Source organism: Stegodyphus dumicola, chromosome 11, assembly GCF_044657685.1.
Source record: "Stegodyphus dumicola isolate Sdum_Otavi_A_Nest chromosome 11, ASM4465768v1".
NCBI classification, from domain to species: Eukaryota; Metazoa; Arthropoda; class Arachnida; order Araneae; family Eresidae; genus Stegodyphus; species Stegodyphus dumicola.
Window position 1 is genome coordinate 127,869,666 of NC_140778.1, and position 128,029 is coordinate 127,997,694.

The window sequence follows — 128,029 nt, forward strand, 5'->3', positions numbered from 1 at the left end:
CTTTTGACTGTATAGAACAAAACAATTTTATTCTATGGTTTTTAGTACCACTTTAAATAAAAGCAGTTATCTATTTGTTCAATAGCTGTTTTAAAAATACTAGGTGGTTGAAATTACGTCGTCCTTCAAATTTTTATTTGACTTTAATTTAGTTATACATTATTAAGTCATAGTACTTATTAACATTGGAAAATTTGGGTATTTATAAACAAAGCTGCAGACCAGATTTATTGAAAACGACTGTATTTCTCTTTTGGGTCACCTAGCTGACATCAGGTATGAAAGAGGTAGCAAAAGGCCTTAGTTTTCAGCAAATGAGCAGTAATGGAAATAAATTTTAAAAAAAAGAAAAAAAAAAAAAAAAAAAAAAAGAAAAAAGGAGGAAGTGTGAAAGCTTTCAGATTTTAAATTATGCCCAAATGGGCGTTTTTTTTTTTTTTTTTCTTTTACAGACAAATACACATTTTGAGAGCATTTGGGCTAATCCTACATTGTGCTAAAAACATTTAAAAATAGCATATATTTAGAATTTCCGATACATACTCTCCTATCACTGTAATCATTGTACTCAAATTTCATTTAATTTTAGTAATCAAAGAATCGTATTTGAATTTGATGTGGTTTAATAATTAATATTCTTAAATCAAATTATGTTACTAAACAAATTAAATATCTTTTTCTAAAGATAGTACAAATAATAATATGCAAATAATAATACAAAGTCAGTGCAGATAAAATATGAAATTTCTAATATGATATAATGACACTTTATGCAGATTATTTTCACTCCCTTTGAATAATGATTTTTCATTTTTAGCCCAAAATATTTAAATATAAAAAATCGAAACGCGATTTCAAGTTGTTTCTCTTCTCATTCCAGTCTGTTGCCATTCGGCAAAAAGTAAAATACTTATAAATTTAATGTGTCTGTTATTGATGAACATTAGGTAAATTTCATGAAATTTTTCTTTTAATGCGTTGCTCCACTTTTCATTTGAGTCTGCCGCAATTTGGAAAAATGTAAGAGTAAATTCTTTCATATTTAATCCGTCTGTTGTTAACCTAAACTATTTAAAAGCAACAGGTCATTTTTCTTAAAAATGCGATTTTTTTTAACTTTCTAATCTGATGGATGTAAATAAAAATGTATTATATTTATGACATATATAATGTAAAGCATTAGATATTTTTTATACATCTAATGTAAAGCATTAGATATTTTTTATAATATTACACTTCGTAATTTTCACTTTTTAAATTTACAAAAGACATGTTCCCGTGTTGGTGTAAATGCTTTAATATAGTATAAAATGTTTTGCGGATCTGTTGATAAGTTCTACTGATAAAGTATCAGTAGGTTTATCAGGTAAACCACATTAAATTTTAAGAGTTGATATGGGCGATCGTTAAAACCTAAATTTTTTTGATTACCTCCCCCAAACTTTGCACGTTTTCTTGGAAAAAAAGTCACTCAACGGCATCTCTCTTCCTGTTGAGAAGTCGTATTAACCTACTAAGGATCCACAGGATTGCCGCTGTGGCGGACGGCACACAGAAGGAATTGGGAGCTACCGCGAGCAACCAATTTATGCGTTTTATAAATAAACAAGGAAAAAGTATGGAAAATGTTAATAAGTACCAAAATGTTCAAAGTCTTTTCTAGATAGCACGCAGTAATTACATGCTGTGTTACGGCTGTCTTAATTTACTATATATGCTTGCTTCTAAGGTCACTGAAGGTAGAAAAATGTTTGAGTTGGGCGGTGCAAGAAGCTGAGATGTAGAAAGGGGTTTGACCAAAGTCACGCAATTTATACCTATAAACTAAAATTAAATACTGACGACTGAGGCGAACGCAGTTCGTAGTAATTGGGCCCCCGCGCTAGGTGCGACTGTGGGCGACTTTCGAACAAATATGCACATAACATACGTTTAGTATCCGAAGAGGTCATTCCGCAGTTCATGAAGGTGGGGAAAGTATCCCAGGCTGCACCCCAGCATTGACGAATAGGAGGACGAGGTGGGCGGAGCAAGAAGAGTTCTCAGGTGGTCACCCACCCAAGTCCTGACCCTACTCCGTGCTGCTTGAAAAACTCGGCGCTGACGCCGCATCATCAGAGTTCCATAATCGTGAGGAGTAGCGCGAAATATTTTGGCAAGCTTTGAGGGGCGGGGTCGAAATTAGGTAGCCGGCTCATCTGAGCACCAACCAGAAAGGAGTTGAGTAGTGAAAAAGATGAAAAAGTTACATTTTTAAAGGAAATAATACTGGTACTCTTAGGCTAAGTACAAAAGTGAGAAAATGCATGAGGAGAGCTACTGCAGGGTCCATCACAATAATACATATTTATGTTTGGACATATAGAATATACAGATATACATACAAATAAGCATATATGGAAATGTTGGGGGTCAGCCAGCAGTTAGACACAGGATACAGAGATACAATTTTCTGACTGCAGGCATTGTGATGACATATTTTATGATATATATATATATATTTTCCCGATACATATAAGTTGTTTTGCATGGCTATGCGTATGCATTTTTATTTTTTATTTTTAATGATATTATATTATATATATATATATATTTTGACAGTACATATAAAATAAACGTCTGTTCTCATTTCCCTTCAAATTATGGAATTCCTCCTCCCTGTGACTGAGTACCTCTGGGGTAGAATTTAATTTATTTTTCAGGATTTTATTCTGTCATTCTCTATACATAACAAAATACTTGCATAATTCCTTTTCCGACAGCTTAAAGTGAGTTCTTGTATTCTAAAATTAAATTGTTCTGCGGTTCTTATAGATTGTTTATTATCATATTTTTTCTAAATTAGATGTATTTGTTCTCATTATTTTATCAACCCGTAAGATCAGTTATATGAACAGTAAATTTGTTATGTTATATTTACGTACAGAATGCTTTTAGGTGAAAGTTTTTGGTTATTTTATCAAGGTGGTTTCTTTTATTCCCCCCCATACATTTGCATGATTACCTACTACATATGCATGTTTTTTAAAGTTCAATCAATTTTACGCTCTTGCTTAGAGTAAAATTTGCTCTGCCACCAGCGAAAGAGCGGTAAAAGCCGATGAATACTGGTAGTTCAGTCCGGGGTTCGAGTCCTGGCGAACGGCCTGGGTGCATGGGTGTTTTTGTGGTTTTCCCATGTGTAACGTAAATACGAGCCAGTTGCTCTTAAAAGACCTCCATGGGATATCGTTAGCTTTCCGTGTAATACCTAAGGGCGGAGCACAATAAGTAAAAAAAAAAGAAGGAGGTAATGTGCTTGTAGACTAAAGACTAAATTTTGCTTACTGAAGACATAGTTTCAAGCTCATTTAAGATTTAAAAATTGGAAATAAAGAACAAGTTACATTAATTAGGATGTAACGTAAAATGAATGAACACCTTATAAGTCAAATTTCATTGAATGTTTGCAACTAGAATGCTGGGTATGATTAAATATAAAGCATAAATCAGGTATATCTAGATAATGTTTACTATATTGGGAACAGTGGAAACAATATCTATGTTTGTAAAACACAGCCATGTAAATTCTAAAAACTGTCCCACTGAAAAATCTGCTCAGCAAATACAATCGAAACAAATTAGAACAGGTTTTTTTAATTTTTTTTGCAAACCGCAAGTAACACATTGTTTGAAATTTGTTTAAGAAATCAAAACTAGAAGAATTTTTTTCAAATTAGAGCTGTGTCCGTAAAAAAATAAATAAATAAATAAAATATAAAATACAAGGAATTCTGAAAACAGAATATCTGTTGCCAAAAAATTGGACATTGCCTGTTGGCTTTACCAGAATTTCTGTAGTTGCGCTTTGCCTGTCAGAGCTGATGCAGCGAGAGCTTTAAATGAACATGACAAGTTTTATAGGCATATATATGGTTTCCTGTCAGCTACATTTTGAACAGCGGTGAAAATTTCATTTCTATGAACTGCTGTGCCAACCACCTGAGTGAATGTGAATTAAATAAGCAATTTATGAAATGCAAATAGAATCTGAATACACTTATGTATCCATTAAAGGAAGTAGCAACTGGGAGACCACTTCAGGCAGGGCTTTTAACACCTTGCCGAAGCCAATAAATGATGATTCAGATAATCTGTGTTATGTAATAATTATTATTATTTGCAAATCGAATTATATCCTGTAAATCTTATGTACAGAGGCACATTGAATTATTTGATCATCTTCCAGACGAAAACAAGACTGTGCTATTTTGATTCGATCGATTACATCCTGAATCATGGGTTCATAATAACTATTTTCGCTTTTACTAATATATTTTCTAATAGATTAGTTGCATATTTGTTTGTTTGGCTTTGCAAAAACCAAAGAGATTAGAATAAAAGGAGATACCCACACCACTGTCAAAATTGAAGCGGAAAAGAGGGAGAAAGCATGCTCTTAAGCAGGGCTTAGTCTGTTCCTAGGCCATTGGCTGCTCCAGTACTTTCTTGTGATTGGCAACCCCAAATAAAACAAAGTAACAAACAAAAAAACAAAAAAACTCAGTGATTAATAAAGTTTTTTTTTTTTTTTTTCATACTCACTAACTACTTTATGGCAAATTGCATAAAAAGTACTTACGTATGACAATGAATTTAAAATATTTAGGTGTGGTATTGCGAGAGTCCGGCCGCCCCTGATTTTGGCCGCTCGCATACTTTTACTCGCTGGAACCTCTGCTAGGAACCGCCCAGCTTTTAGTAATCATTGCTCAGAAAGTAACAATTCTAAATTCTGCCACTGACATTGAAAAATATGTATATGATTCCGAGTTATCGTTATAAATGACTGAATACATTCTAAAATTAGCGTCCCCTAAAAGAGGAACGCATTCCTGCTTTTCTAGTCTGTAGCTTTCTGTGAGATGTCAAGAAATGTGCCCGAAAATATTTCATTTCTCGCCTACAAAAGTAAACATAAAAAAATTTCATCCGCACGTGCAAAATTGAAAGCTTTTTTTTTTTTTTTTTTTTCTATTTTTACAGAACCTTTTGAAATTTATTTTCAAAGAGTAAAACTGTTTAAACACAATATATTGGTGTTAGTTAAAAAGAAACTTATAAGCGTCATATTGCAATCCTTTCCGCACTGTATTACAATTATTGTAATAGGACACACCTTTAATACTACTCACTCAAATTGACCACACCTCTTATTACAGTCTTGTTACAGCTACAGTTAGAATATCGGAAGCACTTCCGCAGAGAACCCGGTAAATGTAAACATCGCCAACAATGGCGATAATAGTTTAAACTTGGTAACCCATCGGGTTTAACCTATTCGCTTGTTCGAAGTTTGCAACCATTCTCTTGCGTTTATTTTGTTGAATTAACACTGTCGTTGTTCGCATTTGCAGATTTATATTATTCTTCTCTTATTTATTATTATTTTTTCTGAATTTTTAACAACGAATAGATAGAAATATTTTCGTAGATAGATGCCGGTTCTCGGTTCGGGATGAAAGGAGAGGTGAATGCTAATTTGTAACACGGCTGTTCACGTTGTATTCTTAATTATTAACAGCTCTAAGAACCATGAGGTTTCCAAAGTCTAAAATAATTTGATTTCGTAGACCGAAAAAATGTGCATGTGCATTTTAAATAATTAAGTAATGCTTTTATTTTTATTATTGGTTATTGTCATCTAAAATTATGAGAATAAATCAATTTTTATGGAGTAAAATTTTAACAACATAACATATTGTTAATGCTTTTCTAACAATAACCTTTCAGAGGATGGCAGGTGTGACATAAATAGATGATTAAATTGAAATAAAAAATATTGATTATCTAAGATGTCAGAATAGTTTGATGCATCACCATGGTCATCAAAATTAGCAAACCACTGCTGGTGTAAGGAATATATTGTTTTCTGTGTTAACTGGAATTTACGACAAATTTTTTTCGTATATCACGCTTAACCGGTTAATTTCAGTATATTAATACTAATTTATATTTTTAAATAATATTTAATTAATAAAATTTTAAATAATTTTATTTCCGTTATAAATCCTTATATATTGTCTTATGCTTAATATATTCTTTTCTGTGCTAACTTGAATTTAATACACATTTATTTTCGTATATCACGTTTAACCGGTTAGTTTTACATCTACATGCTTATTATCTGTGAATTTTTACTACCATATGCTTAATATATTGTTTTGTCTGCTAATTTGAATTTACATGCACTAAAAATCACGTTTACAAAATATCATGTTTACGGATCGGCTCATCGTCAATGAACGGCGAGCTTGGCGAGTAAAAATGCAACGGCGCCAACGGGTTCTTTCCCGACGCGCCAACGGGTTCTCTGCGGATGAAAACCCAGAATATCAAAACTGTTAAACAAAACGAATTAAATAGATTATTATTTTTATTTTTCCATTAAAAATATAGCTTGAAAGTTGTAAAAACTAAATCTGCATGACTTGTGACATGAAAGGTGTCTTACTTCTAGAGTTAATATTTTTAAGCTCCGCCTATTCTAAGATTTGGCATGTTGCAAAAACACCGCCTTCAGGTACGCGACTATGTTCCGCTACTAGACTCTGCCTTTAGAGAATTTCGTGTTCCATTGTAAATTAATTGTATTCGTGTTGCATTGTAAATATTGCTTAAGGCTAAGAGTAATCATTCATTTTTATAATTGTTTTTTAGGTACTATTCGGTTTCGAGGGTCGTAAAAAAATTGCAGCGAAAATGTATGCGCAAATCTAGCAAACACGCCCATTTAACAGCGTGCCAAATCTCGCGTACGCTCTGATTTCAGATTGCGGAAGTTTATATAGTTCTATATTTCTTAAGACGCCATTGAAATACTAGTTTAATTTTTAATTCCTTTTTTGATATTCTATGGATTTAACAATTTGGGAATTGCCTATGATGAAAAGTCTGTGATAGAATTTTGAGTAAAGCGCAGAATCACCCACTGCTTGACGCGTTTTTAAGAATTGCACATACTCGGTATCCATGTACACATCGACTTATTTTCACTTAAAAAAAAAAAAAAAAAAAATCCCAGAATTGCACAAAAATGGCACTGCGCACACTTCACTATGTACACATCGACCTATTTTCACTTAAAACGTAAAAGAAAATTGACAAAATTCCAATTGTTTTTACCCTTGTAAAAAGCGGCAAAGAAATAAGCGGGCGAATCTGCCCTTTACCGAAAATGTTTTCAAAGAAAAGGTATCATTCATTATAAAATGTTTTCAAAGAAAAGGCATCATTCATTATAGAAAATTATGTTTGAACAACCAACGAGATGACATTATGCTTTAGCGATAACTCGGTAGCGAAATATTATATGAAATTAACTTTCATCTAAATTAAAACATCAATATTTAGATAGTTATTTACTATTATACTTCCTTTCTTGCGTTAGGGTTGCCGCAATTATTTTTGGCAGCACTGGCATCAACAATAGTTTGGCGATTTTTTTACGGCCCTTGAAACCGAATAGTACTGTTGTGAAATGAACTGAAGTAATAACCGGAGCGAGGCGCTGCTGTTTTGTGACGTCAGCCTGCGTGCTGAGTGTTTCGAATGTTTTGCTTGCAGACGAACGAAAGCTGATCTCGGAAGAGTGATACTGTTTTGATAGAAATAAAGAATGACTTATTAAGAATTTTTTGTTTTTATTCATAATGCACCCAGCCTCGGGTAGAGGCAGGCTCGCAACTGAACGAACTGTTTTAAATATATTTGATTTATGTATTTTCTGTGTTCTTCGTAACATAGTGGTACCCTCGGTGGAACCGTGTGCTATGAATTAGAATTTTCCGATTGAACTTTTGATATTGAATTTCGATTTTGAATATACTTTGAAGATGGATTTAATCGCTTTAAAGGCTCAAAGAAAAGGACTTAGAATTGCGTTTTCGCAAACCTCAAGGAAAACCGAAAGTGAATTAACTAAAGAAGTAAGAGATTTAAAAATACTTTCGATTTTGAAGTGTCAACTTTGTGATAAATTCCAGAGACTTGACGTATGCCAGAGTGCTATATCGCAGCAGATTTTGCAGACTGAAGATGGAGAAAAATTATTTAGTGATGATTTTCAAGAAGCGGAGAATTATCGAGATAAGTTTCTAGAACAGTGTGCTCAAATAGATGCGGAAATACAAGCCTCCTCTCTTCCAAGTAACTCCGAATTTAGGAAATTTAAATTGCCTAAAATTGAGCTTAAAAAATTCAGTGTGAAGCTAAAGATTACCTGATTTTTTGGAGTCAGTTCCAGAAAATCCACGATGACAGAAGTATAGCGGATGAAGATAAAATGCAGTATCTGTTGCAGGCTATGATAACCCAAATCGAAAGCAGAACGCCTAGTCCTTAGCTTCCCGGCAACGGCAGCTAATTATCCTAAAGCCATCGAACAACTAAGAGAGCACTTTGGACGCGAAGATTTACTTGTGCAAATCTATGTGAGAGACTTGTTAAGCCTAGTGATGAAGAAAGCTGTAACCGGAAGAGCAAAAACGGATCTACCCTCCCTGTATGATGAACTAGAAGGAAAATTGCGAGCGTTGGAAAGTTTGGGAAGAACCCAAGAAAAATATGGGGATTTTTTGACCTCCTTAGTGGAAAGTTGCTTACCAGAAGAAGTACTGATGGCATGGGAAAAAAGCAGAAATCACGACTCCATTGAAACTAAAGGGACTCGATCCTTGAAATATTTAATGAATTTCTTAAAACAGGAAGTTAAGGGGGAAGAGATGGTTCTCCTCGCAAGGACTGGTTTCGCTTCCCAACAGAACCATCAAAAGAAAGATTTTAACCACGAACAGGTAAAGCAAAATGATCCCGTAACAGCATCAGCTCTAATAATTCTTGAGAATTCAGGTAAGAGTGTTCCGAACTGTAATTTTTATGAAAAGAAAAAATTTTAGTGAAAATTGTTACACTGCAAAAAAAAATGACTTTAGCTGAAAAACAACAATTGTTGTTGAAAAAAGGTGCTTGTTTTTCTTGTCTGAAAAGAGCGAGTCACATTAGTAAATTTTGTCCTTTCAAAGGTAAGTTAAGTTGTTCTATTTGCAAAAGTTGTAATCATTTTGATGTAATGTGTAACCAAAAGCTAAAAAATAATGATCAGATAAATGTTTCAAAAGAGAGTTCTCTTTCTAACTTGGCAGAAGCGAAACTGTATTTTTGCAAATGCTTCCTTTCGAATTCGGTGTCAAGGTCGCGAGAAAATTATTCGCTGCATAATTGATAGCGGAAGCCAAAGTAGCTACGTTAGTGAAAATATGATGAGTCAGCTTAAAGCATCTCCACTTAGGGAGGAGACACATACATGCACTGTTTTGGGGGGGGGACGAAACGAAACCTAAACAGCATGAAGTGTTTTCGGTCGAGGTTAGCAATTTAAAAGGAACATTCGCATGTAGTTTTGAGGCATTATCGGAAAAAAAGATTTGCGGTTTTATTCCTAAGGTTAAAGATAAAGAGATTTTGAATGAATTAAAAGAAAAATAAATCGAATTTTCTGATCCATTGCGAAAGGAAATTGAAATTAACCTTTTAATCGGAGAAGATGTTATAGGAAAATTATTGACGGGAAATTCTATTGAATTACAGTCCGGGGTAACGGCTGTCGAAACGAAACTTGGGTGGACGGTATTTGGAAAACGAAATTCGGGTGAAAAGGATAATATTTTGAAAACATTTTCAATGCATGTCAGGAGAATTCCTCTGAATGAGTTATGGGAACTTGAAAAAATAGGAATATGCGCTCCAAACGAAACTGTTAAAATGAATGAAAGTTTTAATTTATTTGAATTTGAGAACAAAATTAAAATTCTTCCAGATGGAAGATATGAAGTAGAACTTCCGTGGAAATGTGATACGACCCATTTAACCAATAATAAAGAATTATCCTGGAAAAGGTATCAAAAGATGATCTATAAACTCAGATGTAGTAAATTTTTCGATGATTATCAAAATGTGTTCAAGGAATGGGAAAGGTTGAATATTATTGAACGCGTACCAGAAACCGAACTGAATAATGAATGTCATTATTTGCCGCATAGGCCTGTAATCAAATTAGGAAGTGAAACCACGAAAATTCGTCCTGTTTTTGACGCTTCTGCATCTGAGAAAGGGAAACTCTCTTTGAACGAATGTTTGTGTAAAGGAATAAATCTTATTGAATTAATGCCTGATATTCTAGATCGTCTTAGAATGTATCCGATTGGTATTAGTGCCGATATTGAAAAGGCTTTTTTAATGTTATCCGTCGCATCTAAAGATAGAGATTTTCTCAGATTTTTTTCCCATGCGATGAAGGGCAATTAATTTATAGGCATTGCAGAGTTGTGTTTGGAGCCCCTACTTGTTGAACGCATCTATAATGCATCTATTAGAAAACTGTCTACGTCAATATAGTGAAGTAGCTCAAAAATTAAAATCGTCATTTAATGTGGATAATTGTTTATCTAGTGTTTGTAGCATTGATGAACAGTTTACTTTTATTGAACATTCCAAATTAATCATGTCAAATGGATGTTTTAACTTGCGCGGTTTTGCAAGCAATGTGGCTGGTACAAATGTTGACAAACATTCAGGGGATACTTCAGTTTTGGGGGTAATTTGGAATTTGGATAATGATACACTGAGGTGCTGCACAGATACAGATACATTGACCTGTGATACGAAAATCACAAAGAGGACAATTTTGGCAATTGTGCAGACAATTTTTGATCCTATTGTCTTATTAACGCCAACTACATTGCTTCCAAAACTGTTGTTGCAAAAATTGTGGAAAGTGAAAATTGCATGGGATGATGAATTGTCTCCGAATGATGTAAATATGTTTTTGAACTGGTTTAAAGAACTTAATGTTTTGAAAGATGTTACTTTGCCTCGATACTTGTTTATCAATGACACGTCTGAACTACATGTATTTGTGGATGCTTGCAAGGGGGCGTATGCAGCGTGCGTCTTTGTTCGATCAACATTTAATTCTGAAGTAAAAATAAATCTCGTACGGGCGAAGTCTAGAGTATCGCCTTTGAAATCTTTAAGCATTCCTCGCTTAGAATTAATGGCCTGTTGTATAGGTTCTAGACTTGCAAATTCTATTATCAAGGCTCTCAGTTTGCCCGATTTAAAAGTTACCTTCTGGTCTGATTCAACCACTGCCCTTTGGTGGATAACAGAGCAAGGAAATTGGTCTGTTTTCGTCGAAAATAGGGTTAAAGAGATTCGAGAGTTGACGCGAGGTCATTCATGGAGACATGTCCCAGGGAAACTAAATATTGGAGACTCGGTATCGCGCGGATGCTTTGCGAAGCAAATGCTTCGGTCTAGATGGTGGGAAGGCCCCTTGTGGTTGCGAGAAGGCCCTGAAAACTGGCCCACTGGTGAGATTATTTGTTTGCATGAAGAAATAGAATTGGAGAGGAAAAAGATAAAAATAGTGAATATTGATCTTTCAAAAGATGCACCCCCTTGGCATCGAATCAATGTATCCAATTATGACAAAATGATTAGAATATTTGCATGGATATTTAGATTTGTAAATAATTGTAAAGGTGGTTCTGAAAAGAATAGAAACATTGAACTTTCACAGTATGAAATTGAAAATTCTGAGAAAAATTTAATTCGTTTGGTTCAAAATTATTATCTGACTGATAAGAAATATTATAATTTTATTGAAACGCTCATTGATGATGATGGTATTCTAAGAGTTAAAACGAGAATACTAGAGATGACCATGAATCCTTTCTGTATCCAATACTGTTACCAGAAAAATGTGATTTCACTAAGTTATTAATCAGAAATGTGCATAATAAGAACTGTCATGCTGGTCTTCAGATGATGCAATGTATATTACGAGAAAGATTCTGGATAGTCAGAGCTAGAAAAGTCATTAAAAATGCCCTCTTTAACTGTATCGTTTGTAAAAGATTTAGAACTAAGGCTATGTCAAGCGAACCGACACCTCTGCCACCAGACCAAGTTACGGATTGTGCGCCATTTGAAATCATAGCGATTGATTTGGCCGGACCGCTGTTTTTAAAAAATGGAGGAAAGTTGTGGATCGCGCTGTTCACCTGCGCTGTGTACCGTGCCATTCACCTTGAACTCGTAAATTCTCTTTCTACTGATGCGTTTCTCCTGGCGCTTCGACGATTTGTTGCTAGGCGCGGACGACCTAGAATAATCTATAGTGATAACGGGACAAATTTTCGGGGTGCATCTAATGATTTATCAAAACTAAATTGGACTAAAGTAGTAAAGGAAACGGGAACTGAAAGGATAACCTGGAAATTTATTCCACCTACTGCAGCCTGGTGGGGCGGCTGGTGGGAGAGGCTGGTTCGTACAGTAAAAGAATTGCTGAAACGTACTTTAGGTAATTCAGTGTTATCATATGAAGAACTTTATTCTATTATTTGTGATTGTGAAACTACAATTAATTCTAGACCCTTAACTTATGTTTCTGAAGATCCGCAAGAATTAGGACCTCTGACACCCGCCATGTTTCTTATCGAGAACAGAAATTCCAATGTTGAAGATCTTGATGAATTAAATTCGTCAAGTCTTAATAAGAGATTAAAGTATAGAACTAAATTGTTAAATGATCTGAGACAACGATTTAGAAAAGAATACCTTAGACAACTGGTTCAAAAGCATAATGAAAAACGATCTCGGGAACCTGTAGTAGGAGAAATAGTACTGATGGGGGATGATAACAGAAAACGTTTATTTTGGCCTTTAGCCCGAATTACAGAATTGATCCCTGGACGTGATGGAAAGATTCGTACGGTTAAACTTAAGACCCGGCATGGAATAGTTATACGATCAACACAACGCATCTTTCCTCTGGAGGTACAGTCCAATGATAGAAACATAATTCCTGATAAGAAACTGGGTGCAGAGGAATCTAATTCTAGTGCTGGGTGTACGTTAAAAAAGGGAATTGCACCTGATAAAATGGTGATGCAACAATATTCCTCCTCTGGACGACTTGTAAAAGCTCCAAAAAGACTTGATCTTTTAAATAATGTTTGTTATGAGTTTGAGACTCAACCTGAGTCTCAAGGGGGGGGAAGGATGTTGTGAAATGAACTGAAGTAATAACCGGCGCGAGGCGCTGCTGTTTTGTGACGTCAGCCTGCGTGCTGAGTGTTTCGAATGTTTTGCTTGTAGACGAACGAAAGCTGATCTCGGAAGAGTGATACTGTTTTGATGGAAATAAAGAATGACTTATTAAGAATTTTTTGTTTTTATTCGTAATGCATCCAGCCTCGGGTAGAGGCAGGCCCGCAACTGAACGAACTGTTTTAAATATATTTGATTTATATATTTTCTGTGTTCTTCGTAACAAGTACCGTTTTGGGTATACCGTTTTTTATGTATGATTATATATTACTTATGAAGTTAATGTGAACATGTATCAAATAAAAAGATGTAAATGGAAGGAACGATTCAAATATAATATTAAAATGAGTCCAACAAGGAACTTTAATTTCAAGTATTACTCAAGATATGTTCCAATCTTAGAGATTCCCCACCTCCAACAGTTACAGCTTACCTCGAGTGTCAGTGGCATTACATTTCTTGTTCAAAGCTTTAATTTGCATTATTTAAAACTTTTGATTTTCTAAACTTTTTTTTTTTCCAAAAACGTTTAAGCTATCATAAGGAAAAAAAAGGGTACTTGTTCAGCCTCTACAATCAAATCCCTCATTGCATACTCAGATTCAAGCAGACTGTCCCAGTCCTGTAGGCGAACAGCTCACTTCTCGTGATATAGTTTGCGAATTAGTTTAACTGATTCAGGTACCTTCGGGTACGCGAAAATATCCATTTTTAGGGCACCCACAAGTATGACGGACGAGGATGATACGGATTTGGATAAATCGTCCAGATCATCGAAAGCGCAGCCACTAAGAATGGAAGACTTCATTAAGAAAATGAAGTTTAAGAGTAAGAAAATCTCAACAGTATCGTCGAGCAGCCAAGGAACGATATTAAGTAATGACGAAAAGATAAAACCACCCGGCAAAGAGGAAGAATTCAGTAAATATTTGATGAGCTTGAAGGCTGAAAATGTCTAGTCACAGTTAATAGCAATTGATACTCAAAAATATATCGAAGAAAATACAGAGAAATGGGCAAAAATGCATGAAGAGAAATTCAAAGAAGCAGAAAAGGCTCAAACAGTTCACGAGACGAATTCCACACTAAACGATGACCAAAGATGGATGCTACCGAGCAAAACTGCAAAGGTGAAAGAAATCGAAGAACCCATGGAAGTTCCACAGAAAAATCGTTTCGAAGACCTGGAATTAGATAAACAAGATGAAGAATGTGGACCAAATCCTGACAAATTGCCCCCCCCCCAATTGTTTTTCTTCAGGAAACATAGACTGGATACAAGTAGAAGACGAACTAAGAAAAATATGTAACGATAAAATTAATGCACAAATGAAAGGGAATGAAATTTACGTAAATACTAAATCAGTCTCTGACTACCGTGAAGCCACGCTAATACTGATAAAGAGAGGTGTTTCTTTTCACACGTACCTTACGAGTGACGAGAAACCCATTAAAGTCATCTTAAAGGGATTACCGGGAAACATAAAAGAAGAAAAAATTTTCGATGATTTGCAAAGACGACAACTCCCAATTAGCAAGGTCAAACATTTTACGAGAAACCGCAGAGGTGCCCAAGAAAAACTTCCAGTATGGTTACTAGAGCTAAAAAGATCTAAAGCAGGATACGCTATTCATCAAGTAAATAATATGTTCAGTGTAGACATTTTTATCGAAAAATATAACCCTAAGAAGAGACCCCTACAGTGTTTCAGATGCCAGGAGGGGGATCACTCCCAACATCTGTGCACGAATAAAGAAAAATGCTGCAAATGCGGAAAATCTCACCGAAGCAATACGTGCACACTAACCAAAGAAGAAAAACCTACCTGCATGTTCTGTAAAAAAGATCATGTCTCGAGCTATAGAGGGGGCGAGGAATGTAGCAAGAAATTTGAAAGAAAACCGGCTCAGAAAACAGCAGAATTTAGCAGGAAGAAAGAAGATTTTCCTCAACTAAGCAAACCCGCAGAAAAGGAAAGTACAAATGCCCGCAAACCTCTCTCCAGTGAGAAAGTTAAGAAACAATTTAGTTCCTTTCCCGCAGAAATGCACAAAGCCCTAGCATGGTTCCAAGACGCAAAATTAAGAAAATTTTTCAGTGATATGATTGATCATCTTGACTGCATCAGAAATGCCAAATCAACTGCAGAAAAAATTTCCGTTGGATTTAAAGCAGCGATGTACACAAGGAGGTATGTACATGATTAATATAGCAGAAGAAGAGTAGTACTCATGTTGGCCTTGGATCATCTATCTCTCGGGATCAGTTCTTGGGAGGGTGACCACCCACGTGAGTGACTTCGACGAATGATCTTTTAGCACCTACAGAGAGAACTTTTACAGCTAAAGAGAGGAGTTTTCTACTTCCATTGCAGTAATCCTTTTGCTTGACCTCGAGGCTTTGCTATATCGACCATCCTTCGTCTTCGGACGAGGTGCACATGCACCTTTGATTTAAAAATTCGTGAACGGCCAATGGCCAACTTGATTTATTGGTGAAAACTCTTATGTAGTTGAGACTCTTAATTGAAATTGAAGATGCAAGATTCAAATCCCTTTTAGAAATACTTGTTTTACTGTTATGTATAAACAGTCGCAACAAATTTAGATTGTAATTTATTAATGCTTTATTTGGATAATTAATATTATTGAGCAACTTATTCTTTTGAATAGAACAAATGAGGTATTAATGTAGTAGGCGAGCTACATATTATTTATTAGTTATTTAGTTAGTTCTTAGATGGCGCTTTCTACAGTCGCAGAATTTGAGCAGGTGGTGATAACTACCTCCTTATAACTACGAATACAGCTCCTTCCCACATATTAGTTACTTAATTAGTTCTTAGATGGCGCTACTGGTGCATTAATTTGAGAAAGTGTTGATCACTTAACTCTAATTCCCCTTTTCCCCATTCAATAGTCGTCAGTTCTCTGCGCCAACTATAAATGAATTGGAGTGCAATCAAAAAAGAAATAGTAGAACACTCGAACCACGTTCTCTTTCGAATTGACACTAGGCTTCGGACAAGCTTTAAAGTTGCAACGCCATTGCTTCTCAATTTTTAAATAAAGCGCCATTTAGCTTCCATTAACGTATTTTTTTTAAGCCGGTAAGATTCTATAACTTTGGAAATATTCAACAGCATGCTCTTCTGTAGTATCGAGGCCAACTTACACTCAAGGCCTGCCAGACTGAACGAAATTCCGGTTCTCAGTTTTCAGTGGCTTTCGCGAAATTCATCACTAGGTGGCGCTCCCATTCTGCTGCACTTTTGCTATACGTTTTCTATTTCTAATGTGGTTCGTTATTAACAAAAAGTATATTTTTGTTGTTGCACTTTAAGTAATAGAGAGTAGTTGTTGCTAATAGTAGTTGCACTTTAAGTATTCATGTCGAATCCATATATATATATATATGTAATTAATAGAGGCAATACTTTCTGTTTTAGAGAATATGGCTTTATTTTTTAAAATATGCTGTCAATGACATCGAAATACTTGGTATTCAACACTAGCAGTCTCAAAATTTATATTCCATCCGTACCAAACTAGTTGCTACAATTAGGTAGAAAGTTTTGTCCCAAATCAGATGCTACATTTCAAGTAGGTTGGGTCTTAAATAACTTTCGATGCAGTTTAGTGGATGGACATCAGTAAAATTAAAACGTGTGCTACAGGGAATGCAACGCTGCATACTAGGTTTTCATTCTCAGTTTTTACTTTCCTCAATTGTAGCACTTATTTTTGGACAATTTTATGGACGCAAGTTTAGAGGGTTCGCACGCTAATAAACCATGCCCCATTTTGTAAGGACTATACCGCCCGTAATACAGAAAGATCGTGTTTATGTGATTGAGGCAAAGCCTAGAGGGCTGTCTGCCTAAGGTGAGGAATGCCTTCGTGGAAGAATTTCTAGGTAAAATCCTAGTATACGGTGAAGCCTTGGCGCGACTTTGAAAATTATCGCCAACACCAAAAATGATCCAAAGAACGTCTATATATATACTATGTGTGTATATACATACTATATACTATATACTATATACATAGTATATACTATGTTTAACTATATAATTTTCTTTGAATGACCTGTTAACTACTCATCGTATATGTCCCGTTTTTACTGCTCATCATAAAGTCGCCAAAAATAGCCAAATCCCGTGTGCACCGGACACTAGGATTAAACCGAATTTCTAAGATAAACTGACTCGTATAGACAAGACAGACCATTGAATTTGCATTTAATTAGCCTGAAGATTTTAAGAGATTATTGATGGCAGAGTCCTTACAAAATGGGGCGTGGCTTAAGGGTGGGCGAAAGCTGGATTTTTTAATCTAATTTGGTACTGATTTAAGGAGTTAATGCTTGGTAAGTAAAGTTGTTGTTGATTGATAACGTAGCATACTGAAATTTCTGGAAAATGTGCAAACAAAATCATAAAATCTTCAGTATCAATTATCAGTACTCAAATGTAGCAACTAATTTGGGACAGAGAGAGTACATGACTCATTATCATACATGTTATTAGTATATGCTGTAGATAATATTGAAATACTTGGTATTCATCACTAACAGGCTTAAAATTTTATATAAGATTCATTGTGATTAATGTCATGTATGTCATTATTATATTATATACTGTCGGTGATATTGAAATACTTGGTATTATTTTGAATATCTGTAGTGTTGTGTTTACTCTTCAGAGCTCTAAATCTGCGGTATAAAAAATTTTATTTTTTTCATACTTCCTAGAAAAGTATTTTATATTAATGAAAAAATCTTCAGTACCTAAAACCAAATATCTTTTAGAAATACTTTTTCTTTTATGTATTAACAAATTTTAGATCATCATTTCAAAGCTGCAGGAGTTTTCAGATTCAACTCTTTCGTCATTTTGTCGGCATCTCATACTACTTCTGCTAACATCTTTAATCTCCTGCTACTCTGCTAACATGCATTGGTCGACGATATTTTCCTGCATTATGAAATTTTCAGAGCTTATTTGGAAGAAATGATTATCACAGATATCTGAATTTTCTAGATTAGAGCAAGGAGGAATTTCAAGTTCTTGATTTAAAACATTACAAAATGTATTCATGTTTTCAGGTCGATGGTGATCACGTGTGTTATCATCACCCAAAGGACATGGTGAAACACAGCTTGCCAAAATATTTCCAGAAATCGGATTGTTATTTAAGTCATTATGATTACTGTCGGCCGCAGATTCAGGTTAACAAACAGTTTTTGCCAACTCGTCAGGGTTACTCAGCTGTCCCAAATCATATTGAGCAAGATTTTCAAATCTCTTGTAAGAATTCTCAGGATTTGCTTGTGGGAACTTATTTATTGCTGGATACATGATGACTTCTACATCCATATAATTATTCAGGTTGGAATTAAGTACGGGATTCGGTTGTATTGCACCAAGAAAACAAAATTTCTCATTTGAGCGATTCAAATAATTTCTTGCATTGTTGCATTGTCTTCTGCATCTCTCAGACCGTTTTCTATGACTACAAATTTGTTATCAAAGCCACCACAAAAGTCGCTGGCTGTATTTTGAAATGGTGACACAGATTCAGCAGTTTCAGAGGAGATATTTTCACAGACAAAGTTACTTGATCCTCTAGAATTAGCCATGCAGCTGGTTGCATAAGATGCTGTAAGCTTACTTCCAGCACTTTCCTCAAAATACAAATTATTATATACAATATCCATCGGTTCTGAACGTGTTGTCTCTTTTACAGATTCCGAAAATTTTTTGCCAACCATATTAAAATCTGGTTCTTCCTCTGTTACACTGAAACTGTTTATAATCAGTGGGTGAGTATTCAGCCAGCTGCTCACTGGTGAATTTTCTTGGTTGTATTGACGAGTTTAACTAAATCAACACACCCGGGTCAGTATATTGTTGATCGGCTATGTTCATGCACAACTCATTACAAATGTAATTAGTTAACACGAAGTCTTCTGGATTATTGCTTATAGCAGTACTCAAACCTGAAAGACATACATTTTCTACAATTTCATCATGCGGTACTGTTACCATTGAATTAATATTACGAAATAACTTGCTTTCATTATTTTGCGAATGGCACTTGATTGTTTCTTCATCATCCGGATCCATTTTTGTATGACTTTCGATTGAAGGGTTAGGGACTTGAAAGAATTTGAGACCTGTTTATTTATATCAAATTTATCATCATTTATCAATTTTTTAATTACATAGTTCATAGTGGCTCTAAATTATTTTGCTGCAGAGGACAACTGATATTAATACGATGAAATTTTGCGCTGAAATAGTTTATGTTCTGAAGCTACCTGCTAACTTCGTTCTATATAAATTATTTAAAAGTAAAACATGTGCTCTAAATTACCCTTAAATTGGAATAGGTAACTCTAATAAGTACAATTAAAAATAGCGTAATATCTAGATGCAAGCAGGAATTAAAATCAGAATCAAGTAGCTGACGGTTATATATGAAAAAAAAAAAAAAAAAAAAAAGGGATAACCTTGAAATTTCATGCTTTCTTTCTAAATAAAAATAATTTTATAAAAAAAATGTATAATTTCTGACTACTACAGATTAATCGTTTTTAAATTTCGCACATAACAAGACAATTATTTGTCTCGGATACCATTTTGCTTATCGTTAACGTCGCAAAACGTAGCGGAATAGTAGCGCCATCTTGCGGTCAGTAGAAATTTTACGTAGGACACCGAAAACACAAAAGAATATTTTCGCAAGGCAGGCCTTGAGTTTAGGTTGGCCTTGGTGGTATGCAGGTACCAAATTTTAATCATTTTTTTTTTTTTTAATGAGTGATAGAGGGGGAAAAAACTACTCAAGAATAATAACACACGTGTAATCAATTTTACACCAAACACTTTTCCATTTTTGGCGAAAGATCGCGTAGTTTGGCAGCTTTTCTTTAATAGGCAAAAATTGTCGACTGGATTTTCTGTAAGTACCACTTTTATTTTTTTTTTTCTTTATAAAAATATTCATAAGCGAATTTCAATAAAAAATTCAAAACAAGGTATGGAGAACATGATTTATTGCGAGGCTATTACGCGCATGGACCTTATAAGAAATAGACTAACCCGAACGGGTTTTCTCCCTCGTCTGAGGCGTTGCCGGCTGTCACCTTGATCACATCCGGAGGAGTAGGAACGGCTTGCAGAAATTTAACAGGGGTTGCCCATTGCAGTAAAATTAAACAAGATCTGATAAAAATTTTTTTGAATTTAATGTACATTTTCAGGCAGTGATTTTTCAAACTATAATAACATTACAAAACGATCATATTTATTTGATTATATGATTATTAACATTAAAGTGGAATAGTTATTTTAATAATTCATAAAATTCGGAACATAAAATTTTCTGAGCATAATGACGGTGGAAAAAAAGATAAAATAAAATCTAGAAGCACTCAGATTTTATATTACGCCCAAAAGGAACCTTTTTTTAAAGTTTTGGGTGTTACCTATATTTACTGAATATCATGCTATTCGCCCGTAAACCATATACATTTGAAAACAGAATATCTTTAGAATTTCCGCACTGGAGATAAAAATGTCATTTTCCGTAGAGTGTTACCATTGCTCGCTTTGAACTCGTTGAGTTTGTTAATCAAAAATTCGTTAAAGTTTTACAAAATATGAAAGAGATTAAAACAAATTCGAAATTCGGGCGTCCAGATGCCCATGTTCCGGTGGAGGATTACATTATTCAAAATTTGGTGGGTCTAGATACCGTCGTTTCTGTCACACTGCAAGAAACATACATGTATTCATGCAGATTCTACATTATTTAATTTCTTTACATATAATACAGGGCGATAATATTTGGTAACAACAATTTGCAAGGAACACGGACACTTATAGTAAAACAGCGCAAAATGCCGCTTCGAAATTAACAGCCTTTCTAGGCTACCGCCGCTTAGGGTTAATAAATTAAATTAACATTAAATAAAAATAAATTAAAAAAATAATCACTATAAAATACAAGCAAAATTAATTATTACGGCTAAATACAATTTTAATATTAGAAATAAATGTATAAAAATTAAGATGTCAAACGTGCTTATCACTATGATATATTAGGAAATATAATTGAAATAATATTCTTTTATAGAAATTGTGCTATACTACTCATCTATAATTTTAAAAAAGCAGCAAAATTTAGAATGTTAAACAAAACTTTCAAAATTCGTTTTTAAATATTTTAGTATTTTTTACTTATTTACACAAATAAAAAGCATAAAAATTGCAAGAGAAAATTGTTTGTTTGAAATTTTCTCTTAGTTCAGAGTTAAAATATTATTTTCTAAAAAAAGTAGTTACAAATTTCCTTACGGCATAGGAAAAGCTAAAAAAATATCCAGTCCTGAAAGCATGCAATAGCTTTATAATTATTTGGAACGTTAATTATGCTTGATAAATATGCTAAATTTTTAAAAATCAATCTCGATTTCAAACATCAAAATACGCAGAAATTCTAATTTGTGAAATGAGGCGCTACAACCAGCTTTTTCTTGACAATTATACACGCTGCAATGGGCAATCCCTGTTAAATTTCTGCAAGTCGTCCCTACTCCTCCGGATGTGATCAAGGTAACAGCCAGCAACGCCTCAAACACGAAGGAGAAAACCCGTTTGGGGTCCATGGCGTGTTGAGTGTTTCGAATGTTTTGCTTGTAGACGGAACGAAAGCTGATCTCGGAAGATTGAGACTGTTTTGATGAAAATAAAGAATGGCTTATTAAGAATTTTTTGTCTTTATTCATAATGCACCCAGCCTCGGGTAGAGGCAGCCCGCAACTGAACGAACTGTTTTGAATATATTTGATTAATATATTTTCTGTGTTCTTCGCAACAGTGACTTTCATAATCTCATCATTATACAACGTATCACATTTAATAGTTAAAAAGAGTTATGTGATACGAACGCCATAGGTTTCAATGTTAAAGTAAACCAGATCGTCAATACTCTTTCTTGCCGACATGTCGGTGACGCGCGCTTACTGGGTTAGTCTATCTCTTATAAGGTCCATGGCCTAACACTGTGCAAGATCGACACTGTGTAGGCTGGATACTGTACAGATAAAATTGACAATTGCGACAATTAGATACTGGTACGCGACCTAGATTCATTACAGCAGATGGCTTACATGATGAAAAACTAATAGTGCTGTCATAATGATCAAACTGCGATTGTGATGTAATAAAATGAATAAGGGAATTAATTGAGAATAAATTAGTTTGTTAGATACTAATGAAGATCTGTCATAAGTTTAAAAAAAATATTTTAGCGAAGCATTTGAAAAAATTAGTAAAAATTTATATCTAAACTAGTCTAAAAAAATTTTATAGTTAAAAACCTTTTTTCGAAAGTAATTCTTTTAAGTCTTAGTAAGTATTTTAACATAAAATTTTTGCTCTTTTTAATTGTTAATTATTTTAACTTTGCATTTTAGATGTTTTCGTCCTAATTATTTCATCTTAGAAACATTACATATATAAAAAAAGTACTGCCTGTATACAATGTAGTAGATATTAACACTGATGTAGAATCAAATGCAGAAGCGGTTTCTCCAGTGATTCTACGTCACTGGCATGTGTTCTTCCTGTGGCATAACAACGGAATACTAGGTTTGACGTTGCACGCAATGCTGTCGGAAGGAGAGGTCCGGAGGAGTGGCAGATTACTTTTATTTTTTTTTTAAACAAAAATTTCTTTTTTTAAACAAAAATTTTAAACAAAAATTTTTAAACAAAAACCTTCTTGAAATTTTTGTTTAAAAAAAAATAAAAGTAATCTGTCACTCCTCCGGACCTCTCCTTCCGACAGCATTGCGTGCAACGTCAAACCTAGCATTCCGTTGTTATGCCACAGGAAGAACACATGCCAGTGACGTAGAATCACTGGAGAAACCGCCTCTGCATTTGATTCTACATCAGTGTTAATATCTACTACATTGTATAGAATTGAAGGTATCACTTAGTATCTACTCGGCATAGAAGCAACACAGAACTGCAGTCGAATTTGCTCTAGTGCGGAGTGAAGAAGAGTGCATAACTATTATAAAACAAACAATTGAATGAATTTTTTTCCCTGGTTTACCTTGCACATACGATTTATACCAGTATGGAATTCCTTTCGGCATATGATAGAAATATAGGGAAAAGGGACAATTCAATGAGACTCTTAAATCTACTAATTCTTTGACTATTTGATTACGTTCTACACTTTTAAGTCTCAGTGAATTAGTTGGAATGAAACTTGTTTTAGCTCTCTAGTTGATCAACCTGATATGGAGCTTCATAATGTAGAATAATAAACACTTTTCCCTTGACAAGTCCTGTTGTGAAGCTCCAAGCAAGGGAGATTAACTCATGCATTTGTGATTTCTTATTTTTTCATATTATACTTTACGCATTACGTTTACTACTTGTTTTAGTATTCTTGTTTTTTTTATCTTATTATTATAATATATTACAAAAAACTTGGTGGAATTCACGTCCTCTTACTGACTGGTTGGATACTCATCTTAACTTTTATAATTAATTTTAAATTTAGCAGCACTTAGAGCTAATTTCTACTTTTTAGTACAATCGTACTTCACGCTTCGTTGACTACTTCTTATCTCTAAGCTTAATATGAAAAATATAAATACACTTTAGGCGTCAAAGTGATTTAAGGGCCTGTTTATGAGACACTGGGCATATGTGTAAGCAAAATGCACCTGTACTCATACTTGAAACTTTCTGTATTGCAAATCCTTATAATAAGTAATGTTAAATCCAAATAATACGTAATGTTAATATAAATAAATTCGATTTAATTCTTCAAAGCGATGATAATTTTAAGAACGTTTTATCATTCTACATAGTATAAACAATGAAAAAGTAAAAAGCAATGAATTAAAAACAATTATTTTTCATGAAATTGTTGAAAGCATTTATCATGCAGTCGAACGTTATATTTTTCACATTTTCTTGTGGTCTTCTTGTGGTCTATGAGCACATTGCAGTTGTGTTTTACTTACTTAGTTGTGTTTACAATTTTGGTCGAATCAAATTTCATTGTCACACACTTACTCATCTTTGTTAAAATGATTGTTCTTCCAAGTTTGGGATGCCCTCCAAATCGTTTGAGATAGTTCTGTGAAATGCTGTTGCGAAATTCTTGTCGATCCATTGTGTCATGTTTCTCGCAAAACATGCGATGGATGAGCTACGAATTTTGAGCGGAATACGCCTGTATTCGAAACTTTAACATCAATTAAAAACATGGCATTAAACATGGTAAACATGGTACTAAAAACATCAATCAAAAAGCATGGCAAGTGGAAAACATCATTTCGTTCCATGGAATCCAATGCGATAATTTGAAATACTATCATCCATTCGATCGGTATTTCCCATAAACTTCTGACATGTCCTAATTACGACCTTCTGTTTCCCAGAAGCAGACCAGCGTTTGGCTGAACCTAATGGATTTACTCCAGTACAGTTTGAAATTGCTCTAACAACACAGTTGTCTTTTGAACGTACAATTATTACACCAGATGAGATGTCTTTCCTGTAATCGATAGCACCTCTTTCTTTTTTCTCCCAGATTTTTAACAGTTTCAACCGGATAGCTTCCGAGCTTTTCTCTGGGTGTTCCTACAACCGCAAGTATAGAATTTGACAACTCCTCAATGAGCTTTATTGAAGTAAAGTAATTGTTTATTGCTATCGTAAATCGATATTTGCTTAATTTAAGGTTAAGTATCTGAAATAAGTGATCGAAGTTTTCCAGTAAATAACATTTAGAATTATTTTTGTATGCACAAAATGATATAAATCATATTTTCGTTTCAATAATATACGTAATCTGGAAAAAAATTACATTTAAAAAAAATTTAAAATTGGTTTTTTGACAATTTTACGAATATACTTTCTGTACACAAATATATTTTAGCAAATATTGTAGAATTTAAGTTTTTTGTAAAGAGTTATCGTAATAAGAGAGTATATTTTGAAGTATTATTGCATAAAATATATTTCGAATCAAAATGCGTTTAGGTTATTGATAAGACAGTTAAATCTTTTAGGCTTAAAGCACTCACAAATGCCCAATGTCCCATGAACAGGATGACAAAGATGTATCCTATAAAAATAACTTGTTCTAAAATAATTTTAGTGTTCGTCTAGTGGTTCCATCATTTGGCAACAATAAAAACAATCCTTAGGCACATGAAAATTTGCTTACATGCACTAGAAGATTTCCTACAGGAGGGAGGGAGTAATTTCTAAGCGTCTCATATTTTAGCCACTGGGCATAAATGGGTTAGTTATAAATATTTTGCTTGTAAAGACCCCCCCCCCAAAAAAAAGAAAATTCGGAGGAAGAGTATAGTTGAATATGGCTTACTTTAAGGTGTCACGATTTATATCAGGAACTTCAATTTTCTTTGCATTTAAATTTATATTAATATTTTTCAACTTCTTATTCAAAATTTTTATTTAAAAATATTTAGTTTTAAACATGTTAAATTTGTTACAAGAATTAATTAAGCTTAGGACCACAGAATTAAGCTTGTTTTAGGAATTTTAGAATTTACTGCTTAAATTCGAAAATTTAAGATAATTTTCCTAAATTATCACGCTCCATGTGTCTTTATATATCTTTAACGCATGTTAAGAAATGTTATTACTTCCTTGTACGAAGTAAAAAGGAAGTATTGTAATCGCGAAAAGTTTCAGGCAGCATATTTCAACGGAAATATCCATTTTGACCGCTATCGAATATAATTTAACAATGTTTTTCTGTGACATCTGTACGTAAGGACAGAATAAAAGTTTTCCTCCCCCCCCCAAAAAAAATGAAACTGCTTTAAAATGAATTCTGAAGAGTATTTTTCGTTGTGTCTGTACGTACGTACGTACGTATGTATCTCGCATAACTCAAAAACGAGTAGCATCAGAACGTTGAAATTTTGTATATAGGACTGTTATAATATGCCGATGTTCACCTCGTATTTTGGTTACGTATATAAATATATTTATATATATTTCCACTCTGTTACCCGGCTCAGTGGTCTCAGTTTCTTTACTCTTATACTCGTATGTTTGTAAATTGTGCATTTTTTGCTTTAAAAATGATTGAATTATGTTGTTCTTATCTTCCGGTTAAGTTTTTATGCTTTAGGAAATCTGCAAGCAATATTTGTAAAATTATTAACAATTTAAAAGCTGTTTAAGCCTAATATTTAAATAGCATGGCAGACATGTTTGTTTATATTTGAAACAACAGAATAGTAGATTTGTTGCCAATCTAGAGAGACTAAGCTTCGCAACAACAAAGATAACGCCTTCATTTATTATTGCGAATTAAATCATGCTTAATCCTTTCTGGAATTTTTTGGAGGAAATAAGTGTTTAGGATATACTTAAATTTTTAATATAGATATTTTGAGTTTTTATGTATTTTTGCCTTGTCGCGAAGTGAGAAATGAATTAATTGAATGAGAAATACTGAATCGTCTGGGAAAAACTATTTCTTTTTCGTTTTGTTTTCTTAATTTCTTTTATACATCGTTCTAGATTTATTACAGTATTTGAATAGAACATGTGGCAACGATTAGATAATTTTTCAAATGATATATAACTTTGTTCATTGAGTTATAATATGAACGAATTATAACGCTGTTAAGTGAACCTAGCGCCAGAGTGTGACTATGGTAAACAAATGTAGGAAATTTAAAGAGTGCATTTATTCTATTGTGGTTTATGCGCTATCGACGAAGTAGCGCATGAACCAGTAGATTTAATTCAGATTAATTAAATGAAATACAAGAAAAATGCGTATAATTTAGTATTCCATAGTCATGTGGTGTACACATCAGATTTTTTACTTAAAGGTATTGATAACTGATTATATCGAAATAAGTAGTCTCCATTTTCAAAAAGTAATACATAGTGACACGTAAAAACAATTTGGAAAAAGAAATAGTCTTTTTATTTTTTTAAATTTACAAATTATTCATAATCAAAACATTGTATGCGTAACGCACTGTCTCTCTTAATAGACCAGACTTTATATATGACATCAAAATGTGCTAAAGTTTTATATAGATAAATGTAGCGTGATTATATAAGAAAATTACATTTAAATTTTATAATTTAAAATGAGAAATCTAAAATTGCTTAATTAATGATGTTTATTTGTATGGTAAATCCTATTATAAGTTTATCAAGATTAATAAAACAGATATCGAGATAAAATGAAACCACTAAATTTCTACATATAGCCTTGGATATATAAGATAATATTCTTGAATTAAGTTTCGTTAAATTATTTTTTTTTAAATGCACTTAAGATTGAAAACTAATAATGTAAAGTTAGATACAAATAAAAAGTGATGTTTTTAATATAAATTATGACATTTTAAAAATAATTTGAGCTATATTCTTTCTTCCTAGCAAGTATTTTAATTCTTTTTTATTTTCGTTTTTAAATTATTGCTTCTTCATCAACTTTCAATTAGAAGCAGCATAATTATGATTAATACCGCGGAAGGAAATTTTGATGGTCTTTCTATCTTTCTCATATACTTCATACAGAAAAAACGCTCATATGCGAAAACGTAAATGCTCTTCACATTTATAATATTTCAGTTATTTCACTGATTTTTGCATCTTTAAAAATTTTCTTTTGGACGAAAATAAAATCTGAATTACACATTTAAAATCTCTACAAGAATTGTTCAACTCTTAGCTCTTTCGTATCTAATAAATGAGTTAATTATTTATGTATCTTGCTAAAACATTGATTAGGGACCAAAATAGCCGAATTTGGGGCTTCTATACTAATTCCATCATGAAAACTATCATAAGGAATATGACTAATATCCCTTTTATTAATGCACAGAGTTAGCCCTGAATTATCGACTAACTTCAGACCATTAGCATTGACAGGCATTGACTAGCATAGAAAGATTAAAGTTAAATGAGGGCATTATTAAAGCAGTTCAAGTAGATTAAAACTTAAATGAAAGCATACAGAACAAAACATAGTCATTAACATATCACAAAATCTAAGGGTTGGATTGGTTTGATTTATGTGATTATGGAAAAGACATGAGGGCTATCTACTTAAGGGAATTGGCTCGTATGCACGCTACATATGGGGAAAACGCGAGTTCAGCCAGCCCGTTCGGAAGATTTTGAACCTCGGACTGAACTACCAGTGTTCAGCGACTTTACCGCTTGGCCGCCGGTGGGCCCCAAAATGTAAGGAACTGGCATTGTTAAGAGCTGCAATGTACAGTATTGAGCTTCTCTTCAAGCTCAGCGCCTGGTAGTTTTCCTACCAATTAAACATCCTCTCGCTCAGCATGTGGGAAAAATACAACTGGTCCTAAACTTATGTTAGGCAGTATGCGGCGTTCACAAAAATAGGCATGACTTACATATAATTTCTATCTAGCTTTCAATCTCTTTCTCGTGCTCTTAATTTGCATAACTTTCTGGGAGGGACAATAGGTGATTTGAAGCAAGAGAAGATAAGATCTACTACTGTGATTCCCACAGTTTTACAAACTAAGATATTTTTTCCCCAAACATGAAAAGTGCATTTTTAAGTCAAAATAAATACAATAAGTGATATCTTAACTTTTCGAATTGTGCATATTTTTCTGATCAAAAACTCGCAGAAATAGATAAATTGTTTTTGTACTTTTTTTTTTTTTTTTTGAGTTGACCCATAATGTCTAACCATTCTTCCAGGCAAACATTAATAGGACCATTAATTTTAGATACAAATACCTTTAATTAATAGAAAATAACTGCAATTATGATTACATATAAAGCATTAAAATACTTTCTTTATATAACTTTCTTTTATGTACTGAATTCTCGAAGGTTCTCCCATGCCATTGCTTGTCAAGTGAGAATAATTGGCATGTTATATCAAAAGAAATAAAGGCCTGCCATTTAAAAGAAAATTCTTGAATAATCTGTCTTTTTCCTGGGCTTCATTCAGTTAAAAGTAAACTAAAGAATTTTTCTTTACAAAAACGATGTAAATAAAAAAAATTTTTATTTACTGCAAATACTGTTTAACTCAAGAATTGTGGTCAATAATTCTGAATGAATGGTGCGGTTTTAAATGTTAATAATAAATCGATGTATTATTTTATAAGGGCATACCTTCTAGAATAAGAAGCATCAAGTGTCCAAGTTTTTGATGCATCAATCACAATCCTTCAATATGTGCACCCTTTGTCACACGAAACACTAGGTACACCGAACACCGAAACACACGGTAATCAAACGTTTCCCGTACTCGGTGTAGTATGTCGGCCGTGACGGTCCTCAGTGCATGCTTTATCCCATCACAAACTTGCCCACCAGTGGCTGAGCGGTAACGTCGCTGAACACTGGTAGTTCGGTCCGAGGTTCGAATCCCGCGAACGGGCTGGCTGCATGGGTGTTTTCGTGGTTTTCTCCATGTGTAACGTGTATACGAGCCAGTTTTCCTTAGAAAGTCCTCCACGAAGGTATCCCTCCCCTTAGGCAGATAGCCCTAGTGTGCTTTGCCATAATTAAATACACCACACCAACACCATCACCCATCACAAACTTCCTCAAGGGACACGGGCTTTGGCGGTATATAAAGTAGGTTTAACAACCACCCATCCCAGAGAAAGAAATCGCATGCTGTTTAAGCCGGCGAACGGGGTGGCCAGGGAAGAAGGCTGCTGTTTGCTGTTGCAGCACGTCCAACCCAGCGTTGATGAAGAACAAGATTAAGAAGCTGTAGTACATTCCTGTGAAAATGTGGCGGAAAACGTCCAGTTTTAAAATGTAATCATCGTGATTGGTATTCAGCTAGGTCAACAACCAGGTTTCCAACATGTCTAAAAATGAGTCACCGATCACACTTTCTTGTTGGTAGAAAAATTGGGCGTGCACTTTCTCGCGGGACACTGCGAACTCACGCTGCACTGAAACCACACATGTGAATACCTCAAAACGGAGCATAACAGAGAGCCTTTTCCTGTTCTGCGCCATTTTGGAAATTGACGCTGCGGCTGCGCAGTAAGCATTGTAAGCAAACACCGGTTAGCACATGAGAAACTTCGATAGTTGCCAATACTTACGGTGTAGGATTTACCACGGTCAAGGTAATACCACGGCCAAGGTCACGGTCAATTATTATTAATTTTTAAAATCACACCATTTATTTGTAAACACAGTGTGTTATTTAACAAGGAAAGAATTAAGTCAAGCAAAAGCATAAAAGCTTGGGCTACATAGAATTATTTAATTAAGCAGAAGGATTATCTTTAACTTGTATTATTTATTTAATAGTAAAGAAAAATGGTTTAGTGACTATCTCCATATCACAAATATAAAAAGTTATAGAATAAATATCTTAATAATTTTTAAGCCTTGTTTTAATAAAATAAAATAAAATTTAAATATTATTTAAAATTAATTATAAACACAACTTCACTTCCTAGATGCATATAGAAGCTAATTAAGATCAGATTTCTATCCGTTCGTTGTCTCTTAGCTACAGAATCATGATTAAACTTTTCAATGTTTCTTTGTTAAAATGGCAACTACATAAGTTTTTGACGACATTTGAAATTTACACCATCATGCGGAATTTACAAAAAACCACGCCCTATTTGGGAACTCGTAAGAGCAGGAGGATTAGATCCTGCTGAATGCCGGATGTACTTTATAACAAAGTATCAAAGTACAATGAAATTTACACCTTACGGATTAGGCAATTAAGTTTGACACTTTTGGTACCTGAATACTGTAGTAGCATTAACAAAGAACTAAAAATTGTTGTGAGGAAAAAGAAATGTTATGAATAATAAGGAAAAATATTCTTTGGTGTCAAAATCCTGTCAGAAATTATTTTTATTCCTGAAAGATTACTATGTCGGTAAAAAAAGAACTAGTGTTAAATACTTATGTGCAGAGCGTTGCATTTACTGCCAATATCTGCAAAGAAGTTATACATGAAAAAAAAAAAAAAAAAAATGGTAAAAAGATTGAAGAAGAAAATTTTAAAGTTGTATTTAATGTGATTACACAGGTGTAACTTTCCTTTACTTAAGCACACATTCCATTTATTTTCCGATATTCATTAAAAGGATAACATACGAAAAGAGAGTTCCCGTGGTTGCAAATATGAAACTTCTTTTGATGGGAATACTTTTCCATACTGTCAAAAGAATTTCCTTTCCGGTGAATTCTCGAAGTCTTCTTCTCGAGTCAAGGCAACACTGTCTGTTTTCCAATATATCTTCTATGTTTGAAGTGAATTCAAGAGATGATTCGTGAACCAAAGATGCGGAAACTGTCATAATTATAAAGGACAGAAGGCTTGCCGCGAAAAGGCTGATCAGTGGAACACTTAACCCAATGCCACCATTATAAATCCAATCGATCACATAACACATAGTAGAAGCGTTATAAAGAATTCCTAGAAAGATCAAAACCGATACTTCATCATCAAATCCTCTTGCAAAACGCCTTACAGCGCTGTAAACACGCAGACGATTGTCGTAATTATAATGATTTTCATGTCTCATTGATTTCGTCAAGTTCTGTATTATTCCCCTGAGTTGCTGACATACAGTCGCATAATATATTGCGAACGTTGTGACTGGTAAATAAAGAAAAACTACTTCTATGTAAGTCCACAGCACGTTGATAACCTCACGAACTCTGGTATTCGTAACAGAAGACGCGAACAAGATATCGATCACAGGATTATCGCTAAACTTTTCATATAAAGAAGATGCAAAAGTAACTATATGCATTAGAATACTAAGTAGTGCGAAAAACCAAATCCAGTTTTGCTTTGCAAATCGGTCTTTCTTAGTTAAACGTAAAGCTTTGTTTAATAAATCCTCTAAGCGACAGAGCCTAAAGTTTAACACAAGCCGATGAAATATTATAGAAAATATGAGCATCCTGTTTGCCATTGCCAATGCTGTTTTATGTGTCATTACAGCAAGGGTTGTAACCGGTAATAAAGTAAAGAGTGTGCAAAGAAAGAAATTGATTAAGTGTAATAAATACTTGAAAAGTTTGTCTAATTTAGGATTTCTGCTATTTTTAAAATTAATTATTGCGCTGATATGAAAGAAACGAATACATATTTGAATGGAGATTTTAATGAGTATTTATTTCTACTTCTCACTTCCATTTTTCCTAGATTAAGGCGTACAGTATACAGAAATATGCAGAGCCTATTTTACCTATCTTGGAAAAGCTTAATGGTATGAAAGGAACATTGAAAGTGGTCTTAAAATTGATGACTATTAAGAATATCTCATTAAGCCTTTTATCCTATGATGCACTTCAATGTTTTCGATTATGGCTGATTTAGATGTTTTCATACCGAATATCGGTACCTTTTCCCAAATATTGGTGATGTTTCATAAAAACAACATGAAGAAGTTATTGAAAGTTATAACCAATTATCATAGATAACGAATAGAACAGCATTCGAAGTACCTGAAACTTACGCTGTCTTACTAACTCATCCTGAAGCTTTTGGTTCATATTAAAGAAGTCTGATAATAAATATTCGGATCGATATTGCTATGGCATTTCTAAGAATTAAAAAGACGGATTCTTAGAATAATGAATGCCCTTTAAAATTATAAATTAAGGTTTTTCTCAATAAACTGAATGGTAAGACTAAAACTGCTTTTGTTATTCACGGCGCGTTTATTGTTGCCGCTTCCAATCTAAAAACTTCCAATCTAAAACATTCTAATCAATAAAGGGTGTCTTAGCGCAATTCCTTTTATGGTTGCTATATATTTTTATAGCATTTATTTATTAGGATATTTACGTGAACCAAGGTTTTACGCATTTCTCTCTCTATGCTGTAATACATGACAACATTACTTTATTTCAATTTCTTCTCATTACATCTTACACATCAAGAGACATATACCATTAAATATATATACCATCAAGAGACATATAGCTGAGGAAATACCTGTAATTACCATAAGTAAGGGTAGTAATGAAATAGCTAGTAAAAATGCAATAGTGGTCCCTTTTATGACTTCTGGAATGTAAATGAAACTGGCAAAAATTAGTGTTTGTTGTGGAACATTATGCTTATGATTTGGAAGTTTTGTAAGCTATGAGTACAATAAAACATAATTCTTCATTCCATTCCCGAATTTATTCTACTTGGTTTCAGAGTATCTACTCTGTACTAAAAATATATAACAAAATGCATACTAAGTTGATTACGAACGATGATATAGTTGAATAAGCAGTGTAGCTAGTTACTAGATGTACACTGCACAAAAAAGAGGCGCAGTTTTATACGATGATATAGTTGAATAAGCAGTGTAGCTATTTACTAGATGTACACTGCACAAAAAAGAGGGGCAGTTATACAGTGGGTACAAAATGTATTTGCACACATACATTTTTGTTCACAATTTATAAGAAAATGCATTAAGAAATAGAAAAATTGGCATTTAAAAAATAGAATAAGCTTATTCATTTAAATTAATTACAAAAAATACAATAATATTAATAAATAAATTTTTTGCAACAATATTAAAATAGCTTATGTCAAAAAAGTATTTGCACACTCAACTCAACTTTAGCAAATTTGCATTTCTATGCTATTATTTGACAGTCATCCCACAGTAAATAACATACGTAAGACGACTCTAAAAGGAGGTGTTGTCGAAACGTTATCAGTTGATTGTCGATTTCAAATTGTAATGGCACCTAAGAAATCTGAATTGTCAATTTCGTTGCGAGAAAAAATTATTTCTCTACATGAAAATGGCCTAAATTATCGAGAAATAGGTAAAAAAGTAAATGTTTGCTTCTCTACTGTTCGGTATATTATAAAACGTCATAAAGAAAGAGGATCTACATCAAATAACTTGCGCTCTGGACGCCCAAAGAAACTTTCACTGCGAATAAAGCGAAAAATCATAAGAAAAGCATCGAAAAATCCATTTGTTAGTGCAATTACTTTAGCCAATGATGTCGCTTCAACATCTGGAGTTCAAATCTGTGCCCAAAGTGTTCGAAATGTCCTGCACGATGCACACATTTATGGGAGATCTCCAAGAAAAAAACCTCTCATAACTGAGCGAAATAGACTGAAGAGACTTGAATTCGCTAAGGAATATCTCAATATGCCAATTGATTTCTGGAAAAATGTCACATTCTCCGACGAGAGTAAGTTCAATATCTTTAAATCAGATGGCAGGAAGTTAGTTTTGAGAAAACCTTGTACTGCTTTTCATACCAAAAATGTGTTACCTACAGTTAAACATGGAGGAGGTTCTGTTATGATTTGGGGGTGCATGGCTAGCAAAGGAGTTGGTAATTTCTGTTTCATTGATGGGAATATGACAGCTCGAACCTATATTGATGTGTTGCGAGATAACTTGCCACAAAGTGCAATAAAATTGAGTATCAGTAATTCGTACTATTTTCAACAAGACAACGATTCCAAGCACACTGCCGGTATAACACGTATGTGGTTGCTTTATAATGTACCCAGAAAACTTGCCACTCCATTTGCCAAATTTGTGGAATTCTTTGGATTTAAAAATAAGAAAAAGGACAATTTCAAGCAAATCTGCCCTTAAACAAGCCCTTATTGAAGAATGGTCGAATACTGACCATACTGTTACAGAAAATTTAATTAAATCAATGCCAGCAAGATTACAAGCAATAATAGATGCTAAAGGAATGCATACTAAATATTAGTTATTTGAAATTTGCTTATATATTTTATTTCTTTTGTATTCATGCAGGTGTGCAAATACTATTTTGATACGAGATATTTTAATTTTGTTACAAAAATGCATTGCTATTTATATTATTGTAATTTTTCTGTTTATTTTGGATGATTAAAACTTATTCTGATTTGGCAATACAATTTTTTTTATTTCTGAATGCTTCTTTTTATGAATTGCAAACAAAAATGTAGGTGTGCAAATACTTTTTTTACCCACAGTATATCTCTCGTCCTACTGGGCCGATTTACGAAATTCAGCTTGGGGTTTTATGTCTCGAAAGCGAGAATTAGATTTATACATAGCATTGCTCTAATATAGGTATTTTGGCACGAAATTGGACTTTTCTGAAATAACAAACGAAATGTTTTCCATATTTCGATTTTACGACTCAAATTATGCCAAACTGCCAAGTTTTGTAAAAATCGCACGAGTAGTTTCTAAAAACAAATCTGATGTGTACACCACATGACTTCCTTGTACGGAATATTAAATTATACGCATTTTTTCTTGCATTTTATTTAAACTTATTAGATTGAATTAAACCTACTTCGCCGACAGCGCATAAACCACAATAGAATAAATGCACTCTTTAAAAATTCACTTTGTTTACCATAGCGACACTCTGGCGCTAGGTTTACTTAACAGTATTATATTTCATTCATATTATAACTCAGAATGCACAAAATTTATATCATGTAAACAATAGAATTATCTAATCGTTGCCACATGGTCTATTCAAATATTATAATAAAGCTAGAATGATGTATAAAAGAAATTAAGCAAATAAAACAAAAAAGAAACAGTTTTTCACAGACGATTGAGTATTTCTCATTCAATTAATCTTAATTACACTTATTAGTTACTTCTGATAATCTTGTAAGGATCTTAAGTTTTACTAACGTTTATTTTATTTTAAATCTTTACTATCACTTCTTATTTTCTACTTCCGGCCAGAATTAAAAGCTTTAACTTATTTATGCAAATTTGTCTTGCGAACGCCAAGTACTTAAGTTGTGGCTTTTGCCAAGCAAGAGAGAGGAAGGAGTTAGTAGAAGCAGGCTACTTGCCTTAGCAGTTTTACTCGGTTGCTGGTTGCCTTCAAGGCCAGAGGTTTAATCCTCTTGATAATTTTAAACGTATCGTAGTGTTAACAGTTCTCTGTACTACATACGGCCTTTCTGTTAATATACGGTCAATCTTCAAGTAGCCATTTGTTTATTAATCCAAAGTTAGTTTAGTTAGAATTTAGTTAATATTTTTATATTCTTACGTTCAGACCACAAGTGGTTGGTCTCTGTATTTCGAAGTCCGGAAATCAATGTAAAGAGAGAAAAAATAAAGGGTTTCGTATACCTTTCCTGTGTGTTTTGTCTACTTCCCACATTTATTGAACATAGCTTTAGTAAGCTCCCTGTTCCGAGTCAGGTCATGTAATGTTCCCGAAGCAAATAAGGAGAAACACGGAACCTGATAGTGGCGCCCGAACTAAAAGGGTTGTGGATAATGATTCTCCGCACCCAGGATTTGGCGACTAGGTCCCCTAAAACCCTAGTCGCCCTTTAAAAAAGGGAGTATATAAGGTATTTCTCCCACTTCCCTAGCGTGCCTTCGTGGTGTAGTGGTTCTGCACACTGAGCCAGTATTTCAGAGGTCCGTGGTTCGATTCCCGGCGAAGGCGTTTGCTAATTTTTCATCTTGCTGGCCTCTAAAAAAAATCCTAATGACTCTACAATCTTAACTACATTTATTAGTTACTTCTGATAACCTTAACTACACTTATTAGTACGTGATCGATACATTTTCATATTTCTACCTGTTAGAGAAAATAAATAAAATATCAATTAATTAATTTATTTCTGAGATTTTTGGTAAATAATAAGCGTCTGAGGTTTGTGTAAATCTCTTCCATGAGAAGCTAGAACAAATGCACTTGATAGGTTATAAAAATAATTTTTTTCTAATGCGTGTACCTCTAATAAAGGAGAAAAACAGGTGTTTCATATTCTATAACAATATTTTATAGAAATTTTCATATTGCAAGATAAATGCATTATTTATACCATTAACATAATGTCAACAGAAATATTTTTAACACAGTTTTTTGTATTTTTTTAAAATTAGTTTCTATTTTTTTGTATTTTCTTTTCCTTCACTAATGAAAACAACAAACGTTTTTCGGTTTAACATTCAGATAAAGCCTTGTTGAGAATTGCCATGTGCAAAAATAAGCTTAACACGGAAACTGGTAGTTTATCTACCAATTAAGCATTTAACGTAACTCACCGACTCGAGTAGCAAATGGATATAATATGGCAAATGCAACTGGTGATAAGTCTCCGAGGCTCCGTATGGTGTTCGCTAATAAGCTCAACAATATTTAATCTGTCTAGCTTTTAAAATTATTTAGCGTGTTCCTAATTTGCCCAACCTTCGGCTCTGAGCAAATATATATGATGTAAAGAAAGGGGAGGTAGGGTAGTTTTTAACGTAGGTTTATAAAGTATTTCTCCCGCCTTTTTAGCATGCCTTCCTAGTGTAGTGGTCAGCACACTCGGCGCGTATTCTAGAGATCCGTGGTTCGAGTCCCGGCAAGGGCATTGCTCATTTTCAGTTTTCTTGCTTCGAAATAACGTAATCTCTCTACAAGCTTAACTGTCAGTAAGATGTCAAATATAGTTAGAAATATGCACATTAATACAAAAGCATTGCTTGCCTTTCAATATCTAAGGAAAAAAAAAGTCAGAAAAAGATTCATTCAGTAAGATAGAAAGTGTCGTTTTTCCGGCCTGTCCCCCTCCTCGATTCCCCAAAGGAGCTCAACATCATGAACTTTCAGCATTAAGCCATTTTATGGGATTACTTTCTCATATAACAGGAAATAGACGCTTAGTTAAAGCGTCTAAATTCCTGTATACATACGAGTTTCCGAACCCGGAAAATACCTAAGGTCCACGCGTATGACTGAAAACATTTTGTGAACAAAATTGATCTCATCCAACATCGATTCTTTTTACATTGGTTCAAGGAAATGATTGCATAAACGATATTCTGAATATTATAAATCATTAACACATTTATGATCAGAAACATTCAGAAGGAGATTAAATATCTTTGTACCAATTATATTTATGTTTTATTATGATTATTTTTACACTCTACTTTAAAAGATATAGCAGTGTTTTTACTGTTATTGCATTTTTAAATAACGTGAACAGCATTTTATGCTAAAGTTAACACATAATTTTTTATCCTTCTAATACTTAATTTAACACTTCATACTTCTAATACTTAATTTAATGCTTTTTTTTTAATCAAACATGTTGTTGTTGTGGCTTATTTTACTTGTCTAATAGTAACATCAGAACAAGCAGACGAAATTGATCGTTTCGAGGACTGCAAGATTACGCCTGTCGTTGGCAACAGCTTTGGGCACCATACAGGTGACAGTACGACTTTGATGAGTTCCGCCCCTAATTTTGAAGGAGAACTACTCGGGGCGACGGGTCCAAGGCCCTGACAGCTCTCTTTTCCTACCATCAACTTCTCGAGAGGACTTTAGGCTCGCTGCATGTTTAGAGTACCGCCATGCTGAACAGACCGTATAATTATAAACATCCATTCCCTTCTTTCGGTAAGACAATCAGTTTCGCTAAACGCATTCCGGTTGAGCGGCTTTATTCAAACAACGATTATACATAAAGGCATTAAAATATTTTAGTCATGTAACCATATTTTATATGCTGCATTTCTTGAAGGCTGTTCGATGCCACTGTCTCTTTAATGAGGGATATTAACGGCATAATATTTGGTAAAGAATATAAAGCGGCATTAAAAAATGTCTGTCAAAACTGTTATTAAATAAAATTCTAAGATAAGATTCTAAGATTTTCTCATCATAATTTCATTAAAATGAAATTAAAGTATTAGGTGTGATGTAACATTATGTAAGCTGAAAATGTAGAATTTTTTATTATGTTCAAGAATTCAAACACTGTAAATATTATTTAATAAAAGATTAAGTAACGATAATAACACATGATACATCTGCAATTGAAAAGCTAGACTACTGTTAACCTTTGTATTAGTAAAAAGGATTTCGTGGCGGATATAATAGCACAAGTTGTTGTAATACAGTGAAATACAGAGTTGTTTAATATTTTAAAGAGACATGTGAGACATGTATAGCTAATCTCTAAGCCCGCGAAACTTTATCAAAATTGACTGGCAGATTCGATGAGATTCGCAGGTTTAAATAAGGTAGGAGTTAGTCAGATGTGAGTGCAGAGAATCAAACAAAGCAGTATGCAGCAGGTAATCGTAATAGCTGCAATTGCTGGTTGCTGTTTTATTACGGCAAATCTTTCATGCGATTTTATATTTATTCCTATGCATATTTAAAACAAACTTTTATTTATGGTTCAAATGCACCTCATAGGAAATAGTTACCTTCTAACTGGAAAATGTAAACAGTTTGGGGGTGAATGTCTGTTTTTGCCTTAAGCCTTGTTTTAACAAAATAAAATAAAATTTAAATATTATTAAAAACAAATTACATTATAACCATAATTTATCCTAGCACAAGCACACATACGGTAATTAAAATCAACATTCCATCCTTTCATTGTTTATTTTTCATTGAGTCAGCATTAAGCGTTGGATACTACTTTGTTGAAGAGACTGCTGCATAGTTCGAAGACATTTGAAATTTACAAACTGAAGATTGAGATATTATATTTTCCAGTTTAGGTAACTAGACGTGGGGGGTGTTGTGTAGCAAATTTAGTATAATTAAATGAATCACAGAAATCAAAATTTTAATGTGTAACTATTCAAAATTTTAGCTACACAACAAGTTTGGATATATTCGTTTATTTGGCTATTATTAATTGTTGCAATCTATTTCTATATAAACTCAATTTTTATCATGAAAAATTGAGTGAATTATTACATGAAAATTCACCTATATCCATTGTCTGAGTGTACAAGTTTGAAGACGCTGTTCGCGTAAAACCAAATAACCCAAATAGATTGCAACAATTAATAATAGCCAAATAAATGAATATATCCAAACTTGTTGTGTAGCTAAAATTTTGAATATTTACACATTAAAATTTTGATTTCTGTGATTCATTTAATTATATTAAATTTGCTACACAACAGGGGATGTCTCTTTAAAGAGGAAAAAACAACTGCTGTGCATAAAAAGGAATGCTATGAATAATAGAGAAAAACGTTCTTTAATGCATAATATTCTTTAATGTATGTTATTTAATGAATAAATGTTCTAAACCTTTCTCTTACTAGAGATAGGGTTACTCATAAAACACTGTTTTTTTTAAGAATTTAAAAAACGTACTACTGATTATTCAACTGCTCAGAGCTTTCAAAATTTAAAGCAAAGCATTTATTTATATGCAAAGAAAGGCACAAGATTTTAAACAGCAACATTTAAGCTTTGTTTAATATAATTTGCTTATATATGCACGACTTTGTTTTAAAGCTCTCTCTCAGGTATACAAATTTAATTTACTTACCGATATTCACGATAAGGATAGCATACGTAAAGAGAGTTCCTATAGTTGCGAATATGAAACTCCTTCTGATGGGAAGAATTTTCCATACAGTCAAGTGAATTTCCTTTCCGATGAACTCCTGAAGTCTTGTCTTCGAGCGAAAATAACATTGTCCGTTTTCCAGCAAATCTTCTATGCTTGAAGTGAATTCAAGAGATGATTCGAAAACCAAAGATGCAGAACCTGTGATCATTATAAAGGATAAAATACTCGCAGCAAAATTGCTCAGGAATGTTACGTTTAACAGAGTGCCATCGTTATTAATGGAATTAATGACGTAACACATTATAGAAGCGTTGTAAAGTATTCCTAGAAAGATCAAAACTGATGTTTCGTCATCAAATACTCTTGTAAAACGTCTTGTAGTGCTGTAAGATCGCAGATGATTGTCGTAAATACAATATTCTTCATCTTCCATTGATTTCACCAAGTTCTGTATTATTCCCCTGATTTGCTGACATACATTGGCGTAATATATTGCGAACGATGCTACTGGTAGAGAAAGAAATATTACTTCGAGATAAGTACACAGTACGTTGATAAAATGCCCAATGGTTGTATTTGTAACAGAAGATGCAAACAAGAAATCGATCACACTAGCAAAGAAAAGGTTGACTTGTAACGAAAATGCAAAAATAACTATGTGCATTAGGACACTAATTAGGGCGAAAAACCAAATACAACGATGAATTACACATCGGCCTTTCGTATTTAAACGCAAGATATTGTTTAATAAATCTTCCAAGCGACACAGTCTAGAATTCAATACAAGTCTATGAAGTACTGTAGAGCATATTAGCATCATATATGCCATTGCGTTTTTATCTAGCTTCACAACACAAACTGTAAATGATAATACAATATAGAAGGTGCAAACAAAGAAACTAATATACTGTAGTAAATATTTGAAGAGTTTATCTACTAGTTTATGATTTTTGGTAGTTGAAGTGAAATTAAATATTGCACTGATATGGAAGAGAGTGAAGATATATTTAAATGGAGATTTCAATATGTAATTTACTGTAGAAGGCATATTCATTTTTATGAACAGATTTTAGAAAAATTATGCTATCTTACGCATCGTTAAAAAGTATAGCTTCTGGTTCGTATGAAAGGAGTCTGATAATAGGTTTTGTGCTTTCTTTTACTGCATTTTCAATACGTCATAATGATGCGTTAAAAAATTAAATAACTCTTACAATAATGAATTGATGATCGTTTCCTCAGTGAGCTTCAAACACCTGAGTAACACAGCCTTTGTTGCTGTTCCTTTGCCTTTCTTACATGAAGTGCTTATTGATTCTACTTCCATTATGAAAGAGATTTCTCGATCAATAAAGGTATTTTAGCCTAATTGGTTTCATAAGTGATATTGTTAGTTTATTTAGAAACGCATCCTCATGTTCTAAAACTTTTCTTTCCTAGGTTCAAATTTAAATGTAATTGCATAAATTGTTCCAGGTTAAATAATATTTCGCTTGCGAAGAGGAAGTTCAAATCACGTAAACTCTAAGTTTGCAGACAATATAAATATGTTTCTTCTATTTGTTTTTGTGTTTTAATTTTTTGTTTTTGTTAAATGTATTATCGGTAACTTTAAAGTGCGCTGTTTTTACTGTTGGATATAAAGCCTATTAAACTTAATGTTTTCTTTTCTTTAATATAAAATAACTGTTTTAAAGTAAATTTCTTCCTTTTTAAATACTTAAAGACATTTGATGTAATAAGATTTACTCAATAATCACATTTTGCTTTTGGAACTAAGTTAAGTATTGCACTCTGCAAGCATTATTAAAAAAGGGTGTATCCGCAATTGAGTTTGCTTTTAGTACACTTATATAGCTTACTCCAGTGAGCCATTTACACTATCTTAAAGCCCACCAGCGGCCGAGCGGTAAAGTCACTGAACACTGGTAGTTCGGTCCGAGGTTCGAATCCCGCGAACGGGCTGGCTGCATGGGTGTTTTCGTGGTTTTCTGCATGTGTAACGTGTATACGAGCCAGTTTCCATTAGAAAGTCCTCCACGAAGACATCCCTCTCCATAGGCAGATAGCCCTCGAGGCTTTGCCGTAATTAAATAGCCTAGCCTAGCCTAACACTATCTTATAACTTCGTTTTACACATAAAGAAGCGTTTCTCATTAAATCATTATTCCAGTTACCTAACGGATAATGATTGCAGTTTCTATCAGTATGTGTAGTACGACTATCGCTATTACAAATGGATATATGGTTTCCTTCTATAACCCGTGGAGAATAAATTTAAAATTGATAAATATTAGAAACTGTTATTTGAAATTCTGAAAAGTTAGGGAAAAGCAGGTCATAATTCTTCTTTCTATTGCCGAGCGTACTCCACCTTGTTTTGGAATATCTACTTTGCACTGAATATACATTGAATTGCCTACAAATTATGAAATGTGACACAAAAAAATTTGCAATCAATACACATTGAATTGGCTACAAATTATTTTGTATCACATGGTCAAAATTTCAAGTACAAATGTCGCAAAGCATGCTTTTTACCATTAGTAATCACTTGAGAAGGTACCAAATCTACAAAGTTTTCGAAGTTTAGAGTACTTTACAAAACTTTATTAAGAATAAAACTAAACGAGATGCGGATGATGGAGGCAATAGCAGGAAAAGAAACAAAATCCCGAAGAAAATATTTCCAGCCACAAAAGAAGACCCTGCACTTATGACTGTGGGAAACATATATACTCCTGGAGCAGATAGCCAATCTTACTAAGCAATAAAAAAGAGATTACAATATTCATTATTAGTATGGGTTAATCTCTGAACGGTGTTAAGGGAAGAAAACCGAATTCGACTTTTAGCAGGAGAGCAATAAACATAAGAAAACCACGTCGTCATAGAGCAGTCCAGAAGCGATGCCGATGTACACAGCGCTTAAGACTGATAGTCTCCCCCAAAAAAAAAAAAAAAAAAAAAAAAAAAAAAAAAAAAAAAAAAAAGACCACCAGGAATCCCCTACACCTAGGCCGTTGGATATAACTCACGAGAATAGCCTGTTACAACAAGGCAACCTTACTAGTGATACTATAAACTCAATTAGATTAGATTAATTTGTATCGGCTGCAGTTAATCATGCTTCGCAAAAACACAACTAATGCTGAAACACCGATACATTATGTTTATGCTTATTTTCGTAATAAGCTAATTAACAAAGGAACTGCCGTCTTCACATAACAGTGAAAAACAGAAAGTTAAGATTTTTTAGGAGGAAATTGGAAAACAGATAAACGGAGAGGAAGACCTTTAACTCATGCAAAGACTGTCAAATTATTAGTTTGACATGGATAGCATGCACATAATGCCCACCAAGTCCTACGAAAAGAATAAAAAGCATTCGGAAATGACAATACTTTCTTGAGTATTGCATCTTCGATCTGCTACAAGCATATTCAATATAACACGATGTCGATCAGATCATTTTCCTAAAGCCATTGGTGTTTTGAAGGACTTAATGTGAAATTTCCCATTGCCGTAGAAAGGTGGGGAGAAAAATTAGCGTTTACCTACGAGCTGTTGGTTTTCTTCCTAACAGGAAAAGCATATTCTTCTGTTTCAGAGAATCGGATGACTGCTTTTGTGATCTGACACCTGAGACAAGCTTTTTAGATAGAAATTTTGAATTAATTTAGAAGTCAAACAACAAAAATCAGCGTTATCAGTTCAAATTTGCATAGGAATAGTTTCGATGGTTTTACAAAACCATCATCCTCAGCTGCAAAAGCGCAAATGAACGAGGTAAGATATAGTGATTAGATAAAATAAGATAATAAAAACTGGACAAGGGCTAAGCTACTGGCGCCATCTGTTGATGAAACGAAAACTAAAACATAACTTCTTTAAAGGCTGAAGGCAAAGTTGAATCGGAATTAAGGTCGTTAACTAGAATAGAAATATTCTTTTGAATGCGTAATGCCTCTGGAAAATCTAATTCACCAACGGAATAAAAAAAATCAAAAAACATCTTCCATTGTCAGCAAGACCATCTTTGTTGCACTTTCTTTTGAGGTTGCAGCAGGGACATGCGTCTACATTGGTGCAACCAACGACGATTCTGGACATAGGTTTGGCGACACGTCTTCCATTCAAGCGAGTCCCGGAACTGAAGTTGACTAGCGTGCTTTCTAGAATCCCTACTTAGGCAACCTCGACGCCGAGGTCACAAAAACATGGAACTTGGCGGTTCACCGTAACCTGTGGGTGTAAGCAAGTCCTTTCGTTAACTCAACTGGCTGAAAGGCCAGGGAGTGTAACCCCTGTATTAGACACACAGCGATCCTTAGGCAACCCGCGTAGTACTGGTAAGTTGCCAAGTTTGAAGACCAGTTAGATTTCTACATGAATAGACCTACATAGTACCAAAAGCACTGGTTTATTGAGATTACGGCAAAGCACACTAGGGATATCTGCCTAAGGGGAGGGATGCATTGGTGGAGGGCTTTCTAACGGAAACTGGCTCGTATACACGTTACACATGGGAAAACCACGAAAACGCCCATGCAGCCAGCCCGTTCGCGGAATTCGAACGTCCCAAAAGCACTAAGAACAGGGAATGTTGATCCCTCCGACCCGGTTGCATATTTCACAAGTACACATCAGCGTAGTCCCTGAGGATTTCGAAAATGGACTAAGAGCTTCTATTGCTCTTGTGACGTGCATGCATCTTCATGCATGTGAGCGTATGTTGTTAAGGTTTTAATTTGCATTTGTTTCGCAGTTATAAATGCATAGCGTAATATCTCGTAGCGCTTTTGTTTTATGAGTTTATTGAATCGGTGACATTTCACTTGCGCGATTTTTATACGCATTAATATTTGGATTGATGTTAACGATATATTATCGCTCTTTACATCGAGAAAATGACTCAAGCTACAATTAACCTGGGATATTATGCATTTACTAACATCTGTGGATTAAAATAATTAAAGTGTATAGTTTTTTTTATTTTTTATTATTTTTTTTAATTGAGCTGAGTAGGACCGGAAGTGTTACAATGAATCTAGTGCTTTCTTATTTCAGTGGTTGCATTCTTTTGATTTTAAAAATGTAAGATTCAGACTACATATTGTGCATGATGTAATTATATCCATTGTTAAAAGTTATATATGAATAAATTGAATATATTCGTTGTGAATAAGATAAATTCATTCTGTTGGATGAGTATTCATGTGTATACAATACATTGAAGAGTGAGCAGTTATTAAATGTGAAATTTAACACACTAAATGGATCCGAATCCAAATTAGTAAAGTTCACTTTGAATAAAATTCTGCATTGGCTAACATTATAAAACATCTTTTTCATATAGACTGCAATAAAAAGTGCTGACTTCTGTTTACATATATAACTGGTATAAGTATTTTATTTATATGCATAGTTTTATGTAAAGATAGCATTTGGGCTCAGATGTTTATCACAAACTTCTTTCTTCATCTTATTTGCCACTCATTAAGTAATATTTCACATGATTATTTTTGCGGAGTATCCAACATGTGTTTATATTTATTTCAAATTCTTTCAACCAGGTAATGAAATCTTCACAATTGCTTATATTTGATCTAACTTCGTAATGAAAAGTTTCAGAAGAAATCGACGATGCTTTCATTGTATTGTACAGAAATTGCATGGCAGAATATTTTCAACCATCTTGCTAATATCTTAAAGCCCACGAAAGGTCATGTGGCATGACAGAAATATTACCCGATGCTCATTGGTCCATCCTAGAACCCAGTCCCTTGGTGGCTACACAGATGTGCATTTGTGAAATATGCGACCCGGTTTGTCCGTAAGGAACCGGTGTGGGACTGAATACTCTGCAAAGGAATTTATACCCTCTCCAAGGTTGCTGTTTCGCTGGACTATCGCCTTTCCTAATATGGGGGTTCTCAGCTGGAGCTCCAGTCCATGCAGTTGTGTTCAGTCGCAGGAACAAGCAGATAGTTTGTTATTGTATCCGCGTGTGGAGGCACTGAAGAGAATGAATCTGCATTCGTCGTCATAGACGGGATCGTCAAGTGGAAACGTATTATGAGCTGTCAATGGATACATATCTTGGTCATGTCTTGTTAGCACAGCCGGTAATGTGGGTGGCCACTGTTACATTTCTGATGTGCTAAGACCCATGGCAGTGCTCTATTTTCGAAGTCTGCGTGATGCCATCTCTTAATAGAATAACCCAAGATCACATGTTGCCTTGCTGTTCTGAGTTCCGCCATCATAGAGAGTGTTTGACTGTGGCTAGCACGTTCTTCGAATCTCTCACACACTGAGAACATCTGATCATGGGTTACCGGACACGCAACCGCCCGCCAGCCTTAATGTTGATGAACTCTGGTATGAAGTTGAAGGCCGAGTAGAATGTTGTATCTATAATTTGTCATCCGCATCTCAAAAATCTTGAGAACTTCTTTTATATTACAGCCAACTGCCTACGATTCAGTCCAGTTAAACAACATTCACTAATACAATGTTTTTTGGACAAGTATATTATTGCAATCAACTAGACAAACATTAACATTCCAGTTAGACTTCTTTTGTATAATTTATGTTACTCAAAAATGTTCTTGCTTCCGAATAGTAGAAGAAGCGTGTAACAGCATTTACTGCTTGCGTTTGTTCACTGTCCATTCAGCAAACTGAGTAAACACATATTAAGTGGTACATTCAGAGGTTTCATATCTAGTGGCAAGTTCTGTGCAATAGCACCAATTATTAAGAATTGGAGTCACTTTCATTCGGGTTTAAAGTTTTGATGAATTCGTCATTTTGTGCAAGCAGTAAAAGTTAATACTTTGCTAAAAGTGTTACGGTATCCTATTGATATTTTTCAGAATTCAAAAAAGAGTATTTCAAATTTCAATCTGGTAAATGTATAAGAAGTTGTATTTTACGTTTGTCAAGATTTCGGTTGCATTTTTAATTTATAAAACTACAGAGAAATGCATTGTTACAATACAAATAAAAGGCAATATTTGAAGAGGTCCAGGAAAATGTTGAACGATACACTGCTTAAAAGCAAGTCCCACAAAAAGAAAAATTCATTGTACACGCTGAATTTATCAATCAAATGTCAGTGTGAAAAACTATAAAAATAATCAAACATTCAAAATAATTTAAAAACATAAAAATTAATAAGAAAACTATGAAATCGGTGAACTAGAATAAAAGAAGTCATAAGTATTGTCAGTTCAATTTTGACCTTGCTTGAGCCTATAATTAACTATTATCAGGGAAACAACATCATATTATAGCAGTCCTATATACAAAAGTACAACGTTCTGAGACTACTCGTTTTTGAATTTTGCGAGATAAATACATACATAAGTACATGCAGTAGCCACAAAAAAATCTCTCCTGAATCCATTTTAAATCAGTTTTATAATTCGTTTGGGGAAAAAGAGGCCTTTATTCTGTTCTTATGTACAGATATCAAGCATCCTTAAATTGCATTCAATAGCGGTCAAAATGGATATTTTCGTTGAAATATGATGCCCGAAATTTTTCGTGATACAGTGCTTCCTTTACTTCGTACAAGGAAGTAAACATTATGAAATTAGGAATTAGGAATGTGTAATATTTATTATTTTTTTTTTTTTAATTTCTAAAATTCTATTCGTGTGATACCTTTCGAACCATTTTAAAATACAGTAAACTACAGAAGATGAAAGAATATATAAATTTTTGTTTAATTTTACGATGTGTCTGTAATTCAGACTTTCTGAAAGAATTCTTTCTTTTTCACCCCTTGCCTTTGTAGTGTAGTTGGAAGTACTTCCGGTTAGCAGTCAGGAGGTCTGGATTCAAAACCAGGCATGGGCACTGCTCATTTCCGGTTTTCATTTTTCTACTCCGACAAATACCTAATCACGCTACATTATTAGATGTGAGTTAAGAAGCAATAATTAATGTGATTATTTAATTAAAAACATTCTGCTTTGTTCATTTGGAAGGTTAGTTCAGTCTTAGGCAGTAATAAATTTACTTCCTACAGTCCACTCTTCGCAGCATAACTTTAATAGCAATTCAAAATACTACAACAACTGAATATCAACACTAGGAAAATAGCTCATCCCGTAGAATAATAACAGGACTGTAAGAGCAAAACTATTGTAATGTAAGCATATTACTATCCAGTTTGTATGTACTTGATAAAAATAATATTGTAAAGCAGTTTAAATGATATTGAAAATCCAGTCAATGTGTAAATGAATTACAAGTTTAATTTTGATTATCTCAGTAAAAGTATTGTAAATATGAATTCATATAATGTTTAAATGTACACATAGCTGTCACGATTTTATGTATCTATCATATGTAACTTGTACAAGACAATGATTGTAATCAACATATCTATGCTTATACACAGGCCTTGTATGCCCATGTAATATTTATATGTATATTTCTACACGGAGGAAATTTTCCCTTCTGCCAGGATGACTACTAACACTGTAAGACTTTTACAACAAAGTCAGGCCAGTGGTTATCTCAGGCGGCGCTCAGTCCACTCTAAAAGGATAGAACATATGCATATACGCCCAAAAGAGCACTAAGCGAAATGTTGGCAAATTATTTTAAACAAGAAAACTTTATAAAGGAATAGACATCAGAAGTGAACAAAAGTTTTAAGCTGTAGAAAGTGAATCCTTTGTATGATTTGAAATGAATGATGGGCAAAAATGTGTTTAAAAAATGAAAAATATCACCGAAATGTAGATTAGGACTGATCAACGTTTACAGACAATATAGAAATGAAAACGTCAGGACAAATCTTATAAGGAAAGATTTCTTTTTTTGTCCAATTAAACACTGAGTTTTAATAGAAGAAAATTCACTTTCATCTTCAACTGAAAACTTATCTTTGGTATGAGCAGGAATATGACAGTTTACATTTCATCACTGCATGAAATAAAAGGTGATAATTGTAGACAAAGGAAGATAAGCCCAAATAAATTCCTCTTAATTGATAACTACATTAAAATAATTAGTATGTAAAAATAAAAAAATTGTGACGTTAGATTAAAATATAATTTTGACAAAAATATTAAAAAAACCTAATTAATTTTTTGCCTAATTTATAAGCTATACCCTTCGAAACGTTAGATCTAAGATTAACATACTACCGAAACTTTATTACATTTATTTGAAGTAAAGAGATATTTTTTGAAAAAGGAGAAAAGTAAACACTTTCTTTAAGATTTACATCTATTTTATGGTGCAAAAAACTCTAAAAATGAATTACTGATTTAAATAATTGCACTATCTTATGCTAATAAATTACATTATATTTTTATAAGAATAATCTGGAATTTAATCCAGATAAAGAATTAGCAGTTTTTGTATTTTTCACATGCAAAACATAGGCCAGTACATTACAATATCTAAGACGTAATATAATAAACTATACACTATTAAAGTTTGTAGAACTTTGAGGAAACATTATTGTGAAGTGACTTCACCTAACTAAAGTTAAGGAAATAAATGAATATATTCAAGCACATTTTCTAGCAACATAATTAAGCAGTCTTTCATATTCTGCACAATTAGTACCTAAAACTTCATTTCTTACATTTTCTAGAAGAACTAGGTACGTAATTATTGTTCCAATGGTCCCTAGGATAAAACTCCTCTTGATGGGCATTATCTTCCAGACCGTGAGTGCAATTTCTTTCTCTGCGATTGCATGAAGTATTTGTTGTTGGACTGTAAAACAATGTCCATCTCCAGAAAGCATCCGAGCAGCATCATTAACCATCACAGAAGCTTCATAAACCAAGGATGCTGAAATGGTCATGAGCAAAAATGTCGAAAAGCTGGATGCAAACAGAATTAACACCGAAAGACGAGTTGACCAGAATGGGTAAATTTTCGGATGGATGACAATAGTCAAGGTGAAATACATCAAAGAAGCGTTATACAGAGTTGTTAAGAAAGCAAGAAATGACAATTCTTCGTCAATATTTCGAACTAAACATTTCAGGGTGTCATAGAACTGAAGATGCTTTTTGAAGGAGCAGTTAACTTCCTTTTTCAGCCTCTTTCCGAACTTGACAATTTTAAGTTTTATCATATGACACAGTGTAGTATAGAATATTGCGAAGTTGCTTACAGGCAAAAGTACACAGAGTACCAAAGTGAACACATAAAACATCGTTATACTTAAGGTAATTGTTTGAGGGAAAGAATTGGGCAAAATGAAGCCATTCTCTATACTAGGTATCAGAGACATTAAACCAAAAACAGTAGCTGAAGCATGCGCAAGAAAGATAAATGCTATCCAAAGATTTATCAGTAGCTCATCTCTGAGATTGTGATGAAATTGCATATCGGAAAAGTATCGATATATTTCTTTTAATCTTTTTATTTTCGACGCTAAAGTAAATCGAAGAATGAGAGCTATGATGGACATAGCAATATTTGCAAATGTCATTATTGTACTGGGTGTAAAGATAGTTTGCGACACGACACAGACTATGTGAAACACAGAAAGAAGGTTACGAAAGCAATAAAAAGTATATTTGAAGAATTTTAAAAATCTGGAATCATTAGACTTTGTTTCAAAATTGGCAAGTGTGGTAAAATGGAAAAGCATAAATAGATACTTTTCTGTGAATGATTCAGTACTCTTTTTACTGTCGATCATTTCTAACTTAGCAATAACAATATGCAACTTTCTTCGTTTCTTGTTAATTGATAATTAGTATTTAAGATTTCTTTGAAATATATTCAGAGATTTAGAGATACGTTTGCAGAAATATCGACTGTAGTAATAAAATTTCTGTTTTAATTCCCGGTAATTCATTTCAGAATATTCCATGAATTTTTCATTATAGTTTATTACGCGATTCTGTGTATGACAAAAACGTAGTATATTAGTAGATACAATTCACATTGAAAATGTGTCTTCTAATATTATTTAGAGTTTAAAATCGGTCAAAAGTCTTAACTGCCTAATTAACTGCGCAAATCCAACTCCGTATTATCTTTTAGAAGAAGACAGGTTTGGAAACTGCACTAAATGTTTTATCTTATTAAACTACTGGATCAGTTTAAACGGCATTTGAGCTTCAAGTACTTTACAGATAATCAAGTACTCTCAGTTAATATTTTGTTATATCTTTGCTCCGGAAGCAGTCGTACAGCTCTTTCTTTATGACATATATTTCTTCATAACATTTGTAGAGATAACATTCATCGGAGAGTAATAATTACAATTTTACAATAATTTTCTTCTAAAATTGCTAATAACTTACAGGAGCGTACTTAAACCATACCTGAAAGTGCCATCGAAATCAAACATTATGTTCACAGCATAGAATTCAACTCTTTCTTTAATCACTCTCTCTTTTAAATTTTCTAGCAAGTCGATAATTAATTGCTGCTACTTTCAAGTCAATTCAATTAATCAGACAACTAGTAACCTCTTCACTGCAATCACGAGATTGCTTCATCGATTTTGCTAACCTCTTTAAAAGAAAAATAAATATTTGTTGACTTAGGAAAGAGACAAAAGTTTCTTTTAATATTGATCTCTTACGAAGTCAAGTCTTAGCTCCCCATTCAACTAGAATGGCATATACGATTGGCTTTCTTTTATATTTAAGTTTTGTGTCAAAGTGTTTTTGAAAGCAAGGCATTTAAACTCTTAGCGAATTAAATGCTTCAAAACAATTTGACTGTATTTTAATTTTATGTTCTTTTGAAATCCATACCACTGGATATTAATTTAGTGATCTTTTCAAAATAGGAAAATGCTTTTTTATGTATAAAAAGTTTCGTTTTTTAAAGCCAGACAAATATAATTTGCAGAACAGTTTTCCAATAATGAGATATTTTGCTATTTCGGAGTTTGGGGAACATACGATAAATTTCCATGCCTTTTTTTGTTCTACTTAATGATAATTATTTTATAGAGTACGAAGTCGAAGATCCGTAGCCAACAAGACTTCCGCTATTCTGAATTCGGGAAATTTCAGGATTTTAGATCATCAGTTTAAATCTAGTAAGATAACATGCAGAAATTATAAAATTAAAAATAAGAAATAGTTGTTTAGTAAATAACAAAGCATTTGGGAATCAAAATTTACCAAAATAGCTTAAAGTTTACTTGCTTATTTTATTAAACATTTCTCCCAATGCTGTTATTTAAGCTGCTTCGTTTCTTGTGTAAATACTTTCTCTTTAGCTTAATGGGTAGATATAATTTATACTGTTTAAGTTCTGCTGTGTCGAGAATTTGGACTATTCTATTTATCGAAAACTTTTGATTCTCAAAAACCATTCCGTCACTTTCTTCACTCTACTCTAGTCTCCAACGAGGTGACACTAATAGAAGAAACGGATTTAGTCATTCCCAATGGTATACATATTTATTGAGCCTCAGTAAGAAATTTACAAATTAACATAAATTATTTTGTTTATATATTACATTTAGAAATCTTCACTAATCACGTTTACTTTCTTAACTAACTGTAGCGATTATTTTCTCGATTTAAAACCATACGACAGATTGATTACTGATTGGGCATTATCATCGCAATAGAAAACTTCTGTTATGTCATCTTACTTTGTTATGTTTCTCCATATTTCTTCACAAATTCCGTTAACTGGAAAATTTTGCTTTTTATAGCGTTCAAAACTGTTAATATAAGGTTATTAAAAGTGTTAATATAAGGTTATTAAAAGTGTTAATATAAGGTTATTGTTTTGCCTAGTTTTTAAATCGCACATTAAATCTGAATTGTGACAAAGCTGTTATAGAAGTCAAGTATCAAATACGCTTTCGCTTTGCTGATCCTACTGAAACTGCAGAATTAGATTGTCTTTTCGGCATAAACGAAAATTCAAATTTTAACTGTGAAAAGAAAGCTGTAATAATAATAGCCTGCAAAAAATAATAAACCTGCTTCGAATTATAAAGTTAAGTTAAAGTGCTACTTGCTATGCTAACTGGGCTTATATTATTAGAGAACTAATACTTTTTTCCCATCCCATTACTGTGGCAACCAAAGAAAACTTGTACGAGCAACACCCTCATATATGTCTTTGTACTTCACTTATAGTGTATGCAAGATAGAAAAGTGCAGAACATTTGTAGATAAACTGAGTTATTTTCCTTTAAAAATTAATTTATTTCATAAAAAATATCCTAGTTATCTTTTTTTATTGAATTTATATATGTATTTATTTATATGTTTATTTATGTGAATTTATTTATTTATATGTTTTCTTTTATATTGTTTTAAAAGTACGATATAAAACAAAAATTAGCGAAATATTCTAATTGAGATTTGCCGTTTAAAAGTAAGTATGTCTTATAGTTAAAGTAACAGATTTATTTACAACCACAAATATCTGTAATAAATGTATCTACATTCCATAATTCTACCAACATTTTATTTACAATCTTCAGTTCTGTGCAAACTCTAAAATTTTCAACCTGTTCACAACCAACTGAAATTATTATTGAAATTTCTTGCAGGCAGGAAACAGTTCAAGTCATGCAGAAATATGTACTAATTTAGACTAGTATGCGGAATTACATCCATAGTATGTTTTAAACATTGCCTTGAAGTAGGAGGTGCCTATCTGTGGTGAATGTAAAGTGGTTAGTGTACTCAATGAGTAATTTGAAAACGCCAATTTAAACAACTCTATGCCATTTTAAAGTGATAAATCTACTAGAATAGAGAAACCAGTCAGATAACTAACCACCTTTTCTACTTCTAAATACAGGAATCGCAGTTTAAAGTAAAAGTTTGGAAATAAATTTCTTTACTATCGCGTCAACATGACCGTTGAACAAAGCGTAAATATGGCAAAATACATACACGCAACTTGAGGGAAATTCAGAACAAATGTGGAATACAAATTAGTATACTGTTACGAAATGTACAGGCGCAGTGAGATAGCTTCCCCGCAAAGCAGTTTTAGGGTTGCCATAAAATGGTAAGGGAAGGCAGGGTTGCCACATTTGGCGAAAAATCGCCCATTTGACGGCAAAAATGGCGATATGCCATGGAGGGATGGAGAGCCTTCTGGAACGAATTCTTACCGGTTTAGCCCAGAATGTTCTCGAACCCGAAATACCCGAAAGCTATATAAATCCTGCTGGTCCGGACGGAGTCAGTGTGTGTGCCTCGTCAAGAGGGCGAGTGAGAGTGCGTCGCATAGAGTGCGAGTTAGTTAGTATCGAGTTGGTGTTTCGTCTAGTGAGTCAATCCCTGCGGAGTCGATCGAGTTGACAGCCGGGCAGCGACTGCCGAGTGGGTCGTCGAGTGCACCGAAAGAGTCTCGTAGTGTATCGCGGTTAGTGCATTGTCGAGAGAGCGTGTTGAGCTCCGGGAACGACTGAACCGAAGAGTCGGGAGCCGTGCTCTGTGTGTCGTCGAGTCATCGCGAGTTGTAGCGTGGAGAGTCTCGAGAGTACGTGGAGTTCCGAGAACGACCAAGCAGAGTCGGGAGCTGTAATCTAGTGCTTAGACGGGAAGCTGTCTCTACCGTGATAGCCTGATAACCTGGAGGCTGTGTCGCTGATCGTGTCAGCGTGTTTATAGTAGTTCATCGACGACTGTAAAAACGTGTTTTGGAGCTGTCCTGACAAAACTGGCCAATAAAGTGTGTTTCGATCAAGTGTTGTCGTTATTCACTCCAAATCTACGAACCCCGTACGAACGTGAAGGACGAAAATGACGTCTAATATAAGAAATTACTGGTGTCAGAAGAAAAAAACGTAACAATACATTAAATAAACTTTCCCTTATCTCTAATTTTCTCAAAGCAAAACCTGCTGTTAAAGCTAAAGCCGATAAATTAAATTTGAACAACATGGAAGTGACGGACAGCTGTCACGTAATGCCGTCAATAAACTTCGGGAGATATCCATGAAACTTTGTTTTATGAATAATTTGTTGAATGAACACGAGACTGTTTTTATGAATCCATTTTTGTGGATGGCATCAGTTGTCGGTTTTACCATATACGTTCTCATCCGTATTTGCTTAGTGATATAAGCGTTCTATGAATTGAATGTTGGTATTAATTGAATTATGTATTATATGTTTTCTGTTTATTGAATAGTATCCTAGTAGAGAATTCCTGCTTTAATTCAAGGAAACTGTGAAGCTGCTGATGTCAAGCGCTAATAAAACTGTTTTTCGTCAAGTAGCATGTGCAGAATCCAAGTAGATAAAATTTATTTCTTTTTCTATAAATATTGAAAGTATAAACAGATGCTCTAATAGTAGACTCACTGTGTCTAATTATTATTAAGGTTTATACACGTATTAAGAGCCTGTGTAGAACAACCGTTAGCGGGTAGTCTTGGCGTAGTTCTGATTTTGGTTTTGATTTTTCGTAATAGACAGCAAATGCTTCCAAAATCTTCCTCTCTGAATTCGAAATCTCTGCACCTATAGTAGAAGATTTATAAAATATATTTTAAACCTAAACGAAGGTATATTTCCTGAATAATATTTTTGTGCTAAATATAAACTGAACAAAATTTAAATACTACTAACATTTGCATGCACGTAATTTCTTTTTCGAATCTTTATTCAGCATTTTAACCAATCGTTTCATTCAATTTATGTCATATTTTATCTCTCAGGACTTTTCTTATTTCAGTAGGAAAACAAGATACATGATGTGATTTTTTTTTAATCTTCAACGGAAGTTCGTTTGATGGCATGAAGTTTCCATTTTCTCAAAAGGTTTTAAATTTTATAACCAGAATGCGAATAATATTCTTTATTTTTAATAAAATGTGAAGACAAGTATACAGTTAAAGCAGTTTTCAGATCTGTCAACTGAAAAATATGTTGTAGAGACATTAGGATTTTTTTGGAAGCAAGATAGATGAAAAATTAGCAACCGCCTTCGCCGGGAATCGAACCGCGGACCTCTCAATTACGCGCTGAGCGTGCAGACCACTACACCACGAAGGCTCGCTAAGAAGGCGGGATAAATACCTTACAATGTTAAGCTAATGAGCTGGCTGTTCGGTAACATTCCTCGTTTCCCGTTGTGTGTTGTCCGCTTTGGCAGTAATTCCAAGCTAATGAGCTATTTGAATATGGAAAAGAACACAAAATCCATCCGCCTAAGGGTAGGATAGTTTCGTGGATGGCTTTCTAAGAAACTCTTCCTCATATTACGTTACGAGGGGGAAAAGCACAAAAAATTTCTGTGATGCCCAACAATTTACCTGGATTTTAACGCTGGATGAACTGCCGATGTTCAGTGGTCCTAATTACCCAGCCTCAGGTTGGGTCAGCCGTTTCAGGAAATCCATAAGACTATGTACTATAGCTTCTTCCTAGCCTAATCTATAGGACTACGCACTATAGCTTCTTCCTAGCCTAATCTATAAGACTATGTACTATAGCTTCTTTCTAGCCTAATCTATAAGACTATGTACTATAGCTTCTTCCTAGCCTAATCTATAAGACTATGTACTATAGCTTTTTCCTAGCCTAATCTATAAGACTATGCACTCCCCTTCTTCCTCCTAAACTTCAACATACTCAGAAAAATGATTGCTAAAAAACGGAGAATATGCCAATGCCTCTTTCATCTCTTGTGCAAAGCGAAATTAAAATCATTATTTTGTTATAAATTTACGCGAAAAGACAGACTTACATCATATTATTTTAAGTAACAAGAGAAATAAAACACAATTAACTAATTATTTTAGGTGTTTATTTTCTCGATTTATATAGTATTAAAAATTTTTACAAAATTTAATTTTGGTTTGCGGAATCCCAATGAATAGTTGGGAGGAGTTCCAGGATTCCTTGGAGCTACTGCGTTAGAAGAGTGAATCCAAAAGCGAGCAAACTGATGCAGTCTATTACATTAATAATTACTTCGAAAAATTATTCACCTCCTGATTTTTGGTAATATAATTATGAGTTGTTCCTTTTGGAGTATCAGTGAAAACCATCAATAGTTATTTATACTTTGCACACTCCCGAAATGTTTTAAATATAAAATTATTAATAAAAGAAAATTATGAGTTCAAGTATAGATGTTAAATTTAAAAGCATGAAATTTGCTCTTTTTATTACAAATACATTAAAACATTTGATATTTAGCTTAACTAAGCAAAATTAACTAAAGAATAGAGAGAAACATGAAAGGAAAAGGAAGAAAAGGGAGAAAAACCTCCGAAGAAAATGTGGAATTATTACCATTAACTCTTTTTAACTGGTTTTGAAGTATGTGTAATGAATGTGATGAAAGGGTTTAGGATTATTGAAATTATGATAAAATACTCGAAAGCTATTTACCAAAGCAGAAGTGTGTACCTTCGTGATAACGTTTTTCAGGGGAAACGTTTTCGAATTTGTGTTATAGAATAAAATTTTGAAACCCCTCAACAGCAAGTTCATTTACCCAAATATGAACTTCGATCTAACAACATGAGCTCAGCGATTTCACTGGTGGGGAGCTTTCCATAATATATACTAATGGAAAATGCAAGGCAAAATATTTTATGTTGCTAGTATATTTATTTGACTAATAGTTCAAGGTCATAAGTTAAAGTTTGTACCAAAACAGACATTTCAAATATGAAATGGTGATACATTAATAACAACTGCGGTCACCAGGATGTTGAAAGCAAGCATGCAAACCTGCATGCACTATTTCGTAGAGATTCCATATGCAATTTTGTGGGATGACGTTTCATGCCTGTTGCTCCTGGTTAGTCAAATACGTAACGGTCCATATTGGTTGGCGATGATGCAGAATTTGTCTTCCTATCATATAACATAAATGCTCGATAGGAAAAGTTGCATTTCTGTTTAGTGATGATCTGAGCATCGAAAAAGTGACCAGGACTAAATGAAGTTTTTGGGACTAATCTGTAGCGGCTTTGGCATGTAGGTCATGGGATATTTCGGTAACATTAACTACTTGTTCAAATTCCAGATAAAAGTTGAATTCATTAAGTTTTTTTAAGATAATCTTAGGTTTATAGTATATCTGGTGATCATTTTAAGAGTTACACGTCCTATGCTGTAATCCATGACCTAATGCAAATAAAATTGTTTTATGTAGCTTGCAACGCTACAAATAATATTTCTTCCAGTAATTTCATTCGTAACGATTGCATAATTAAAATGAATGTTTCATATTTTTTAATTTACTTTATTAGTTCAGAGGGGCTTTGTCCCTGAAGGACTATTGTTTTCGTTTTGCGATTTTGCGTTGAGTCACTATAATTGTCCGTTTCACTTTTCAAACTGTTGCCACCAAATACTAGCGCTCTGAATTATATTTGAAGAAATTAATTAATGAAGAATCTGCATAAATCTATGTATGTTTCTCGCATTGTGATAAAACAACGGTACTTAGAGCCATCCAATTTTGAATGACGTAATCCTACTGCGAATATGGGCATCTGGAAGACCAAATTTGAAATTTGGAATTTGTTTTTTTATCGGTTTCATATTTTGTAAAACTTTAACGAATTTTTGATTAACAAACTCAACGATTTAAAAGCGAGCAATGGCAACACTCTACGGGAGGGGAAAATAATCTTTTTGTCTCCAGCGCGGGGAACTGTGTATGGGAAATTCTAAAGATATGCTCATTTTAAAATTATTTTGCGACATTGCTGTTGAACTGAACTTTATGGTTTAAGTGCAAAGAACATGATAATAAATAAAAAAAAGGTAACACACAAAACATATATATATATAAAAAAAAAAAAAAAAAAAAAAAAAAAAAAAAAAAAAAAAACGCCTCTTTGAACGTAATTTAAAATCTGAAATCTTTCAGAATTTTTTTAATGTATTTTTAGTATTCTCCTGTTTATTTATTTATTCAATAGGTTCCTTTTTCATAATTTTATTGTGAGGCGTTCTTCTAAGAAGCAGTTTTTAAATTCCCGTTTCCTATTCTTTAAATAGTTATATGTATATTGATTGAATCAGTTACTGTCTACTGACTGTGGCGTATTGACTCTAATAACCAGACCAACATTAATGCAATCATCCAGTATTTTAGCTTCTATTCATTAAAGGGCAATATTATAAAGTAATGACTAGAAATTAATATAGATACCTAATATCTTCTATTAAACATATTACTAATCATAATATATTCGCATTTAAAAAAATAACTCATCTCAAAAAGAAGCCATGAGAAGATAACAGTGTAATTAATATTTTTCTGTGTAATTAATAACAGTGTAATTAATATTTTCTCATACTTATTTTTCCCCTAAATTGTTTCCTGGAGACAATATTATTAACATCTGTGTGTTTACCATAAAACTTGGAATTAATCTGAAATGTTACAAGTGACAGAAGAAATTATTTGAAAAACATTATTCTAAAAAAAAAAAAAAAGTGTTGCATACACATGACTTTGTACGAAAAGAAAATTTAGTCTCAAAGTAAATGTCATACTTATCAAAATTTCAAATCTTACGAAATCTTACGAATCTTACATTCTTATAATATGTAACATTAACATATGTAAACATGGCAGAACAGTCTGCCGAAGTAAAAAGTGCTTTCGTAAAGAAATTTCTTATCTGCTTAGTAACAAAAAGAAAAAAAACCATGAAAATGCTCTTGCAGAGACGGCATTCCAGTCAAAATCAAAACTCTAGCATTGATCGGTTCAATCTCTGTCGGCAGTGCTCGTTTAATAAAGAATTTAAAATTAATTCAGATAAAAATTCAGAATCTTTTTAAAAGAATCGTATTTTTCATATTTTCAGCAAAATGTACACAATAAAAATTCCTTGTTTAATTTAAAATCTCAGGATAAAATATTTTTTTCCAATGAGAGCGATTCCTGATTAAAATTATTTGAGGTCGCTCAAAACTTTGCACTTAACTTGGACATCGTACGGATACTGAAAGAGGGCAGCGAACTCTTCGGCGTGAATGGTGACCTTGGCAGAAAACTAGTTTTTCGAGGATGCGCGAATGATAAGAATTCACATCGTAATTTGATTAGTTTAATCGCATTGGAGTTTGACGTCAACAAAATAAAAAAAAGATTAAAAAACACCAAAAAAAAAAAAAAATCTGAAACAGTTTCAGATTTTAAATTACGTCCAAAGAAACGTTTTTTTTAACGTTTTGTGTGTTACCTTTGTTTATTAATTATCATGTTCTTTGCACTTAAACCATAAAATTTAGTTCAATAGCAATGCGGCAAAATAATTTTAAAATGAGCATATCTTTAGAATTTCCGATACACAGTTCGACGCGCTGGAGATAAAAGGGTTTTTTTCCACCCGTAGAGTGTTGCTATTGCTCACTTTTAAATCGTTGAGTTTTTTACTCAAAAATTCGTTTTACAAAATATGAAATCGATAATAAAACAAATTCCAAATTTCAAATTTGGGATTTCAGATGCCCATATTCGCAGTAGGATTACGTCATTCAAAACTGGATGGCTCTAGATACCGTGTTTTTATCACAATGCGAGAAATATACATACATTTATGCAGATTTTTCAATATTTAATTTCTTCACATATAATGCAGGACTCTAACATTTTGTGGCAGCAGTTTGAAAAGTGAACCGACATTTGTAGGAGTCCGACGCAAAATGCCAAAACGAAAGTAATAGTCCTTCAGGACTCAAATCCCTTTGGACTAAAATACAAAAAACTGAAAGGTTTCAGATTTTAAGTTACGTCCAAAGGGGCGTTTTTTTTCAAGTTTTGCGTGTTACCTTTATTTATCATGTTCCTTGTACTTAAACCGTAAAATTCAGTTCAATAGCAATGTCGCAAAATAATTTTAAAATGAGCCTATCTTTAGAATTTCTGATACACAGTTCCGCGCGTTGTAGATAATAAGGTACCCCCCCCCCGTAGAGTGTTGCCATTGCTCACTTTGAAATCTTGAGTTTGTTACTCAGAAATGCGTTAAAGTTTTACAAAATATGAAATCGATAATAAAACAAATTCCAAATTTCAAATTTTGTCTTCTACATGCCCATATTCGTAGGAGGATTACGTCATTCAAAATTCGATGGCTCTATGTACCGTTGTTTTATTACAATGCGAGAAACAGACATACATTTATGCAGATTTTTCATTATTTAATTTCTTCAAATATAATGCAGGACTCTAACATTTGGTGACAACAGTTTGAAAAGTGAAACGGACATTTATAGTGATTCAACATAAAATCGCAAAACGAAAACAATAGTCCTTCAGGGACAAAGCCCCTTTGGACTAAAAAGTTGCTTAATTACTGTACAAAATTAAAAATAAAAGTATTTAAAATGATAAGCCCGATACACTAAAGACCTTGAACGATGTTAAGGAAGAAGGCAACGTACAATTTCGAATAATTTGTCGGAAAGTTTCGAGCACTCTGAAGTAAGATCGAATTACATTTTTTCACTTTTACAGCGAAATTAGAAAGAATGGCCAGAAAGGAACTTGGATTAGATTGGATTATTTAATTATGGCAAATTACACGAGGGCTATCTCCCAAAAGGAAGGGATGCCTTCGTGGAGGACTTTCTAAGGGAAACTGGCTCGTATACACGTTACACATGGGGAAAATCATGAAAACGCCCATGCAGCCAGCCCGTTTGCGGGATTCGAACCTCGGACCGAACTACCAGCGTCTTTACCGCTCGGCCGCTGAATGGGACTTGGAGTAACGCCTGAAGAAACAAGGAGAGCGAAGAAATGCTTGGAGAAACGAGGCGTTAATAGAGCTAAAAAACTAATTAAAAGTAAGTCTAAATTTTTTAGAACTTTTAATGTTGGACGTGAATGTTAAAAATAATTTATAACTTAAAAAAACTGAATATTATATAAATTAAAAATCAGTTGTACTTTGTGATATTTCAGAATATTTTATTTTGGATTTTATTTTAATTACATATTTAAATATTTTGTACGAAGAAGGAAAATCAGTCATATGTTTTGAACTCATTACTTCAGACCTGAAAATTCGGTAAAAATTTTAAAAGCGTTTTTAAACAAGTAATTTCAAAATCTTTCATTCTTCCAATAGTGTATTAAGGGCTTAATGTGAACTTTAATTCCTGATATAAAATATCCATATACTTCAGAAATCTTGTTCAAAAGCCTCTGTATGACAGATGCTTTTGTGTCTTACAGAATATCTGCTACCAGAGCGTCAATTGCACTCTTTACGACACGTATTATGTTTGTCCTGTTAGGTATTGTTATTATTGAATATAAACTGAGCTATGTTAATCTTCTCCCTAGGCATGAAAATAACAAGTGTTGACTTTAAATAAACAATAGACTTCAATACTTACTCAGAGGTTCCTAAAAACGTTGGAAAAAATATAAAGAGGACTGAATTGCATTACGAACAGGAAAGCTATCTACCTATGCGAAGGGGTGCTTTCATGCAGGTATTTTAAGGAAAATTGGCTTGTGTTTGTGTTCAAATCGGGAAAGCCATGAAAACAACCCGTTTGGAGTCTGCCTATTCGGCTAAGATATGAAACTGAGTCAAAGTATCAATATTGAGCCACTAGTAGGCATAAAAATCACCAATTAAGTCCTAATTTCAATAAAAACATTTTAGTTTATAAACGTTAATTACCCTAAAAAAGAAAGCTTGTGACAGCCTAAAGAAAACTGTAAGCAGACAATATGACTGAATTACATATTCCGTATCTTCTTCTGCTCTTTATATTTATTTATTTCTAGTATGAAGTAGATTTTAAAAATAGTTTGTGATCAATATATTATTAATGAAAATAGATACTACATTTTTATCATTAGGTAAAAGTTGAAGTTTGTTGGAAATGATTTATACTGGCAGGTTAGGGGGGGAACCAAAAGCTTAAAAAAAAACTTTATTAATGTCGCTGGGAATAAAAGGTATAAAAACTGTATTGCGAGTATGCTATTTATTTTAGAGATCGAGTACAGGAATCTCCATAACACAGCCGGTAGAAAGCTATTCATGGTCGGTATCCGGCCCACCACAGCTTTTTGATTGCATTCTAAATTTGATTGCATGTCAATAAATCATACAAAATAATAATCAGATGATTTTATTTAAAGAATAAATAAAAAACACTGACATACAATGAAATTTAACATTTCAACTTTAATTAATGATTTGAGATTTATCGAAAATATTTACAAATGAGATTTATGTAGTTAGAACTTTACACTGACAATTGCCTGCCGCTGTGGAACAAGCTTACTATTGCAAATTATCAGAAGCGATTTCAAATGCCGATTAGTTAGTTTAGAACGATTTACATCACCTATATTTAAAAATGTGCAAAATTAAGACATGCTAGCCACCAGCTTATTACCTAAAATGACGACAGAAAAGTGCCTAAAAACTGAAACAGGATGTTCTAAAAATAAGTCGTATAAACCTTTCAAACATATTACAAAATATAAACATATTCAAATTTTATTCCTTTTAAGCGCACGAAATTAATTTGGAAATGTTAAGGAGGAAATTAAGCGTCAAACTACTTACGCTTTCTTCATACACCCTTCTGTGATGTTCTAGAAGCATTTGCGGTAAAAGTTTACAATTGGGTGCCCTTTTTTTTTTTTTTTTTTTGGCGATTCTTTTTTGACGCCAAGAAGGCACAATTTCAAGATGGCCGCTACACAAAACAAAAATAATAAGTCAAAGAATTGCACAAACTGCGATTCTTTTGTCAAGTCAAAGAATTGTGATAAGTCAAAGAATTTCGAATAGGCGATTCTTTTTTGATGCCAAAATTGGCGCCAGGAAAGCACAATTTCAAGATGGCCGCTACACAAAACCAAAATAATAAGTCAAAGAATTGCACAAACTTTATATCCATGTACACATCGATCATTTTCACTTAATAAAAACATCCTAGAATAGCACAAGCTACGCATTGCGCACTTCCTTAAATTTGTCCATGTACACATCAATCTATTTTCATTTACATAAAATCAGGAAGCTGAAACAAAGTTAAAACTATCATGGTAACCAGTAGTGAGAGGTTTCATCGCCAAAATTAAAAAAAATAAATAAATAAAAAAATAAAAAATGTCGCTAATCGAAGGGACACCCAATTCTACACTACAGCCGCATTTGCTTTGGAAAGCTTAATTGAATAGATATTAGCCATTTACTTCACATTTTTCTTAGAGGTAAGAAGCTTTTGCATCTAATGGTTCTGTGAGACTAAAGGTGCATCCAAGAAATAATAAGAGGTTTTGTTAACAATAACAACATTTATTTACAAGAAAATATACGAAAATTTCAATCAATTAGAGATATATTATTAGGCATCTCTGCTTTCCACGTCTTACACCTTTAGTATCCTGCCTGCCACTGACTATTAGGACGAACGCAGCGCCCTCTAGTCAGAATGACTCCGGAAATACGTAATACTCCCCACCTGAACTCACTTGAGTTCACTTACCATTGAATTTCAACTAAATTTACATTCAGGAACCATTTAAAATTACAAGAATAAAAATATAAGTAGCATATTATATCAAATACGAAGCTTCAAAATTATTCAGTGACTTAACATACAAAAACCAATTACACTTTTAACTTCCAAAGAAAATTGTTCAAATATCAAGCATTAAAATATAAGCACAATTAAACTATCATTAATACACAGATAGAACATTAACACTTTGCAACTCAATTAAACTAACACAATTAAGGATTAATTTCCAAATTATACACAAGTTGTACTGAGCGTCTTATTTGTCCTTTAGGAGTCTGAATAAGAAGAGAACGAACTTTTCCATCTCTTCCTGGATATAGCTCTAATATTTTTCCCATCATCCACATATTTCTGGGATAACGCTCATCATTAATCAAAACAATATCATTCACTTTAAATGAAACTATTTTACCTGGTTGTGGAGAAATATAAGCTGATCTTAGATTAAGTAAATATTCCTCAGTGGCGTAGCAAGCATAACTGGCGCCCGGGGCAAAATACCTTTGTGGCGCCCTCCCCCCCACAAAAAAACTTTTAGTAATATAATATATAGAATATATTCGTAATAAGAAAATAATGCAAATAATAATAAAATGCTGAATCTGCTATAACATACCAAAAATATATTAAGAATAGTCACTACCTAACTACACTAGGCTTGGATTCGTAAATGCGTCTGTGTCGGCGGAAAAATCAGACATACGTTGGTCTAGAATTAGTTGAAAAGCAAATAATAATAAAATGCTGAATCTGCCATAACATACTAAAAATATATTAAGAATAGTCACTACCTAACTACACTAGGCTTGGATTCGGAAATGCATCTGTGTCGGCGGAAAAATCAGACATACGAAGATCTAGAATTAGTTAAAAAGGTTTTATTTATTTTACATATTTATATATGTGTTTTTAAAAAGTACAGTTTTTAATTAATTAAAAGTTTAATATACATTATAGACAAATAGATATGTGGCAACGCCTACTACAACTCAACTCTGCGGTCTGGTAACCCATAGCAACCAAAAACAAAATAATATTTATTCTATTCAATTGTTATAATTATTTAACGATCTGTCTAAAAAAATTTTACTTCCATAATTGGTGACTCGTATTTATTACGAATAGCAACCTTCAATGTTGCACGAGTTTATATGTCAAAATTCTGAGTAGCAGTAAGTTATCCATTGTGATGAGATGCAAGTGAGACATTTCAAGCGTGGTGCCGCATTCCGGTGAGTCAACATATTTCTGTCACAATTTCAGCGGATATATATGTATCGTCTGCTGCATTTGAGCCTCCAATTTCTCTGATTTCAAGTACCAAGAAACTGTGTCACTATATACATATTGATTATTTTTCTATACATATTATTATTGTGCATATTTGATTGATCTAAAGTGGTTGACAACGATGCTGCTTCACAACTGACACAAGTGGTAGTTAAGCCACTGCCCTTTTGTCACCGAGGCCCATCGTTATGGTTCATTCAATTGGATGCGCGTTGAGTCACATTACTGCCGACGAAACTCAATTTTATACAGCGATCGCCGCGTTAAGATGTTATCACATATGGCTACAGTCCCTGCTAGACGGGACTTTTCTGAGAAACGAGATTCTGGTAGCACTGGTTTAAATGGGAGGATTCCTAGAAAAAAGAGCCCCGCTGGAAGCGAAGTTCCGCCTAGTTACCGAAAAATGTTGCGGCTACGCAGGATTTTTTTCAAACCTCACCGAACATGTCTCGGCTGGACCTCAGTCCCGGGTACAGACAACCAATCAGACGAAAGTTCTGCTTCTGAAGGATCACGTGATCCCAATTTGAGCGATAATCGATTACTGTTTGGCATTCAAGGTCTTTGTAGTAAGTGAGAATGGTAATCTAGCTACGTGTGTTTCCTGTGCGGTTTTGAGAATCGTGCGGGTTTTGAGAATTGTCCCTTTCGACGTCAAGTCCCGCGTAGCCGAAACATAATATGATTGGGACCTTAGAATCAGAGGTACTGCAATCAGCTCGTGGAATAATTTTGAATCCACCGGCGACGGACAAATACAAATCTTTAAAAAAATTAATTTCTGTTTATGAAGAATCCAAGACAGTTAAATCAAGCAGTTATCGCACGATTTACGGTTGGGTGATATGAGGCCTTCTCAATTGCTGTCTAAAATGTCAGACTTAGCCCCTGGTAACCTAATATTTTCTATTATTATTATAATATTCTTAAAACATTATGGATGAATAGACTCCCATCTAACATGCAAACCGTTTTAGCGACCAGTAAAACCACTTAAAAATCTTCCCGAAATCGCTGATAAAATTCACGAGCTGGCCATTCCAGCGCAAATACACGCAATGCAGGCTCCTGATCCAGGTATTGTGGCGTTACAGGGTCAAATTGGTGATTTGTCCAAACAGGTTGCTCAGTTAGTAACCATCCAAGCTGAATCCTTTCAGCGCAACCGCTCCACATCACGTGGTTAAAATACACATCGTAGCCCACTGAGGAAACGTTATGAAAGTCCTCCTACGGGTATTTGTTTTTACCACCAAAACTTTGGAACCAAGGCAAACAGATGCCGCTCAACGTGTCGTTAAAACGACCAGGGAAACGAGAAAGGCCGTTGCTCAAAGTTGTGAACGACAGCGGCCGGAATTTTGCACGCCTTTGCGTCATCGAAATGAATTCGGGCTTAAGGTTTCTTGTAGACACCAGGGCTGATGTTTCTGTCGTTCCACCACATTTTCGAGAACAAAAGCGCCTTACCAAGTTACAACTTTATGTAGCAAATGGAACTCCTATTCAAACTTTTGGTGAACGCCTGATATCTCTTGATTTAGGATTGCGCCACAACTTCCAATGGCCATTCATTATTGCCACTGTTTCAAGTCCTATTATTGGCGCTGACTTTTTTCAAAAATTTTCTTTGCTCGTCGATCTTAAGAATCGCCGTTTAATAGATTACACAACCAGCTTAACACATCCGGGAGTAATTCGCAATAGTCAAGATTTGAGCATTAAACTGATTTCGGGTAACTCCCCATGGCATCAACTTCTCAGAGAATTCCCTACAAACACGCGCCCAATTATGGGTATTTCCGAACCCAAGCACGATGTACTACATTATATTGAAACTACCGGACCTCCAATTGCCGCTAAACCAAGACGCTTACTTCCGGACAAGCATAAAGCCGCCAAAGAGGAATTTCAATACATGATGGAACAGGGAATTTGGGGTCCTTCAAAAAGTTCATGGGCCAGTCCGCCCCATCTAGTTCGGAAACGAAATGGTAAGTGGCGATTATCGCTGGTTAAATGCAGCTACAATTCCTGATCGTTACCCAGTCTCGCACATTCAAGACTGTATGCAAGTTTTAGAGGAAAACGCTATATTTACAACCCTTGATCTTGAGCGGGCGTATCATTAAGTGCTCGTTAACCCAGTTGATATTCCAAAAAGTGCGGTTATTACGCCTTTCGGACTATTTGAGTTTCCGATCATGACTTTCGGCTTATGCAATGCTGCTCAAACGTTCCAACGTTTATGAATCAGGTGTGAAACGGCCTCGACTTTTGGGTACCTTATTTTGATGACGTCTTAATCGCCTCCTCTTCAGAGCAAGAAGACCTATCACATTTGAGAACAGTTTTTGAACGTTTTCAAAGGTACGGTGTCGGTCTTAATCCTTCCAAATGCGTTTTTGACCAACCAAGGATATCCTTTCTTGGTCATGAAATTTCCACTGACGGCGTTCGACCCCTTCCAGATAAAGTCCCCGCTATCCGCGATATGCCCGAACCATCTACAGTGAAAGACTTAAGGAAATTTCTTGCTATGCTCAACTTTTATCGACGTTTCTTACCTCATGCAGGAACCATACAAGCACCTCTAAATTCATTTTTGGTTGGAAGCAAGAAAAACGATAAACGTGTTATAACCTGGACCACAGAATCTCGCGAAGCGTTCCAAAAATGCAAAAATGATTTAATTTCGGCAACAAATTTGCAGTATCCTTCCGCATCGAAACCATTATCACTCTACGTTTATAAGGTATTTCTCCCACTTTCCTAGCGTGCCTTCGTGGTGTAGTGGTTCTGCACGCTGGGCCGGCACTCCAGAGGTCCGCGGTTCGATTCCCGGCGAAGGCGGTCGCTAATTTTTCAATCTCTCTCTTGCTTCCAAATATCCTAATGTCTCTACAGTGGCGGCCGAACTAAAAGGGGTGTTGGATGAGGATTCTCCACACCCAGGATTTGGCGATTGGGTCCCCTAAAAACCCCAATCGCCCTTTAAAAAGGGGAGTATATAAGGTATTTCTCCCGCTTCCTTAGCGTGCCTTCGTGGTGGAGTGGTTCTGCACGCTGGGCCAGTACTCCAGACGTCCGCTGTTCGATTCCCGGCGAAGGCGTTGCATATTTTTCATCTCTTCTGCTTCCAAAAAAAAAATAACCTAATGTTTCTACACGTTGACGCATCAAACTCTCACCAGCGCAAACCAGATACAGCACTTACGATCGCAAATTATTAGGAATTTATGAAGCTGTTAAATATTTTCGACATATGCTATAGGGACGCGTTTTCATGATATTCACAGATCTCAAACCCTTAACCTACGCTTTTCAACAGCGTTCGGATAAAGCTTCTCCTCGTCAAATGAGACACATAGACTTCATAGCGCAATTTTCAACAGATATCTGTTACATTGAGGTTTCGCAGAATATTGTTGTAGACACCTTGTCTCGTATTGAAGAACTAGCGTTCCTTCGCCAATAAACTTTGCTGCCCTTGCGGACGAACAACACCGGGATTCAGAACTACAAACCCTCTTGAAAAGCAAATCTTCCACCAATCTCAACTTGCAGCCTATGCAGCTGTCATCCGGAAAATCACTTTATTGTGATGTTCAGGATTTAAGATTTCGACCTTATGTTCGCTCCGGGTTTCGCCATGCCATTTTTAGTCAGTCACATCCTGGCATCAAGGCTTCGAGGAAACTGATACAGCAACGTTTCGTATATACAGCAACGTTTCGTATGGCCTAGTATGCAAAAGGACATAGCCAACTGGATACGTTCGTGCTTGGAGTGCCAAAAATCGAAAATTGTCAGACACACCACCAACCAACTTAAAAAATTTAATTTGCCCTTATCTCGCTTCAATCACGTGCACCTGGACTTGGTCGGGCACTTAAATTTATTAATAATAATATAATACATGAAACACAATTAATTACTATGTATACATTTTTCTTACCTTGGATGAAGCAAATTTATCATTTACTTCATCAAAGTCGAGCCTTTCAAATTTTTCTCTTTCCACACATAAAATGCTAGATGACTTAGGGGATCTTTTCCCATCGTTGATTGTAAATATGTGAAAATTTATTTTAACTTGCTGAAAGAAAGTTCAATGCTAGCATTTTGATAATGAAATAGTAAGTAGTATTTGAAGTGCGACTCTTAGATTTGGAAAAACATTTTCTCTATAGCTCTGTAGTGGAGTTTTAGGTTCCGTTTCTTCTCTACTACGGAGTAACGTCATGCAGTCACATTCACTGCTCAAAACAATTAGGGGATATTGTGGGTTCGGTATGAAATAACCATATAATCGATAACTTTTTTGAACAAAAAGAAATAGAAGAGATTATAAAGGAAAATTATGACGTTTACAAAGTTGGGAATATGCAAATTTAGTCTGTGACGTCAAAAACTATGCGTTTTAGATAAGGAGTAAGGAGCGACCTGCAGTATTCCTTTTGTAATAGGAGATTAAAAACAATTGACATGCGTTGAATGCTTCGTAGCAGTGAATATACGATGTCTCAGCAAGATTACTTAGTTGAATCGGTAGCCAGGAAGGCAATTAGTCGTTTACAGGAGAGTCGAACGCAATCCATTGTAGCGGAAGCGTTAGGATTTTCTCAAAATGTCATTTCCAGATTATGGAATCGGATTTTGGAAACTTGGTATGTTTGAGAAATTCGGGACAAGGCCGTGTTATCGTTTTAAAATAAAAAGCGGAAGTTATACGTGCATTTCGTTTAAAAAAATGCAAATATCTCTACTTTGGAGAAATAAAGTGATCAGAAAGAACGTTTTGGTTGATGTGCTGCAAACATTTTATTACACATTTTATCAGGCAAATCAAGAAAATAAATAATTAATTATATTATAATAGTTATTAATTTTAAATATATTTTCCAGAAACCAACCAAAATAAAAACTTAAATTTTCCGGAAAAATCTTGTTTGGAGACCATTTGGCGCCTCTCTACGAGCGGCGCCCGGGGCATCATGCACCCCCTTGCCCCTCCCTCGCTACGCCACTGATATTCCTTTCTCCACCTGTTCCAGAAGTGATTCAAAAGTGTTTGCTGATATTTATATTTCTTTACCAAAGAATTCCTATTAACATTTAAATTTTCATTTTTATGTTTTATTACAGGTAAAGACACCAACCTTTTACCAATAAGAAAATGAGATGGGGTAAGTGGAGAGGGTTCTGAGGGTTCGTTGTACAGATACGTGATAGGCCTGGAATTAACCAGAGCTTCAATTTCCGAAAAAACAGTTTCCAATTCCTTCAAAGAGAGAGAGGATCGTCCAACAATTTTCTTTAAGCAGGTTTTAACCGTCCGTATCTGTCTCTCCCAGAAACCTCCCCACCATGGACTTTTTTCAACTATAAAATTCCAAACTATACCTTTAGAAGCAAACAAATTTTTAACTTGATCATTATCTATCTTATTCCACCATTTTTTCAATTCACTATTTGCATAGGCGTTATCAGAATTTTAAAAGCTTGGGCGTTATCAGAATATATAGTGGAACATAATCCTCGACAAGAAACAAATCGTCGGAATCCTAACAAAAAGGAATCAGCACTTATGTTAAGAACTACTTCTAAGTGGATAGCTCTTGTCACTGCACAGCTGAATATAAGTAAATAACACTTTGAATTAAAATCACGAACAAAAAAATGGTCCGGCAAAATTCACACCGCATACATCAAATGGTGGATACTCTTGAATTCTATCAGGCGGTAAAGGGACAACCACCTGCATTCCAGATTTCACTCTGAATCGTCTACAAATCAGACAGTTATTTAACATTTTTTTCACAAATTGACGACCTTTAACAATCCAGAATTGTTCTCGTAAATGTGTTAAAGTTGCATCAACACCTAAATGGCACATTTTAGTATGAGAATCACAGATAAGTAGTTCAATAAATTTATCATTAGATGGAAGAAGCCAAGGATGTTTGGCTCGCATATCGTTACTTGAAAACTGTAAACGTCCCTTTAAACAAAGTAAGCTATTATCATTAAGTTCAGGATTCAAATTAAATATGCGTGAACTCTTATCGATAATTCCTTTAGAAAGAAGTTGGGTAACTTCTGTACTATAATGTTTGAATTGAGTAGCTTTGATCCAAAAACGCAAAGCTTGCTCGAGTTCTGGAGCACGTATAGGTCCATTTAATTTTGTAGAATTAGGTTTAGAATTGTGCACAAACCTTTTAATCCAAGCAGTAACACGTAGTAATCTACTTAATTCGCTGAAGTCATTAACGTCCAGTAATGACGACATAGGTAAGTTTCCATTAGCTGAACTGGTTACCATGGAATTAACCAGTGCAGTCCGTCGCTCTTTCATTATAACGCGTTCATCACAGATGTCATTAAAATGTTGTAGCGATTCTTGAAGAGGCCACGAGTAAAGTGGTTTAGACAACCAAACAGGGCCTGACCACCACAGAGAACTTGTAAGAATCCTCCTAGCCGATTCTCCTCTAGTAGTAAGGTCCGCAGCATTATCGGAGCCACTGCAATGGTTCCAACACTCTGGTAGAGTCAACGACTGCACTTGAGCTACTCTGTTGGCGACAAATGGTTTCCATTGTTTACAAGATCCTTTCAAACAATGAAGGGCGATTTGAGAGTCGCTCCAAAAGAAAATTTGTTTCGCAAAATTAGAAAATAGACCTTGTAAATAATTTCCTAAACGTGCAGCGAGGAGAGCTGCCATTAACTCTAATCTTGCAAGAGTCAAAGTTTTTAAAGGAGCAACTTTACTTTTTGACATTATAAAGCTCACTCTGATTTGGCCATTGTAATTCACGTACCTTAGGAACGCAACAGCCCCATATGCCTTGGGACTGGCGTCACAAAAAACATGAAGAGAAACTTCACTTATTTCTACACTTTCAAAAAACCTTCTTTCAATAGATACTGATTCAAGTTCACAAAGTTCAGAACACCAGGTTCTCCATTTATTTTGTAGGTCACTTGGCAAATCTTCATCCCATTGTAGACCACGTTCCCACATCTCTTGCAGAAGAATTTTCACAGTGATTACAAAGGGACTGATCAGTCCACATGGATCAAATGTCTTTGAAATAACTCTCAAAACGTGACGCTTGGTGATTCTAGCATCAATGGAATCCCTAACATCTCTTAAATCTAATTTAATTTTATCCTCAATCGGATCCCACTTCAATCCCAAGAAACCTGTTCCTTGCCCGAAGTCAGTATTTTCCTCATATCCGTTTTCATTCCAAAGTTTATACAATTCCGGACAATTAGTTTTTAATTTCCTCAAATGAAATCCCGCTGCTTTTAATATCTCTGTTGCCGTAGACGTCAAATGATAAGCATCTTGAACGGTATTGGCTCCATAGTAGAGATCATCAACATAAAGGAAAGAATTTAACATGTCATAACATTTTGGATGATGTTCCTTAAATTTCTTTATGTGAAATTTCAAAACGCAAGCCAAGGAAAATGGCGAAGTAGTTAAACCGAATCGGAGACGATTTAAATGAAGAGTTTCGGTTGAATGACCTACCTCTTCGGAAAACCACAAAAATTCAAGGTATTTTCTATCTTCCTCCGCAATCTCTATCATAAGAAAAGCTTTCTCTAAATCTCCGCAAAATGCAACTTGATATTCTCGAAATTTAAGAATTATGTCCAATAAATTTGCATAAAGATTTACTCCCGATTCTAGAGACTCATTAAGAGATTTATTATTTTCATTAGCTCTACTGCTACAGTCATAAATAATTCTAACTCGAGTTGTTTCCTTGTCATCCCTAATTACCGCTCTGTGGGGCATATAATATCCTGAATTTTTATCTTCATTAACATATTTTCCCACAATCTGAAATTCTAACTGATCGGATATAATTTGTTTATACTGGTCATAAATTTCTTGATTTTTATTTAGTTTGTGCTTTAACGAATCAAAACGCTTTTTCGCAACCTCATAATTAGAATTCAACCCAACTGCAGGTCCCAAGTTTTCCTTCCACATCAATCTACAAATGTACCTTTCCCCATTAAATTACAGAGAATTTTCAAATCTTTCAATCAATTGCTTGTCCCATTCAGAAAAGTTTTGTTTGTCTGACTGAAATTCTTCTATTTCCCAAAATTTTTTCAAATCGCACAAAATGGAAGAAGAGTCCATGACTAAACATGCATTTTCATAATTATTAGTTAATTTATTACTTCCTTCCACTCCCGCTAGTAACCAACCGAAACAAGAATTTATCGCAGTAATGTTTTCATTTAACTTTACTCTCTCGTCATAAACGATATCCCAAAATGAATCGCATCCGATAAGTATTTCCGTCTGACAGTCGCCAGAAAATGAATCAGCCAAAGGTAAACCTCTTTCCTTCAACGCATTGCGAATAGATACATCAGGAATTTTCAAGGACAAATTAGATATATATTCCGTTATGACAGCTTCTAACTCGTACGATTTCGAACTTTGATCCCTATTGCGCAACATAAATGAAACGATACCGTATTCCTTCTCACGTGCTATTTTGTCTCCGAAAGCAAAAATAGCTATTCTTTCGTAGCGTATTGGCTTTAATTTTAATTCTTTAACTAATCGAGATGAAATAAAACTTCGATGACTACCATTGTCTAAAATAACATTAGTTAAGACTGAATTTTTATCCGAACAGGCTAAAACTGTACATGTTTGTAAAAAGGGCTTATTTTTGGTACATATATTACTATGAGACACAGAAATATTCTCGGCGCTTTTATTAGATTTAGATTGTGAGACATTCAAAACAGTTTCGCTTTCCACTTGCTTCTCACAACCTCTCGTCTTAACATTAACGGGTTTATTTTTTCTACACACTGACTCATGATGAAAATTGCTTAAACAATTTTTACACGATATTTTTGCCTTGCATACACGAGACACGTGATATTTCTGGAAACAACACCAGCATCTAGCTTCAGTCCTAAGCTTATTTATTTTTTGTTCTACATCCAATTTTTTACAAATTACGGAATCGTGATGACCGTCACAGAATAAACAAACATTTTTTATTTGTGTATTTAACGCTGAAGCGGTTGATATATTTTTAGGCTTTGAATAGTTTTTCTGATAAGTTTAACCACTTTGATAATTTTGGGAAAAGGATCGTTTTGTTTCATAACTTTTTAGGGGGCTCATCACAGTTTCGGCAATTTCCCTAGATTCGACTTCATTCCTCAAAAACGTAATAATTTCCGAAACCTCACAATTCACTTCCCTGTTTCGTTTTCGGTGAAAATCTAACACCAAATCTTGTGGTAGAACCTTCAATAATATTGGATTCAATAAATGCCCATATGAACCCTCCGTTACATTTAGTGAACGCAAATTTCTGATATTAACTTCTATTTCATCGTATAATTTACGCAAACCCTTAACATTAGACGAACTTCTCACGGGTTCTAAGCTTAATAATTTAGTCATGTAAGAATTTATAATAGAATCAGTTCTACCATATCTTAAAAAAGCTCAAGTTTTAAAAGCTCAAGACATGAGTCATAGTTTTTCTCATTTAATTCAAAACCCGCAACAACGTTATATGCAGGACCAGAAAGAAGAGATTTTAAAAATTGGAATTTTTCAATTTTCGTAAGTGAACTGTTTTAACCGATTGCGCTATCAAAACAGTTTAAGAATTCCATAAATTTGCCAGAATCACCATAGAATCGCGAAATTTCTAACTTTGGTAATTTTAAAGCCGTAACAGTGTTTTCCGAAACACTAGATGTGTTAAGAACTGAAGAAGTCTGCTGAACATTTTCTGCTGCTAATTCTTTAATTTTGCTTTTTAGTTTAATCTTAGCTAACAATATTTTGTCATCGTATTCCTCCGAAGCTTTTAATTCACCTTTAAATTTCTCCGGATCGTCTATGAGTGCTTCCACCTCTAAATCATGGCTTTTCAAGATCTGCTCTTTCGTTTCTAATAGTTCCAGTACTTCTGATAATGAACTTACGTCTTCGACGGCTTCATCAAGCTTCTGCACTCTTTTAACTAGTTTAGTAACACTAGCGCGAACGTTACTTCTTTTTTTAATTATTTTCGAAAGCTTATCCATATTAACTCCGAATTTGTGAGTACAAAAGGTCTTACCTCCACAGTCCAGTATGCAATGTTACGTATCCAAAAGCGTACGTACAGTATCCAAACTTCTCAGAACTATAATCCAGTAATGATGATTAATTACTTCCGATATTCCACATTCGCGGACAAGATGCACCAATTTTGCATCTAATGGTTCTGTGAGACTAAAGGTGCATCCAAGAGATAATAAGAGGTTTTGTTAACAATAACAACATTTATTTACAAGAAAATATACGAAAATTTCAATCAATTAGAGATATATTATTAGGCATCTCTGCCTTCCACGTCTTACACCTTTAGTATCCTGCCTGCCACTCACTATTAGGACGAACGCAGCGCTTCTCTAGTCAGAATGACTCCGGAAATACGTAATAGAAGCAAACTCATTCTGCAGTTTGCCCTGATAGTATAACATGGGAGAGAAATATCTACGAAATCGTCGGTTATGTTGGAACCCAAAATTCAAGAACTCTTAACACCCAATAGCAAAGAAGCAAATGATCACATCAGAAAATTATGATTCTAACAAGCAAAAATTGGAAAGTTCGTAAAACAATCAGTATAACCTATGCACATTTTAATTTTAACGTAACGTTGGTAGCTAAAGCAACAGCATTTGAGATCACACAGCAGAATTTTACTACTCCAAAACTTAAATTCATCAAATTAATGTTAGGGCTGAATGGGAATCGAGGGTAAAGACGAAGAGAAATTTCCGTTGATTTTGATGCCAGCAGAGTTTGAAGATTAATATACATGATTACGTTTGATTTATAAATATTTTGCATGTAATTTTAATGATTTTGAAGAAGTATGGCCCTTTAGAATCAAACCAGATCAATGCATCCAAAGATACGTTCGTAGTTAACGTTTTGAATGTCATAAGATGAAGATGTTTTAGAATTTTCAAAGGAAAACAGTTGAAATTAAGAAGTAGTATATGTTTCACGTGATCTGGCCGGAGTGCTAATACATTAATCAAGAATACTAAGTTTATAACTGCTGGTGCATATCCTAGCTTTAAAACATAAAAATGCAGTTTGAAGTTTCCGCGCATCTAGAAATTTTTCTTCTAACAGAAATCATTACACAATAAACCTTTTATGCCAGGAAGTTAAAAAAGTACAAAAACTAACAATAAGGGTATACGTTTTCCGGATAGTTTCTCTCTCAAGATAATGATGGTCTTGTCGAAGGAAATTAAGCTCACTGTTCAGAGATTTTTCCTGGCTCATTATATGAGAACTATTTATTAAATGATACGTAAATTATAAGCAAAGTGCCAGTCACATTTCTATGGATTAATCTGATTAAGGGAAATCAAACGAACTTAAAATCCTGAGAGAAACGAAATAAGATGCAGCCTGAAAAGCAAAATATTGCCTAACAGCTGCCGAACGGTAAAGTCGCTGAAAACTCGTAGTTCGGCCCGAAGTTCAAATCCGGCGAACAGGCTGGCTGCATTGGCGTTTTCGTGTTTTTTCCCAAGTGTAACATGCATGCGAGCCAGTTTTCCTTAGAAAGTTCTCCACAAAGGCATCCCTCTTCTTAGGCAGACAGCCCTTGAGGCTTGTCGTAATCACATAAAGCAAAGCAAAAGCAAGGTAGTTAAGTCTAAAGAACACTTCATAATCAAAGATAGTCAAAACGCTACCGCCTCCAAAAAAGACAAACTAAAGAAGCACAAGTGAATCAAGAAATAAAAAGAAGTTTAATAATAAATAAATAGGCAAGTAGTTAATTATGAATGAATGCAGAAAGAAGTGTAATTACAAAAGATTAATTTAAAGGTACTGCTTTTTCTGACTAAAATTTCTTGGCACATTCTGTTTAAAAATTTACTTACAAATTAAAATAATAAGAATTGGTTGCAGCTGTCAATTGAGTTAAGCTATGGCTTTAGTTTTACATGATCAAATCATATCTATGAAAATAGATGTTTCTACTATGAAAAAATATAATAATCGTGTCTATTTTTAAGAATTATTTGTCTCATATTTACGGCATTTCCCCCTAAACATATTATAGTTTTTATACTTATTATCATATAGTGAAATTACAAGTTGTGTCTACTACTCTCACTTATGCATATGTCTCGTCCTATCAAATCGCACACATTACAAAGGAATAGCTCATCATGCATCCAAAATACACTGCTCGTCATTAAAACTGCTACCCCAATTAGGTGGCGTGTCAAAATTTCATGAAAGGTACTACACGCTGAGTTACTTAAATGACTAGTATTTTAGTGCATTCCACACCAGATATGAAGAACGCCATCTACTTTTTGCATAAATGGTAAAATTGCGTAACGTGTTCCTTATTTTGAAATTACATTTAAACGTTGATTATTTGTGTAAAGGTCGTGTTATGCCTCATAGAAGAAGTAGAAACTGCTACCAGCAAGTGCTAGAATCCGACCCCGACAAGGTCGTATACTATGGGGCTGTGTGTTTTTGTTATGTCACATTCTTGCTCGGGATCCCATGACTGTCAGACGAATATGGAATATATGGTCCAGGAGGGCAATACGGCACGATCTCAGTTATTCCAGGGCACTAATGCATGAGAGGAGAGACATGTTGTCCTTACGGGATCGTACCACTCACATTACGTGCCTACGTGATGAATTTGACTCGTGCGCAGAACAAAAGGTTCCTACAGAGACAGTGTGATGATGTCTGCGGCACCGTAACCATTACTGTAGCTGCCGGTTGACTCTGCAGCAGAGACAGATATGCCTACAATGCTGTAACGAACCACAGGACTGGACACCAGAGTGGCACTATGTCGTTCTTTTAGACGAATCCAGGTTTTGCCTACAGTATCATGATGGACGTATTAGAGTGTTCGGATAGCCAGTAATGTAGACTGCCGCCATTACATTTCTGAAGTGTTGCAAGCTGTGCCCTAACTTCGAGGCCTGTGTGGCATCATCTTTCAACAAGATAATGTGCAACTGCATGTTGCTCGTGACTCCTTGATGCAGAGGGTGTTCGGCTGTTGCCCTAGCGAGCACGCTCTCCAGATCTGTCCTCCGCTGAGAATATTTGGTCACGGGTTGCCGAGAAACTGTACGCCATCACTACGATTGATGAACCACTACGATTGTCAACCACTAAGATTGATGAACTGTGGCATACAGTTGAGGCTCCATGAAATAAAGCAGCCTTATTCGTCATCGAAGCTCAGTTCGGCTCCCTGTCCTGCCGAATTTCAGCTTTTCTTACTGCGAGATGTAGCTTCTTATAATATTTCACGCCCTGGTTATTCTCCTGATTTAACTTATTTCCAAACTCCAAAATTCAGAGCGCCACGTAATGTTTTATATATATATATATATATATAGGTAACATTCAGGAAACTTATGACGACGGATTTTAAACAGCATCCGTTTAATATTTTTGTGTGCCCTTTATAATCAGGAAACACAGCGTAAAAATTTTTACTTTGGTTGAATAAAAATAATATGATACTATGCTAATTCATCATTAGTTTTATATTGCCTCTCGGCGTACCATGGCTAGAAAGGTTTGGCTGAAAGTCGAAATAAAGAAAAAAACTAGAAGCAATTTAATGGATTAATCAATCAGACAGATAAATAGATATGCCACATTTTTTAGACAAATTATAGTAATCTCTAAGGCACTTAACGTATAGTAAGGAAAATAAAATTTATGTTCTTCAAACTGAAATTCAGAAATGATTTAGCCCCACGAACAGGCTGGCTGCATGGGCATTTTAGTGGTTTTACCCATGTGTATCGTGTATACGAGCATGTTCCCTTTAGAAAGTCCTCCAAAAAGGCATGTCTTCCCTTAGGGCAGATAGTTCTCGTGGCTTTGTCGTAATCACATAAACCAAACCAAACAAAACCAGAAATTATTTGCTTTAAACATTGGTGTATTTTTTTTTAGAGCGGTATTTTGCTTTCAAATTTAGGCGAAAAACTTTAAACTACTGAAATGGAATTCATGCAAATTTCCATAATCGCAGTTTTTTAGTTAACATTTCTAATTATTCTTTCCATCCATTTTCAGGTAACTTATTTTACAATGCATTTATGTTTTTTCAGCCCTCAGTACTTACCAACGTTGAAAAATAAAATGCACATTTATAATGGACTGACGCAAAATTCCTTTTTGAGTGTAAGAGATATTCTAGGCTAACGCCCCTTTCGGCTAAAAAAAATCAGTATGCTTCGGAAAACACCGTTTAACGTAATATTTAAATATCGTACTATGAAAACAGATCTGTCTATTATTAAATAAAAAATAAATGAATTTTTAAATTCGCATTTCACCAACTAAGACACATTTCTTCAAGCTATATTAAAACAATTTTTACCTGCAGTCCTTAATCTTTACCTTTTGTTACAATTTAATACAGAATCGAATGTATTTTAAGTTTTTCTTTCCGGAGAATTTTAAAATTACTAACAGTATCTAAAAAGATTTACAGCAGGGTTAAAAAGTTAAGAATAACACTTATATTGTTTTATATACGCTTAATACCCTTTACCAAGTGCAGTGAAGTAATTCGTAAATCATCAGAGAATACATAAAACGAGAACAAAATCTACTACCTATAAAACGTGAAAATGGGATTATATAGAAATGTAAATACAACATTTCATAAATAAGAAAATTTTTATCAGCTGATGTAATCACGCAGAAGAGAGATTTTGTTTAGCATTAAAGAATATTATTATGCTTTCCGTAAAAGTCTTCTAATTTACCGTAAATAGTATAGATATAGATATATCAGAAAACATTTGTACGAAAATTCAGACGAGCCAGGAGATCGACATTTAGTAGCTGAAAATAACCTTGAGGAAGAAATGAGTAATTCTACGCCTAAGAAAATAAAAAAAGGCTAGAATTTCCAGCTCATCAGTGTTTTAAGTTCTTCCATGTCGCGCAGATAATATACACATACAAACATCTGTGCTTTCTTCGGGATTCAAACCAGGCCCCGTCGATACGGTAGTCAGAGTCGGCATACCGATTAGACCAGCAATTTTATCGAGGGGAAGAAACGTAAAAAATAGGACCTCTGCAATCGCAAGATTAAGCAGCTTTTTCTTTCCGAAATACTTCCGATGTGAAACTGGAACGCGATTTCGGCTCACTGATGATTATCAGGAGGCTGTGACGGTGAAACACTGGAAATTCTGCAAATGTTTAGTGGTTTTCATTTCATACTCTTCATTTGCGAGAATATCGTGGCCAAGGTTTAAAATAAAACATTCTTCCCTTTAAAATGATTTCTGTTAGCAAGAAAACTACTTTTGAATAACTTGTAAATTACTAGTACATAACTACGGGTTATTTCTTGGACCATTTCTTTGCAACTTCGCAGCTGATTCTTCTCTCGGACTCGTCAACAACACCACCAAAATATTCGCTTACACGGATGACTTCTTGCTGATGACCAGAGATCACAGAAGACGAGAATATAAAACGCGATGCCAACATGCGCTGGAGAAATTTGTTAACTGGGCAGGAGATTGCAAAGTCGTAATTTCAGTGACTAAAGGCAAGGACTGGTCATAAGCCATAAAAGAAGTTATAAGCGCATTCCAGAAGTTAAAGTAGGAGGAATTAATATTAACATCCTTCAGAAACCTAAGTGTACTTATAGATGACTTACCTGACATTAGCACATTTCCTACGTTAAACAAAGGCTTCATAAATTATTAGATTCAGCGGTCAGAACAACTGCAACTAAAAGTGGGTACCTTCACATATTTGGTATTGCGTCGTTGCAGGAAGAGTAGCATAGCATGGAGCTTCCATGTGGGGCTCACATATGAATACGCATATGATAAATAAACTTAGATAGACGCAACAACCATTTTTATTAACCCTCTGGCTGCTTATCCCGCGATTTCTACGGGCAACTCAAATGTAGCAAAATCTGCTCATCCCGCGATTTCCGCGGGCAATGTGTTTTTCTTCCTTTATTGATGAGCGCATCCCGTTTTTTCCCATTTGACCACTGAAATAAATTATATATAATATTAGCCGTTTAGTTTACGTTTTGGACAACAAATATCGTTAGTTGTCCGCTAAATTGGGGCGTTTGAAGGCACGTGGTATTACCGCTCAAACACGACATCTTGCCGCTTTTTTCTTACAGAAATGGCCGCTCGAAAACATTCAGCGAATATCTTGATTATTTAATTAAATTATTGAATTATTAATTAGGTTTTCGATTAGATTAATAATTAAATTGATTATTAATTAGATTTATTGAATCTCGTGCAAAAACTCTGAAGTTGGACTTTGCCTTGAACCCCGTTTTGAACTCTATCATACTAAACTGCATTTTTAATGTATTTTTCCCTCAGTGCTTTATATTTTCTTAAATTTTATAATTCTACCTTTTATATTATGCAATAAATAGAAATTAACTGTAATTCGACTGAAATTTATTTAAAAATTTTTTTTTGGTGATAACATTTAAAAATTGGTATTTCTGGCAACTTAGTTTCTCATGATAAAATCTATATAAAAAATATTTTTTAGAAAGAAAAAATGCATTTTTCAATTCTCCAATATATATAGATTTAAAATTTGAAAAAAAAAAAAAAAAAAAAATTACACAATTTTTGAAGCGATTTCGGTCCACAAATTGAGCAGTCAGAGGGTTAAGTATCTATCGGGGATACCGCCCGTCCTCTACTAGTGCCCTGAATGCGTTAGCTCGGCTGCCCCACTTCATTTCGTGGTACAAAGAACATGTGCAGTAGTTCGAACCCACAGATTAAAATGCAACACAAAGCTGTGGAACTGTCACTACTATCATAGAGATTAAGGGACGAATAGCACGTTAATACCTTCGTACCCAGCAGAATTTGACACTCAAGTTGAATTGAAACCATCGGCAGCAGTTGGAATTCACGCTTTGGATACAGATGGCTCCAAAAGAGAGCAGAGTACAGGCCGCAGTTACTGTGAAATACTGTTTTACGATGCAATCCATACCTGGTGCGAAGTTTATGTCCCAGTAACTCCGCTTGTCAAGCAAAACTAGTTTCTGTCAGAACAGATATACAATTTTGCATCCATACAGAACAACCATTAACAATATGTAGAGACATTAGGTACTTTTTGGACGCAGGAAATATGAAAAATTAACCAAGCCTTCATCGGGAATCGAACAACGGGCCTCTGGAATACCGGCCCAGCGTGCAGAACCACTACACCACGAAGGTACTCTAGAAGGCGGAAGAAATACCTTATAAATATATAGCGATTCAGTCTTCACTTTCAAGTGCATTTAGGGCCAAAGATGCAAAATCTAAATAGTGAAAGGGAATCAGAGGAATCAGAGTGAAAGAGAATTCCCTGCTCGAGAATATGAGACCGAAACTCCAACGGAATCATACATATACTGGATTTTTTTTCTATGAAAGAACCAATAAAATAGCAAAACAAGCAGCTACGGGTTCAAACCTCTTCATGCAAGCTGCAGGATCTCACTTGATGGCTGCAACCAAGGAGGTTAGAATACATGGAGATGGCGTCTCTCCTATTACAATACGAAGAAAGTGAAGCCAGGGGAAGGAAATAAGCCACGCCACGTGAGGGAAAGAAAACGATTACCTTACTAAGCGAAGTGAGGTAAAACGCCAGCTGGTTTCAAGTTCTCAGTGTGTTTTCTGATTTTGTATGCGTAGATCTGAAAGGCTTAACAGGCACTGAATTGTTACAGCGAAATAATGTTTACATTTCCGACTTCATGTCCATGTCAAAAAATGCTCTAGAAAGTGCATAAAAAAGTAGAATAATCGAAATGTGTATTTGAATGGCCTTAAAGAAAGAGTTTGAGTATTTTCTTTGTGTAAAGTACACGAAGAAACATATATAGTTCTGAGATTTACCTTTTCATAATAATAATAAAAGTGATATTCGTAATTAACTTATATGTGATGGCGAAACGATAAGTAAAGAAGGGGAGGGGGAGTGTCTAGCTTTCCATGGAAAAGAAAACAGTTTACGTTAATGTCTGATCATAACTACATTACATGTGTGTTACCTTTTATGTGTTTAACTACATTTTATTTTGTGCTCAAGTAAATGCGAGTATATAATAACTGGATTGATTTTTAGTCACATTTGTTGTGTGAGTTTTAAAATAACAACGTAAAATTTGCATATTTCTATCATTGTTTATTCAAATTAAGTTTTTTCGAAACATAAGTAATATTTATAACATGAAAAATTTGAGAATTATATATACTAAGTAAAGTATAATCAAATTATAATTTGAGTACAGAGTTACTGTTTTGCACAATAAGTTTACACAATACTTTTAATGCTATTATTCATTAATTACAGGATGCAATTACATAATGTAGAAATTATTGCAATTACATAATGTAGAAATTATAGCAATTACATAATGTAGAAATAAAATGAAATGGCGAGAAAAGTAAAGGAAAGAGATGCGTGAAGAATCTGCGATCCTTTACGACTACCAGGAACAAAATTGGGTGTGATTAGAGCACGTCAATCTTTCTAAGCCACGACTACTAAGGGCATGCTTTCCCCCCTTTTTTGGCTTCATTTTGAGAGCGTGGAGGGCATCTCCATGAGTTCTAACCTTCTTGGCCGCAACAAATTTTTAGCTCATGGAACAGTGACAGAAAAGCTGGAATCAGGACTCGACAGGAAGCAGTGTGTTCAAATACATCCCTAGAGTCAGGTAAATCTCAACAGCTGATTTAACGCAATCCCTTACATTAGTTACTTAAACCGCTTCGAACTTCGTTACAATGATCAATGTATTTACGGCGCCACTAGCAACTCAGATTATTACATCTTTGATTGCCCGAAAACAGCTAAATTTCACTTTCAGAAAGCAGCTAATGAATACTGTTACCCTTGGGCTAAAAATACTTTTAATAATCTATATACTGTTAAGCAGCACACTAAGGAATGCACCAACATATCACTGTTGATTTCGAAAAATCAGGAAAACCTTGGTACATCCGCTGTAGTGCCGTACCTGCATATTATGCTGCCATCATATGGTATTTACATAGAATTCTATTTAATGTTTGGTCATCTCGTACATCTTTTCTTATGTCATAATGTTAGTTAAACAACCAGCAGCTCTTAGTATTAGTGTTTTTATATATGTATATAATAAACATAACAGTATCAGTACTAGCATGCATATTTATAAACTAGAAAACCCGGTGGTCATACGAAATGACCTCTTTTCTAGATATTACAAATTAAAATTATTTGTGCAAATGTGTCTGCTAATTTAAACTATATTAATTACTGTATGTAAACCCAGGGTATGTAATTATTAGGCGGCGAAGAAGCCCATTTGCTTACTGGCCCACGGGGTTTCCCCCTTCTACTTGCTTAATTATTTAAAGAAGAGTGCAATGAAGGAAACCACTGGCGGTACATTTCTTAAGAGCCACCGCTAACTCAATAAATAAAAGTGATTTAAATAATAAAATGTTAATTCACATGTCAAAGTCGTACTTGCTTCGGCAGTACATATACTAAAATTGGAACGATACAGAGAAGATTAGCATGGCCCTGCGCAAGGATGACACGCAAAATCGTGAAGCGTTCCACATTTTTACACACAGCCACGCCCACAAGATATTACTTACATTTTTCCTGTATGTACTATTATACTTTTTGGAATCGTATTTTATTTTCTGCATTTATGACTGCAACACACACCTTTTATTAACTGATTTAGTACTATTTTATGTATAACTATTGTAAAATTTCAGATTTACAGCGCTACGATGCCTGGATACCTCATCGCCAACCAGATGTCTTATCGCTCATCAAGTGACATTGGTCACACCCCCTGCATCTGCTATCCTGTCTCCACGAGAACACATGTCAAAGATCTCGTTGTACACAACATTTCTTGTGTAGATCATTCCATCATTTCTAAGTTCGCATTGCAGAGGACAATAAATTATTTTTAATTTTACGTTAGTTTACGTTTAATTTTGAGTTCTTTCACGATTTCTTGAACAGGAAACATAAAGTTGACCGAGTGCGAATGCAGGCTCAGATAAAAAAATGTTAACACGCTTAAGCGTTTGACCGTGAGACTTATTGATGATCATAGCAAAGGCAAGTTTTACAGGAAATTGTCTATGTCTCAATTGAAACGGTAACACTGTGCCGTGGCAACTTCACCCCATTGTCTAGTACAGTTACGCAAGCAACCAATAAATTATCGGCGACAAACAGACACTTAAGCCGCATGGTGGGAAGTAACAACATGGGGTGAAGTGATATCATCTCCTCCGAAACGGCTGGCTCCCGAGCTTAGCGAAGCCCACCGTTAGATTCCGCAGGTCCGCGGCACGGCATTCTGACCATTCGCGTCTTCTTGGGACTTTAATTAGCCGAGATATTAATTAAAAACTAATTTTCTTAACATTTTCCACTTTATTTCTTGTGTTTTCCCTATTAGAGGGATTTGGCTATGTGCCAAATTCTTTTTTCTCGAATATGTACGGAACGGCGCCGAGTTGAAATTCGAAACGCGTATCCTCGGATTCCGAAAAATTCTCCGAATCCATCGATATCGTTCTCATCGTCGTACGACTTTAATCGGCCGAGATATTAATTAAAAACTAATTTTCCCAACATTTTCCACTTTATTTCTTGTGTTTTCCCTATTAGAGGGATTTGGCTACGTGTCAAATTCTTTTTCTCGAATATGTACGGAACGGCGCCGAGTTGAAATTCGAGACGCGTATCCTCGGATTCCGAAAAATTCTCCGAATCCATCGATATCGTTCTCATCGTCGTACGACTTTAATCGGCCGAGATATTAATTAAAAACTGCGGAAACGTTAATTTCCGCGCTCATTTTTCCGAGTGGCAATAATAAACTATCGGCGACACACACTTTAGCCGCTTATATATATAAAGATATATCTGCGTCACATAACTTACCTGCTTATTTGTATTAGGAATGTTTGCATCAACGTATTTATTCAAACTAATTAATGTATTTGAATAGTGACTTTATGACTAGTGACATGTAATTATTTATAATAGCTGTAACAATATTTGGTATCTCTACATTTGTATTAGTGACGCTTGCATCAACATATTTAAGAGTAGCTTACGTACTTAAAAGAGTTATAAAGCTTAGAATAAAAAGTTAGTAGAGTTAGTTACAGATGTAGGCGTATACACATGATGTTAAGTACAAATTCATAGTGTCTGTGACAGAAATTCGGCATTATGAAGAATTTCTTATTTGAATGATTTATCAGTTTGCACAGAGTGATAATGCTTTATAGCCAGCACATTGCTTCATTTATAGTTCAGCTTTTAATATTTAATTCTTTCATTCATTTTCCCTTGCAAAAACAAACTTTGGGGAAGTTTATTTAAGGCGTTAAGAAATAATTATACTGTCAACGGGACTTAGGAAAGGCCAACAATAACCTTTCCTAAGCGGAGTTTGATAAATTATCCGTACGTATATAAATTACATTTTTAATACCTTTTCTATTATAACGTAAGATGTTACATATTTGGAAAAGTATAGTTTATCATATATATTATTTGTGCTTTTGAAAAGAATGACGATTTAATGTAATTTAGAAAAGTTATCAACTTGGCATTCTAAAAATTTAGCAAACCGTCTGTGATTTGTAATTCTCTCATAATCAGTTTATGTGAACGAAATTCACATCTCAATTAGTCCTTTTCAAACACAGATTTGATTTTTCAGTTTCGGCAAAGCACACTAGGGACATCTGCCTAAGTGGAGAGATGCTTTCATAGATGACATTTAAGGTGACTGGCTTGTATCAATGTTGGACATGGGAGATTTATGAAACCTCCTATGAAATTAGTCCGCTCGGCTAGCACTTGACTAAAATTACCAATGTTTCAGCTCGGAAGCAAATGGGCCCGTCAACATAGGAATGTGACTGAAAAAGCAGCAAATCCTACCCATTATCTATAAAATCCAAAGAGAAAACTACGATCAGGATCAAGCATTCCACATGACTCAAAAATCTGGGCTGCCTTACGAAACTGATTCTTTCATTCTGAAAAATTTAATGTGCAACCTTTTCTCATAAAGTGAGTAAAATTTATATTGTGATGATTTGATCTCAGATCGGAATCTTGTTAGAGAGTGTCATACAGTTTTGATCATGACGATATTTGATTTTTAAAAACAGTTTGAAAAAATTGAATTATATAGAAAATTTCAAAACAAGTGACGTGATTTTAGACGAGCGTGTGTTTTTGCTATGAAATGTATGTTTTAAAATATCATCAAAATGTTGACTGTTTTCTTAATGAAGTGCTTTTGATGCATTGTTTGATTTGCACTAGATCTGTTTTCCCTGGCAGTCTCCTAGTTGAGCAAACAAAATGTTGACTGTTTTCTTAATGAAGTGCTTTTGATGCATTGTTTGATTTGCACTAGATCTGTTTTCCCTGGCAGTCTCCTAGTTGAGCAAACAAAATGTTGACTGTTTTCCTAATGAAGTGCTTTTGATACATTGTTTGATTTGCACTAGATCTGTTTTCCCTGGCAGTCTCCTAGTTGAGCAAATATTTTATCAAGGGTCTTCTCATTTCGGGGATTCTATAAGACGCTTCGTTGTTCTTTACTTTAATTACTCTCAAGCCTAAAAGCCCACAGAACTCCTACTGCTGTTGCTACGAAAACTAAATTTAAGATTACGGCTAGAATAAATATAATAAAAAGGATAATTTTTTAGTTGTTTGCATAGAGAAAAAAATTGCAGAAACGTTAGGAAATGCTGATAATTTTCCACGGCGAATCGAGTAGTTAGTTCTCATTATTTAAACTAAGTCAAAAGGCAAAATGCAAACGTTGCTCATAAAAAATGATTTATTGAATACAAATACAGTTTATTTAACAGAATCTAAATAAAACATGATACATATCTGTACAAATACCAGTAAGAGTACTAAATTAATACCTCAAAGCATCATGTTGCCACAAAACAAACATTGTAATAGATGAGATTACGCTACCTGTGAATTACAATGAAATACGTAGCAAATATTACGCGTATTTATTACTATTGTTTGCCACACATTGTAGAAATACATATCCTTTAATTTAAAAGCAATTGTTTTAAATGAATACTGGAAAAGTAAATATTTAAGACATATTTTTGACCAATAATTTTAAAAAGAAATTTAGAGTATGATAGGAGACTCACTAGAGAAACGATGTTCACTAGAAAAAAGCTACTTTTAAATCAATTTTTATAATTTAAGATTTAAAATAAGAATTTTAATGAGTTAAATTGCAAAATTCAGAGAATACAACTGCAGTTTGCTCATAGATACAAAGTACCAAAATTTTTACCCGCCAAGCTGAAAGCAAATATGAATTCAGAACAAATATTCCATAAATATGAAAATGAAAGATTGCTTCGCCTGGAAATATTGCAGATAGCCCAATGCATTCCTGATGTCCAATTTTCGGAGTTTGCTGATATAGCAAATACATAATTCACAGTATTTTTATGCATTAGGTCAATGAACTTAAAGCTTTTACCAGGGAGTTGATATTCTGCAATATGTTGCCATTGCAGAGGTGTCTGGCATCTTATAGGCCATGGCGCGAAACTTATGCATGAGAATATAGTATAAAACTGAACTTCTTCATTGGTAGAAATATCCTAATAAATTAGGTAGTTATTTTTTTGGGAAGAAACCATGATGTTTTTTGGTCCATCCCGTACTGAAAATAAATGTACAGAAAATTATACTATCAGTAATATTAAATATCTTATTAGATAACAAAAATGATATGATTTTTTACATGACTGTTGAAAACCATATTAGTTACAAATCAGCAACCAAATTTTAAAATAAGAAGATAATATATCCCAATTTTATAACTTACATCACAATAAATATTTAATTTTATGTCAAAGTAATTTTAAGTCAAAGTTAATTAGCTTTCTTATAGGCTATTTTCAGTCTATCAAGCTCATATATGATTTGCAGGTGAAAGCATGTTTCCTTTAACAAACCATCAACAAAATCATAAAATGACTCTGATATTGTAGGCCTGTGTCAGCAGAAACTTTATCCTGCTATTACAGGTACCTCAGATACACCGATTAGGGGAACTCATACATGAGTAACCTCAGATTTGGTCACTGGTGTGTGAAATGGTTGTGTATATTAAACTTTGAGGGTCTGACCTAAGAAATATTGTGCGTGGGAAGCACTATGCGATGTAAGTATCATAGATGGAACTTAGTTGATGAAGTCACCAGGGTAAGAGCTGACGAATCCGACGGAGAAAGGGTGTGATATAATGATTGGTGGGCGTTAGTCACGTGGGTGGTCAACCTACTGACTGAGTACTGACCGCCGCTAGTGCTGCTTGAAAATAGGGAGGAAGGGACAATTGAGATAATTATTAAAAGAGAGACAAAATAATAAAATATCATATATAAAAATATGTGTTGCATAGAGACGTGGTTAAAATCTTCCTCTAGTAGCTCATGGTTGAAGTTGTCATCGTAATTAAGGTGTGTGTGTGTATTGAGAATACGGCAAAGTACACTAGGACTATCTGCCTAAGGGGAGGGATGCCTTCGTGGAGGACTTTCTAAGGGAAACTGGCTCGTATACACGTTACACATGGGGAAAACCACGATAACGCCCATGCAGCCAGCCCGTTCGCGGGATTCGAACCTCGGACCGAACTACCAGTGTTCAGCGACTTTACCGCTCGGCCGCTGGTGGGCTGTCATCGTAATTAACTGTGTCATTAGTGGTCATCGTAATTAACTGTGTCATCGTAATTAACTATCATCGTAATTAACTGTGTCATCGTAATTAACTGTGTCCTGTATTAAAAAAGTTGTTATTGAGTCGTCTGATGAATGTTCTAATATCCTCAATTTTTAAGTCTTTATGTAGGTCGGAATTTCGTATGACCCATAGGGCCCCCGTAATTTTTGTAAGAAAATTGTTCTGGAAGGTTTGTAGTTTTATGCAGTGAATTGGTGTTTGAAGCAGTGCGCCAGGCTGAAGAAGCATAGGTGAGAACTGGGCAAAGAATGGAGGAGCATAAAAAGAATGCTTGAAGCCATCTTATATTCACCCCAGAAAACAAAGCCGTAGGAAGACTTTCTGTCTCAAAAGGTTTGGCTGGCTCAAGGTGGGGTTGTGACAGAGAGACATTGACGACTATATGCAAATTATACTTCCAACCAGTTATTGGTCATTGGAGCGAGATCCTCATCACAGCTCCGGAGAATGCAGACCAGATCTTCTAGAACCATGCGTTGCGCATAATTACTGGGGCAGTGAGATCGACTCCTATTCTTGCAATGCAGCTTTTAAACAGGTTTAGATCCTGTTCATAATTGTATTAAGAAAAAGTGATCCTTTCATACCAGAAGCTAGTGCGTTTGCTCGGCAACGCCTTTTAGAGGAACTAGAAAAAGGAAATTTCTAGGAATCTTAAAACTCAAAATTACTCTACAGGGTGTTTCACAGATCATGAGACAAACTTGGAGCGGTGGTGAAGCGTACTAAAACGGTCTAAAGTGACAAGTTAAGGCAAAAACGAAAAAAAAAAAAGAAGAAAAAAAAAAGACAATAGAGAAAAATGTGTTTATGTACAAAATCAACGCAAAGTAGTGCTTCTTTTCAGAAATACAGTATTCAAAATAAATGTTCAAAAAAGGGAACACTAACAATAATAGGAACTACAGCTGTGATTGGCTGGCAATGCAGCGGTAGAGGGCGGTAGTGAGCCGGACAAACCACGATCCCATGCATCAGAGGATTATTCGCAACTCCGATGTTGAGCGTGATGGGTGAGTTTACGCACAGGGAAAAAGCTGACATGCATCTCATGTACGGTACTGTTAATGGGAACCGCAGAGCAGCGCTACGGTTGTACCAGGAACGGTTTCCGAACAGGCGTATTTCGAAGTGGCCCACCAGCGCCCGAGCGGTAACGTCGCTGAACACTGGTAGTTCGGTCCGAGGTTCCAATCCCGCGAACGGGCTGGCTGCATGGGCGTTTTCGTGGTTTCCCCCATGTGTAACGTGTATACGAGCCAGTTTCCCTTAGAAAGTCCTCCACGAAGGCATCCCTCCCCTTAGGCAGATAGCCCTTGAGGCTTTGTCATAATCCCACACACACGCGCGCGTATGCCGAGCACACAATGTTCGAGAGGTTGCATCGGTCTCTGTGTGAAAATGGGGCATTTGAAGCCACCTCTGACACTAGAAGTGGAAGAAGAAGTGCACGACAACCTCGCATTGAAGAATCCATCTTGAACATTTTGCATGAATTACCTTAGACAAGTACAAGAGCTATTGCACGTCATCTGCAGCTGAGTCATTCCACCGTTTGGAGATTATTGCATGAAAATGGTTTGCACCCATACCATTTGCAGAGAGTCCAAGCCTTTCAAGAGACAGATTACCCTCTTCGAGTTCATTTCTGTCATTGGTTCTTGCAGCTGTGTGCGGCGCAAGCGGATTTTCCATTGGATGTGCTATTCACACACGAGGCAACTTTCTCACAGGACGGCATCTTCAATAGCCAAAACATGCACGTGTGGGCAACTCATAGTCCACGCGGCACACGTCCACATGCTATCCAAACCCGCTTCTCCTTGAATGTGTGGGCGGGAACTGTTAACGACTACCTCATAGGCCCATACCTCTTACCTGCACGTACAAATGGCTTATGTTATCATATGTTTCTGCTAGAAGTGCTAGTGGAATTGTTGCAGGATGTTCCGGCTGTCGTTCGTGATCGCATGTGGTTCCAGCATGATGGTGCACCAGCCCATAAACCACGTGCAGGTACGCAATTACTTGGATGGGACATTTCCGGGCTGATGGATTGGCCGTCGTGGACCCGTTCGCCAGATTGTTCCAGCTTGAATTTTTTTTTATGGAACCATCTGAAGAGCATCATTTACGAGACTCCCGTTGAGTCACTGAAGGACCTCGTTGCACGACTACCCATTGCGGCTGCAAGCGTGCGCGAAATGCCTGCCGTTTTCCAAAATATTCCTCAACCCATTCTGCGACGTTACCAAGCATGTATTACTACTGGTGGTAGCAATTTTGAATACTGTATTGCTACAAAGAAGCACTTTGCGTTGATTTTGTACATAAACACATTTTCCTCTCGTGTCGTTTTTTTGCGTTCCTGCCTTAACCCGTCACTTTAGACCCTACATTCCTATAAAAAATGCATGTTTTAGTACGCTCCACCACCCCTTCAAGTTTGTCCCATGATCTATGAAACACCCTTTATACAGGCTTCTCACAGAAAATCTGATGCTTTGGAGTTGAGCCGGTATTATCTAATTTTTACCTCCTCCCCATTACCCCTTGGACCTTTTGACTTTGAATGTAAATCTTGATCTTATACAAAGAGTTGTTAAAAACGAAATGAGCGATTAACAATTAAGATCTATTGCAATGGAAACTATGGGGTTTCCTATCTTCAAAATGAGTGGTTGCATGTCTACACTGATGGCTCTATGTTAGAGAGAACGCACGATGCTGGAGCAGGTATCCTTAGCGAGCTTTTCAGTTTCAATTTATCAATGGGAACTCTTACAGCTGCGTTTTGATGTTGAAATTGAAGCTATTGCTGTGACTATTCAACAACTGTCGATTCGTAGCCACTCGTTTGTAAAGGCAGTCATGTGGTCAGATTCCAAAAGTGCGCTTCAAGCTCTTTTGAATAATCAAAATAGTTCCCAAAGAATCTTAGACTGCAGGCCTTTCCTTAAGGCTATAGCACACAGAATTTCTTTCCAATGGCTTCTAGCCCACTGTAGAATTATGGTAAATGAAAAAGCTGATACTTTGGATAAGAAAGGTACTTTCATAATGCAACACATTAATCTACCGCTTTCATTTCATACGACTAAATTGTGTATTAACTTGACTCTTTCGAAAATACTCAAGCAGGATATGATTCAACTTGCTATGGATAAGAGTTGGAGGATTCTGGGGGAAGAGACAACTTTCATTTCCAGTTTTCCAAGAATAACACTGGTAGCTCTATTTAGACGTCTGACCGCACATGAGTGCTTGCGAGAACACCTCTAGAGAACTGGAGTGATGGATTCCCCAAACTGTGACTCCAATCAGCTTATGAGTTTTGAACATTTAAATAATTGTATTGCACTTTCTCGGTATGAGGACATTGTTAAAAAGTACTGAACAGCCTTGAAATTATGGCTTAAGCGCTAATGTTTGGCATAAACATTAGCGCCAGTAACTGAGACCCAGTATCTGACATTCACGCCACAACCACCCCAGTAACTGAGTTAAAAGTGATGCAAAGCAGCTTTTATTTCTCAATGATCTGTTTCCTTTTTCCTTTTCATTTTCTGTTAACTTCTATGCTTTTTGCTCAATCAGCTATCCTGCAATGTCTTTTTAATTTTTTATTTAGTAGGAAACATTTTCTACGTTAAGGCCTTTGATGGAAGATGATAAGCTGTTAAATTGTTTCTGAGGTTAATCACTGAGAAAACTTCTGGGTTTGTTCCCACAGAGCACAAAGATGTGATAAATCTACAGATTGTAAGTGTCAAAAATGCATATATATTAACATGGTGTTTACTCACGCTTTCGTGAGATAGCTGGATTTCAGAGAACAAGAGAAATAGCTCTCAGCCCACCAATGGCCAAGCGGTAAAATTGCTAAGCACTGGTAATTCTGTCCGGAGTTCGAATCTCGACAAACAAGCTGGCTGCATGGGCGTTTTTGTGGTTTTTTTTCATGTGTAAAGTGTATACGAGCCAGTTTCCCTTAGAAAGTCCTCCGCGAAGGTATCCCTTCCTTTAGGTAGATAGCCACAGTGTGGCTAGCCATAATCTACCAATTCAAAACCGTATAGTATCCGCATTTATTTTTGGCATCTCTCCCTTTAAGCAGATAGCCCTCGAGTGCGCTTTGCTATAATTAAATAAAGAACCTAACCAAACCATGTTAGCTCTCACTAATTACGATATTAACCAAAACAACGCCTTATCTTACTCTGCATACAACGTTTTTGTTCATAGTACTGTACTGTTACGCATATATGGTATTTCATTTAGCTATAAGCTTGTGAGATGCAGTTCTTTTAAATGCTCGTTAATCAAACTGGTATTGATAGCTAAGCATTAGCTAAGCTCGCAATTTCAACGGTTTTCTACAGCACTGTAGGGTTAATCTTTGGATTATTGTAACTTGGCAATTTTTTGGCGAAAATTTGGCGACCAACCCTGCTACAGCAACCTGCTAGTTTTTGTTTGGACACCATTTTGTTTTCACGAAGTAAAGGCAGGGTTTTTTTTTTATTTTTATTTTTTTTTTTACTTAAAATTTTTTTCCAACAATCTGCTAGCCTAATTACGCTTATGCTAGAACTTTTATGGAACAAAAGTGCTTAATCATGACGACGATTAGGTGCGAAATTGGGAGAAAGTGCAGAATCGCAAACTGCTTGCCGCGTTTCTAAGAATTGCACATACACGGTATCCATGTACACGTCGACCTATTTTCACTTAAAAAAAATCCCAGAAGTGCACAAAAATGGCATTGCGCACACTCTTGACTTTATCCATGTACACTGCTAAAGTCCTAGCTAGTAACCTTCATCACCTTACCAAAATGTCGCCAAACTACCTGTTACCATATTCCAAAGATTAGCCCACTGTAGTATAACTCTCTAATAGTTATTAACGCATGTAAAATGACTACACTGAAATTTTTATACTCGGATATAATTTGCTTTCGTGCTTTCAGAAAAATTCCTTTTTCACTATAAGATATTTGCCTATAAAAGCCGATATATTTGCAAAGATGTTAAACTAAAAAAGCTTAAATGATAGAAATTAACAAAACTAAATGAAAAATAGAGCCCTTAGCGGAATGTGAATCAGAAGACAAAATTTAAGCAAGGTATAGGGAGAGAATTTCAAATTAGAAGTTAATCGTTGATTAATAAAAATGAGAGAAAATTGTGATACAAAATGTAAAGCCAATAAGAACGTTTCTTAAAATACAATTCGCAGGTAAGTTTAGATAGTTATATTCCGATATAATCTTCTCCCGTGCTTCCAGAAAAATTGCTTTGCGCGATAAAAAAGGCCCATATCTTTGCAAATATCATAAACGAAAAAATATGGAATGAAAGAAATTAACAAAAAAGAACCCTTAGCAGAATGGAAAAAGAGCAAAATTTAAGATCGACAGAGAAGGCGAATTTTAAATTTGGCGTTACCTTTCATTAATCCGGATAGGAGAAAATCGTGATACAAGGTGTAAAACCGATAACAGTAGCTCTTCAAATACAATTCCCATGCAAGTTTAGATTGTTAAATTAAAGATATAAATTTTTATTTATCAGTGGCGCCGAAAACTTTAATGAGAATTTCTACATATTTAAGTTCCTTAAATACATTAAAACAAAACAAAAAATAAAAATTAGCAATTAACAATTAAAAAAATGCTTTTAGATTTTAACTTTTTTTAACATTTTGCGTGTTGCCTTTGCTTATTAAATATCCTGTTCTTCGCTCTTAAACCACATAAAATTCAATTGAACAGCAAAATATTTAAAAACAAAGTATCTTTCGAATTTTCCCTAGACAGTCTCGCGATCTGGAAATAAAAAAAAAAAAAAAAATTGTTTTTCGTATGGTGTTGCCATTGCTCCCATTGAAATTCTTAATCAAAAATTCGTTAAAGGTTTATAAAATATAAAATAGAGAATTAAAAAAAAAAAAAAAAAAAAAAAAAAAAATGCCGCCCAGTCGGTATAGTGTTCACCAAACCACATAACTATACAAATACACGAATCACACAATGCCAATGGCTTCTTTATTGTTGTCAATAATTTTCATAATCTCATGCGCTATTCCTCTTGCCCTAAATAAACCATTTTTCATAAACTCTATGTTCGCTCCATCAATGCATCTGGTTAACTTACATTCTGTAATAAAGTGGACATTGTCTCCTACTTTTGTACATAATTTACATAAATCATTATCTTGAACATAAAATTTTTACAGGTGAAAGGGAAATCTCCCATGACGAGTAATTAACTGATTCAAGTCAATGTCATTGTTAATATTCATATTTTCCTTAGGAACAAAAATCTTCATGAACATATTATTTTTAGCCGAGTTTTCCCATTGACTCCGCCATTTAACTACAATGTCACACTTCATAATATTAATGCATCTTCTCCTGGAGACTTGTACATCGACAGTTTCAATATCATTACTCATTGTTGCTTCCTTTGCTAAGACATCCGCCTCTCATTGCCCAAACAACCAATATGGGCTTTAACACAATTGAAATTCAATTGATGCCTTACCTCTAATTGCATCACCATTTTTTTACAATTGGAGGTAAGGCATCAATTGAATTTTAATTGGGTTAAAGTCCATATGCAGTGGTCAGAGAAGCTGACTGCGATGCCGAAGGGCTTGGGTTCGAATCCCGTAGAAGGCATGGTTGTAACTGTCCTTCCCTTCATAGGAAAGGCGATGGTGGCCCATCTATTAGGTGCTTCCATAATAAAGTGACCACCACTTCCGGCCTTGTATAGATTAACGGACTGGGTTACTTTTGTAATTGTTCACAATCTGCCATTGGAAAAAAAAAAGAATAACAAAAATTCGAAATTCCAAATTAACGCTTTCAGGTGCCCATGTTCGGATGGAGGATTACGTTATTCAAAATTTGATGGCTGTATGTACCATCATTTTCTCACAATGCGAGAAGCATGCAGATTCTTTATGATTTAATTTCTTTAAATATAATACAGGGCAATAATATTTGCTGGCAACAATTTAAAAAGTGATGCATCGTTTATAGTGAACCGACGCAAAATGTCGTTTCGAGACTAATAGCTCTCCTGGGGTACTCTTCTTTGGGCTAAAAATGCTACTTAGCCAAGTCTAGGGGAGCGTTCGTGGAGGACCTGCTAATGGAAACAAGTTAGATTTTCTTATATTTATGGAGGGAATGGGAAAAAATCAGAAACCCACCGGTTTTTTCGGAAATCTGAATAATCATTGCTTAGAGGTCTTAATCAGTCAGCCATTAGTAAGCCGAAAATTTGAAACAATTGTAATTTTGAACACTTTTTTTTAGTGTTATTTAAAATATACCAATTTATTTATCGTAAATAAAAATTAATAAAGTATTTATCATGGGTTGGCTTTTACGATTTATAGATAAAACCGACATAAGCGCTGAATTTTTTGGCAATACAAGAAAATGTTAAAATTCACATTCTCCCTGAAACTGTGCTACGATCGCAAATAATTAAGTAAGCAAAATTTGAGCAGTTCGGTAGAAATGGGTAAAATAATGATAACAAAATTTACTCGTAAAAAAATTCAAGTATTAAGTATTTAAAAATATCTATTATTAATAAATTTTCAAATAAAATTAAGTGTTGCAAAATCTTATAAGAAATTAAATGCATACAAGTTTAAATGATTACAGGTTCCATAACTAAAAATCTTCAAAACTTACTTCTACGTGAGTCGACAATTATAAATGTGGAGTTCTTCGAATAACCAATGTTGTTTCGGCTATGTATTATAAATTTGTATGGTGTAATTAGATCCATGTCTTTAAAAACGAATTTTGTTTCATTTCTGGGCTCAGCGTATTTTGAAAAATCATCAAAAATGAAAGCCTCTCTGTCTTCATCAGTTCTAAAGAAACGGTGAACGTGAACCCCATAACGAAAACCTGGTCCATTTAGATGCGTAACAGGTATTCCCTGCGAAGCATATCATGATCATTAAAATAGCGCAAAAGCTGGAAACAAAAATTATTCTCTTAAAAGCTATAAGGATCAAAAGAATCTTACTTTCCAATATATGGTTATTATTCTCCCAGCAGGGGGATAACTATTACTCTCAACTGTTTCAATGACAAATGAAGAATTTGTAATTTCTGCGGCCAAATAGGGAACTAGGAGACATGACATTTGGATTATTCAAAGGTAATGAAAGTTAAAAAATCTGATGTTTACACCACATGACTTCCTTGTATGGAATATTAAATTATATGCATTTTTTCTTGCATTTCATTTAAACTTATTGGATTGAATTAAATCTACTTCGCCGACAGCGCATAAACCACAATAGAATAAAAGCATCTTTAAAATTCGCTCTAGTATTTGTTTACCATAGCCACACTCTGGTGCTAGATGCACATAACAGTATTATATTTCGTTCTTATTATAACTCATAATGCACAAAATTTATATCATTTAAAGAATAGAATTATCTAATCGTTGCCACGTGTTCTATTCAAATACTATAATAAAGCTATAATTATGTATAAAAGAAATTAAGCAAACAAAACAAAAAAAGGAAACAGTTTTTCACAGACGATTGAGTATTTCTCATTCAATTACTTCAGTTCTCACTTCGCGAGAAGGCAAAAATACATAAAAATTCAAAATATCTATATTAAAAATTACGAAGTAAATCTCAAACACTTATTTCCTTGAAAAAATTCCAGAAAGGATTAAGCATGATTTAATTGGCAATAATAAATGAAGGCGTTATCTTTGTTGTTGCGAAGCTAAGTTTCTCTAGATTGGCAATGAATCCACTATTCTGCTGTTTCAAATGTAAACAAGGAATTGCCGCCATCAAAAACATTATTAGGCTTAGCGACACTTAAACAACTTTAAAATTGTTGATAATTCTAAAAATATTGCATACAGATTTACTAAATGCATTAAAACCTTATCTGGAAGATAAGAACATCATAATTCAATCGTTTTTAAAGCAAAAAATGTACAATTTACAAACATATAAGAGTAAAGAAACTGAGATCACTGAGCCGGGTAACAGAGTGGATATATATATAAATATATTTATATACGTTTGGTGCGGCCGATTGCAACCAAAATACGAGGTGCACATCTACATGTTGTAGCAGTCCTATATACAAAATTTCAACGTTCTGAGGCTACTCGTTTTTGAGTTATGCGAGATACGTACGTACGTTCGTACAGACGCCACGGAAAATTCTCTTCAGAATTAATTTTAAAGCAGTTTTATAATTTTTTTGGAGGAAACGAGTCTTTTATTCTGTCCTTACGTACAGATATCACGCAAAAACATCGTTAAATTGCATTCTGTAGCGAACAAAATGGATATTTTCGTTGAAATATGCTGCCTGAAACTTTTCGCGATTACAATACTTCCTTTTTACTTTGTACAAGGAAGTAAAAATGTGAACAAAAATTTAAAACTAATAATACCTTATACTTAAACTAGTAATGTTTTATAATTAAGGCTAATAAAGTTCTATAAACGCTACATAATTTATGTAGCAAAATTTTCCTCGTTGTATGATCAGACTTTGCTTTAAAAATGTTCATGTACAATTTTCCCAGAATGTTACGCAAGCTTTTTACATTTCTTGAAAAATAATAATAGGCAGCCTCAAATAACACAAGAAGAACGTTTACGTTTATAGTAACCTCTCGTAATTATATAATACATTAAGAGTTGTGGTAAAACTCTTAATACTTGCAAAATTTAAACAAGATATTTTTAATTATCATTCTGATGTAGAATCTAAATACGCTATCATGATATCTAATACGATGATATCTAAATGATATCTAATACGCTACGATGATATCTAAATACGCTATCAACTGTATAAATTAAAAATTTTCATGCGAATTCTTAGATAGAGATACTATTCTAAGAGAAGGCGGAGCAGATATACAAATAGTAATTTTAATTACAATCAAAAGTTTCCTTATGTAGTGCCAAAAGATCATGCATTTACTAGATCAAATTTGGAGTATTTGCATAGCTGGATATTTGCATCGTGGCGCATGAACGTTACTGTATGTGCTGTATAATGTTACTGTATTTTGTGGTATTAATGGTCGAGATATAGTTCGAAGCTCTGAACATGAATGTGTAACCCCTTTTAACGTTAACAAAATTGTACTGGAAAAATTTATGGAAAATTTATCTGGAGAAAGAATTGTTTGTAATGCTTGTGGACTTCATTTTTCTGATCCATTGCTTATCAAGTATAAAAATTTGAGAAAGGATATTTATGCAAAACTATATGCTGCTATATTTATGAGTTTATCTTCTAAAGCAATATATTTAGACGTAGTAAATTATTGTTAGACGTGGAAAATATAATACCATAATATCAGACAACGGTACTAATATGGTTGTTGCAAATGGAGCTGAAAACATTGCATAGTTTAGACCTTAAATCTAATGCTGATATTGCAAATTTCTTAACAACGTCTAAATGTATAAATTAGAAACTAATTCCACTCAGGGTACCAAATGTTGGTGGTTTATGGGAGTAGGCATTATGTCATTTAAATACCATCTTCAGCATACAATCGACAATGATACATTGACTTTAGAAAAAGTTTGCGCTGTTGTCACATAAATTGAAGTTATTCTCGATTTGAGTCCAATTTTACTCTTAGCAACAGATGGGAATGTTCTTGAGGCTTTAACGCCGGGTCATTTTTTTATTGGCCGTTCTATTACTTCTTATTCTGAACTTGACTTGTCTCATCTTACACGTGCCGAATTACACGTGTACGAATTTCAAAATGGCAGATTTTTACTAAGTCCATTCAATTCATTTGGAAACATTAGTAAACTGCTTATTTAAATCATCTTGAATAGCTCAACAAATATTTATTAATAAAGAAAATTTAAAAGTAGGTATGTCAGTTGCGTTAAAGGAAGACAATCTTCTCCCATTTAAATATTCTTTAGCTAGAATTGTAGAACTCTTACCTTTGGAACTTTGCGGTTATACTGGCTTTCAGCAGGAAGTCCTGCTCTTGCCAGTTCCTGATGTGATCCCATGTGGGGCCTGACAGAGTAGAAACCTGAAAGAAATTTTCTCTCGTGGAGGTAGAAGTGTGCTGGAGAGAGAAAAAGAGAAAAAGAAGGACTTTGCTCCTGTACTGCTACATCTTGGATGGAATCCGCCAAGCAGGGGCCGGAGAAAGAAACTTCGGATGACCTGTGTAGGATAGCCCGAATACTAACTGTTCATTCGTCGGAGCCAGTCACGTGGGAGGTCACCCTCCCAGAAACTGACCCCGATCGATGCTGCTTGAAAACCAGAAAACTGGAACTTAGAATTCTGAACTCAAGAGGTGGGCGGCAAATGGGCGGAGGATTTTGTCTTCAGCCAGGATTTCGTAGATAAGAATGTCCGTGAAATTAGCGGGATTCACATTGATAATATTATTAAAAAAGTTGTTGTTTATTCTGCTGAGGTAGTCCTGAATAGTATCTATTTTCAAGTCGGAGTGGGGAGTCCTATTCCGAACATAGTAAGGAGCTTTTGTGATGATTCTTAGCACCTTATTTTGAAGCACTTGGAGTTTGCTAATTTCGTTTGCTTTGTAGTTTGCCCAGGCTGGGGAAGCATACGTGAGAATGAGTCGGATTACAGTTTCATAAATCCTCTTTTTCAGTCTGAGGGTGAGGTTTTCATTCTTTAGGAGAGGGAAAAGCCTGAAAATGATCCCGTGTGCTTTTCCGCTTACTCTAAGCATATGATCCTTCCAATTGTAGTTCTTGTTAAGGGTAACTCCCAGGTAATTAGCTTTATCAACTGTAGGGATGATTTTGTCAAAAAGTTTAACCTCAATTCTTAACCGTTTCCTCTGTCTGCGATTTCGAATGAGTAGAATCTTGGACTTTTCTGGCTGAATGCACGTTTTCCAGCGACTGCACCACTCCTCAATAGCAGGGATTTTCGTCTGAATTCTTGACAAGCCATACTCTGGGTTCAGAGACTTGGTGGCTATCGCTGTATCATCAGCGTAGCTGGCTGCGAGAACATTTGTATCCTCGGAAAAGCAAGGGAAATCGTTGGTATGGATGATGTGAAAAAGCGGGCCTAAAATTGACCCTTGAGGAATACCCGCGTAAATATTTTTGACACATGAAGTTGCATTTCCATCTCCAACGGTGCAGGTTCTATTTTCAGAACTTTTACTTGGTAAAGGTAACAAAATAAGAGTTGTTAATGTGAAAACATGCAATGGTGTGCATTCAATGTATTAGTAAAAATGTTTTATTGCCTATCAAGAATAACAACATTTAGCGTTACATTATTGTGTAATTTGTAAAATTTGTGCTTTATTTTGAAAATGGAACTTTATAATTAGGTTATGGTCATTATTATGCTTACTGGTCTCATATTATTTTATACTGTATTTCTCAATGGAAAATTTCCTGTTAGCGACTGCAGGATTATTTATTCTCAAAAAATTGTTAAATTGTATATGTTACATACTGAAATATGAAATTCCAAACGGCGGCGGTATGTTAAGTTAGAATGTAGCGGCATCTGCTGTAAGCAAAGAAAACACTCACTTAGAGCCATTATACTCGATTAAGGTAACATGTCAAAACCTGTCGGTAGTACACTATTAACAATTTACTGTTAAAGTTTTTTACGTTTCTTAGTAGAGTCGTTTCATTTAGTTTAATGCAGTATACATATTCAGGCTATATATTACCTAAAAATTTATAACACTTACCGTCAGGAAGTGTTTCTACGTAAGCATTCGAAGATGTGCAAGGAATGCCTAGGTTGTATAAATTTTGGAATCCGCAGGTAATTCTAAATTCGTATTTTGTATAAGGTATCAAGTCATCTACTGCCACGAAATTTTCGCTGAAAGAGTTTAGCTTTATTTCCTGAAACAAAGGATTTCTATTAACATTTATTTGGAAAAAACGAAATTACCACTTCACAGAAAAAAATTAAAACAACTGCTAAGTATTAGTAGAAAGTATACCAAAATTTTTTGTATTAAACAAACCATGAATTAGAATGAATAAACATGTTTCACAACTACAGATTATGTGTCAAAATATACATTTACTTGATTAATGTAACTGGTATTTGGGACAGCGAATTAATTCTGTATTTTAAGCCAAATCAAGAATACTGAACTGAGGTACTTCTGACAAAGAAATGTGATATGGAGACTGGATGTTAAGCATCGTAGTGTGCATATAATGTAGATGTGTTCTTTGGTACTTTTAGCAGCAAAGTATTATTCCGATCTAAACAGAGCCAACAGTCCCTTAAGATTCAAGCAAGAATGCAAATTTCTGACAATGAAATAATAAATGGCTTAATAAGACTGGCTATTCGATTTTATTTCTTTACATAAAGGATCGAAGAGGTAAGTATTTATAACATTTAAACTCAATCAGAGTATAAATCTCGCTAAAATGTAATTCACTTTCCTTAAATTAAGAAACACTCCTGAAGTAGACAAAATCTATGTGACTTTATATGCATTTATGTGACTTTATATGCATTTACGTGACTTTATATGCGTCACCAAAATATGATTCGTTATTAATGTAAAATTTAAGCAGTGTGGATGAAATAGTTAATCATTAAAAAGACGAGGTTAAAGGTTTTGCGTTAGTGTTCCATTCTCTGGGTTGTAGATTAGTTGATCAGGCACATCTAAACTCCATGGGAAGACAGCTTTCCGAGTGAGAATAAGGTGTTTGTAACAGGCATGTTTACTAGCTAGTCTGGTATTCATCGCTTTTCTACCTTCCATAGATTGCAAAGTTAAAATCTGTTAAAGATGTGTTAAATTAATTATTTATTTGATTCTTCTGGGAAAAATACCTTGCAGGTTTCGCTAAAATGTATTATTAAATTAAGTAAAAAATGTGAATAAATTTCATTTGCTCCATAGTTGACGAAAATTCACTACTGCTTAGCTGAAATTAAAACCTAAAATTAATAATAAAAAAATGGGTTGAATTTGAAGAATTTTTGCTTATTTCACAAATATTATACAAGTTCCTTTTCAGTAATGCAAGCATTTTAATTACTCATCTCCCAAGTGGTCTACAAGGCCCAACAGCGGCCTAGCGGTAAAATCGCTGAACACTGGTAGTTCAGTTCGAGGTTGGAATCTTGCGAACGGGTTGGCTGCATGGGCGTTTTCGTAGTTTTCCCCATGTGTAACGTGTATACGAGCCAGTTTCTCTTACAAAGTCCTCCACGAAGGCATCCCAGCCCACCAGCGGCCGAGCGGTAAAGTCGCTGAACACTGGTAGTTCGGTCCGAGGTTCGAATCCCGCGAACGGGCTGGCTGCATGGGTGTTTTCGTGGTTTTCCCCATGTGTAACGTGTATACGAGCCAGTTTCCCTTAGAAAGTCCTCCACGAAGGCATCCCTCCCCTTAGGCAGATAGCCCTAGTGTGCTTTGCCATAATTAAATACACCACACCGAAGGCATCCCTCCCCTTAGGCAGTTAGCCCTAGTGTGCTTTGTCGTATTCTCAATACACCAATATTCTCAATACACCCAAGTGGTCTACAGGGTTCTGAGGCCGACAGCTGCACTCCAGGCGCCCTCCCAAATGTCGTCCGTGCCTAGCCGTCCAAACCTAGACGTCCGTGCGGTGGCGCCCAGGACGGGACTAGCCGGCAGCAAGATCTCGGGGCTCCGACGCTACCTTGTGATGCACTAGCAGCTAATGTAGCACTCCGTTCATGTCCGGAACGGATACCTTAAAAATGCAGCCATTCCTTCAGTATTTATTTCCAATTTTGGGGGATTTCTTAACCCTCTGACTGCTCAATTTGTGGACCGAAATCGCTTGCAAAATTGAGCTTTTATTTTATTTTTTTTTTTTTGTTGTTGTTGTTTTTTTTTTGTTGTTGTTGTTTTTGTTTTTGCATATTTTAAATCTATATATATAAAAGAATTGAAAATGCACTTTTTCTTTCTAGAAAATATTTTTTATACAGATTTTTATCATGAGAAACTAAGTTGCCAGAAAAACCAATTTCAGATGTTATCACAAAAAAAAATTTTTTTTAAATAAATTTCAGTCGAATTACAGTTAATTTCTATTTATTGCATAATATAAAAAAGTAAAATGTATAAAATTTAAGAAAATATAAAGCGCTGAATCGAAAAATTCCTTAATAATGCAGTTTAGTATGATAAAGTTAAAACTTCAGAATCTTTGCTCCAGATTCAATAAATCTAATTAATAATCATTCTAATTATTAATCTAATCACTATCATTATCGTCAATTTTGTGGTCGTCAATTAATCGTCAATTTTTTATTATTATCGTCAATTTTGTGGGTTTCACAGCAACCTTGAACTGCATAGATTCACTCTTTATCCAAGAGTCTCTTTGCGGTTCACTTTGTCACATACTATTCACATAACTTATTGTCTGTCACTATTTGTACTCTGTCATAACCATTTGCTTGAATTATTTGAATGGGAATCATTTTGTTGGCGTAGTTATTCTGTTTGGCAAAGATATCTACTAATATTTTGCAATTGCTTCATTATTTAGTTTATGCTTTCTATTGTTTGTTTTAATTAAAGATCTTTTAAAAGGCAGTAGGATTGTAGTTTAGCATCTCATGATTTTCTTCTCTAAGGTTACAATTAAATATGTAATGTTCAGGGCGTCTCTTTCTCCGCATACACAAGTATCTGTGTTTGAGATGTTTCTTCCAAAAACGTATGTTCGAAAGAAACCTTGCCTAGTCATATAGTAGTTCAGTAACTGGTAGCTATGCTGTTCTCCCTTGCTAACTTTTGGTATTAAGTCATGTAATCTTCTCTCTTGTTTGTCACTGTCCATTCCTGTTAGAATAAATTAATGTCTCTTTTGCATAATGAAGCTGGAAGCATAAAACTAAATGTTAACCAAGCTGGCGAGAGAGGATTCACCCTGTGTTTCCACTTCACTCAATGCGGGGAGCATATTTCACAAGTGCACATCAGCGCAGCCACTGAGGAAGGAGTTTCGAAAATGGACCAATGAGCTGTTATTGCTCTTGTGACGCTAAATCTTCCTGCATGTGACCGTATATTGTTTACGTTTTAATTTGCATTTGTTTCGCAGTTATAAATATACGGCGTAATAGTAGAAATCTTGTAGTGCTTTCGTTTTCTGAGTTTAATTAATCGCTGACATTTCACTTTCGAGATTTTTATCACGCATTAATATTTGGATTGATGTTCACAGCATATTATGTGGATTAAGAGAATTCAAGTGTATATTTTTTTAATTGAGATGAGAATGACTGAAAGTGTTACAATGAATCTAGTCTTTTCTTATTTTAGTGCATTCTTTTGATTTTTAAAGTGTAAGATTCAAAACACATATTATCTATTGTTAAAAGTAAAAGTTATATGTGAATAAATTGAATATACTCATTGTGAATAAGATAAATTCCCTCTGCTTAATGTGTATTTCTTGTGTAGACAGTTCACTTAAGAGTGAGCAGTTATTAAATGGGAAATTTAACACACTAAATGTATACGAATGCAAATTAGTAAATTTCACTTTGACTAAAATTCTGCATTGATTATTATTATAGAACATCTTTTTCATATAGGACATCTTTTTCATTTTTCAGACTGCGATAAAAAGTGCTGACTTCTATTTACATATATAACTGGTGAAAATATTTTTCTCATACGCATAGTTTTATGTAACGATTGCATTTGGGCTCAGATGTTTATCACATATTTCTTTCTTCCTCTTATTCACCACTTAATAAGTAATATTTCATATCGATAATTTTGCGTATCCAACACGTGCTTGTATTTGCATGCCAATGAGCCTATTAAGCTCTTTCCTATCCGCTTTTTGCTTTAGTGTTTGTATTGTGTATAAAAAATTTATAGAAACCAAAAAAAGTATGAAATATAAAATACAAAAAAATTATAAAACCTAAAAACTTATAAAAAAATATTATGATACTTAAGTTTTTATTTTCTCATCTCTATCCTTAAACTTTCTCGAGCCTGTGGCTCCCTCTATTGAGCATCAAGTAAATCACTTATGCCAAATTTTTCCTATTTCTGCTCGCTTTTAGTAATTCTGATGTGGAGGTAAATGGTTTTGAACCATAGGCACTCCGAAATTTTCAAATCATTGGCATTGGCATTGTTTGTATTTGCATCAAGTAAATCACTTATGCCAAATTTTTCCTATTTCTGCTCGCTTTTAGTAATTCTGATATCGAGGTACATGGTTTTGAACCATAGGCACTCCGAAAATTGCAAATCATTGACATTGTGTTTGTATTTCATTTTATTTGCATGTATTTTATTATTCTAATAAATTGTATTGTATCAGCTTATTTGTGTAACTTTATTATGACATGTACTTATCATGAACAACAGAACAAGTCTGATTTTCACCCTGTCTTCGCCTCTCCTGGTCCTGGGCTTCGTCTGCGTGTTTCTCTGGACTTGTGACGTCATGCTGTCACACCCTCTTCGCACTACTGATGCCTCCTTTCAATCGTCATTGCTTACTACCGTCAATCGTCCTTCGGGCCTACGTGTCATGAGCCGGAAACATTGCGTAAAAGCAGCAATATGCCGGCAATATTGATGATGATGATGATGATGTGTTTGTATTTCTTTTTTCATATCAGTATCCGAGGTGTGGCTTTCATACGTGAAGGTTGTCTATTTCCGACTCTTCTCTGGCTTTAACCACGTGAATTTTTCGAAGTACGTCCCTTGCCTCGTGCATTATCGCTATGACTAACGAACATTGTTCGGTCCTTGTGGACCAGTCGTATGCTGTATTAAAGAATTTTGGTCATGCTTTGGATAATCCTGCAAATAAAGAGATATACGAAGCTCTTAACAAAGTGGATGTTCTGCAAGAACAATTACGAAACGGCAGGCCTGCTAAGGAAAGCGGAGAAGATTTTCCTTGCCTTTATGGAGAAGGAAAGCCTTTCATTGGATCAATTCTGTGATAAAGATTTCATGAGAGAATTTCCCAAAAAGCATCCGATTGTGATTGAATTTCACCGAAGGAAAGCTGAAACGAAGAGAAAGCAGTTTCTCATATCAGATAAAACTACAGATGATGAATGGCAAACGCCTACGAAGACTGCTAAGATTTTCGCTGCTCCTGTTAAGGAACCGTTGAAAACCCCTACGAAGAAGACTTCCGCTGATACTGAGATTTCCAAAGTAGTAACGTCGAATTGTTTTGAAGCTCTCGCTATAGTTCCTGATCCAGTGGCTATGGACTGTGCTGATAATTCCGAGAAAGCTGATAAAGATCTTATGTTTGTTTCTAACGCTAAGACTGATCATAAAAGTGAACGACTTCCACCGATTTTCTGCCCAAGACCGGATGTGAAATGGAGCGAATTAAGAGGACAATTTAACAAATTTGATGTCAAGGATTACGTTGGTGTTTTGACTAACGATAAAATCACTCTGATTTTTAATACAGCCGATCAAAGAGATAGAGCACTAGCTGTGCTAATGAAAGATGAAGTGCAATTTAGCACCTTTCGCCCTAAGAAAGATACACATCTGAAAGTGGTTATTCGTGGATTGCCTGACGACTCGTCTGTGGAAGAAATCAAGGCTGAGTTGGTTAAAGATGGATTCCCTGTATTAAACGTAACGCAGTTTACCAAGAAAATTGATGGTAAAGAAATAAAGTTACCAGTTTTCTTTGCATCATTCAAAAGGAACGAAGTGAGTAGAAACGTCTACAGAAAGAAAACTCTGCTGGACCTTAGAGTCAAGTTTAGAAGATACAGATGCAATCTAAGCAACATGATTTGCTTCAGATGTCAACGATATGGTCACGGTCAGATGTTTTGTACCAATTCGCCAAGATGTCTCAAGTGTGGGCAGGGACACCTGACCTACACATGCAAATTAGCCAAAGAACTGAAACCTACTTGCGCGAACTGTAAAAAGGATCATATTGCTACTTCGAAGTTATGCGAATTTAAACCAAAAATTCGTGTTGTCTCTGACAAGATGAAAAGGATTTCAGCGCGGAAGCCGCAGTCTATGAATATGTCTCCGTTGACTGAAATACCATTACAGAAAGAAAATAGTATGCCGGCCCACCAGCGGCCGAGCGGTAAAGTCGCTGAACACTGGTAGTTCGGTCCGAGGTTCGAATCTCGGGCTGGCTGCATGGGCGTTTTCGTGGTTTTCCCCATGCGTAACGTGTATACGAGCCAGTTTCCCTTAGAATGTCCTCCACGAAGGCATCCCTCCTCTTAGACAGATAGCCCTCGAGGCTTTGCCATACTCACACACACACACAAAATAGTATGCCATCAGACTCCCACTCAGATGCTAGTACTCCAGCTAAAGTGGATTTCGCGATGGATAAAAACCTTCAGAAAATTGCAATCAAATTCCTAGAATTTGTTGAAAAATGTAAGAAAATTGACTCGCCGCAGGACAAAGTATTACTTGCCCTGGGAATGGTTGAACAGATGATAAAAATGGACTTGTAAATTTTCTATTATTCTTTTGCATGATGAATCTGATGTTAACTTTGCTTAATTTCGATTTTGCTCGGGCTTCAGGGGATAGCACCGCCCTCCGGACTCTGCGTTCCTGCTCTGGTTAGTAGACACGCCTACTTCTCATGACTGACACCCCCCTCTACGCCTGCCATGCTTTAGGCCTCCTTTTTCATCACTTCAATAGTCCAGCTACAACTTCAGAATTTTTTAAAGTCATGCGCTTATAAGCAACTGTTCATGAGCTGGAAACAGCGCGCTTCGCGCTCTATCCCAGCAATAATTTGTCTGATTGATTGATTGACCTTATTTGGCTTTACACCAGATAGCAATGAAATATTTCTCCTGAACTAGTTTCTGAAATTCGTGTGGTTATTTAAAACAGGCAATATGCTTAATACATTTCAGTGAATAAATTTTGTTTCTCTTATATCCATAACGTTAGGCAGGTGGCCTTACTATGTTTTGTTACAATGAAAAATAACTTCCTCTATTCGAAATTCAATTTACTTTATTATAAAAGTGAAAACATCTAATAATTTACATTGTTCGAAACAATTCCCTAAAGTTTATTAAGACGTTATTTTTTATGTTAAAACCTAGCCTGTACTTCTAGGGGCTTGTCAACTTTATCGAAATAAATAAATAAACTAAGTGATAAGTAACAGCGAGAATCTATGTCTAAATATCATTGAAAATTACATTAGTAGTGTTTTAAATACAGTACCAGTTTGTTAAGTTAAAATTTTGTCTTATATCATAGCTGAATATATATAGTATATACAGAGTCGTAGCTAGGGTTTTCAGCTCCCAGGGACAACTGAAGATTTCGCGCCCCCTACTGCTTGCCAAGGATGGAAAACATTTAATTCTAAATTGTCGTAACATCAGTTTGGCGCCCCTCGGATTCTGCGCCCGGGGACAGATGCCCCCCTTGCTCCCTCTAGCTACGCCCCTGAGTATATAGTCTTGAATCATAGCCGTGCGTAAATCAAGTAGAAGCGGACGTTAATTCATTGTTTCAATTCTATGCTTTAAGAAGAAGTTTTACAGTTTTTTATTGTTTTGATATTGAGAGATAACCGCAGGAAAAAAATTCGACTGACAGTCTAAAAAGTTAGACTTGCATTCGCACCGAGTTTATCCTTACAACCCTTTTTGTTCTTATCACCGAAAATGTTTTATAATTTAAATGAGTGTCATAACGAATGCTGATTGTTGACTATAAGATGTTTTATAAATTTAATATACAATATGCGATTCGATCCTATTAAATTATTTTCTTCAACATTGTTTTGTTTGAAAAGTTTTCAATCAATTGCAAAATTTATGATTTAAATATTTTCGCACGGCAGCCAAGATTCGTATACTGTATTTTACTTTAAATGTTTTCAAAATAAATTTAGACATACCTGAAATGTTGTCGGATATTCATACACAGGACGATAAGAGAAAAATATTTTAAAATAGGACGAACTCTATCTATCTTCTCTTGCGGAGGACTCCAGCGAACTATCAAAGACGTCGCGGTAACATCAGTGAATTCCATTTCTGCTGGACTTAGTTTTGCTATAACGAAATAAAATCATAGAAGTTTTTGTACAATATAAGATATTTTGCAACTGTAACAACGATATTGTGAAATCTTTGCAATTTAAATATCCTCATTTTCGTTAAAGATTTTCAGATGGGCAGATAAGAAGCGAAAATATTCATTTTTCAATTTTTTAACAATTATATATGTAAGAAAATGTTTGGTAGAGGTAAGAGAAAACAAATGTATTTTGTTTTAGATTACTAAATTGCTTATTTCAGATAAATTTCATACGTGCTAAAACCTGTACAGAATTTATACGTGCTAAAACCTTTCATACGTGCTCTAAATCTCAGCGCATCAGATAAATATTTCCGGCAATGAGGGAACTTATCCGCACTCGGAGCATCGGTGAAACATGAAGTATTTCAAGCATACGGCTGCATGTAGTAATTCAAAGAGTACAATTGCAAGCAATTACGCCATATACGAAAATATATATACAAGACACATTACATTAAATATAAATGATATGATTCGGATGAATACGGCTTAGTTATAATTGCCAAATACTGTAGACGATTAATTCATGGAAAAATACCTAATAATTGCAAATGCATCACAAAGCTTTCAAACGACGCACAGGAAAACAGTTTTCTAAGGATTCTTCTTCCATGTACACTTTTCTTTCCATCCTTTTCTCCCCATGCACAAGTTAGATAATTATGGCGAATAGGATAAGTGAGAGTTTCACAAGAACGCCTTCTTACAAAAGACACCAATGCATCTCTACTACCTTTGCCACAATATCTCGGAATTCATTAAACGTACTTCAGTCTTGCAGTTATCATATCTGCACTTTATTAGATGTGAAGTTATTTGCTTAGGTATGATCCATAGTAAACATATTGCTTTTTGATAATGATGAAGTCATCTGGGATGGATGTCCTATTTGGATAGGACAAATAGGACATCCATCCCATGTCCTATTTGGAGTTTCACGATACGTGTTCAAAGCATGAAAATGAAGCAAAGCATAACCCGTGTTCGTGCTCAAGGGCACAAAAGGTTACTAAGTAATTTTAAGAATGTGAGCATGAAAAGCAAAATCACTGCCGATGTTTAAACGAATGCTTTACTTCAATTGGTATTCGACTGGTACCTTGGCTTAAGCGGACTCATATACTTTAAACCCCTTATGATCTTCGAATATGTGACTGTTGCAAAAATTGGAATATTTTATTTATTTTAAAAACAATTACATCCAACTTTTTACAGCTGACTACATAATATAGCTGCTTTGGGAACTAGTAATCAGAAAGTTTGTGTTGTCACAAATAGTTTTGTAATTTAATCCGCTTTGTGACAAAATGTTTCGTCATGTTTCTACCTTGCGCGCATGATATTTTAAAAATGGCTAATGGTACATACTTGAAATTGGATGGAATTCTTTATATGGGCACTGTTTTCTAACCAAACCAAAAATCTAATGAATATTTTAATATTAAAAAATTTTATGCACCAAAACATTACAGATTTTATTAATAAAATACATTTTATAAAATCAACTCCAAATAAAATAAAATTGTAACCTGAAATTCTTAGAATTTTTGCTTCACAGTAGTTTTCGAATGTTATAAAAGCTATATATTAAATATGGAATTAAATTACGCAACAGAATGTTTTAAACTGTGCGCGCAAGGTGAAAACATGACAAAAATTTTATCACAAAGCGTATTAAATTATAAAAATATTTGTGGCAACACAAACTTTCGGAATACTATTTCAGAAAGCAGCTATATTATGTAGTCAGCTATAAAAAGATGGAAGTAATTGCTTTGAAAATAAATAAAATATCCCAATTCTTGCTACAGTCACATATTCGAAGATCTTAAGGTGCATGAATCTCCTTAAAATCAAACCACATACTCCAGAAATAATAAGCACTGTTGAAACAAACTAAGCTTAAATGAAATATAGCACACATTTTTAAGTCCGTAATACCTTTCAGTACTTAGATATAAAGAGAGCTGATAGTCCAAATTCTTATCTAAAGAAAACGAATTTATGTGTACACAGTTGTAAAGAATAATTATAGAAATTACATTTTTATATTCTAAAGAAATATTTCATTGTACCTGAGCCTATTTTAGCCTCCGCACCGTTAATGGTACCTATCAAACCTAACATAATTCCCGCTACAAACAGGTTCAACTTCAAGGAGGTGCGTCTCTTAAAGCTATGAACATTTCCCACTATAAACAGGTTCATCATCAAGGAGATTCGTCTGTTGAAGCTATGAACGTTGGTAAAACAGCCGTGTTTCTCTGAGATATTAAAATATTAAATCGTTTGGTGTGAATGACACTTTTACTGCTTGATGCCACTTGTGAAAGTGACATATCATACTTCCTCATTTTTTCAGTCAAATGCATCAGAACGTTAATCGCTTCAAATGTAATTGTTCAATTCCGTTTCCAAAGAGCATTCACAGTATTCAGAATATGACAAAGATAGATAAAATAAGCTATAAAAAATATTGAAAGTCGATAAAAATATTACCAGCTGTTACTCTGCTTATAAAAGAACATAAGCTCAGAGTTTACTGCAAAGAAAAAAAAAAAAAATGTTATGTATGATGTAATACTACGTAACAAGACTATCGAATTCATTTTTGAGATGATAATGATTTAAATGGTGAAACTTCAAAAATTGTGAAAACAAAGCATTAAATGTTTCATAAACGTTCTCTTTTCCAAGACGAAAGGGTGAGAGCTATAGGAATCAAGAAGGGATAGATAGATACTAGTATAAGAAAAGAATCAAATTAACAGACGAAAATCTACAATTTGAGATGAAGATATTTTCTAGTAACTGCTCCATGGTTATGAACTTTATCAACATCGCAATTTCATTATGTATTGTAGCTGAAAGTTATATTAAGAAAAACAGAAGTTTATAATTATTTTCATGCAAATATGTAAAATTGTTTCTGCATTCTCGAAGAAACATTTAATATATAGAAGAGAATAATTTGTCAATATTTATTTTCAAGATTTGACTCCCTGCCAAATTTCCCAAATTTGTTTATTTTGAGTAAGTTATTTATAGTTCAACACATAATTATTTGAAATAAATGTCAGTTTGAAAATTTAATATACAGTTGTCAATACAAAGTCTAACTAACAGTATTACACGTGAATTATAAAATGTAACCAACAGAAATTTCTCTCAAATACCAAGCATTCTAATTCAAACGGAAAATAAATATAAATTTGAATTTTTTAATTTTCGTCCTTATTAGTTCTGTTTATGTTTTTATTGTCGTTATTAATATGCTTTAAAAATTATTTAGCAAATCAAATTTAAAACTTATTAACGAAGAGGCGTTACAGCCTCTTCGTTGGTATACGTCTATGAAAAGAGTTGAGGAAGGAAATCACCAAATACGTCACCAAGTAACATGAACTGTGGGGAGATTTAACGCATATTGATTAAACGTTCAAAGTCGCAAGCCTTGTGATATAATATGTGGTTGTGGTGAAAATATTAATTAGAAGAGCTATATGTGGTGAAAATATTTGTAGTAGTAAGAATACTTATATATTTTAATTTCTTATGTAATGAAAAAATGTGTTAATTTCTGTAAGCTATGAGAAATATCTAATATATTTATTCAGGTGTATAAGTGATAACCAATATTTTGAATATCAATTTTATCAGCGATGAAATTATGACAGTGATTAAGAGTACATCACGTTGTTTCCGCAATAACCCGAATGACAGCGATAAAATATGTGACCCACAGAGGATAGCAAAATAAAATACTTACCCCAGACTTCGTGATAGTTGAAGAAGAAAATACAAGTTATTCATCTACTATTTATCTTTCCTATCAAAAAATTTTATTGCTGAGCTCACACAAATAAACAAGAAAATTAAATATCAGATCATAACTATAGTCCTCCTATAAATACAGAGCGTCCATTCGTTTATCGATATACTGCAGAGCACTATCCATTTGCATCACTTTCTATAGATCACAAATTAAACGGGAATCGAAGATATATGTAGACCAGGAGTATACTCATCTTGAAATTTCTTTTGATTTTGAAGCTTCTACCAGTGAATTAATTTGGAGCAGTCACCACGTGGCGATAGACAATGGATGAGTCTTAAATTGCACAATGAGATCGTTTACGATTCTCGTTTTAAAACATCATTCCACCCAGGATGAATTTTCAGCAACTGCATATAGAATGAAGATATTCAATAATAAAACTACAGTTATCGGACTTTTCAGGAAAGCTAAACGTCTATGATCACACGAGGCTGTAGGTGAAGAGACAGGCCGAAGCCCGTCCTTCACCCTTGAACTCCCAGTAGCGAAGAGGAAAAAAACCGGTCCAACAACTGCCACCAAGGGCTTGGACCCAACGATGACGATTCTTGAAGCGATAGCCTGATGATAGATGCCGGCTTGCTAGCACAGTGGTGTACAAGGAGTTTAAATATTTTTAAATTGAAAAAAATTAAAAAAGTTGATAACAGAAGAAAATATCTGATTTGCTGAAGCAAATCGAAATGCATCATGTAGTAAACTTTTCGTAGATAATAATGACGAAATCGGCGAATTCTCTATACATTCTGACATGAGGAGTGCTTTCCGAGTATTCATAAGGTGATGCTGTGTATAGCAGGGATGATATGTAATGATAAGGTAATCGATCAAGTAATTTCTAGAAACATTATGCAACATTCACAAATGAATTTTTATGCAATACTTGCAAACACTCCATTAGTAATGATTTTTATAAATAAAATGCTTTGAAAGTATGAATTTATATATTTCTAGTTATATTTTTTAAAAGTACTTCAATTCATTGCTATTTCGAAGGTCAATTCTTTTCTTCCGGCATCAACTTCTAAGAGTTCTAATCAGTAGTTAAACATTTTACCAAAGGCCATTAGTAATCATAATAAAATAAGAGGTGTATTGGAAAATACACCACACCCTAAGGCGAGATCGATGTCATGAGATAAACTCAGTAAATAGTAATTTTTAAATGCAATTAAATGGCATGTCAGTAGCTGTCAAGAGGCAAGTATCATTCATAGCAGCAGCAGTCAATCAATCAGACAAATTAACTATTTACAGAAATATTTTGAAGATAAGCATAGTTTAAAGTCACTTAAGTTGGAAAATCTTGGTTTCCGCTAAGGAGAAATGCAACGTAAGGTTCTAAGTGTCGGTCCTCTTGCAAGATTTCATAGTGGAATAAATTGAATATGCTCATATGTTCGCACTGCTTAGCAGGGTCACAGAAAGAAGTATTAACTTTCCTAAGGAATTCCTCGATAGTGTCAAGCTTGAGATCCTCGTGAAGACACTTGTTTTTTACATAAGGATGAGCATTTGTGATTATCCTGAAGAAGCGGTTTTGCACTATTTGCAGTTTTTTTATGTCTCTTTTGGTGAAAGACGTCCAGGCAGGGGAAGCATATGACATAATAGGTTGAATTGTAGCTAGATAAATGAGTCTTTTCTTTTCCAGGGTGAACTTGGAGTACTTCCCGATGATAGGGAATAAGCTCTTCGTAACTTTAACCGCTTTATCCCTTACATGCTGAATATGCTGTTTCCAAATGAGTTTATCATTTATGATAATCCAAAGATATCTTGCCTGTTTCACAATGGGAACCGCTTCATTAAAAAGGAAAACACTTTTCTTTATAGGTTCACTGCGTTTCTTTTTTCTTATAAGTAGCAGCTGCGATTTTTGCGCATTTATTCGGATTTTCCAGAAACTGCACCATTTTTCGATAGAGGGAATAATATCCTGCAGTTTTTTAATCGCGTGATTTATGTTCATAGACTTCACCGCAAGTGCTGTGTCAGTAGAGGGCCGGTCACCGAGCCTTGGGGGACGCCATCTGCCATGATTTTTGTATTAGATAATTCCGATCCAACAGAAACTCTAAAGGTTCGGTCATTGATGAAAGAGTAGATTAGTAAAATCAGTTCTGTGTCCAGATTGAGATCGATAAGCTTGGCTATTAAACCCTCATGCCAGACGCGGTCGAAGGATTTCGCCACGTCTAGCATGAGAATAGCAACATTGAGCTTGCAATGGAGAGCTTCTCCAGCAAATACGGTGATTCTAATGAGTTGCTTAGTCGTCGAGAGATGAGCGCGGAAACCAAATTGTTCCGGCGGTAGGTAGTAAAAGTAAGGTTTTAGCCTGTTCAGAATAATTTTCTCATAGACCTTACCTAAAACCGGCAGTAGGCTTATCGATCTATATCCGTCGGGTTTTGAGTAATCTTTTCCAGGTTTAGGCAGCAGAATTACTTTTGCAATTTTCCATGGGGTGGGAAAGTACGACATTGCGAGGCAAGCGTTAAAAAATACTTGTCAGGTTACATATAATATTCGTAGGAAGATTTTTAATTGCTGCATTTGAAATCCCATCGATACCAGGAGATTTTTTCAGTCTTAATTGCTTAATAATATTTGCAGTTTCAGAAGGAGTGGCAAAAGTAATAGGATGACGGACAGTTGGAGCATTCAGCCAATCACTGACTCGTAGAAGGGTGTTTAATTTAAAAGCAGAGTAATTGGGCCAATCATTTTCAATTTTTTCTGCAAAAACGTAACAGCAAGTTCTTTGACAAAGGTTTGAATTGCAGTAAAGGAAACTTTAATGCTGTACTGAACTATATCTGCATTCCTGAGAACTACAATATCAGGCCTTTCACGGCTCACAGAATGAGGGATCACAATTTTGTCACTTAGCCCACTCGTTTTTAAATATGTAAATAACACATTTTTATGCGTACATTACTTCACTTTCATTTGTTTATTACATGTTCAACACTGTATCCTATGCACATTTCATGTACTTTCATTTCTTTTGCATCTTCATAGCTCCATACACGTGATTATTACTCTTGTCTCAGGGGTGAGAGTTAAGTTACTTTGATGATTGGACTTTGTCACTATGGCCGATGGGCCCTCTTTTCCTTACCCGCTCCGATTTCCCGGCTGGGAACTAGCTGATAATTGACATTCTGATTGTGCTTAGCGAATTAGATCAATAAAGCTTATTAAAGCCCAACTGGGCTAATATAAGCATAAGCAATTAGCATTTAAGCATTTAAGCCAATCATTTGGTGTGAATTGCTCCTGGAGATGTGAGGCGAAGATGGAAGCTTTGTCTTATTGGATATTGCCACATTATCATTGTAGTGAAGGAGTCGATTGCTCGAGAAGGTAGTCTTTAAGTTTTTAATAAGTGTCCAGAAGGAGCCATCTTTGCCATCAAGATTCTACATTTCTTCATCCCAAAGTTCAGATTTAAAGTTTTTAATTTCCTTTTGTATTAACTTATTAAACCGATTGATGTCACGTTTGAGAGCCAGGTCCCATGTTAAGTGAAAGCACTTTCTCAGCCGGTTTCTCTCTCTCATGAGCTGACGAATCTTGGGAGGAAGTCGGAAGATTTTATTACTGCTAGGAAAAGTCTCACTAGCTTCCGAAATTGCACCTTTGATACTGTCAGATAATGCAGTGATAGCGCAGTTAATTGCGTGCACGGTATGAAGATTTTGAAGCCGAGGTGGGGAATTTTTCATCAAATTTTTAAAAAGTCTCCAATTTGTGAAACGTTTCGTGGTGTATTTCATATTCTTCGTCACACCTAGCGTAGCAATCACGGGGAGGTGATCGGATGACAGTTTATGGAGAACTTCCATGGAGACGAACAGTAGTAGTAGGGACCGCAATATCCAGTATGTCCGAGAGTTCTATCTGGCTCGATCGCTTATATATTCGGGAAGGGGGTGGCGTGAATTGCCACTGGATGCTGAGAAATATATTCATGAAGTATTTTACCATTGTAGTTACTTTTCCGGCAATTCCAGTCAATATGTTTAGCATTAAAATCGCCAGCGGCGAGAGTAGGTAAATCTGAAGGTAAAATAGTATCCAAAAAAATTTTCACAAAGTCTGTTTGCAGGAGGATTATGGATTATTTAATTATGGCACAGCACACGAGGGTTATCTGCCTAAAGGGAGGGATGCCTTCGGGGAGGACTTTTTAAGGGAAGCTGGCTCGTATACACGTTACACAAGGGGCAAACCACGAAAACGCCCAGCCAGCCCGTTCGCGGGATTCGAACCTCGGAACGAACTACCAGTGTTCAGCGTCTTTACCGCTCGGCCTCTGGTGGGCTTACAAGAGGATTATAAACAGCGCAAAAGTGAAGATGATTATACGTAGGGAGGGTGACACACACAGTAACTTGCTCACAATTAAAGTTTCTAACTTACAACTGATTCATAAAGGAAATGATTGTATAAAGGATTATACAACGGAAGTGGTTGAGAGATCTTTTGAATGATGCATACTGAACACGTTGGGAAAGACGAAAGACTTCTAATCCTGAAAGTGTAACTGATATAATCCTATTCATATAATTATAAAAATCCAATATACTGCTTCTCTCTTTCTTTTATTTATTTTAAAGTTTGCAAACTTTTCATTTCTTATTCTCGACGCGCTTATTAGCTCGTCGTATTGTTGTATTGTTTGAAACATAACTCGAAATGCTTTAATTACATGTCTTGTATGCACTGTACTACTGCACGTATTACTTTTGTACTACTTGGTACATGTGTACATTGTATTTTTACAACGGTAGGAAAATTAAGAGCTTAACATTAAAGTATCGATATGAAGCAAATGTGTAAGAAATAAATTACCTATACTCTGTTTTAAACGCATTTTGTTATCTGAAAACATCGATATGAATGCTGTATAAAAATATACTTATAAACTGATTAATCGTGGTGCAGAATAATAACAATTTTAATTTAATAAAATAAAGTACTATACGATAACATTTACCTAAATTTAATCTATAAAACTACTTTCCTAATACATCGTAGCAACATTAGAGAAACATTGGCTTTTATTGTTTGCAGATGAGCATACCAATCAAGAACTTGACAAACAATATTTTCGGTAAATGCTTTTCCAATAATTGAAATTATTCCTCAAAGGTTACTATAGATACCTAAGCTGACAGACAGAATAGAGATTAAGTGCATTTGCTCAGTATGCTGTTTGGAACGATCCAATATCTAACGGGTTGATGTTGATTGCAATATAATTCTTTTGAGGAACTTAATCAAGAGGAATAGATACGTTACCTTACGAGTAAGTACCAAAATTTACTAATGGAAACAGCATTCAGAACAAGAACTAAGTATAAAATCAATTCGTATAAATACATATTCGCGCTATTTTATTTTAGTGCAATATTTAATCTGAAAATATATCCTGAAGACAACAAAATGCGTTCGTTATCCAAATATCTGATGTGGCTGTTTAATCTTTTCATTTGTGCGTGCTACATCGCGTTTGAATTTGGCTTTTCACTGCGAAATGAAAAGTCGGCTCTAATGGCAGTTAATATATTGCTGGTGCTCATCATTGTTGCTTACCGAATTAGGCTGTGTTTAAAACTTGGAAACCTGGAAAGCATCTTACAACTTACACTGGAATTGAATTCTAGTTTTAGAGTTAGTCATCAACGTCTGATTATGATTTACGCTATCCTCAGTATGTTACTGCACGTATTACTTTTTAATTATTTCCTTCATAGTGAATTTAGCTTTGATAAACTTTATATCTTCATTTTTAGAAATCCTATTGAAAACGCAATAGCAAGTTATTCGATAAATGTTGTCTATTATTTTACTTTGGTTTTTTTCTTGTATTTGCCAGTGAGTTCCTTCTCAGCATTCTATGCAATAAAATGCCAGCATTTCATCGGAGTAGTTCGAAATCTCGTGAAGTCCATGAAGAATGCTGAGGCATTCGATTACGAACGATACCTATTGAATTTTGACTTCTTAAAGGATATATTGGAAGCGAATGATGAACAGATTTCGTTCTTAGCTTTTTTAACTATCCTGTACGATGCTATTATCATGTATTTAACGTTTTCTGTCATAATAGTACCTAGAAAAGCTTATAACATTGAGACCATTACTTATGTTGTGACTTTGCTTTTCACCAGCTTTATGTCTTTTTTATTAGTGACTGTGTATGCATCTTTGCTTTATGAAGCATTTGCTGAATTGAGCACAGCTGCTGATCAGCTAATGGAAAGAAGTAAATATATTTCTGAAACTAAACTGTTATTCCGTGCAAGAAGGCAAGAAAATGTTTCATTGACTGTGTGGAATATAGCTCCAATAAAAAGAAGCCTGATTTTGGCCATGATCGGAACTATTTTTACATACTCAGTCATATTCGAAAATCTTAAATAATATAACTGAAATATCTATGCACTTTTAAAAATAATATAAGCATATTTACATGATATGTTTGTTTAACGAAGTTTAAACATGATTCAATTGGATTATTTACATTATGACAAAGCTGGAAAGGATATCTGCGCAAAAAGTATACCTCCATTAGAAATTTTTAAGTTCTCATATGCAAGTTTTAATTTTCCCCTTTTAAGATTTTTCCAAACCTTAATTTACTAACAATGAGGAAATTATGTTATTAAATGAAGAAGAAAAAATAGCTATGAATATTTTTAACAAATAAAGTGCTAAAACATTAAGTAATACACACTGAGAAACAAAATCTCACAATATCCAATTCTCACAATAATTTCATTACCTAAGAAGGCATAATCCAAGTGGAGTAAAAAATTCTGTGTGTTTTTAAAAAGCTGCGTTATATGAAGTAAGTTTCAATGAACTGAAAACGTTTTTGTTAAACATTTTTTGCTTTTGTTGAAAGATTTTGTGAAAGGTTTCATTGAATGTTATTCTAATTGGAGGTGAGCAGCGAAACTCAATAGAGTAGTATTTAACATATTTGTTTTGATACTTTTAAATTCCAGGGAATTAGTTGATCTCAAAAGCCATAACTAAGCATATAAAGGATATTTTTCCACTTTTGAAGAAATCGAAAAATGTTTGTTTTTAATTCTGAAATATTATTAATTATATCTTATGTTTTACCTTTTATTACATTGAACTGACATGTTTCTTGAGATTTCCTCTTAATAAATGCGTATTAAGATTACTAAAGATTTGCTGTGAGTGATTTCTAAAGATTTGCAGGAAACAAATAGTATGTACTTAATTATTATTTATTAACTTTCCTCATTGTATCAGTTTTATTTCCCTGTGTAATGTTACTTACTGCCTGAGACTCCAATTTAACAACAAAAATGGGAATATTTTCTATTAATCATATGGGAATGGATGATTCAAATTCTATACGTCAATAAAATTATTTAATTTTCTAATGCAGAATAATTTTTATTGTAACTTTCCTTTGAGATCAAGCGTTACCTAATGAGAAATGGGGCAGTTATGGAAAATAAGTACTTTTATCAATTTTATTTCCCTGTGTAATGTTATTTACTGTCCGAGACTCCAATTTAACAACAACAACAAAAAAAAACAAAAAAAAAAAAACTTTATATTTTTTATTAGAATTATTTCCTTATGTGAATAAGGAAATAAAACAAAATGCCCCTTCTAATTTATTAGTATTCGCTAAGTATTTCCTTCTACAGCTGAAGGGGAAAAAAAAACTAAATCCCCAGTTGTATTATTTTACATAATATATTTTTAAAGTTATTATCCTTTCTGCTTTATGGCCGTAGTCTTAAGATAAAAGTACTTATTTTCCATAACTGCCACATTTCCCATTAGGTAACGCTTGATCTCAAAGGAAAGTTACAATAAAAATTATTCTACATTAGAAAATTAAATAATTTTATTGACGTATAGAATTTGAATCATCCATTCCCATATGATTAATAGAAAATGTTCCCATACATACACATTTACGAAACATGTTATTTTTTATTATTTATTTCTTGTTATTTATGAATCATCTATTCCCATAAGATTAATAGAAAATGTTCCCATACGTACACATTTACGAAACATGTTATTTTTTATTATTTATTTTTTGTTATTTATGAATCATCTATTCCCATATGATTAATAGAAAATGTTCCCATACGTACACATTTACAAAACGTTATTTTTTATTATTTATTTTTTGTTATTTATCAATCATCTATTCCCATATGATTAATAGAAAATGTTCCCATATGTACACATTTACGAAACGTTATTTTTTATTATTTATGAATCATCTATTCCCATATGATTAATAGAAAATGTTCCCATACGTACACATTTACGAAACATGTTATTTTTCTCTTCAAATATCAAGCAACACCAAATTAATTTGGACCTTTGATGTCTCAGTGGACTTAGCAAAATTTGGAAATTGCTTAAAGTCATATGTTTAATCTAAAATAAGTACTTACAGCAAATGTACGCATTTGAGCATTTTTCATTTCTTTTAATTTTCAAAATATCTGATGATTGCAGAAAATCCGGTATGTTAAGCCCATGGAGGTAGGAAGTATAATTGGAGTCGCCCTAAACAAGTTTCTCCGTACCCTGCTCTGAAGCACAGGCGATCCCTACGTGGTGACCAAAACATTGGGTCATTTACCATTGAGTTCTATGGGATTTGACGCGTTCGGGTGTAAATATTTTGTAATTACGTCGCAAATATACATATAAATGTATATATTTTCTTTTTCTACAACACTTCAGAGTCCTAAGTATGTGAAAACAACATATTTTTAAACAACATTTCATTCTGAACGGAATTAAATGCTATACTTTTCACAGGACAGTTTTCTCAGAATGGTTTAATTTGAATGAAATATTTTCACAAGTTTTCGTTAATTACATTAGAAAAAAAAATTAAGGTAATTCGATTTTATTCGGTTAAGGTACAAAAATTAAGATCAAAGTTTATTGTATTATTAATATTAAAATTATGCATTATTTCTTTTCTATTTATAGAGCTTCTTCCTAAAATACTTTCTTAAATACGACATGATTTTTTGGCTTCTTTTAAATCGAAAAATGTAAGTCAATTTATAATTAATGCTCTATTCGGTTCATTTTAAATTAGAGAATTATTAGGAATTAGCGAAATACTTTAAATAAGTATTTCGCTAATTCCTAATAATTAAATAAGTATTAAATAGTATTTGACTTTCTCTGAACATTTCTGAAAGGGAATAAAATAAGTTTTTTTTTAAAGTATTATTTAAAACTTGTAACTGAGTTATTATAAAATGTAAAGGGAATAATTCTTTTAATTATACTTATCAGATTTTTTTTTACCCTTCATTTCAACAATACATATTCCAAAACTCTTTATTACGTTCTTAAGTGCGCATCTCATAGCATTTGCTTTACAATACCTTTTAACAGATTCCTTTCCAATACGAACAATTCTTGCTTAAATAGTTTTATAACGTATTTGTCAACAGGATTTCAATTTATGTTTACAATTCAATATTAAGGTTATTATATATTTAGATAACATTTATAATCATTATAAATTAGATACATTTAATCATTAGATTTCTTCACAGTACTTTCACAGTTGTTTATAAGTGAATAAATTCTTCATTTCAAATACATTTATAAATAATTTAATGATTATTTAAGTATTTTGTCAAAGGCAGATACATGCTTTTTGCAAGCACATGCATAAACACCCATACATATTTCCTATTTATCATTTCCGGCATGTGCAAATCTTTAATTTCTGTGCATTCACTATATTTTTCGTGTAAAGTAATTTACACTAATTTAGCATACACCCGAAAGTTTTACATAAAAAATATATATGAATATAATTTGAATGAAAATTATAAGTATTATTTTTAGTACCCACTCAAAGGTCAGTTTTTCTTCAAAATTCCTCCACGATGGCATCTCTCTCTTTAGGCAGATAGCCCTTGCATGCGTTACTCTATTTAATAAAAACTTAATCTGACCTATGTGCCTAATTACAAATATTTTAACATACATAATTTTATATTTACATTTAGCCATCAAGTTTCAAACTTTTCAAATCTTCTAGAAAATAAATTTTGGCAGATCTCTTTTAGCAATTTTCTTAAAATCCATATTTTTGTAGTGCAACAGCTTAGAATTTTATAAAACAAATTCATAATCAAAATCGCTGTTGTTAGTTATCGAAAAATAACCAAGATGTGATTTTTGCGTAAATTTTAGTAAACTATACAAATTGCTATTATCCATTACACTATGAATGTTTCTTTCATGCGAGAGTGTCCCTTTTTCGATTTCTATGGAACTGTCGTGTGTCGAAATACTATCAGAATCTTGTCAAGCGAGCTTCTGAATGTAAACAAAGAACATCCCCTCTGGTGACCCAAGCTTCAAAGCAGTGCTTCACTTCTAGCGCGGAATGGCCCCTCCTCCCTTTCCTACCTCCATGGTTAAGCCCTAACGGAAATGTAATACTATCTGAAATTTGCCTGTTATTATGACTCCTGAAAGAATAGTTTCCTTAAAGTAAATGTCATCTTCCGTTAAAATTGCCATATACTATTATTTATAAGCAAAACAATGGAATGATTTTCTTAGAAATTGGTTATTTTATGCTAGAGTATTTTTGTAGAAGGAAATAAGAAGGAAAATTACGAACTGTTTTTCAAAATGTTGTCTAATGTACACATGAAATTCGCTCAATAGGCGCCTCGCCAGTTTGATTTCATCAATAAATTATCCTTTTCATCCTTATGTGGCATTGTATATTGTTATACAGATTTTAAGGCTTTAAATTGCTAACTATTAATATCAGAAAATCCACAGAAAAGGAAAAGTCTGTGATGCGATTTAGAGATGGGTCGATCAGGAAATTTCTTTTTCAGTTTTCCTTTTGTGCAAAATTACATACTTAAATTCCTAAAATATGTTTAATTCAAAAAAGAGGTAGAACGAAATGCACTGGAAATGTCATGCAGTGGAATATAATGGCATCAGAATACCAGCTGTCAGTTATTAGCTGAAACTAATAAATATTAATATTCTCTCTCATTAAAACGTGATGCATAACGATCTTGTTGATTTTTATCACTCAAAATATCGGAAAATTATAGCTTACGATTTTAGAAAAAGTCTTGGAATATTTGGAACTTGTCTGAAATGAATAAAAAACAAGTAATTTTAATTCCTCAAAGAATTATATTTTTCCATCTCTTAATACATTAGATGTATTCCTCCCATTTAATGAAATTTAAATTTAACAATTGTATTACTTCCAATAGAACTTCAACAGAATTATAAAATTCGAATATCATTTTGATGGTAATTGAAATGTTACTAATATGATTGGCTAATGTGCTCTGAATAATGTTTTCAATACTTTTGGATAAGTGATTAAAATAATGTTATATTTTCCGAATGGGGGAATTTCTGATCAAGTTTTGATTTTAAATTTTTGAAGAGTAGTATTGTTTCCGTGAAAGACCGAAACTGAAAACGTTGACACTTACCACATACGTAAAAGGCCGAATATTTGATTGCATTCTCATGCATTCGGAGTATCACAGGTTTTGTTGCAATAAATAAGATTACATAACATCAATTACATAATTAGCGATACAAGCCAGCACCGGGGTGGGTGACCACCCACATGACCTCGGACTTTGACTCTATTTTTATTTAGTGTGGTTCTTTAATCTCTCTTTTAGGGAAAACGACAATGTTTTCC

The 128,029-nt window shown here is 34.3% G+C and overlaps 1 long non-coding RNA gene and 2 other non-coding genes across 3 annotated transcripts; 2 read left to right on the plus strand and 1 right to left on the minus strand.

Annotated features, from left to right (window-relative positions):
* Positions 1-69,087: 69,087 nt before the first annotated feature.
* TRNAA-GGC (transfer RNA alanine (anticodon GGC)) lies at positions 69,088-69,161 on the plus strand. Its single transcript has one exon. It is a non-coding gene; the product is annotated as a tRNA-Ala (tRNA).
* Positions 69,162-85,946: 16,785 nt separating this feature from the next.
* LOC146994377 (U6 spliceosomal RNA) lies at positions 85,947-86,052 on the plus strand. Its single transcript, XR_015044314.1, has one exon. It is a non-coding gene; the product is annotated as a U6 spliceosomal RNA (small nuclear RNA).
* Positions 86,053-89,311: 3,259 nt separating this feature from the next.
* Positions 89,312-112,395, minus strand: LOC146994378 (uncharacterized). The gene is made up of 3 exons (XR_015043864.1): positions 112,246-112,395; positions 104,049-104,208; positions 89,312-90,193 (listed from the first exon to the last, which is right to left on the minus strand). It is a non-coding gene; the product is annotated as an uncharacterized LOC146994378 (long non-coding RNA).
* Between the last annotated feature and the right edge of the window lie 15,634 nt (positions 112,396-128,029).